General features: G+C 47.1%; 2 protein-coding genes, 1 long non-coding RNA gene and 1 other non-coding gene across 8 annotated transcripts; 2 read left to right on the top strand and 2 right to left on the bottom strand.

The window, feature by feature from the left end:
• The first annotated feature begins 13,265 nt into the window (after positions 1–13,265).
• Positions 13,266–105,935, top strand: RTEL1 (regulator of telomere elongation helicase 1). Of its 5 annotated transcripts, none has more exons than XR_003761483.2 (37): positions 13,266–13,424; positions 15,984–16,118; positions 19,256–19,454; positions 20,481–20,574; positions 23,107–23,188; positions 23,529–23,589; positions 34,938–35,013; positions 35,960–36,044; positions 36,470–36,535; positions 39,086–39,239; positions 40,009–40,047; positions 42,942–43,020; positions 45,880–45,977; positions 47,432–47,487; positions 51,782–51,856; positions 54,170–54,251; positions 59,411–59,543; positions 60,866–60,979; positions 69,899–69,939; positions 72,873–72,958; positions 74,416–74,493; positions 74,829–74,906; positions 75,564–75,710; positions 76,537–76,652; positions 78,849–78,972; positions 79,454–79,604; positions 85,752–85,915; positions 86,752–86,847; positions 88,557–88,761; positions 88,986–89,129; positions 92,422–92,541; positions 93,024–93,269; positions 95,438–95,608; positions 96,585–96,755; positions 97,684–97,784; positions 99,869–100,187; positions 105,848–105,935. XR_003761483.2 is itself a non-coding variant. In XM_029070430.2 (36 exons), exons 2-36 carry the CDS (start codon positions 16,017–16,019, stop codon positions 99,950–99,952), a joined length of 3,921 nt encoding a protein of 1,306 aa, XP_028926263.1. In that variant the 5' UTR covers positions 13,266–13,424; positions 15,984–16,016; the 3' UTR covers positions 99,953–100,431. The 5 variants fall into 5 exon arrangements, 2 of the variants coding, with proteins under 2 accessions (XP_028926263.1, XP_028926264.1); XR_003761482.2 differs by having other exon boundaries at positions 97,681–97,784; XM_029070430.2 differs by lacking the exon at positions 105,848–105,935 and having other exon boundaries at positions 97,681–97,784; positions 99,869–100,431.
• Positions 17,985–18,122, bottom strand: LOC114813940. Its single transcript, XR_003761684.1, has one exon. It is a non-coding gene; the product is annotated as a small nucleolar RNA SNORA7 (small nucleolar RNA).
• Positions 101,431–104,647, bottom strand: LOC114813741. Its single transcript, XR_003761485.1, has 2 exons — positions 104,519–104,647; positions 101,431–101,710 (listed from the first exon to the last, which is right to left on the bottom strand). It is a non-coding gene; the product is annotated as an uncharacterized LOC114813741 (long non-coding RNA).
• A 1,133-nt stretch (positions 105,936–107,068) lies between the features above and the next one.
• TNFRSF6B (TNF receptor superfamily member 6b) lies at positions 107,069–110,671 on the top strand. Its single transcript, XM_029070432.1, has 4 exons — positions 107,069–107,153; positions 107,442–107,823; positions 108,780–108,974; positions 110,145–110,671. The coding sequence occupies exons 1-4, from the start codon at positions 107,112–107,114 to the stop codon at positions 110,471–110,473; spliced, it is 948 nt and encodes a 315-aa protein (XP_028926265.1). The 5' UTR covers positions 107,069–107,111; the 3' UTR covers positions 110,474–110,671.
• The last annotated feature ends 4,828 nt before the right edge of the window (positions 110,672–115,499 follow it).

Genomic DNA, 115,499 nt, shown 5'->3' with positions numbered 1-115,499 from the left:
TCCACCCCAGTGCTTAGAACAGTGCTTGGTACATAGTAAGCACTTACCAGGTACCATAATAATAATACTACAGAGTTGGTAGACATGTTCCTTGCCTGCAACAAGCTTACAGTGTAGAGGGGGAGGCAGATAGTGATAGAAATAAATTATTTATGAGATATATAATTTATAGATATGTCCTTAAGTGCTCTAGGCCTGAGCGTGGGGCAAACACCAAATGCCCAAAGGTCACAGAAACACGGGTCTCTGATGGATGGTAAATAAAGGATCATCGATCCCATTTATAACAAATGAATTTGCGGGGGGAGGGATCCCTGCTGGTCAAGGACTCCTTCAAAATGAATCAGCAGATTATTTGGGGGGCAGAGCTCAAGAATCAGCAGATTATTTGGGGGGCAGAGCTCAAGAACTCTGACTTTCTGAAGCTTCCCATACTCTACTGTAACTGCAGAGACCCATGTGTATTGGAATTCCATGATTTCCTTCTGCCCAAGAGGTGGTACGGTTTGAGTTTCGTGAGAAATTCAGAGTACTGGGAGGTCCAGTCAATCAGTGGTATTTATTGAGTACTTACTATGTACAGTGCACTTTAGTAAGCGCTTGGGAGAGTGTAGTACATAGACTTAGCGGCAGATCCCCTGTCCATAAGGAACTTACATCCCTGGGAACCTTCTTGGGTGTCATGATGGTGAGAGACTGGGATGGTGGTTCTGATCTTTTTATCATTATTCCTGACTAGGATTTTCTTCACTGACTGGCTAGTGGGCTAGGCCTTAAATCCCACTAGGCATGAGACCCCGGACCATTTTGAAATGGGAAGAGGGCTCAAGGCACTCAGGAGGCTGAGATTAAGTTGCATAGAGGATTGCCAAGCACTCTGCAAATAGAAAATGGGCTGAAAATGCTGAATAAGAAGAATGAAGAATTTATGGGCTGTTCCCTGGTGTGCAGCCATCTCTGCCGAAGCAATTCCATCTCTCTTCACTAATTTATCCAGTTTCCCTATTTTACCCAGGTACCTATCTGTCAGCTCTTGCCTCATTTCACTCATGAGTCAAATAGCCCAGTTATGCCCCAAATCCAATCAATCGATCAATGGTATTTATTTGATCTATTTGATATTCACCCCACCCCCAAACCCACAGCACTACTTCGGTCTCATCTCTCTCACTGCCGACCCCTGGCTCACATCCTCCCTCTGGCCTGGAATGCCCTCCCTCCTCAAATCTGACAGACAATTACTCTCCCCACCTTTAAAGCCTTATGAAAGGCACATCTCCTCCAAGAGGCCTTCCCTGACTAAGCCGCCCCTTTCCTGTTCTCCCACTCTCTTCTGCATTGCCCTGGCTTGCTCCCTTTAATAATATGACGGTATTTGTTAAGCACTTATATGTGCCAAGTACTATTCTAAGCGCTGACACTGTTCTAAGCACTAGTCATCCCCCTTCCCAGCCCCACAGCACTTTTATACATGTCTGTAATTTATTTATTTGTAGTAATATCTGTCTCCCAATTAGAGTTGGTAGATATGATCCCTGCCCAAAAGAAGCGTACGGTCTACACAGGGAGGCAGACATTAAAATAAATTATAAATGGGGAAATATTAGATTAATCCCTCAATAGTAAAGCAGATTAAAATAACCATCTTAGGGCGTGAGAATGCTCTGGCAGCAAAGTTAAGAAGGATTGGACAGAGATTGTGTTAGACTGGTGATCATGGAGTTTCCTATTGCAGACAACTGATGAGCCTCATTTGTGAGACTTCCGGAACAAGAGCCTCCCAGGGGTATTGGTTCTAGTCCTAGTAGTTTTGCTCAACTCAACTTGCCCTCTCTTGTGCCTGCCAGTTTTTTTTTTTTAATGGCATTTGTTAAGCGCCTACTATGTGCCAGGCACTGTATTAAGCACTGGAGTAGAAACGAGCTAATCAGATTGGACACATTCCATGTCCCATACTGGGCTTCCAGGCTTAATCTCCATTTTACAGTTGAGGTCACTGAGGCATAGAGATGTTAAGTGACTTGGGCAAGTCACGCAACAGACAAGTGGTGGAACCAGGATCCTCCTGACTCCCAGGCCTGTGCTCTTTCCACTAGGTCACACTTTTGGGAGGGGCACAAAGTACAACTGATTAGGTGGGGAGGGGGTGTACCATTCATTCAGTCAATTGTATTTATTGAGCGCTTACTGTGTGCAAAGCACTGTACTAAGCCCTTGGGAGAGTACTAAACAACAAACAGACACATTCTCTGCCCACAATGAGCTCACAGTCTGGAGGCCGGGGGGCAGACATTAATATACATTAATAAATAAATAACAGATAAAATTAAATAAATTACAGATATATATACCACATGGCACATCATGAAATGGGTGCAAATATTTTTTATGGGCAGTACTCATTAAAGACCAAAAGGATCACAACTTTGTACTAAGGGCTGGGGTAGATACAAGAAAATTGGGTTGGATGTAGTCCCTGTCCCACATGGGGCTCCCAGTCTCAATCCGCACTTTACAGATGAGGTAACTGAGGCACGGAGAAGTGAGGTGACATGCTCAAGGTCACACAGACAAGTAGCGGAGTCCGGATTAGAACTCAAATCCTTCTGACTCCCAGGCCCTTACTCTATCCACTAGGCAATGCTACTTGTCAACCAAGGGAACCAAGAGCAGTATTCCAGGTTTGGAGAGAGAATAAAAGGTGGGGAGAATCTAGTTTTTGAAATTTACAGTTAGGAGTTTTAAGAACAAGGTAGACATTTATCTAATGGTTCAAGCAAAATCCTCTATAACAGGGGATTAGCTTTAGAATTTTGATTCTATACTTCTTATTCATATAGATTTATTTGCTGGAACCTGCAGCACCTATTTGAAGGGAAAGTTGAATGGTTGGCTCACATTTCTGGAAGCCTCAAAGCCTAATTCAGTTCTAGCACCTATGATAAAAGTAATTCCTATAGAGAAGGTCACAGATGGCCCATCAGAATGGTCTTGAATTTGGGGGTTGGAGGGAAGGAAGGCGTGCTCAGGAGAAATATTTGGGTTCAGAAGCTCTGCCACTGGTTTACTGGTTGTCCTGGGCCAACTAATTTTTCCTTCAGGTTACCTCATATGTAAAATAGAATGAGTGACTGGCTGCACTGAAGAATTATGAGCATCAACTAATTAAACCCAGTTGTCTGCCTAGCAAGGCCAAAAGCCTTGATGTTAGTCCTCCATCTGCTCGAGAGCTATCTGGCTTTCTCCTACGGGATACAAACGCACCTTTTAAATACAATTTCAAACAGAAAATAATATTTCCTTCAAGAAACATTGGCTAAGCCATCCCTCTGACTGTGAACAAGAGAGGAAGGGTTTTTTGGTATGCTTTTTTAACGAAAGGTGGAAGGAATTCTTAACATGAAGCAGTTCTTTGAAGGGTCTCAAGTAAACTCGTTTGTGGTTGCATTAGTTGGCTAAGACGTGATGATTTATAGCTCGTTATCATAACACAAAACCCTGAGCCCATTTCCTGGACCTCAGCAGAAATTCAGGTCTTGGACTGAAACCCTGCCAACCTGATCCATTCTGCTTTCCAAATCCTGCATTTATTCACAACAGGGAGATGTTTTCTGCCTTCAGTAAACATCTCCCTCAGTGAAGGACACTGAAAGGACAAACTGATCTTCTTATTCTGATGATAGTTTGCATCCTTTTTTTCCCCGCATGCCTATTGATAGGGGGCAAAAGCAAAGAAGTCTAGCAATTAATTTGGGCTAGAGAGATTCATCAAGAGAGAGTCGTGATACAGAGAAATACTCAGGAAAAATAAGACAGTATCCAGTTGATGCTTAGTCATATTAGCCCCATCTACTGGCTCATCTCTTTGTTTTGACTGTGGTTGCTGATTTTTCAGGTTCCTCCTGATGGGGAAAGGAGAAAGTGTAGAGAAAATAATAATGATGATGGTGATAATAATGATGATGATAATAATGATAATAGTAATATTAGTTAAGTGCTTACTATATGCCAAGAACTGTGTTATGTGCTGGGGTAGGTATAATATAATCAGGTCCCACACGAGGTTCACAGTCTAAGTAAGAAGGAGAACAGGTATTGAATCCCCATTTTGCAGAAGAGGGAACTGAGGTACAGAAAAGTTAAGTGACTTGCCCAAAGTCACACAAGAGCTAAGGGGTGGAAGCAGGATTAAAACCCTGGTCCTCTGACTCCCAGGCCCATGCTCGTTGCACTAGGCTACTTTGCTTCCCTCAAATGAGATGAGATTAAATTAGAAAGTAGTGAATGGATTGTTTTTAACCTCCATTTTCCAATGAATAATTACTACAATTAGAATATAATAAAATGCACTGTGTCTTTCTCCTACAGGCTAACTAAAAGTACATTTCTCAGACTGCCCTACCTATGCCTAGCAAAGAAAGACACTAGATCTTTAAGAACTCCCTTAAAGATACCGACTGTGGAAGCTGGAAGAAGTGTATGCTGGAAGGAGGAAACCGGTGACATGCGTGGGGATGGGAGGACCGCATGAATGTAGAGAAACCTGAAGTGAAGTCAGGCCTCCTGACTCCTGAGGTGAACTGTGGGCATCTCTTTGGTTTCTGAGAGAAGTCTGGATTCCCAGGGTTTATAAGGATTAAAGTTGGGGAGGGCAAGATGTTTTTTCCTAGAGATTCTGCTACCTTTCTGGCCTTCCCTTTCCACATCTGCCACTTTTTTTTAAATGGCATATGTTAAGTGCTTACTATATGCCAGGCACTGTACTAAGTGCTGCGGTAGATACAAGTTAATTTGGTTGGAAACAGTCCACGTCCCACATGGGGATTACAGTTTTAATCCTGATTTTACAGATGAGGGGACTGAGGCCCAAAGAAGTTAAGTGGCTTGTCGAAGGTCACACACAGCTGACAAGGGGCCACTTTGACTGTTCCTAGCCCCCTCCCATACTTCCAACCCAATCGTACCTCAGACAGCTGCTCTGTCTTCTTTATTATTATTATGATTTTTATTATTACTATAGTATTTGTTAAGCACTTACTGTGTATCAAGTGCTGTTCTAAGTGCTGGAGTACGTACAAGTTATTTAGGTCAGACAGTCCCAGTCCCATATGGAACTTACAGTCTAAATCAGAGGGATAACAGGCATTGAATCCCCGTTTTACAGATGAGGAAACTGACACACAGAGAAGTTAAGTAACTTGCCCAAGGTCATATAACAAGCAACTGACTGAGGTAGGATTAGAACCCAGGTCCTTTAGCTCCCATGCCCGTGCCACGCTGCTCCTTGTGCTTCTGCAGATGACATTCTGAGGATCGCTAGAGGTGGGAACTGGGATGACAAAATTTGGAAAGATTGGAGCAATTGAGAAGCAGCGTGGCTTAGTGGAAAGAGCACAGGCTTGGGAGTCAGAGGATGTGGGTTCTAATCCTGCCTTAGCCAGTTGCTTGTTATATGACCTTAGGCAAGTCACTTAACTTCTCTGTGTGTCAGTTATCTCACCTGTAAAATGGGGATTAAGACTTGGGACAATCTGCTTATTTTGTATCGACCTAGTGCTTAGAACAGCACTTAGCACATAGTAAACACTTAACAAATACCATCATTATTATTACTGGCAGTTGCCTCCCACTTCTAGAAAGCCTCAGAATAGTGCACCAAGTCAAGAAATGGGGACTCAGGTAGGACCCAGAACTAAAGATGTTAGCTTTTGGTACTAAAATGCCTAACAATCTGCTCTAGTGCATATAGCATCTGGCTTGTTGTGGACGTTTAATAATCAATCAATCAATCAATATTGAATGTTTACTGTGTGCGAAACACTGAACAAAGCACTTGGGAGAGTATAACACAAGAGAGTTGGTAGACACGTTCCCTGCCCACTTACAGTCTAGAGGGGGAGAGAGACACTAATATAAATATATAATTTAAAACATATAGTTTATAGATATGTACCTAAGTGCTGTGGGGCTGAGGTTGGGATGAATGGCAAATGCCCAAAGAATTTAATAAGTATTATAGCATAAAAATAATTCCAATACCATTACTGCAGCTCAATAAACTGTGTCTACTGACACTTATGCTGGAAAGCCAACTCTGGTCCACCCTTACCAAACTGACCCAAGAATTCTTGAGTCAGAACTATATTCTCAAAATCTGGGAATGTGGTTAAATCATCACTTTCCTTTAGATCTTTATAACTTGCCAGGATTGTTCTGGTCCGAGTCTGACGAATCACTTCAAAGTGACTCAGGGATTCATTATGGGCTTGTGTCTGAGAGATTGAGTCTAACGCAGCAGTTCCTGGACATGTGTAGTGACGGCGATGCAGTGACAGGAAACCAGGAGCAGGAAAAAAAAACCCGCACTGAAGCAAAGCATGGAACTGAAGGAATTTTAATGAAGGGCACCTAGACAGTGAATTATAACTGCTATTGCTTATGCTACCAAGCTCAGCACAAAAACTAAAATGGATTTATCAATCCAAGGCTCCTCTTGAGAGCTTGTAAAATTGAAGGTATTACTAATTCAAAGGGTTTGGGCTTAGAGCTCAATATCAATATGCAGGCCCAACCAGAGAAAGAATGTGGTCAGAAAGATCCCTTCGTAGTCAGAATACCAGACCTGAGTGTGCCCATGAGCATATTCTTCTGTTCTGGCACCAGGCCTGCTACACTGATGCCAGGATGTCACAATTTGGTGGCACTCCTCTAAGGAGAATTGTAAACACCAGAACTCTGCAGTGCCCAGCTTTGACCTCTTCAACTCCCAGCTCCTTATAGAACCATAACTCACCCTGTGAAGGCTTGTTGACCCAATGGAGGCCTCAATCCGCTCATCCACGAAAGAGGACCGTATACTGGGTTCAAGTCTTCCTCTTAAACCTGACTGATAATTTGTTTTTCCAATAGTCTGGATTAGATTAGAACTGATCAATCATATTTATTGAGCACTTACTGTATGCAGAGCACTGTACTAAGTTCTTGGGAGAGTACAATATAACAGAGTGGGTAGATATTTTTCTGCCCACAATGAGCTTACAGTCTAGAGAGGAAGATAGACATTAATATAAATTACAGATATATGTGTATCACCCAGTGATCTGTAGGAGATAGCTAGAGCAAGTTCAAGAATGTCCTAGTAGCTTCTACCTTCTCTTTCCTTCAGTTCTCTTTTTTGCTTACCGGGAATAGAAGTATTTAGATTTTATAAGGTGTCCAAAACAGTAACCTCGGTATACCTTGGAATGTAGACTTTGACCGAAAATCAGGAGACTGGATTTCTAGTCTTAACTCTGCCTATGAGCCTCTGACCTACCTTTTGCCTCTGGGTGAATAATAACAATGATAGTATTAATAATAAGCACTTACTACGTGTCACACTCTGTTCTAAGCACTGGGGTAGATACAAGTTGATCAAGTTAGACACAGTCCATGTCCCACACGGGGTTCACAATCTTCATCCCCATTTTCCAAATGAGGTAACTGAGACCCAGAGAAGTGAAGCGACTTGCCCAAGATCACACAGCAGACAAGTGGCACAGCCAGCCAGACCCATGCTCTATCCACTAGGCTATAAGGTTTCTCCTTGTGTAAAATGTGGCTAATATAGACATTTCATTGATTAATCCATCAATGGTAATTCATTCATTCAATCGTATTTATTGAGCGCTTACTGTGTACAGAACAATTTATTGTCATTATAGAATATTTATGACTTTTCCTCTCAAGGCCTTGTTGCCTAGGAATTGTTGGAATTGCTAGGAATTCTCTTTGTGTAGAATTCCACATCTGTTACTTTTTTTTTAAAAAAAGGCATACATCCATCCAGTCCTCCCAAACCTCCAACTCCTTCCACATCAAGCAGAAACTCTATACCAGTGACTTCAAGCTCTTTCTATTTTCTCTATCTGCTACTTTGTAGCTTGCCTTCTTCTCCCAGCCTCACCTTCTAACTGCATTTCACTCCTGGTACTCTCTCCTTCAACCTCAGGGAAGCTTCTTTAGGAAAGCAGCATGGCCTATTGGATAGAGCACAAGTCCAGGAGTCAGAAGGACCTGGGCTCTAATCTTGGCGCCTCCATTTATCTGTTGAATGACCTTGGGCAAATCACTTCACTTCTCTGTGCCTCAGTTACCTCATCTGTAAAATGGGGATTAAGACTGTGAAGACAGTTTGGAATATGGACTGTATCTGACCTGATTAGCTAGAATCTATCCCCGAGCTTAGTACAATGCCTGGCATGTAGTAAGCGCTAACTCATTAAAAAAAAAACAACAAAAAATAAAAAAACCTGCAGCTCATGCTATTCTGACAGTCTTGAACTCCCTTCCTCCACAAACATGCCAGACCACAGCTCTTCCCATCTTTAATAAAGCCATCCAATCATAATGTGAGAGCAGAATGGAGAGAGAAACTTTTGTTATTAGTCTCAGTTTATCTTAGTCATCTTAGTCATCTCTTTTCTTTCCAATGATTATGTTGTCGGGGTTGCCTTGGTCCATCATTTCTACCTCTTTCACACTCTTCTCTCCTTTCCTTCCAACGTAAGTAGCAGTGGCATTTATTAAGGATTTACACTGTATGACATTCTGTTCAAACCAGTGTGTAGAAGCATGTGGATAATGATTTAGACAAGATCCCTGTCCCACAGTGGAGTTCACCATCTAGAGCTGGGAAGAAAGTAGACATAGGAGAAAGAATAACTGGGTTAATCAAACAAAATCTACAACAATAAAAATACCCACTCATTAGCACTGGAATCTTTGGTCAACTCACCACTCCAGGCAAGACTGTCCTTGTTCCAAATAATCACAACCTTTTTAATGTCCTGAAAGGTTGGAAGATGGACTCTGGACCATCTCTGCTTCTGTGAGCTCTAGACTGTAAACTCTTTGTGGTCAGGGAATGCCCACAACTGTACTGAATTATACTCTCCCAAACGCTTGGTATGGTGCTCTGCAAACAGCAAGTGCTCAATAAATATGAGAGATTGATTGATTGATTGTAACGGGTAGCATCAAAGAGAGAGAAGAGGTCACACAATCATCAGGTAGACCTCCACAAACCCTAAAAGTCCAGTGGCTTGGAGACACAAGGCTACATGTTCTGAGGCTTCTGGTTTCCTTTTGCAACTGCAGGAAACTTCAAGCTTCGTGATAGTTTTGTGATACATTGTGATAAAGATCAGATCATTACCTGATGGTTATCTTTGGGGTGTTTTCCATCCATGTATCCTCATGTATTTGTCTTTTGTCATAGCTACCTCCATTCTTCAAATGACTTTTTAATTTTTACTGTTTTTTTCTATTATGTGCTTGACTGAGTGTTGTTCAAGTTCATTTCCCTTTGCAGCATTTATTTTCTCTATCCTCTTTCCAATTATTTTCCTGAGACATCTCATTTCCACTGTTGCTATTTTGCTTATATACTTTTCTAGCATTGTCCTACTTTTGTTTCTGCAGAAGTTTGGCTCTATAGCTGATCAGTATTCTTGTATTGTTCTGGTTTATTTTTCTATTTGTTTGATAATACCTGTTCCAGATTTGTGGAGTCACTTTAATATCTCCTGATCAATACTTTTAACGCATTCACAGATAGGGCAGTAGGGGGAAAGTTAAGGATGTTAAAAGATCTATCTCTAAATACACTTGCCACTTGCTTGCCATGTGATCTCAGGCAAGTCACTTACCTTCCCTGTGCCTCAGTTTCCTCACCTGTAAAATGGGGATAAAACTTGGAGATGGAGGTCCAGGAAGGGTAACCGTCATCATACTGTTCTTCAAAGCATTCTTTGAGGATACAGTTGGAAACAGAAAACTTGATTGGATGGAGTACGTGGCTGAACCAAACTCACTTACCCAACCTTATTGGGATCTTCTCTTTCAACCTAACTATAGATTACTCTGAAGTCTTCACCACTCTAATTTTCCATTTTTTCATTTTTTCTATTTGCATCCATCATAATTATAACATTTCTTTCTATTCCTTCAGTTTCTTGTTTGGTTCTACATTGTCTTTGCCTTCTGTAATTTCTCCCTTGAGCTACCAATACTATTTCATCTGTATATAATAGTATATACATAGACTATATAATAATAATAGAGAAAATGTATGGGTTATCAGCTTCCTGTTGACATTCAGCTCTTGCTTGGCCCCGTTTCACTATCAGTGGTACTTAGTGAATGCTTCCTATCGACAGAGCACCGTACTAAATGTTTAACACTCTTACTCTGAGCTTCACTAGGTGTTAACAGGGCCTTTTGTCCTATATCTTCTTGGAAAGGTTTCCAGGGTCATAATGGTGAACAAAATGAGGCCTAGGCTGCCTCCTTTTTTGAATCCTTTCTCTGTCTGGAATAATCCTTCACATTTCAAGACTGCTTTTTTTAATGCATTCTTACAATTAGTTTCATTGTCTCCTACTTAGTTCTGTAATATTGCTTAGGGAAAAGTTGTAACTTCTCACAGATCACATCAAATCCTTATTTCTGATACCTTTGCATCCCACACAATTTTACATCTTTCAAAATATGGGAAAAATAGGCCATTGTATTTATTTAAACGTTTGTGCTCCAGAATACCTGCTGATTTGACTTTTTACCTCATATCAGATAGAAAACTCTTTGAAGGCAAGCACCTCATCTTCTTTAAAGTGTACCCCAAGTTCATGGCGCTACTCATCCCAAAGCACTAAATATACACCGTTGTACCAAAATGTGGATTGTCATTATGTGTTTTGGACACAATGTGATTGCAGGGAACTTTCTTCTGGCAATGTGTTCCTGTCTGGGTGAAGTGTAAAATCTTTCCGGAAGAATCAGTTGGGCTCATATGCACAATGTCAGAAACAGGACGAGTACTTCAACTTGAGTTTTCTCTAATGTAGAGAATGCAGCCCCCACATTATAGGAGAACTGGGTGAATATAATTAATGATGACATCACTTGGTTCGACCTAATTACCGCTCTGTATTATCATACAGAATTGCAATTACTTGGTTCTTAATTGCTATCTAGCATCCTCCATATTTTTGCCATAGGAACACTGAGAAAAGCTGTCTAAAAATGGAAGTAAAATCTATTTACTTCCATCTATACAATTCACCATTTTTTCTTATGGAGCCTCTGATCTCATCTTTCTGGCTTCCTGGTTCTATTTTTTTTTCTGAAATTTCTCCTTAAATATACAGGATTTCTGAGACACTTACAGGTGCTTCCTTTCTTTATATTGTCACCATTATGTTCATTTCCCAATTGTTATGCACAACTTGGCACAATCTTTGAAACCATTTACTTTAATTCCTTTAGGTTGGACAAACTCCAACCTAGGTCAGACAGAGAGAGAAGCAAACATAACCTAGTGGAAGAGCACTGGGCTGAGAGTCCCGGGACCGGGACTCCTGGCTGTGCCACTTGCCTGCTCTTTGACCTTTGGCAAGTCACTTAACTTCTCTGCGCCTCAATTTCCTCATCTGTAAAATGGGGATTAAACATATGATCTCCCTCATCCTTACACTCGGAATCCCAGGTGGGACAGGGACTGTGTCTGATCTGATTGTATAGTATCTATCCCAGCCCTTGACACAAAGTAAGCACTTAACAATTACCACAGTGTTTACTGTTAATATATAATGCCAAATAAAGCCTTATAATGCCAAGTAATGAATGTCATTATTGGGTCCGAAAAGTGACCCAACTAGTTCAATATTCTGTCTCCAGCAATGGCTGCCAGATGGTCATGATGGTTATTGAACCACTCTCCAACCCTAAGTAATCCCCCAAATCAAATTCAGTAAGTAGTTTTCCTAGATGGGGTACAGTGAGGTTTATGTGCTAGTAGAAATCCACGTCTATGTTTCTGGGAGCTGCTGGCTCTCAAACCGCAACAGCATTTGTACAAATACTATTGGGGTGTAGGATTCTCTCTAGCATTTTCCTCAGTAAAGAAAGTCCTAAATAATTCACTGGGCCTTTTGGCTACCTCTTTTTAACCCCCGAGTACACCTTTTACTCCAAGATCATCAAGTGTCTCCACCCTTTTATGATATATTTGAGAAAAAACTTCTATTAGCTTTGGTAACTTTTGCAAGATGCCCTTTAAACTTTTTTGGTCCACTTGCTATCACGCTTTAACCAAACCGGACACTTTTCGTAGCCCTTCTTCTTTTCTCACAGTTGAGTTTTCCAATTTTTAAAGGCTGGCTCCCCCACAATGGCCTCTTCCCCTGCCAATCAGTCATGTGGGGTATCTGCTTATCTGCTTTTTTCCTCTAGTCATCCTGTGACAAACACTTTACTTGGACCTCTAAAGGCGATGCCTTAAAAATAGCTGCCCCACTTCTGGTTAATCACTTATTTTGCCGTTTCTTTCTGCCTCTTCCTAAAGTCTACAGTTTTTTCCATTTCCATTTCAAAAACTAAATGGAGTTGTATTTTGGCCGCCCCCCACCCCCCCGCCAGCAATAATGCAGTGGAGCTCGGAATTGTGTCGTCTGAAAATGTCCACACTCTGGGTGCTAAATTTATTTATTTATTTACATTTATTTGCTATTGTTTTAATGAGATGTTCTTCCCCTTGAGTCTATTTGTTGACATTGTTCTTGTCTGTCTGTCTCTCCCAGTTAGACTGTAAGCCCGTCAAAGGGCAAGGACTGTCTCTATCTGTTACCGATTTGTACATTCCATGCGCTTAGTACAGTGCTCTGCACATAGTAAGCAGCGCGGCTCAGTGGAAAGAGCACGGGCTTTGGAGTCAGAGATCATGGGTTCGAATCCCAACCCTGCTACTTGTCTGTCTGTCTCCCCCCATTAGACTGTAAGTCCGTCAAATGGCAGGGACTGTCTCTGTTGCCCACTTGTTCATTCCAAGCGCTTAGTACAGTGCTCTGCACATAGTAAGCGCTCAATAAATACTATTGAATTGAAAATGGAATACTTGTCAGCTGTGTGGCTTAGAGCCAGTCACTTAACCTCTCTGTGCCTCAGTTACCTCATCTGTAAAAGGGGGATTAAGACTGTGAGCCCCACGTGGGACAACCTGATTCCCTTGTGTCTACCCCAGCGCTGAGAACAGTGCTCTGCACATAGTAAGCGCTTAACAAATACCAACATTATTAGTATTATTAAATACTATTGAATGAATGAATGAATGAATAAAGGAACAATAAGAGAGTGCTTGGCATATGGTGAGAGTTTAATCAATTGATTAATTGACCCAAAAGGGAGATGGTCGCCTGAACAGGCCCATGGCCACAGGCTGGGGGAAGAAACCAAGATGGAGGACAGGGACGGCTTGGCCTCAGGGCCCCGGAGCATGACGGGAAAAAGCAGGTGGAGGCGGGGACGCGCTCGCGCGTCACGTGACCCCCGGCCTCCTGCCTTTCTGCCCAGCGCGCCAACTCCGAACCGAGCGGCGTAGCCATCAGGTAAGAGGACCTGCCCGGAACGGCCCAAGGGGTCGGGATCTTTGGTCCCCGCCGACCAGGCTCATCCCTGGAGCCTCCAGCGTGGAAGAAGCGGCGGCACTGGGCCTCCCAAGCCCTTTCGAAGCGGCAGGGCGCTCAGTTTGGGAGGCGATGCCCCGGGACTACAACTCCCAACAGGCCAGGGCCGGTTGTAACCTCGCACTGGGGCCAGTTGGCGCCGCGCGGCCTTCTGGGATATGTAGTCTTTAAGGGCCTGAAAGGCGTAGCGCATGTTGTGGTCGTCTTGCTCCCAGCACGGGGGTCAGCGGGGAGAAACAGGCATGTTTAGTGTAAAATCTGATTTTAGTTATTTCATTGAACGCTTGCTATGTGCAGAGCACTGTGCTAAGCGCTCGGGCCGGTAGAATACAACATAAACAGTGGCATTCCCTGCCCACAGCGAGTTTATGATCTTAATAATAATAATAATGTTGGTATTTGTTAAGCGCTTACTATGTGCAGAGCACTGTTCTAAGCGCTGGGGTAGACACAGGGGAATCAGGTTGTCCCACGTGGGGCTCACAGTCTTCATCCCCATTTTACAGCTGAGGTAACTGAGGCACCGAGAAGTTAAGTGACTTGCCCAAAGTCACACAGCTGACAAATGGCCGAGCCGGGATTTGAACCCATGACCTCTGACTCCAAAGCACTGAGCCACGCGATCTTGGGCGACAGGGGGCCGAGGAGAGACAGACATGAATGGAAGTAAATAGAATGACAGCTCTGTACATAAGCGCAGGGGCACTGGGAGGGGGGAAGAGCAAAGGGATCAAGTCAGGGCAAAGCAGAAAGGAGTGGGAGATGAGGACAAATAGCGTGGCTCAGTGGAAAGAGGACGGGCTTTGGAGTCAGAGGTCATGGGTTCGAATCCCAGCTCTGCCACTTGTCAGCAGTGTGACTGTGGGCAAGTCACTTCACTTCTCTGTTCCTCAGTTACCTCATCTGTAAAATGGGGATTAAGACTGTGCGCCCCACGTGGGATAACCAGATTCCCCTGTGTCTACCCCAGCGCTTAGAACAGTGCTCTGCACATAGTAAGCGCTTAACAAATACCAACATTATTATTTTTATTAAATAGATGCTGGGCCTTTATTCCCCTGCCCCAGTCCTCTATTTTCCATCCCTTCCCAGCTTCTGCCATAATTGGTACAACGACAAGCCAAGTGAGATCAAAATCGTTGCTGGATGCGTTGTTGATTTGGGGGGTGTTTGCTCCTGGGGCCTGCCTGCACAGTGCTTCTTGTGTGAAGGATTTCTCTGAGCGTGTTCCATGTGGTGCCATGGGCATTTAGAGTGGGAGTGATAGCTATTTAAAATAACACCAAATAATACCAGGCAAGGACTAATTGACAGAACAGCAGCGGCCTGGAACCACCAAATAGCACTCCATTTGATGTAGGGGAGCAGTGGTATTGTTGAACTGTTGATAGGGCTTCTTTAGCCTATATTGTACTCTCTCAAGCGCCTAGTATAGTGCTCTGCATGTAGTAAGTGCTCAATCAATACCATTGATTGATTGATTTCCTAAATCTTGAGCAGTTTCAGCAGAACAACCTGCATGCCATGCTTAACATGAAATCTCAGGAAAGGAGCTCCAGCAGTGGGATGCTAGAACCCAACATTGTGGAACCAAGCTTGTTATAAAGCAATTCTGGCTCAGCCGAATATCTCTGGAGAATGGATGGCAGGACCCCGAAACGGCTACTGGGCAGCAAGTCGGCCAGAAGAACTCTTTTAAAATAACATTGTCAAAGGACTCCCTTAAATAATGTGGTAAAGATTTGGATTGCTTGGAGCCACGGTGGTTGAGATCAGTCTGGCCAGTGGCATTGAGGAACAAAATGGCTCTTCTCGAACAAGAGCTTTGGACCGATGTGAATTGAGGGGCAGAATTGAAGGAAGCTCCGCTCCCTACTAATGGCAGCTGCAAGCACGACTCAGAGAGCACTGTGTAAAGTATTGTACTCTTCCAGGGGCTTAGGACAGTGCTCTGCACACAGTAAGTACTCAGTAAATATCACTGATTGACCTGCTGCTATGCATTGCTTTTTAGCCACACCTTCACTGCAGTATATATATACAACCCAGTGTGACCCTGCTTGTCATTTAATGTGACACATTAAACTGACGTGGAGCCTGAACTGGACAAATCGTGGCACAAAGGAGCTTGGCCGGGCAGAAGAAACAGGGCACCTGGTATTCCTCCTTGGCGATGTCACTATCTTGCGCAGTAATCTTGGACAGGTTTCTTTACCTCGCTGAGCCTTCAGTGAAACGAGCATACCTGTTACCTTCCTCTTGGGGTTGTTGTGAGATTACATGTGTAGAATGCCTTGAGCCCCTCAGAAAATATGTTCATACACTCAGGTTATTGTCATGAACAGCCATATGCAGTTATGTTGCTTACTGTTATTTATGATACCATTATAGAGAAATGCATTTCAGTGATACAAGGCAGTCAGGAACCAAGCTCTGGTCCTCCAGGGAGACATTGCTAATGATAAATATCCTTCATCTCAGGAAATCTGGGAATCTTAATGGGAGCAGAGAAACATGCCCAAGATAACACTGAATGGAGTCACGGTGGATTTTCCCTTCCAACCATACAAATGTCAGGAAGATTATATGGCCAAGGTTTTGGAGTGTCTGCAGAAGGTAAGACAGTGAACCCCTGATAATTCAGCAATCACCTTATCCAGTATAATGTGCTCTACAGGCATTCACAGCTTTTTAAAATTGATTTCTTGGTAGAGTGTATGTGTATGTGGTGGGATTCAGGGAGTGGCCTCAGGGATTATGGTTAAGGTGGTGCCAGAGTTTCAAAAACTCTCCCAAGTTTTTAAAGAAACAAGATCAACAATTTTTTAATGGTATTTGTGAAGTGCTTATTATGTGCCAGGCACTGTTCTAAGCACTGGGTAGATATAAAGTAATGTGGTTGGACACACAACCTCTTAGGGCTCACAGTCTTAATCCCCAGTTTTACAGATGAGGTAACTGAGACCTAGAGAAGTGAAGTGACTTGGCCAAGGTCATACAGCAGACAAAAGAGCTGGGATTAAAACCCTGTTCCTTCGGCTCCCAGGCCCGTGCTCTATCCACTAGGCCATGCTGCTTCTCAATTCCCAGCACATGTGCTACATAGATGCCTACCAATTTGTCTGTCCCAGAAGAAACAATGCACCTTTTTGGGTCAGCTTTACCACTTTCTTTTTGGAGTGACCACTGAGGATCTCCACCAACAATTTGGGCACCCTCTGCCCTAGGCGTGGGCAGAGGGCTTGGGCTACAGTTTGGGTCCGGAACTGGAGCCAGAGTCATCCAGCTCTTAGTATAGTGCCTACACATAGTAAGCGCTTCACAAATACCATAATTATTACTATAAACTCAGAAATGACAATGGTGGTCGGGGCTGAGGTTGCAGTTCCTTTGAGGTGCCAGCCTATATGCTAATTTCCCCAAAACCTCCTTTCCCCCTTACTTGAGCATAAAAACAATTTTTGGTGGTAGTCTTTCAGCTCAAAGGATGTAAATTGTAAGAGAGGGAAAATTCCAGAACTCCACCTTGGCATTGCTGGTAATTTCCCTCGCATCTCCTTTAATGACTATCTCCTCCTACAAACTGTAAGCTCCTTGTGGGCAGTGATCATGTCTATAGGGACTGTGTCCAATCTGATTTGCTTTTTTCTATTCCACCTAGTACAGTGCCTGGCAAATATTAAATGATTAACAGATACCATTATTATTATTATTATTACTACTACCAATTCCCCTGTACTTTCCCAAGAGCTTAGTACAGTGCTCTTCACACAGTAAATGCTCAATAAATGCAAATTGAGTGATTGATAGGAGACAGCACATCGCACTTTGAGGCTTCTACCTGAATTTAGTCTCAGTTACTTGAGATCAATAAGAACATCCGTGTTTATCTTTTGAACCAAGACTGCATCTCAAGACAAATTTGCCTGGGATAGGGTGTGCTTTGAAGGACAACTACTTTAGCTACTCTCTGGATATCTCCCCTGTAGACTAATTTCCTTTTTCTTTTCATTAGCATCGTTAGTGGCATTTATTGATCACTGCACTTAGTGCTTAGGAAAGTGCAACAGAAGCAAGACTGAGTCATTTGCAGGAGTTCACAATCATAGACAGGCAGACAAAAATTATTTACAAATAATGGCAACAAGAGGAAGAACAATATAACAAGAAATAGTACAAATGTACTCCTTTCTCCTCAAACTGTATGTTTGATTTCCTATATTTAAAAATGTCCAACTGCCTCCTTACAGTGTCTTGTCTTGTATTATGCTGTCAAGTCGATTCTGACCCATAGCAAATCCACGGACACATCTCTCCCAGAACGCCCCACCTCCATTTGCAGTCGTTCTTGTAGTATATCCATAGAGGTTTCTTGATAAAATTGTGAAAGTCGTTTACCATTGCCTTCTTCCACGTAGTAAACCTGAGTCTCTGACCTCGACTCTCAACCATGCTGCTGCTGCTCAACACAGGGAAGTTTTGACTTGTAGCAGATTGCCTTCCACTCACTAGCCACTGCCCAAGCTAGGAATGGAATGGGTAAGCCTCTGCTTGACTCTCTCTCCCATAGTAGAGACTGGTAGAGCACTGGAAACTCTCCAGGTGTGATCCTGAAAGGGGAACCTTACAGTGCAGGAAGAAGTTAAAGAATTGTTAGAGGGCTTAAGTTTCCTTTCCCCCTTATTTTACAGAGAAAACCAGAGGCCAAACACAGTCGGTCCCTTAATTTCCAGTCCCATGTCCCTGTTGTAATTTTCTTTCTACTTTGAGGTACATTTGGGATCTCTCAGAAGATTAGGTGACCCCAATTCTGCTTATAGTTTTGGAGGCGAGGTCCCCCACATACTTAACTTCTCACCTCAGACCAAGGTCAGCCCCTGACCTTATCCCGGTTTTGAAGAGGTGTGGGGTCACCTCCCGTCTAACTGTGTAGGTGGGTTTTCAGAGGCAGAATTTACATTTAGGCCAACAGGTTCCATGTGTATGAGGTGTAATCAGTTCCATCTTTAGGTCTGGATTATCGTAATCTTTTGCTGCCCATCCCTAAAATAGCAATAAATTGTATTTAATGTTATTTTAAGCAAAAACAAAGCACACCCTTTCCACCTGAGTAATTGTCGGGATGGAACTGAGTAAATCATTTGTGGTTCGGGGGAGTTAGGTTCAGAGTTTGATAAATTGTATAAGTTATTTATATTGATGTCTAACTCCCCTTCTAGACTGTAGGCTCGTTGTGGGCGGGGAAAGTGTCTACCAACTCTATTGGACTGAACTCTCCCAAGCTCTGAGTACAGTGCTCGGCACCCAGTAAGCACTCAAAAAATATCGATGATGATAATGATGATGGAGTTGTCTTCAAGCTTTTATAAAATTTGATAGTATTTATTGAGAGCTTACTATGTGCAGAGCACTGTACTAAGTGCTTGGAATGTACAATTCGGCAACAGATAGGGACAATCCCTGCCCAACCTGGCTCATAGGCTCATAGTCTAAACAGGCTCATAGACAGGCTCATAGTCTAAACAAATATAATATATATACTATATATCATATATGTAATGTATATGATATATAGTATATAAAAAAAAATAAGATATGCCTCCCACTTTTGTAGGAAGTCAAGGAATATAACAACCAGAATTTACCAATAATGAATGTGTTGCTCAGCAACTCTGCTTTTCAGGAGAAAGCAGAATCACTCATTTTCTCTTTTCCCTCTCTCCCCCTTCCTGCCCCCTTTTTCGCTTCCAAAGAAAGTGAATGGAATTTTGGAGAGTCCCACAGGCACAGGAAAGACCCTATGCCTTCTCTGCACCACCCTGGCTTGGCGAGAGCACTTCAGAGACACCATCTCAGCACGGAAGATTGCTGAAAGAATGAACGGAGAAGAACTCTTCCCCAACAGGCCCATGTCATCCTGGGGGACCGCCGCCACAGATGGAGACACTACAGGTAAGACTGTCTTTCCACACAGCTCCTCTGCCCTGAAGCAAGGTGTGGTGACTATGACACTGGGCTATCCTATCCTCTAAAAGGTGAGCCTCATGTGGGACAGGGACTGCATCCAACCTGATTAACTTGTATCTACCCCAGCCCTTAGAACAGTGCTTGACGCATAGTCGGTGTTTGCTCTTCTATTACAACCCTGCCCACAAACTTGGCTCCTCTATTGCCAACCTACGCACGGTACCTCGATCTCATTTATCTCGCCGCTGATCTCTCTCCCACATCCGGCTTCTGGCCTGGAACGCCCTCCCTCTTCATATCCAACAGCCAGTTACTCTCCCCACCTTCCAAGCCTTATAGAAGGCCTTCTCCTCCAAGACACCTTCCCTGACTGAGCCCTCATTTCCTCTTTTCTCTCTTCCTCCCGTGCCCTGATTTGCTCCCTTTATTCATCCCTCCCTCAGCCCCACAGCACTTATGCACATATCAGTAATTTACTTATATTAATATCTACCCCTTTACACTCTAAGCTCATTGTGAGCAGAGAATATGCCTACCAACTCTGTTATTGTACTCTCTGAAGCGCTCAGTACGTGTTCTGCACACAGTAACTGCTCAAATATGATTGATAAATGCCCCCATTATTATCAGTTATTGTTATCTGAGCAACAGATAATAGATAAATGCCAAAAACAATAGGCTCTGAGAAGGTAGCATGAGGGCAGCTCTTCCTATTCTCTCACAGTCTGTTGAGCAAATTGAAGTGCAGCAGTTATATCATTTCTCACTGTCTCTTTGGGTTGTCGGGGTAGGGAATGCCCAGAGGCATTTCATTTGCTTGTGGCAGTAAAAATGTCCGCTGATCTCATTTCTTCTCCATGAATAGCCAGGTTGTTTAAAAAAAAAACCCCAAAAAAGCCATCAGCTGTCTGTAAGGGAGTAAGTTAACCCCTAACCCCATTATTGTATATGACTTATGTTTAACTTTGGTAATGATGTTGTCTGCCTCTTTTCCCTGTCTTTATTTGGCAGCTTATTACACTGATGTTCCAAAGATCATTTATGCCTCCAGAACCCATTCTCAACTTACCCAGGTCATTGGTGAATTACGGAGCACCACGTACAGGTAAATTCATCAGCACAGTATTTTGTAGGAAAACTGGGGTTAAGGGAAATTTATTGTTTGGAAACTTTCCCATTATTGTTGCCTGATTGCTAGCAGATAAGGTATACCTCTGGTCTTTTAATTCCTGAAATAGATGCTACTGACTTCTCTTCAGGGGCTTGAAAATCCTTAAGCTCAATTTCTCTGTAATTCCTCCAGAGGCCTGATCCTCCATCCTAGGAGGGAAGCCCAACCTGTCCATGCATATTTGAATTTTCAACCAACCTAGATACTCCATTTCATCAAACTTGCCAGTTGTCTTTTTGGACATGTCAGTTGGCTGATGAACTGAAAAGCAATGTGGCCTAGTGGAAAGAGTACGGGCCTGGGAGTCAGAAGGATGTGGGTTCTAATCCCAGCTCTGCTAATTGCTTGCTCTGTGACCCTGAGCAAGTCACTTCACTTCCCTGTGTCCAGCTAGATTATCTGGTGTCTACCCCAGCACTTAGTACAGTGCCTGAAACATAATAAGCACTTAACAAATACCATTTAAAAAGAAAAAAAGTCTGACCCAATATCCCTCCTGCTGTTGTGTCTGGGTCCAGCAAACAAGAATATTTTGTCTCCCCTGTGTTGCTCGTACTGTTGGGTGACGATCATTGGCTTTGCCTGCACAGTGTTTTGGGTTAGAAGAGTTGCATAACTAGTCTGCTCCACTCCCTTTTGTATGGTGTTTGTTAAGTACTTCCTTTGTGCCAGGTGGTGCAGAAGGGAGTGGGCAGAGAATAAATAAGGGCTTAGCCAGGGAAGGCCTTTTGGAGGAGATGTGCCTTCAATAAAACTTTGAAAACGGGGAGAGTGGATGTCTGGCAGATATGAAGAAGGAGGGTGTTCCAGGCCAGAGGCAGGTTGGGAGCGAGAGGTCAATGGTGCGGTAGATGAGATTGAGGTACAGTGAGTAGGTTGGCATTGGAGGAGCGAAACGTGCAGACTGGGTTGTAGTAGGAAATCAGGGAGGGAAGATGATTGTGTGCTTTAAAGCCGATGGTAAGGAGTTTCTGTCCAGTGCAGGGATGGATGGGTGGCGGTCAGCCTCTCCACAACATGACCAGGGGCTGGACGTGAGTTAGAACTCAGAAGCCATGGTAGCCACATGGTGGCTGCTGCAGCAGCGGGACTCGGGTGGACTCAAGGGGAACATGATCAGTCAGAGTAGGGGAGGCAAACTGGAGGATGGCTCTGGGCCGTATAAGAGGGAGCCACTCGCCTCTGGCCCCAGTGTCCCTGAGGACTAGGCGTCATTCGGTGGAAAAGGAGTAGCTCTTCCATTTTGTCTTTTTTTATTTTTTATGGTATTTGTTAACTGCTAACTATGGGTCAAGCACTGTTCTAAGCACTGGGGTAGATATAAGTTAATCAGACTGGACATAGTCTATGTCCCATATGGGGCTCACGGTTCTTTTCAGCTCCTTTCCTCTCCTTCACTTTTTCGTAGTAGTTGTTAAGCACTTACTCTGCCAGGCATTGTACCAAGCCCCAGGGTACCTACAAGATATTCAGGTTAGACACAGTCTGTGTCCTACATGGGGCTCACAGGTCTTTTCAGCTCCTTTACTCTTCTTTACTTTTTTTTTTTTTTTGCAGTAGTTGTTAAGCACTTACTATGGGCCAGACACTGTACTAAGCACTGGGTTAGATAAAAGCTAATCAGGTTAGACCCAGTCCATGTCCCACATGGGGCTCACAGTTCTTTTCAGCTCCTTTTATCTCCCTCACTAATTTTTTTATAGTAGTTAAAAGCTTACTATGTGCCAGGCACTGTACTAAAGCGTTGGGGTACCTACAAGCTAGTCCATGCCTTATGTGGGACTCACAATCTTAATCCCCATTTTAGAGCTGAGGTAACTGAGGCCCAGAAAAGTGAAGTGACTTGACCAAGGTCACACAAAACACAAGTGGCAGAGCCAACATTAGAACCCAGGTCTTTCTGACTCCCAAGCCCATGCTCTATCCACTAGACCACACTGCTTCTTTACTTCATTTCCATTCCCTCCTTTTCCTTCCTTCCCCTTTACTTTGCCTCCTCCAAGTTCACCCCCATGCTCAGGGTGAAACCTTCTGCAGAGTCACTTTGCCATTATTCTTTTGATTTGTGTGGAAAAAAAATGGCATGGAAGTCCACTGGACTAGAGCGTGTCACAGAACAACCCATTTAAAATGGGCCTCAGGCAGTAGGCTGGCCTGTGGTTGTAAATTTAAATGCCTTCAATCATGCTAGGATATAGTTAGTGTCCCTGAGACCATCTGTTTTGTTGCCTGCAAAGTAGCCAATTCCCATATTGTCCTTCTCATCCGCCCTGTCTGTGGTTTGGGGCAGTTACGTGCTTTCTTAGAGTGTAAGCTCATCGTGAGCAGGGAATGTGTCTGCACCTGTATCAATCAATCGTATTTATTGAGTGCTTTTGATGATTGATACTTGATGGTTTATGCTATCCACTTTTTCTCCTGGGTCTTTTTTTTCATTTTCACCAATTGCGCATTCCCTCTTCACAGACCAAAGGTGTGTGTATTGGGCTCCAGGGAGCAGCTGTGCATAAACCCCGAAGTGAAGAAGCAGGAGAGTAATCATATGCAGGTAGGGGTCAGGTTTACTCCATGGGTCAGACTTTTTGGGGGGCGGGGGTGTCCTTTGCCCTTGAAATGCACTTCGAGCTCAGATGAAAGGTTGCTTGCTTGACTGCATCAGATGCACATATCTTTCCCTGCCCGCTTCCGACGTAGTAAGGGTAAAGGAGAAGTCCCCAAAAACCTGCATTCCTGACTGCCACTGGCATGATTAGGTTGGAGACAGGCAAAGAGAGAGGGCTGTTCCAGGGACCAGAACTGCCTCCGGAAGGATTGCTGCCCCATGCCATGTTGGGGAGATGGAACTTGAACCTCCAGCACCAGAAACAGCTGCCCTTTTTGTCTTCCAGATCCACATGTGCCGCAAGAAGGTAGCCACTCACAGTTGCTATTTCTACAACAATGTGGAAGGTAAGATGGGAGCAGCGGACTCGATCTGGGCCGGTAGCGAGCTAGTGACATAGAGCATCAGTCAGACAGTCAGTCGTATTTATTGAGCGCTTACTATATGAATAGCACTGTACTAAGTGCTTGGGAGAGTACAGTTTAGCAGTATAATGGACACATTCCCTGCCCACAGCGAGCTTACAGTCTAGAGAAGTGGCGGGGCAACTCTCAGCTCCATCAGTAGCCCGCTGTGTGGTTATTATTATTATTATTATTATTATCATCATTATTGTATATTGTACGGGCTGAGGTAGATATGAAACATTCAGGTAATCTTGTGCAAGTCACTTAACTTCTCTGGGCCTTAGTTTCCTCATCTATGAAATGGTGATTCAGAACTTCTTCTCCCTTTAAAATGCGGGGCAGGGACTGTGTCTCACCCGATGAACTTGTATCTGCCCCAGTGCTTAGAGTAATGCTTAACACATAATAAGCGCTTAACAAGTACTATATTTTTATTTTTAGAAAGGGGCAGAGGAAACATCCTGGAGCAAATCTTGCTGTGCCTTCGCCAGCATCCCTTGACCCTGCTCCGTATCTAGGCCCCATGTGGAGGGACCATGGAAGTGAGGAAGGAGGCGGCCTTCCATTCACCATCCAGGTCACGGGAAAGGCCAAGGCAGGGCCAGCTCCTAGCCACTGCAGGTTGTCCCACCCTACCAGTTGCTTGGTGCTGATGGGGTGGGGAACAGCACTTTGCTTGCTGCAGATCCTACAGTTTGCCGCTAGTCCAGAGATCCACCTTTGTGGCCTCACCCCATACCTGGAGAACAGAGTGAATTATAGCTCTCAACTGGTGCCCTGTGGTATTTGGGTGTTTCCCACCCTGCTGATAGGATCTGGCCCTCTGCTTACCCAGGTTACCCCCATACTCAGTGGGAAAGAAATGAGTCACCCCTGTTCTCGTGTAACTGTGTGTGCAAAAGTGTGGTTTTCTAGCCTCCAGCCATTCAATGAAGCTGCCAGATTTACTCCTCTGGAAAGGGATCAGCCCTGGACCATAGGGCAGAGTGTAGGACTGGGAGGACTGGATATTTGGATTCTCCTCTTGACTCTGAGCCATGGCAAGTCTCTTGTGCATCCCGTGGATTTGTACTCATCTATAACAGGGACAAAAATCCCTTCCCTTTCTTACTAGGTGGGATCTGGTAAAGATGACTGGTTAGATGATAACCACAAAGTGTTAGGGACTCTTCAAAGATGGAGTTTGTTTCATGGTTCATTCCCTTTCCAGGGCACATGAAGTGGAGCAGCATTCAATGCAAGCTTTCTCTCACTGCACTTGCACTGTAGTACGTTCCAAATTAACATAGAGGAGAGGTGAAAGAGCACTTAATACAGTGTCTGGCACATAGTAAGCACTCAACAAATGCCTTTTTTTTAAAAAAAAAAAAAGGAAGAAAGAAAGAAAGAAAGAAGTGAAAGAATTTTGAAGGCTCCCTGGCTACCCCAAGCCCAGGCTCTCTTGTGACAAAAGATTGATTTTAGTCATTTTTCCCATCAGCACTTGGACTGAGAAGACTACTTCAGAAAAGCATTAAGCCCAGGGGAGAACTCCGGAGTGTTGAGAGACTAAATGAGGGAAGTCCTCCGCCAAAAACAATGCTTTACTTTTCTGTTTTCTTTTACCAAGGCCACCAAAGGCCTTTGGGTGATAGGGACCAAGGTGCTGATTTTGGACTGGTGCTGGACAATGCAGTAGTGTTCGAAGAAGTTTCTTCAACCTACAAACTTCAAACAATTATTTGTTTTCTCTGAGTCTGGCTTTGAGACGGTTAGAATTTCAGTCTCACTTTGGGGAAAATGGGTGATGGTGGTGTACCTTTTTCAGTCTGTGCTGCAGGTTAGTGCTTCCTTTTGGTCTGTATTGGGAGTGGATTTATGTAAGGGAGTCTTCTTCCTTAAAAGCTGATGCAGGTAGTCTCTCTCTTTCTCTCTTTTTCTCTCTCTCTTTTCCCCCCTGTGGTGGGAAGTATGCAAAATTGCCCCATGACTTCAAATACCTCATTAAAATTTCAGACCTGTCAGAATATTGTATTTTATTTTCTGCTTCATGGTCTTGTAGTTATCCTTAAACCATCCAGTTTTTTAACTGCCCTTTGGGTGTCATCACATTGGAGTAGAAAGGCATAAGGGAGTATGGGCCTAGCTGCCTTTTTTTTTTTTTTTGAGTAGCTGAGCCTTTAATCCCAGAGCAGGCCTGCAACAGGAAAGAGAAATAGGTAAGCAGTCCGCAAACCCCTCTTCTGCCTGTTGAACTGCTGTGCCATGTCATCAAAAAGTTTAATTTTATCTAAATATATTCCTTGGATATTTTGATTTAAATAGTTGTGAGGTTTCTCTGTGGGTACCTTGGGCTATTTCCCTAATAATGTGACTGCAAGTGACCTTATTTATATTTTTATTTTGAACCTTATTCTTATAACTTTCAGCATCTAGAGTTTTTTGCTTTTAAGATTAGTAGTAGTACTCATACTGTTTATTAAACAATTAATAAATTCTTAATTTCTTCAGCAGTGTGGTCTAGTGAAAAGATCACGGGCCTGGGAGTCAAAGGACCTGGGTTCCACTTCTGGCTGTGCTACTTGTCTTCTCTGTGACCTTGGGCAAGTCAGTTGGTTCTCTGTGCCTCCCTTATCTCATCTGTACAATGGTGATTAAGACTATGAGCCCCATTTGGGACATGAACTGTGTCCAACCTGCTTATCCTAGCACTTAGTAATAATAATGATGATGATATTTGTTAAGCGTTTACTATGTGCCAAGCACTGTTCTAAGCACTGGGGTAGATACAAGGTAATCAGGTTATCCCACGTGGGGCTCACAGTCTTAATCCCCATTTTACAGATGAGATAACTGAGTCACAGAGAAGTGAAGTGACTTGCCCAAAGTCACACAGCTGACAAATGTCAGAGCTGGGATTAGAATCCATGACCTCTGACTCCCAAGCCTGTGCTCTTTCCACTAAGTCACGCTGCTGCACTTCAGTGCCTGGAACACAGTAAGCATTTAACAAATACCATTTTTAAAAAGCAAGATTATTTTGTGCTATGCACTGGAAAAGAGTACTCAGGTGCCAATTAGACATAGTTCTTATCTTTCAAGGAGCTCACAGTCTATGCATAAGAGGGAAAAGAGGCCTGATGACAGACATACAGAAAGTTAAAGCAAGAAGACCACAAAGAAGAGAAAAGACAAAGTGGAGATAAATACAAAATAAGCTGTAGCTCTCCCCCTCCAGTCTGTAAGCTAGTTGTGGACAGGAAATTAATCTGTTTACTGTTACAGTGTTCTCTCCCAAGCCCTTAGTACAGTGCTCTGCACACAGTAAGTGCTCAATAAATACAAATGACTGACTGTAGGGTATTTTGTCTAGAAAAGCAGACTTCTTGGCCTCAGCATCCAACAGTCACAGCTGCAGCCACTGAAACTAACAGAGGTATGGCCCTCTCTACATATTCCATTTTGTGGAGCCAGCCTGCTTACCACTGCTCCCATCCTTCCGGCTGAGTTGGAGCAAGACAAGTCTTTTTTTCTTTAATTTTCTTTTTATGATATTTGTTAAGCATTCACTATGTGGCCAGCACTGCTAAGTGCTGGGGTGGACACTAACAAATCAGATTGGACACCATCCTTGTTCCACGTGGGGCTCTCGGTTTTAATCCCCATTTTACAGATGTGGTATCTGAGGTGCAGAGAAGTTGAGCTATTTGCCCAAAATCAAGACCAGACGTGGCGGAGCTGGGATTAGAACCCAGCTCTTTCTGACTTCCAGGCCTATGCTTTTTCCACTAGGCTAGGCTGCTTCAAACCCACACAGATTGGTCTCTTGTACCCGGCCACCGTCAGAGCTGGTGGAAAACTGGAAGGGAAAGTCTTTAAGGACACTGAGTTTTTCAGGTTCAAGAAGTGTGGAACTTGAGATTGTTCAGAAACTAGATCAATCAATCCATCAGTAGTATTTGTTGAGCACTTATTGTGCTTAGAGCACTATATTAAGTGGTTAGGTGAATGTAATAACACAGAGTTGGTAGACTGTCAGCTGCTTGACTTTGGGCAAGTCACTTAACTTCTCAGTGCCTCAGTTCCCTCATATGTAAAATGGGAATTAAGACTGTGAGCCTCATGTGGGACAACCTGATTACCCTGTATCTACCCCAGTGCTTAGAACAGTGCTCAGCCCATAGTAAGCGCTTAACAAATAGCAACATTATTATTATTATTATAGACATGTTCCCTTAGTACAGTGCTTGACACATAATGGCTTAAATACCATAATTATTATGTTGCCTGCCCAAAGCTAGCTTACAGTCTAGAGGATGAACTTAGATCAAGATAAAGTCATTTGTGGAAAAAATGAGCAGACCATTCCAGGTAGGTAAACCCTCACATTAATCATTATGTCATATTATATTATTAAGTGCTTACTGTTGGCAGGGCATTGTACTAAACGCTTAGGAGAGTTCAATAGAGAAAGTACACCCAATTCTGCCCTTTCAGATCTTATGACTTATGCTTGAGTGGGAGGAGGACAAAGTATAAGAAAGTTGGCAGGCCCATTCTCTGCCCACAAGTACCACAATTATTATCTGGGCTGCACTAAGTCGAGCATCCTGTAGGAGATGGAGTTGAGGCTGCTTTCTATCATCTCATTTTTGGCTCCTTGTTCCTCTGTCTATTCCAAGTGCTCAAGAGCCAGTAGCACAGGCCACCGTGGGTTAACCTCTTCCCCTAGGACTTGAAGCTCTGCTTGAACTAGCTTGACTAGATCCAGGCTAACGAGCAAACTGCGTCCCAATCATTGCCTCTGTTCAGGTTTTGTGCTGCCGCTCCAGTCCTAGCCGTCTGGAGGGTTTTCCCATTGGAAATCTTCTGTTGGTAAATATGGGAAGGAAGGGGAAGAGTGGGATTTCTATTTCATAGCATTCACTGTCAGGATCAGCAGCAGTGGGGAGATAGATTGAGGGAGCATGGTAAAGCGAAATGCTCAGATACTCAAAAATACGATTTTAGCCAACAGTTTCCACCTTCCCCTCTTCTACTGTTTACACTCAAGCTCTTAGCATGAAGCCGAATATGACTTTGGTTTGCTCTCTCTTCTTTTCTCCACCCGCTCTCTGGAGGAGGCATTACTGAGGATGAAGTGGCCAATGGGAGGAAGGGAATAAGAGGGTGAGGTTAAACCCCAAACTTGAAAATCAACTGGAAAATAATGGATAGCAGACTGTGAAATAAGGGTTGTCAGAGAAGACCCACAATTAAATAACCAGGATGGAGACTCAAGGCTAACTGCTCCCTTGGTGAAGAGTTCAGCTGAGCCTGGGGTCGCTTTCCAGTATCAAGCATGTGTAAGTGTGGTGGGAGTGCACAGAGATTTGATATGTGTTTTTTCTGAGCAGAGCTTTGTTGGCGTGGAGGGCATTTGAAGAGGCTTTAGGAGAAACTGGGCAAGTCAGTATCTCCATCATAGATGCCCCTGTTGGGGGAAAGCTGGTACTGGTCTAGGTTTTGTAAAGGGCTTGATATCCTGGATGAAAAGGGGTAACATCATTTTGGACCAAGAGAAGCAGCGTGGTCTGGTGTAAAGAGTAGGGACCTGGGAGTCAGAGGCCCTGGTTTCTAATCCCAGTCTTTTACTTGTCTGCTGTGTGACCTTAGGCAAGTCACGTCACTTCTCTGTGACTCAGTGACCTCATCTGCAAAGTGGGGATTAAGACTGTGAGCCCTATGTGGGGCAGGAACTTTATCTAACCTGGATGTCTGTTATCTACACCAGTGTTTTAGTACAGTGCCTGGCCCCTAGTTAAATAATAATAATAAAAAAAAAGAACAAGAATTGCCTGTCAGAAATGGTGGTGATCAAATTTCACCTGAAGGAGCTCACTCACGGTGCCTTGCAGATATTTCCTAACTTACCTCATAATTGTCTTGCAAGGAAGATGGATTCCTTGTTTATAGGTGAAGCAGAAGCAGCATGGCCTAGTGCAAAGAGCATGGGGCTAGAAGTCAGAGGACCCGGGTGTTAATTACAGCTCCGCCACTTGCCTGCTGAGTGATCCTGGGCTAAACCACTTAACTTCTCTGTGCCTCAGTTCCCTCATCTCCAAAACAGGAATTCAGTACTTGTCCTCCCTCCTACTTAGATTGTGAGCCCCATGTAGGACCTGATTATCTTATATCTACCTCAGTGCTTAGTACAATGCTTGGCACATAATCAGCACTTAATAAAAACCACAATTATTATTATTAGATGAGAAAATTGAGACACAAAGAGATCATGATCTTTCTCCTTTTAGCCCCAGATCATCTAGAGTAGTCTAGAGTGGAGCTTTGATCAAGGTTTCTTGGCTCCCAAGTCCAATTTTCAACCCTAGCCTAGTCTACACTGCCTCCCATTTTTGTGGGTCATCAGTGAGGAAGCCTAGGGCCCCGTCCCCACTCACACACACCCTCAGCAGCCCTGAAGCCCTCCTCCTCCCAGAGTGGGAGAGTTTAAAAACCGGATTTTTGCTTCCTCTCCTGATCTGGGGTCCTCTCCAGCCTCAGAATGAGCCATAAGCCAGTCGTTCTGGCTCCTCAGGCACCAAGCTTGTTGCTAGGGAGAAAAAGCAGTCTTTTCCAGTCATAAATCTCGAAGTCCTTGCTGTGCCAGCTTCATTCTCCTCACTGCTTCTGCTCCCAGATACTGGGTAGGGAAGCCAGCCTCTCAGATCTCTGGGAAGCCGTCTGGCTGCTGCATCAGCAGTGCTGGCTGCAAATCAGAAATGGAGAGAAGGGGAGTGGGGGAAGGAGGAGGGAGCAGTGGAGCCAGGAGGTGCAGCTCATGTTGAGAATAGATAATATGCCTCAGTTGTGGAGAAATGAGTACAGATTAGCTAGAAGAAAAATCGGGGCAGGGGGTGGGGGAACTATCTGGAAAAGGGCAGAGCCTTGGAGAAGGTAGATTGGGGGTAGAACGCAAAGCGGGATGGCCTAGTGGATAGAGCACGGATCTGAAAATCAGAAGGACCTGCGTTCTAATCCTGACTCTGCCATGTGTCTGCTGTGTGACCTTGGCTAAGTCACTTCAGTTCTCTGGGCCTCAGTTACCTCATCTTAAAATGGGGATTAGAACTGTGAGCCCTGTGTGAGGCATAGACTTGTGTCCAACCTCATTAGCTTGTATCTACTCAAGGCTTAGTACAGTGCTTGGCACATAGTGGCACATTAACAAATACCATTTAAAAAAAAAAGGTCAGCAGCAGGGTTAAAATGGCAGGGCTTCCAGGGAGTTATAGTAAGGACTCAGGGCCACTGAGGAAAGACTATAAGCAACAGAACTCTCCTGGGCTTTCAGCGCTCTGGTTTGTTAAAGGGAACAGTCCAGACAAATAAGCTCTCCATACTGTCTGGGGCTGAGTTCCCATCAGCACAGCTAGAGGTGGTTAAAGGATGGGGAGGGGGGGGAAGCAAGCCAGAGAAGGCGTCACAGAGCTGAATTTCGTCTCCCACCTTGCTCTTTGCTTCTCACTCATGAGACAGAAACTGCTTAGAGAGTTACCACTGTGACGCAGCACAAATTGTTGTCTGTTTCAAGGTTGAATGGAGCTTGTGTCTCTGGGTTCTTTCATAAAAATCCTTAAGGAAGACTGGGATAAACCCCAACCCAGCTCTCTGCAGCTGCTACTCTGTTCTCTTTGGGTTTTTCTCAGCCCCCTCTCTTTCCTGTGACTATTACCTTCCATGTCATTTCAGACATTTCCATTTTTCTTTTCAGTGAGCTAAATAGTACCGTGGGCTACTTTAATGCTGAATAGACTCTGACTTCTGGGTTGTTTTAGCCAAACCCTTGAGCTTTCTAGAGGGTTTTATTGTGATTCTGGCCTTGAATCTATTTGGCTCCTTCTCCTTTCTTTTCTTATGAAGGTGCTACCAAGTACGTGAACATTGATGAAGAGAGACCTGCCCATATGCCCAGAAGGACTAGGGGACACACTACAAGCCATATTCACTGGAGTCATCTTCACTCCACCTAGTCCTGGTACTAAATTGAAACCAGTTGGCAGTAGTGGCAGTTGGCAGGGATGAGAAAGGCCAACGGGCTCACTCCACCTCTTTTCTGCCAGGGTAAATGGAGTTGCTTCCAAACAGAAGATTCCATCTGTAGTCTTCCTGTATGTTGGGCTTTCTAAAAGGCATCTTGGTCCATCAGTGGTATTTATTGAGCATCTACTGTGTGCAGAGCACTACTGAGCCTTTGGGAAAGTACAGTACAACAGAGTTGGTAGGCCTGTTCCCTGCCCACACCAAGTCTAGAGATGAGCTTACAGCTTCCATCATGTATTGTTCCCCTGCCCATTTCTAGTGGGCATCATCTCTTCTGATGGACCATCATCCATAAAGTTTACTCATTAGGATTAATCTGTCACTCTCTCTTCTCTGTTGTTTCCTCCTAAATTGGCTCTGATATCTGGGGTGACATCTAGCTGTGGCAGTTATAGTTGTACTGAAATGATTCTGTCTCTCTCTCTCACTCATTTAGTTGTCTGGGTTATGGATGTGTTGAAATGATTCTCTGCCTCTGTCTTTCTCTCTTTCCTGCCTTCGGTCTTCGTTCTTTCTTTTCTCTTCCAGTCTCCCTCTCCTAAGAGCTCCTAGGGGATTTCTAGGCTCCAGCAAGCTACTAATGAGCAGTAAGATTGTGTCATTAGTATAGGCAGAATAATAGAAGAGGCATTGGCCTAATGTTTTATTTTGAGGCAGTTATGTTTAAATCTGGATGTTTGGTTAGGGTGCCCAAATGGCCAAATACCTGATCTAAAACAGGGAAAGGTTTGGGAGTCCTCTAGCAAAGTTTGGGAGATTGGAAGGCCAGTGATTAATGGATCAGTTTGGTAGGGGATAGCAAAACACTTGCTTCACAACCTGATCCATTAGACCCACTGCTTCAACCACATCTTTGAGGGTCGATGATCAACGTGCTCTGAATCTCTGTTTTATTGGTCCCTCTGGTTCTGTTTACCTCCACAGACTTTATCATTCCCTAAAACTCCTGTGCACACGTGCACTCTCTCTCTCTCGCTCTCTCTTTCTTTTTTTTTAAGCTTGAAAAGGCTACAATTTATTTTAATTGTAGAAGAGGGCAAAGCAAAGGAAAATGAATTACCTCTAGTCTGAAACCTAACCGCTAATGAAGGGTGAGAACTGTCTCTGGAGGTTTACTTGAGTCCTTTGCAGATTCAGCGGGAATGACAGTCTTCAGTGCAGCTGCTGTTTTGTTGTCAGAGAGGCAGGAGGTGGGGGTGGCGTGTGGGAGGTAGTTTTCTCTAAGGTATACTGCAGGACGGTGACAGGAAGGAAAGATAATTCTGTTTTCAACCAGAGTCTTCGAGGAGGTTGCTCTCCTTTATTGGTGCTAAGCACCTGAGCTCTAGAGTCCCCTAATGCCTCAGTCTGCTTCTGAGGTGGCTTCTCTACCTGAGGGCATTCTCTGCTCAACCCTTCCCAGGAAGTATTCTGATTAGGCCTGGAAGAATCAAGTGGACTGAAAAGACATTAAGATTATACAGATGTTAGAGAAGTAGTGTGGCATAATGGAAAGAGGACAGGCCTGGGCATCAGAGGACCTGGGCTGTAATTCCAGCTTCACCCTTTACCTGCTGTGTAACCTTGTGCAAGTCATTTAACGTCTGTGTGCCTCAGTTCCGTCGTCTGTGAAATAGGGATTAAAATTGAACCCTATGTGGGATATGGACTGTGTCCAACCTGATTAGCTTGCATCTACCCCAGTGCTTAGTACATTGCCTGGCACATGGTAAGCGCTTAACAAAATACAGTTTTAAAAAAGTGCTCACAAACTTTGGGAACCTTCAGCATGTGGACCAAGAAAAGAAAATAGGAGAATGAAAATAGCAGGGTTCTTGAAAAGTTGACTCTGGGAAACAGGGACACCATTTTGACTGGAGGAGACCAGCCTGCAGCGTTGACTCTGTGAGCCCTGCCTCTCTAGACTCTCTCGAGCTGGGTGAGGATTGAAGATGGAGGGGAGGCCCCAAAAAGACTTTGTGAAAGGGAGAGCTTTCATTCCTCTGAAGATTTGGGTTGGCATCTATCTATGGTGAAGATTCAGAGCATGGTTTACAATGAATATTAAGGAATTTATTGGGGTGTAGGTATGCTCTTGTGATTTGCAGTGAGGATGAAGAAAGGTGTCGGGGTGTAGGTACAGTCAGTTTGGGAGCCCTACATTCACGTTTGGACCAGCCCACTTCAGACAGGTCAGTCCTGGCTGGGGTTTGAGATGCACTCCAAAAAACTAGAGATAGATGATTTGGATTTATCTTGGGCTGGAAGCAGCAGCAGATGGGGTGGCAGGGTTGTGAGAGAGTCAAGGACTATAATCCTGAACACCGTAACGATAATAATAATTGTGGAGCACACTAAGGCCCTACTGTGTGCCAAGCCCTAAAATAAGCACCGGAGTGCATACAAGATAATCAGCGTGGAGCCAGTCCCTGTCCTAAGAGGGGTTTACAGTTTAATTGGCAGGGAGAGCAGGTATTGAATCCCCATTTTACAGATGAGGCCCTGAGAAGGTAAGTGTTTTGCTCAAGATCACAGAGCACACAGGTGGCATTGCTGGGATTGGAAACCAAGTCCTGGGACTCCCAGACCTGTGCTCTTTCCAGTAGGCCGCACAGTCTCACACCATAGTGACATTGTATCTCACGTAGTGCCACGGCAGCGGCCATCACTAAAGGAGAGAAGGGTTCAGAAAAGGACTTTACAGTCACTCTGCATTGTTGTTGGGTGGGCAGCGCATTCTGGGACTTATTTAAAAGGGACCTACTTGAAATCTTGCGACTTGGGAGATGTTAATATTCAAAAACTTTAGGTTCTGAACAGGCGAGACCCTGAAATTTGGGTGCCTGTTGGATTCAGGGTGGACCATAAAACTTATTCCTGTGGAATCGTTTTTATCTCATATGCTATTCTGCGATGGCCCTGGACAAAGAAGCCCAGTATTACCGGGATCATTTCTTCTCAGTATTGGGCTACAGTGATTTGGAGATGAAAGCCAAGCTATCGAATGATCAATCAGTAGTATTTCCTGAGTGCTTACAGTGCACAGAGCACTTGGGAGTGGGCGAGTACATTGTAACAGAGTTGGTAGACATGGTCCCTGCCCACAATGATCCTTAGCGTGCTACGAGCTGAATGGAGAACATTTGATTTGATTTTAAAAAAGGCTGAAAGTAATGATTCCCTAGGCAAGTGCCCATCTTATTTATTGTTTCCTTCTCTTTCTCCCTCTCCCCATCCCCTCAAAACAGAAAAGAGCACAGAAAAAGAACTGATCACCTCCATCCTGGACATCGAAGATTTAGTTAAAAGCGGCAGTAAACACAAGTAAGGGTTTCTCCTGCTCCCTCCTCTCTTTGCAGGGCTGGCATGCAAGAGGACAGACTTGTGTGGGTGGGAAGGGACTTCCCAAGGCTCAGTAGCAAAAGCTAAAAAGTAGGAGGCATTGGTTACCTTTCCTCATGCTTAATCAGGTCATTTTTGGCTTGGTTTAGTCCTTGCCATTCCTGCCCAAAACTCCATCTCTTCATCATCAATGGTATTTATTGAGTGCTTTCTATGTGCAGAACACTGTACTGAGCACATGGGAGAGTACAGCACAAAAGAGTTGGCAGACCCGATCCCTGCCCACCACGAGCTCTTGCCAGTTCAGTCCCTTGGTCCCAGCCAGGTTGGGATTGTTCTCTTTGAAGGGATTGCCGCTTCTTTCTGTGAAGCAAAGCACAGAAAATAGATTTTTTTTTAACGAACTTTATAAACTTCCTTTAGGAAGAGTCCTCCTTCTCCCTCCATGCCTACCAGTGGCATCTGGGGCAATGGTGGGGAATGGCGGTTATGGAGCCAAATAACCCGTCCACTGACAGGTTTGGACCTCAGTGGATTCCATGACAGGGATGGCCCCCTTCTATTCTCGGTCTCACCGCCGACACCCTACAGCCTGGAAACCTGTAGCTTGAGGTTGTGAGAGCATCGCCTGTTTGACTGCTGAGCTGCCTACCTAGTTCCTCTCCTCCCACCCCGTACAGTTGGAGACTATTACTGATATCTCCGCTTCTGGAAGGGCCAATGAGTCGGGCTGGTGCAGAAACCACTGGCTCTGCCTTCGGGCCTAATGTGCTGCGGTCTATCCATTAACTCCATTAAGAGGCCGACAGAAACGGTTGAGAGACTGGAAAATAATAAGAGAAAGTGAATGCCTCTGTTTCTTCCACGGATGGTGTTACTGCCTTATGGTGTATTTTTTTTCCCTCCCACCCCTCTACCCCCAACACAGAGTTTGCCCTTATTATTTCTCTCGGTCACTGAAGCAGCAAGCGGATATCATTTTTATGCCGTACAACTATTTATTGGACTCCAAGGTAATGCTGCAGCTTTTTGTAATTTAATGCTTTCTTAGTTGGATCTTTATTGAATCCTAGTGGCCTGGCACACCAGATTGAAGGGGCAGGGTACTCCAGGAATTGCGGGAGGGGCTTGTTAAAATGCTGCCTGCAGCTCAGGATGCTGCGTCACTCCCTCCACCAAGGACAAAACCAGAGGAAACGAGCTGACCCTGGAGCAGGAGACATTTTAGGTTGGGCGAAAGGAAGCGAGGGAGGCGAGACATTGGAATGGGTGAACAAGTCTGTGGAAATCACCGTCCCGTCAGACTTTTAAGGACAGGACAAACCCTTCTTGGTCTAGACTGGGGAGATGCAATGCTTTGTGAGGGAGTGGGGTGGCTTAGTGTCTGTTTGCTTTCCCAGCCTTTCTCATTCCCTCCCCCTCCTTCCTCTCCCGTCAGAGTCGCAGGGCTCACAACATCGACCTGAAGGGGACAGTAGTGATATTTGATGAAGCTCACAATGTGGTAAGTGCTCCTGGGGCTGTCGTCGCCTCTACCCCCTTGGTTGGATTTTTTTTTTCCATCCACTTAGTGCACAGCACCTGCATCGAGGACATTCCTAAGCACCTCTCGTCTGAGAGACCTAAAGCAAAGAAGCTTGGGGCTTCAAGGGACTGGGCCAAATGAGTCAGACCTCGGCTCTGACCTCAAAATAAACCTTTCTTTTGTGACTCTGTTACTTTCAGGATTCCCGAGGCCCCTTTTCCTTCTGGGGAAAGCTGATTGATTCATTCAACAGTGTTTGTTGAACAGTCATTGAGTACACAGAGCACTGGACTGGCCATTGTAGGAATTACAAAGGAAAAGCAAATCAGTCTCTGACTTAGGGAATGTAATAATACTAATAATGAAAAAATTAATAATAATGGTATTTTAAGTGCTTATTATGTGGTAAGCACTGTACTAAGCCCTGGGATAAGATCCAAGATAATCAGGTGGGTCACGATGCCCGTACCATGTGGGGCTCACAGGGTAAGGAGGAGGGAGTTGGATTTAATCCCCATTTGACAGTCAAGGAAATTGAGTCACAGAGAAGTTAACTGACTGTGGTTACAGAGCAGACAAGTGACTGAGCCTGGGATTAGAACCCAGGTCCTCTGACTACCAGGCCTGTGCTCTTTCCATTAATCCACACTCTCACACCATAATAATAATAATGATATTTGTTAGTACCATACAAAGACCATAGTGTCTTTGTAATTCAGGTAGTGCTACTGCTTACTCCAACTTCCTCTCTAATTGGGGAATAGACACAGGTACAGTATAGATGTACACAGAAATTGCAAGTGACAGAATCAGAGAGTACCACAATCTTTGAGTTGGTTGCCCAGGTGTGGGTGAGATCTCTTCCATTGGTTAATTTCTAAGGTGGGATTCCTGGCAAGACTGAATTGACTCATCTAGTTGGATAGGCAAGGGGTGAAATAGGATTTTCCATAAAATCTATACAGATTTTATTCTGTAGATCCCAGAGCCCTGCAGTGGTAGTTCAGTCTGGCTCTGTCTGTATTTTGCTCTGAGAACTCCCTCATAAAGCCATGATTTTTCTAGATTAAGCTGTTGGATCCTCTGCCTCAACTCGACCCCAAGCACAGATTCAGGGCTGAGCTTCACATTCTGCTTTTGCTAATATTTGTCAGTCTTCCTAGGACAACAAAATCCATTCCTCTGGGACTGGTAATGCAGTGGGAGGGATCCAAGGAGGCCTGAAACGAGCTCGCTGTTATCGAATGACAGGGTCCCTGGACAGGATTCTGTGGAGGAGGGACAGAGCAGACCCCAGGTCTTTTGAGCAATGAGCAAGGCCTGCCAGTATAAATTCCTTGAAGACAGGTAATGTCTTTCCGATTTTTGAGGAGTGACTAACACAGTGTTCAGTATATAGTTGATTGAAAGCCAAGAAGACATAGCCCAGGAGGGCAGTACTGCTTGGTAAAGCACCCAGTGAATGAAGGTCAGAGAACCCCGTTTTGGACTCATCCCTGACCTTCTCTGTACCTCAGGTCTTCTGACTGAATTGGGATGAATAATAATAATAATAATGGTATTCGTTAAGCGCTTACTGTTTTCCAGACACTGTATTAAACACTGGGGTAGATACAAGTAAATCAGGTTGGACACTAAATCAGGTTGGACACCGTCCCTGTCCCGCATGGGGCTCACAGTCTCAATCCCCATTTTACAGATGAGGTAACTGAGGCACAGAGAAGTGAAGTCACTTGCCCAAGGTCACACAGAATCAAGTGGCAGAGTTAGAATTCGAACCCGTGACCCTCTGACTCCCAGGCCCATACTCTGTCAATTATACCATGCTGCTGCTTATGAATAATCCCTTCCTTTTGCCCATGTCACATGGGAATACATGAGATAGTAAACTTGTCTTTCGATTCGAAAAACACTACTGACAGTGAAACTTCAACCATGAGAGTAGCGTGGGTGTCTTTGAGAGAGAATCTCTTGCAGGAAACTCTTGCACACCAAGTCCATGAAAATACAGGAGTGAACCTTTTCTGGCCATGAGTCCTCTGGGTGAACATTGCTCCAGTGGCTAAGAGGAGAAATACTCTGTTCTACTTCCAACAAGCAAGTGCATGAGTTGTTTTGGCAGTAGTGCTGATGGTTTGGGCTGAGCCATCCACACCCTCTCACCTGGTTTCAGCACCATGCATTACAAGATGCCTGCTATAGAGAACAAAACATAAGAAGCAGCTGGCCTAGTGGCTAGAGCATGGGCTTGGGAGTCAGAAGGACCTGGTTCTTTTCCCCGTTCTGCCGATTGTCGGCTGTGTGACCTGGGCCCACATGCTTCCATACCTTGGTTCGATTTGTTTTGATGAGGGACGTGGGCTCTTTTGTCATCTGTAACCTGAGTCAACTGCAGAGTCATTCTTGGCCACCAAGCTTCCAGTCTGCAATCCTGGCCCTAACGACCATGCCGAACTGAAGGGCAAAATGCTCCTCTGGACCTTTTCCCCTTCTTTTTTTGTAACAAACTGTGGTTTCTTGGTTTTTCAGGAGAAGATGTGTGAGGAGTCAGCCTCATTCGACCTGACTCCTTATGACTTGGCATCTGGCCTGGATGTTATAAACCAAGTCCTGGAGGAGCAAGCCAAGGTGTTACAGCAGAATGAAATCCAGGCAGAGTTCAACATGGAGTTTGCCAATTCAGGTGGGTGGTGATTGGAGAAGCAAGAAGCTAGGTTTGTTTCGGGAGACATTTTGAGAATGCCATACAGCAGGTTCCCGAGAGCCAGGCAGACTTTGAAGTTCTAGCCCATCAGCTAATCAATATTACTGTGTTTCGAGCATGTGCTGAGCACTGAACTAAACACTTTGGAATCAGTACAATAGGAGTAGAAGACACAGGCCCCTCCTTATCTGAAAAGATTCACTGGGTGACTCCTTAACAGATTGACTGTCAATTGGTCCAGAAGCCAACTGAACTGCTTCAGGTCTTGGTTAGTTCTGGCAAATCTCTGGCCCCAAATCCCACCCAGTGAGACTTCTCAGCCTATAAGGGAATTTGATGCCAGAGTGTAGTGCAGAATTATATGGTTGGGTAGATATTTTGGGGCAGTTCGGCTACTTAAGCTAACTTAGATTATAAGATTCTCAAGGGCAGGGAGCATGTCTAATGACTCTCTTATGGTCTCCCAATCGCTCAGTATAGTGACTGAATGATTCCTAAAATCCAACCTTGCCATGTTTTCTTCTGGTCTGTCAGTTGGTTGAATCGGTGGCAGTATCTCACCTTAGAACCATAATTTCATGACCCAGCAAGAGGTAGATGGATTTTCTGGTCTTTTAAGCCAGCTCTGTCCCATCTCCTTTCTCCGTTGGGGAATGATTTGAAAGGGATGAGGTGCTCTGAATCTAGTGTGAGGCTCTAATTCCCCAATGGAGTCAACAAACCTGGGCTGCTTTCTTGTCTTGTACAGGACTAAACATGGAGCTGGAAGATATAGCCAAGATCAAGAGTAAGTGTCTTTAATTCCATTTTGAGTCTTTACTGAGATCTGCTAGTTGGAGACTTGTTTTTTATACAGTGTTTTTTGAGGTTTTTGTTGTTGCTGTTGTTCGGGGAGGCAAGAGTGTTTGGGGTTCTTTTTTGGCTATTGAATAGTCTTTTTTTATGGTACTTAAGCGCTTAGCATATTCCACGCACTGGGATAGGTGCCAGATAATCAGTTTGAACACCGTCCATGTCTCACATGGGGCTCACCATCTTCATCCTCATTTTGCAAATGAGGTAACTGAGGCAAAGAGTAGTTAAGTGACTTGCCCAAGGTCTCACAGCAGACAAGTGGCAGAGTTGGAATTAGAACCCAGGTCCTTCTGACTCCCAGGCCCAGGCTCTATCCACTAAGCCAGGCTGAGTCCATGCTCCTTCAGTTCATTTTGAAAATCAAAGGATTCCAGGGTAGTGAGGGCATCTGGATGTAATTGTAATAGGCTGGGATGATGTGGTTTTGCTAGCTTCACACTCCTGTCACCTGAGAATCAGGTTGGTCCATTGGATTTCTATCCAGCGTGTGACCTTGGGTAAGTCATTTCATTTCTCTGGGCCTTAGTTACCTCATCTGTAACATGAGGATGAAGATTGTGAACCCCATGTGGGACATGGACTGTGTCCAAACTGATTATCTTGTACCTATCCCAGCACTTAGCACAGTGCATGGCACATTGTAAACACTTAAATACCATTTAAAAAACAAAACCAAACCCTATTAATTCCAGGCCTGGGCTTTTCCGTATTGGAGCATAGCCTCACCTAGTTCAGGGCTTCCGGGTAAACACAAGACAGATGTATTCGGTGAGAGTCATAGGGACCGGAGCAGATTTAAAGATATGATAACATTCATTGGGCCTCTCCCAAGTGGTTGCTTCTGGAAGTCTTGGAGTTGCAGTGTTATGAGCAGTTTTACCACTGTAATCATTAGAAGCAGTGGATGAAGCCTTAAACTCCTCATATACCAGTGGGGTTCATTGGACTCCATTCTTCAGAGGGAATGGATGGATCCTAACTCCCAAATTAATTTTTAAGCAAAGGAATGAAAGTGAACATCAGAGGGTAAACACAAAGCACTGTTTCTCATGAGGAAATCTCATCTGACACACTTGTTCTGGGAATTGAACATTTCATTCTGGCAGATTTTCCTGGCAGTATAATGAATCTTTGGCAATCCAACAGCTAATGGTTAAGTATTGACTCGCCCAATCACTAAATGGAAAATCTTCAAGTCTTGACCAAGCCAGTCATTTAACCCTAACCTCAACACTTGCCTTAAAGCTAACCCCAATTCAATTTTGGGTGATTGAGTATGTTGATAATTGACCTTCTGTTGTTGACATTGTTAAGTGTACCTATCAATACTCAACCTGTTGGGTTTTTGAAAGTTTATCAATCAGAAGTGGTAGTAATAGTATTTATTAAGCACCTACTGGGAACAAAACACTATCATAAGTGCAAGGAAGGAAAATATTCAGATAAGAATTAGACTTGGTCCCTCGAGTCGTAGAGACTCCCAATCTAAGATTAAGAAGGGGAAGGGGAAAATAAATTATTCTCTTGGAGGGAATAGCTGGTTTCTAGAGCAGCAGTTTCACCTTATGAAAAGTTGGGTAGCTAGGTATTAGTAAAAGACTTCTAGTTTTTGATCTTTTCTTTTCCCCTCACTTCCTCTCTTCACCTTGTTCCCTCTTACCTTACCGCTTTCGTACTACAACCCAGCCCGCAGACTTCACTCCTCTTTCGCCAGCGTACTCACTGTATCTCGAGCTCATCTATCTCACTGCCAACCTCTCACTCACATCCTGCTTCTGGCCTGGAACGCCCTCCCTCTTCATATCTGACAGATGATCACTCTCCCCACCTTCAAAACCTTATTAAAAGCACATCTCCTCCAAGAGGCTTCCCCGTCTAAATCCTCATTTCCTCTTCTCATCACACTTGGATTTGTATGCTTTATTCACCTCTCCCTCACCCCCATAGTGCTTGTGTATACATCCATAATTTATTTATTTACATTAATGTCTGTTTCCCCAAGACTGTAAGCTCACTGTGAGCAGGGAACATAATAACAATTACGGTATTTGTTAAGTGCTCACTATGTGCCAAGCACCATACTAAGCGCTGGGCGAGACAAGCAAATTGGGTTGCACACAGACCCTGTCCCACTTGGGGCTCACAGTCTCAATCCCCATTTTACAGAGGAGGTAACTGAGGCCCAGAAATATGAAATGACTTGCCCAGAGTTCACAGCGGACAAGTGGGAGAACCAGGATTAGAACCTATGACGATTGGACTACCAGGTCCGTGCTCTATTCCCTGTGCCATACATGTCTACCAACTCTGTTATAGTATACACTCTGAAGTTGGCTTGACAGTGGTTGAGAAGCAGCGTGGCTCAGTGGAAAGAGCACGGGCCTTGGAGTCAGAGGTCATGGGTTCGAATCCTGGCTCGGCCACTTGTCGGCTGTGTGACTTTGGGCAAGTCACTTCACTTCTCGGTGCCTCAGTGACCTCATCTGTAAAATGGGGATGAAGACCGTGAGCCCCACGTGGGACAACCTGATTCCCCTGTGTCTACCCCAGCGCTTAGAACAGGGCTCGGCCCATAGTAAGCGCTTAACAAATACCAACATTATTATTATTAGTTACTGGGTGGAAAGCACTGAGGAAAAAATATATGTGAGAATTAGACTGGGTCCCTGGCCCCACAGTGGTGGAGTAGAGAACTGGGGAGGCATCTTTGGTCCCAATGAGTATCTGGGGGAAATCTGAAGGTGGTGTAGGCATTTTCATCTGTCTCTTTCCTGAAGACTGCCGCCCCCCCTTCGCTCCCCTTAATCTGTTGTTTGGTCTCCTTAGGCATTCTCCTTCAGCTGGAAAGTGCTATTGATGCCATTGAGCTTCCAGGAGATAGCAGTGGAGTTACCAAGCCAGGAAGGTAAGAGCTGAAGTCTTGTAGGTGGTATATCTGCCTGGCCCTCGCATCCCCTTCACAGTCAGCTCCTTAACCAAGTCCCCTTGAGTGCTAGAAATTATAAATTCGATATTATACATTATTTATATTAATGTCTATCTCCTCCTGTAGACTCATCCCCAGCTCGTCACGGGCAGGGAACGTGTCTGCCAACTCTGTTTTAGTGTATTCTCCCCAAGCACTGAGTACAGTGCTCTGCGTACAGTTAAGCACTCAGTAAATACCAGCGACTGATCGATTGATTGCTTGGGAACTCGTATATTCCTCATTCCTTGTGACTTTGTGCTGTGGGGGGCCTAACTACGAGTTGGTGTAGGGTCTCTCTGAGCAATGCTAAGGAGGACTTACGCAGTGGAGTCACTTGATTCTTGTCTCTTTTCCAAAGAGTGTAAATTGCCTTTGCCAATCACCCGGCATTTCCAGCAAAAGGCAGCAGACCCTCGTCTCTGCCAGATCAATCTCAGGTGCTTAGTACAGTACTCTGCACCCAGTAAGCGCTCCATAAATATGATTGATCAATATCTGGACACTTAATAATTATGGTATTTGTTAAGTGCCAGGCAGTGTACTAAGCTCTGGGATGGATATAAGAAAATCAGGATGGATACAGTCCCTGTCATAGGGGTCACAGTCTCATAGTTTCCTGTCTAGTTCTGGCCTTCTGTACAGTGTGCATCAAGTTGCTTTGCTCTTCTGACAGTTTGGGGCATCTCTCTTGTGCTTTTTCCCATCTACCACAGTGCAGTTGGTAGAGTCACTAATCAGTCACCTTCTCCTTCAGGGAGAAAGGCCCTTCCAACCTGATGGTCAGTAGTGACCCAGGAGAGCAGGCTGTAGGGCTCTCTTGCGGCCTTAGAATCACAAAGTTAGGAGTCGTCAGAGTGATGTCGAAATCCTGCCTGCACTACTTGGTGGTGAGCAACTGATCATTGTTCTCAACAAACTGAAAGTGAACTGTTTAAAGTTTGGGGGTGTCTGGAAAGTACAAATGGTCATCAAGATGGTCCATTGTGTCAATTACGGTCTTCGGAATAAGAAATCTACAGCTTTTAAGATCCTACTCCCTCCTTGTGGATTCTCCTGATCGATGATAACACAGTGTCTAGAATATGATTGCGTACTCGGAATAATTTTCCTGTCAATTATTTCATTTGGGAAACAGCATGACCTAGTGGATCAAGCACAGGCTTGGGAGTCAGAGGACCTGGGTTCTAATCTCCACTCAACTTGTGGAGCCTTGGGCAAGTCAATTAACTTCTGTGCCTCAGTTTCCTCAGTTGCCAAGTGGGGATTCAATACCTATTCTCCCTCCTACTTAGACTGTGAGCCCCATATGGGACAGGGACTTGTATTCAGCTTGATTAACTTGTATCTACCTCAACACTCAGAACAGTGCTTGACCCATAGTAAACACTAAACAAATACCATTTTAAAATTTGGTTAGTTCAGCACCTAACTGTTAGAAGGAGGTGATAATGATCATCCCCACTTCACGGGAAAGTAAACTGGCCCAGAGGGAATAAGTGAAGCAGCCTGGCGTAGGGTTAGAACATGAGTCTGGGAGTCAGAAGGTCGTGGATTCTAATCCCAGCTCTGCCACTTATGTGCTGTGTGACCTTGGACAAGTGATTTCACGTCTCTGGGCCTCAGTTACGTCATCTGTAAAATGGGGATTGAGATTGTGAGCCCCACGTGGGACAGGGACTCTGTCAAACTCCATTTGTTTGTATCCACCCCAGTGGTTAGTACAGTGCCTGGCACATAGTAAGTGCTTAACGAATACTGTAATTATTATTATTATTAAGTGATCTGCTCAATATCACACAGCAAGTAGGTGACAGACCTGGAGCTAGGTTCTCTTCAAACTCCTAGACATGCTCTTTATTTTTTCCTGTTGTTTGTTTTGTTTTGTTTGTTTTTTAAATAGGATTTGTTATTTTCTGCCAGGCACTGTACTAAACGCTGGGGTAGATATAAATTAATCAGATTGGACACAGTCCCACATTTGCAACAGGGTGAGCAGAATATATGCAGCACTTTTAGGTGGGGCCCCTTACTAGACCGAAAGAAGTAAAGCCGCCCCCAAAGTGCCTCATGTACCATCCGGGAGTAAATTTGAATTGAAGGAGAATTGGGTGCTATTGGATGGAGATCTGGAGAGTAGTAGATGGTGGCTCTGGAGAGAGCAGCTGTCTTCCCAAAGTATCACCATAGATTTTGTTTGCTTTGTTATAGACTATAAGCTCGTTGTAAGCAGGGAATATGTCCATCAACTCTGTTATATTGTATTCTCCCTAGTACTTAATATAGTGCTCTGCACACAGGAAGTGCTCAACAGATATTATTGATTGACTTTGGGAAAGGAGCATGAGCCTGGGAGTCAGAAGACCTGGGTTTTCACTCCGGTTCCACCACTCATCTGCTGTGTGAGCTTGGGCAAGTCACTTCACTCCTCGGTGCCATAGCTCCCTCAGTTGCAAAATGGGGATTCAATACCCATTCTCCCTCCTACTTAGGCGGTGAGCCCCACGTGGAACGTGATGATCTTGTATCCACCCCAGTGCTCAGTACTCAGTGCTTGGCAAATAGCACAGTTTTTTTAAAATGTATTATTATTATTATTTTAAATGAAGATAAGCTCATGCCATGGAATTCCCACCGATTCTCATCTAATCATCAAAGTTTCAACAGGGGAGATGTACATCAAGGAAGGAAACCAAAACCACCTGTAACTTCTCAGGCAATCTGAGCAGTTGCATCTTTACCTATTCTCATCCCTTTGCCTGCTCTCAAACTTCTTTTTTTTCTCTCGTTGTTTGGCAGCTACATCTTTGACCTGTTTGCCAAAGCCCAAATCAACTTTCAGACCAAGTGCTCCCTCCTGGAGTCTTTGGAACAGATCATCCAGTTCCTGGCGGGACGTAAGTTGCCTTCGGCCATCCAGCAGATGCACATCACTGGGCCGCTCGTGTCATTGCATTCTGGCTTGAAGTTTTAACCTTTTCTTCCTCCCACAGCAGCAAATGGGACTCTTGCTGTGCTTTATTTTAGGGAGGAAGGAAAGGTCAGTCAGGCTGTAGTTTCTTGTTTTGTTTGGGTTTTTTGGTGCTTGTTCACTGGGGTGAGTGAAGCACTGTACTAAGCGGTGGTGACAGATTCATTTTGTCTTGGTGGATCGATCGTTCTGGGTGAAAGCAGTAAGGCCCAGGAGTCAGGGGACCCAGATTCTAATCTTGGCTTTTCCACTTGCCTGCTATGTGACTTTGGGCAAGTCACTTAACTTCTTTGTGCCTCAGTTCCTTCGTCTGTCAAAGGAAGATAAAGGGCCCGTTCTCCTCCCTCTTAGACTTTGAGCCCTTTGTGGGACAAAGACAGTGTCTGATCCTCAACGCCTTGCACTGTGCTTGTCATGTAGTAAACACTTGAAAAATGCCACAATTATTAATGTCATTATTACTTGCAGAGCAACATTAGATCTTTCATTATTGGGTTATTCAAAGCCCTAAGTGGGAGTAGGCTCTGGAGAATAACTTGGAGTGAGTCCTTCAGTTCACTGAAGCTACATAACTAGATGCTGATTGTGACATTGAAAATGACCAGGAACCAACATTTCAGTCCACTTTATATTTCCAATGTGCTGACCATCATTTCCTACTACAGTTCCTGGGGGAATGAATCAATGTATTAGCCTGATTTTACAGATAAACAAATAGAAATTGAATTAAGCCAAATAATTTATTATGGAATTATTCTCTTAGAATACTCTTCCTCTTCATTGGCTTTATCGGCTCCAGGTGTCTAGCCCAGGATATTTCACACATTTTGATTTGGCCTTTTCCCTTCTTTTTTCTGCCTCTGTGAATCAAATTCTCCTTGTGTGTTGGCTGTATGAACAGCGGCCGAGCCCTTCTTCATTTCATCAGAGAGTTGTCCCACGGGACTGGCGTACTTATCCAAAATCGATCTTAATGTCCGTCTCCCCAACTAGACTATTAGCACTAGGTGGGCAGGGAATATGTCTACCAACACTGTCGTATGGTACTCGCCCAAACGCTAGTGCAGAACACTTTCTGCACACAGTAAGCACTTCATAAATACCGCCGATTGATTGATATGGGACATCATCTCAGACCAACTGTGTGAGTCTTGAGTTTCTTTCCATCTCCCCTGAGTTTAGCAGCCTTAAGACCACCCAGTGGATACCAGGCAAGCTGTAGTCCTATCAAAAGGGCCGTGAGCCATATTGTACTTTCTGGGCAAATCTTGAGCCCGGACTAAAGGAGTAGCAAGGGAAATGCAAATTTGCTTAAGCTCGTTGATTTGCACCCCTGAATCTGTTCATACTTGCTCTCTTAGCCTGTGTTGCTATCCACAGGAGCGGGGATCTTCACCAACACAGCTGGATTGCAGAAACTTGTGGATATCATCCAGGTAAATCATTTGGTGCCGTCGACTCCCCTCTTGTCTCTCGTGACCGTATGTGTGCTGGGGATGGAAAAGGGAGAGTAAAGGGTCCTTCTTCCTCGGACATATATTGAAGTGAGATGGAGTGAAGGAAGACCCCCGTCTGAAAAAGGGAAAGTCTGGACGGGTTGCCCTGAGTTCACAGAGTGAGTGGAATGTGATGTGGTTTTAATGTTTAGAAAGTCTGGGAGTGGCCGTGAACTTGGTCCGAAGCAATATGGAAAGTAAAGCCTGAGGCAGAACGGGTCTGGAAGAGCTAACCCTGAGAGATAAGTTCACGGGTTGAATCATTTTATTGGGCATTTCCAGAATCGTCTGTGGCATTGAATCATTTTATTGGGCATTTCCGGAAACGTCCGTGGCATCGCTGCAGACTCAAACGGATTTGGTAGCTACTTCTGGATCTTTCTGCGGTTGTCTGGGCAATTCTCGGAATTGCAAGAAGAAATCGAAGTTGGCCATTTCTGGAATTGCTCCCTTCAAAGCTTTGGCCTGCAGTAGACCCACTCCCATCTTTTCTGAATTTGGACCCATGGAAATACAGGCCACGGTAGTATCCACTAGATGGAGCCATGTGATATCGCCAACCCCCGTGCCCGTAGGAATCAACCCTCAGGTGCCTCGTTCGTTCATTCAGTAGTATTTACAGAGCGCTTACTATGTGCAGAGCACTGTACTAAGCGCTTAGAATGTACAGTTTGGCAACAGAGAGACAGTCCCTGCCCAATGATGGGTTCACAGCCTAATCGGGGCGTTGTAGGGTAGTAAATGATTTCCATCCGATGAACCACATATTTGAGACTGCCTGGGCACTTCGGAGGTACGCTCTGATTTGTCAAGAGCTTCCCACTAAGAGAGTCCCCAAAATGTCAAGGAACATGTCATTTGAGGTTTGCAAGAATCCCTGATGATGGAAGCAGTCGGATGTTATATTCCCATTGGTCAACAAGCAGTCGATCTCTTGACGTACCTTCTTCTTTCCCTGAGGTACTTCTAGCTGCCGTCGTGTGCGTCCCTGAACTAGCTGCTTACTTCTTTTCAAGTGGTTGGAACCACGGGTTCGCTTTGAGATTTTTGTTTTGTTTTGTTTGTTTAATGGACGGAACCGAAGATGGAAAACAGGAAAGCTGTGAGTGGTATTGATAGAAGAACATACCAAGTTCAGTCTGGTGCTACAGGCTGGTTGTGTAGCACCTTGAGAGAGTGTGTGTGTGTGTGTCTGCATGTGCGCATGCTTGTGCTATGCTTTCCTCAGAATTACTCATTATTTTCCTTGACTTCATAGCATTCCTGTATGATCTGTGTGCAGGAAACGTTTAAGCTTGAGCAAACTGAATCACAGTGAGGTCATGGACCACAGAGAGGGAAGGGATCCAGCCAAACTTCCTGGCTCCAGGTTTCCAGAGGACTCCCGTCCCAATGCTAGCCGAACCCAGGGCTGTAGAGCTTCTAAAATCAGATGAGACCGAGCTGTCGGGCCAGTGGCGACCTGCCCTCGTCACCCTGTCATTGGCTGTTATTCCACGTTTCCGTAGCCGTGCCTGTGTGCGGAGGCTGTTGTTTATAATGATGGCTGTTCTTCGGCCTCCTTGTGAGCATTGTGTATTGATGGAGCGATCAAAACCCAGACAGATGAAGTGGTCTGCTAAATATCACACAAAGAGACTAGCAAAGTTTGGAGAAGACAGTAGTGCTTCTTTCATTTCTGGGGATCTTTGATGATGTGAAACGTACCAGCTCTCTGGCCTTGGGCTTTGATCTCTGGTGGCTTAAGCACACTCTATTTCTCCTAGAAGGCAGGGATCGTGTTAAGGAAAACTCCCATCTAGAATGCTCCCTTTTTCCAACCCCAACTTGTGAATCAACCGTTTCTCCAGTACCATAACGAGCTGGATTCAGGCAGACACGTCCTAATTTGGCTGAGAATTTCTCTCCAAAATGCATGGGGAAAACACCCACTGTACTCTCCCAACTGCTTAGTACAATGCACTGCACACAGTAAGCGCTCAATAAATACCATTGATTATAACAGAACGGTCTTTCTCCCACCAGCTCCAGGTGGCTTGATTGCTGCCAAAATATCCTCTTCACCCCCATCCACTCTTTGTCACAGTGAATGTGTCCATTTGTTGTTATATTGGATTCTCCCAAGCACTTAGTACAGTGCTCTGCACACAGTAAGCTCTCAATAAATACGATTGATTGGTTGATACAAAGAAGAAAGGGGGGTCTCCAGGTTCCCTTCAGTCACCTAAGAACAGATAAAATCCTGTTGCCGGCCTCAAATATGTCTTTTTTTTTTTCCTCAGTCATTTCCTTCTGACTCTTCTTCCCTTTCCTTTTTCTGTTTGTTTCTGATCAGGATCAGGAAGATGGGAAATCTGGAGGGACTAAACTGTAAGCTCCTTGTGTTCAGGGAATGTGTCTCCCGACTCTGTTGTAATGAGCACACAGTAAGCGCTCAATAAGTACCATTGATTGAGGGAGGAGTCGCTCCCCTATTTTTTCTGTGAGCACATGCTTGAAGCTGCAGGGTCATATGGGTTACTTAAGGGAATGTCATTGTTGCATTGTACTTTCCCAAGTGCTTCGTACAGTGCTCTGCACACAGTAAGCTCCCAATAAATACGATCGAATGAATGAATGAATATTTTAGTGTGCTTAAGCTGCCAGCGCTCACTTGTAGGCAGTCTGAATTGGCTCCAGGAGCGTGATTTCTCACCTGCTGTTTGCCATGGGCTGCTGTGGACTGGGCAGCCACTCCCAGCTATACTGCACTTCAAGCCCAGGGCTATGGCCTCTGCTTGGCCTCAACTTTCTCAGGAGCAGAGGGATAGTCTGTTCTCCTGAAGTGTAAGATTCCCTCCCCACCCCACTCCACCCCTACCTGAGTTGCCCGGGTTTGGGGAACCGGTTTCTTGCCCATCCTTTACATCGTTAATGCCCCATGGTGAAACAGACAGCTAATTTCCCTCTAGGAATTTCCCATGTCTCCCATTCTTTTTCATAGCCTGACATAGTAGACCCAAAGTAACATCCGACTCGGCACTTCCGCTCCTTGCCTTAGTGGAGGTGGTAGCAAGTTGCTAATGGGCTCCTGGCCTAAAAATGTGGGCATTTGGTCCATTAGACTTGAAGTGCTCCTGAGGCAGCGTGCTTATTTACTTAAAGTTTTTGGGAAAAATTTTCCAGTTTCCTGCTAGGCGCATAGTCTGCAGATGTTATTGGTGTTATTCCTTTCCAAAGACCATGACGGCTTAGAGGGATCAGGGCAGGACCGAGGGCAGCAGCAGAAAGTCTCCACGCTATGGTCTTTGAAATTTTAGGAGACTCCCACTCTATATTCCATATCTCTGGGGAATGATCAAGGCAGTCTAATCAGTCAGTCAGTGATTTTATTGGTGCACTTACTTTTTGCAGAACACTGCTTAAACTCTTGGAAAAGTTCCTGTTAGGTAGTAAATTTGCCTTTATTTTATTTTATCTTATTTTATTATTTAATGGTATTTGTTAAGCTCTTACTATGTACCAGGCATTGTAGATTCAAGCTAATCAGTTTGGACACAATCTATGTTCCCCTTAATAAGTATGGTACTTGTTAAGTACTTACTATGTACCAAACACTGTTCTAAGCACTGGGGTAGATACAAGTTAATCAGATTGGACATGGTCCCTGTCCCATATGGGGCTCACAGACTTATTCCCCATGTAACAGATGAGGGAACTGTGAGGCCCAGGAAGTTAAGTGACTTGCCCAAGATCACATAGCAGTCTTGTGGCCGAGCTGGGATCAGAACCCAGGTCCTTTTGACTGCCAGGCCCATGCTCTATCCACTAAGCCACACGTGGGGCTCACACTCTTCATCCCCATTTTACAGCTGAGGTAACTGAGGCACAGAGAAGTTAAGTGACTTACGTAGAAGTTAATCAGGTGGGACGACATCTCAGTCCCACATGGGATTCACCATCTAAGTAGGGGAGAGAACAGGTATTGAATCCCCATTTTGTAGATGAGGAAACTGAGACATAGATAAGTGACTTGCCCCAGGTCATACAGCAGGCCAGTGGTGGAACCTGGATTAGAACCCAGGTCCTCTAACTCCCAGGTCTGTGCACTACCCACTAGGCCCCGCTACTTCTCTACCTCCTAGCAAACACTTGTTCTTAAAAGGACCAGCTTAAAAGTTGAAGAAAAATGGATGAGTTCATGCTGCTAATGTCTTCCCATTCACAACTCTCGGCTTGTGTCTCTGTCTTGCAGATTGTTTTCAGTATCGACCCTCCAGAAGATGCAGCCAGCTTTATGGTGGGACAGAAAGCATCACAGTACTACAAGGTAAGGATCCTAGAAATCTTTGCTCTCCAGAAATCCCTTGGGATCCAAGAAGCCCCTATTGTTTCCTTGGAAACGCGGCAGCAGGGACAGTCAAGAGCTTAGGTGGATGGGAGAGCAAGGGAGCCCCATGGCCTCATGAATACGTTAAGGTCACATCTCCAAGAGGTCTTCACCAATTATACCCTCTTGTCCCCTGCTCACTCTCCCTTTTACATCGTCTATGCCCTTGGATCTTTGACCTTTGGGCATTTGATGTTTGCCCCAACCCCACAGCAGGTTTGTACATATCTTTAAGTTTTGTAAGCTGGTTAAGGGGAGGGAACAGATCTTCTAATTCCCTTGTATTGGATTATTCCAAGCACTTAGTACAGTACTCTGCACTTAGTAAGTGCTCAGTAAATACCATCGATTGCCCTATCAGTGAGCTATTCAGGGAGAGACTTGGGCTGAGGACGTCCCTCAGGGAATAAAAGTCTTCATGAGATGTTTCAGTTCAAGCCATCGGAACAATATATTCTGCCCGCACTGGATCTCAAAGGGTGAATATAGTGACTCATGCGGAGAAAGTTGAAGATGAATATCTGAGAGCTGACTAAAGAGGGTACAATTCTCAGCAGCAGCAGTAGAAATCCATCCAAGACATTCTCTGGCTTGATTAGCCTTAGTCTTCCCCTTTATTTCCCTGCAGCTTCTCGTGTGTAATCTGATCTGTTGCCCACTTGCATTCCACTATTCCCCTAAGCCTCTCCACCTTTGGGCCCAGTTCCAGTGCCCAGATTTCTTCCCAGTGTACTGTTTCTTCAAGAAAGATGTATTCTCAGGGAACTGGCCCGTAATTTTACGGGAACAGAGTGGCCTCTGCTTTTGGGTGGTGTCCTTCAGTTGCTAGGTCTTTCGCTGAGGCCTAAGTGCAGTTTTCAGGGACGTGCTTCTTCTGTGAGAAGGGAAGGGTCAAGTGAAGCCTGGTGCAGGAGGCCCAGGGCTGCCCGAGGTCCAGGTCCAGGCCCAAAAGGTAGCCAGGAAGAGTCAGTACCAAGACCCCCATCCTCTATTACTGAGCCTCAGCTAGTAGGCCCCTGTGTTGCTTCGGATCGGCATTTTCGTATACTTCAGTCATGGGTCCAAATTCTAGCATCTAGGATCACCTTCAATTTTTCTAGTGGAGCTCTCTGTATTGTAGAGGTGAAATGGTATTCATACAAGAGAACAGGGCAACGAGTACTTTAGGAGAAACTATTTGGGGGAGTTTAGGACACTGTCTCAGAGGTAAAATGGCTGGCCGCGACTGAACTCACCACATTTCGACAATCAGTCAATCGTTTTTATTGAGCGCTTACTGTGTGCATAGCCCTGAAGTAAGCTCTTGAGAGAGTACAGTGTAACAGAGTTGGTAGACACGTTCCCCGCCCACAGTGAGCTTACAGTCTAGAGGGGTAATATAAATGAAGTCACAGATATGTACATAGGTGCTGTGGGGCTGAGGGAGGGGTGAATAAAGGGTGCAAATCCAAGGTCAAGGGTGATGCAGAAGGGAGTGGGAGAAGAGGAAATGACGGCTTAGTCAGAGAACACCTCTTGGAGATGTGCCTTTAGTAAGGCTTTGAAGGTGAGTAGAGTCATGATCTATCAGAAATGAGGAGGGAGTTTGTTCCAGGTGAGAGGCGGGACATGGGCGAGAGGTCAGAGGCAAGATAGACGAGATCAAGGTACAGTGAGTAGGTTTGAGACAATATGCTATTCATACAAGAGACCTGGGCAAACAAGTATTCTTGGAGAACATATTTTGGGGAAATAAGGACACTGTCTCAAAGATAAGATGGCTGGCAATAGCTTCACTCACCTACCACATTTTGGTAGCTTGTCCGCTGTATGGCCTTGGGCAAGTCACTTCATGCGCAAGTCACTTCACCTCTCTGGACCTCAGTTACCTCATCTGTAAAATGGGGATTAAGACTGTTAACCCCATGTGGGACAGGGGCCGAGTCCAACCCAATTTGCTTGTATCCACCCCAGCGATTCGTACAGTGCCTGGCACATAGTACGTGCTTAACCAAACCAGTGAGTTCATGAAAATAGGTGAAGACATTGTCATTTGTTTGGCCCTGGTTACCCATCATCTTTAGCATGGCACCCCAGACAGAATACAGCTTTCAAGGTTGGAAGGGGTCCTTCTCTATGACTTGTGCAGGTCTAGAAATCACCAGGCATAGCACCCCACAAAGTGATCACTCAGAAAATCTTCCTTGTTTAACTTGTCTCTATCACCTGAGCAGCCCTCAGTATAATCATATGATCTTGTGTTTATTTTAATAGGTCCACATCCACCTGGATACCAGTAATCGGAAAAAGACCCAGAGGACTGATGCTTGGAGTGCTCCTGTAACTAAAAAACAAGGTGCAGGGCTTCTGGGATGTCTAATAGCTACGTGATAAGAATAATAATTGTGGTATTGGTTAAATGTGGATTATGTGTCAAACACGGTACTAAATACTGGGATAGATACGAGATAATCAGTTTGGACACAGCCCCTGTCCCACTTGGGGCTCTCAACCTAAGTAGGAGGGAGAACAGATATTTAATCCATGTTTGGCAGAAGAGGAAACTGAGGCACGATGAAGTTAAATGACTTGCCGGAGGTCACACAGCCGGCAAGAGGCATGGCCGGGATTAGAATCCAGGTCCTCTGCCTTCCACGCCCGTGTTCTTTGTACCAGGCCAGGCTGATCCACTCTATGCCTATGCCTTCCGTCATCATCAAGTTTTTGCACCCTGTGAAAAATACAATCCTGACTCCGTGGTCTCCTGGACTACTGCCCAGGAGAACAGGTGTTATCCTTAACCCCACTACACCATAGTACCCACCAAGTGGCCAGACCCCAGGAGATCCAGGGTAGAGGACATGGCTGAGGTACCAGTCATGTGCCACCATCTTCCTTGGTGTAACATGATTGGTGGCTTGGATTTTGGCTGTTGCTCTGGGACGAACACCACTCTTAAATTGGGCGGGGAGGTCCTTGAGGGCCTCTTACAGCTTAGAGTTGAAGGGGCAGCTGGTGGTGAATGAGCAATCAATCAATCATATTTATTGAACGCTTACTCTTTGGAGAGCGCAGTACTAAATGCTTAGTAAGTTTACTCGCTGGCAGTAGTAGGTCCGTACTAAACACTTGTACTAAGAGTAGTTGGAAAAAGCACTTCCAAAGGTAGAAAAGCACTTCTGTGGATCAGGTTCATTGACATCTCCCATGTGTACCAGTTAGCTGTATTTAAGCATAGCTTTTTGACATGGGCCAGGGAAAAATCACGTGTTCATGTACTGCATGTGATTCACTCACTGACTTTGAAACTGCAGAATATTAAAAATTGCTCCTCCTTATGCTTGGTCTTCCAAGTCATGAACTTCCAGGCAGCAGTCCTAATTGTTGGTGTTCTGTCCAGTTTCAACTATCACGAGATTGCTGCAAGCTTTATTTTTAGTTTCTAATGTGCTCACCTTGGAAATAATTGGCCAGTGGGTGTTGACATGGCAGATTGTTTTGTCTTCCCCTGAAATGCTTTCTTCTATCAGATTGAGTTTCCTAGGAATTGCCACTCCCACAGAAGAGCATTTTTTTTTAGGAAATCACTTAATCCCTTTGATTTTCTGAGAAACGGTTGATGCAAAGAGAACATGTTCTATGCCAGAGTGAGAAAGGAAGGGGCAAAGAGTAAAAGGGATTCTGAAAGCACAAAGTGGAGAGATTTGGGCATTCCAGAAAATGCCACCTTTTCCACAACTTCTGTCTTTTTAGAAGAAAATACTTCAGATTTTTCTAAGATTCACGGCTCTCTGAAGCTCTGAACTCTGAATTTTTGTGTTGTCTTCCCCCACTGCTTCTTTTCTGCCTCAAAACCTCTCTATTTAGGAATCCTTGTTGTTTTGATTTTAAAACAATGGCAAATGAAATTCAGGAATTCAACATTACAGGCAGCAGTTTGAAGCCCTGTGTGTGCGAGAACTATAAGAATTATACAGTATACTTTTCAGAACAAGGATGGGGATTTTTTAGCAGAAGCGTGTTTGGTTTTTTTGTTGTTTTTTTAATTTTTGTTTTTGTTTTTTTAGTCTCAAATTGTCCATCTACCCTTAGACTTGAGGCTGTTAGCCCTGCTGGGAAACTCATGGGCAGGAAGAAGGCAATCTCAGTATTTCCTCCTGTTTTTCTGCACTCCCAGATATTTGCCTCCAATAAGGAATAATCATTCCCAAGCCATCCTCTGCACACTGTATGATTGAGTGAATTAAATGAATCCTGAGAGTCACTTGGAGTAGCTAGAAAAAGACTATTCGGCCTAAGGAGGTTAAAGTGGTGGAGTGACAGAGTCACCCTACAAGGTTTCTTTTCCTCCTGGTTTCCTCACTAGTACCCAGAAGTGCCTTTTTTTCCCTTCCCTTCAAATGGAGTTTTGGTCTTAGTTCCTCATCCAAGCCTTTCTGCTCATAAAATTGTTTTTCAAATTTATGAGAAGCAGCATGATGTAGTGGAAAGAGCTCAGGCCTGGGAATCAGGACACCTGGGATCTAATTTCAACTCTGCCACTTGTCTGTTGTGCAACTGCGGACAAATCACTTAATAGCTCTGTGCCTCAGTTTCTACATCTGTGAAATAGGGAATAAATGCCTATTTTCCTTTCTCCTCAAACTGTATGCCTATACACTTCATGTGGGACAGGGACCGTGTCTGATCTGATTGCACTGAATCTACTCCAGTGCTTTATAGTAGTGGTAATAGTATTTATTATTATGTATGGTAATAATAATGATGGTATTTGTTAAGTGTTTACTATTATTATTACGTACAAGCACTGTTCTAAGAGCTGGGGGGATACAAGATAATCAGATTGCCCCATGTGGGGCTCACTGTCTTAATCCCCACTTTACAGATGAGGTAACCGAGGCACAGAGAAGTTCAATGACTTGCCCAAAGTCACACAGCTGAAAAGTGGCAGAGCCGGGATTAGAACCCATGACCTCTGCACTAACTGTTTGTATAGCACCGTACTAAGTACTGGGAAAGAGTATACAAGTGGGAATTAGACACAGACCCCTGACCCTTGAGGGGCTTACATAGTGCTTAACAAATGCCACTTTTTATAATTATTATTATTATTATAGACATTTCTGGGAATAAGTTCACATCTCTTCCAAGAGCCCTTCCCCAATTAAGCCCTGCTTTACCCTGCTCTGTCTTCCTTCTGTGTCATCTCTGCATTTGGATCTATGACCTTTGGGCATTTGCTATTTGCCCCACCCTCAACCCCACAGCATGTACATGCCATATCTGTACCTTATAAGTCATATATTATTTATATTAGTATCTGTCTCTCCCTCTAAAGTGTAAGCTCACTGTGGGCAGGGACCCTGTCTACCCACTCTGTTGTATTGTACCTTCCCAAGAGCTTGCTGCAGTGCTCAGCGCATATTAAGTGCTCAATAAATACCATTGTTGTACAATAGATACCATGATGATGATGATGAAGGCCTGAGGTAGGTGATGACTTTGGTCTTGGCCATGTTTCTTCGCCATAGGTACCTCCCTCCGCTCTCCCCACCCCTTCCCATGTCTTTGTTCTGTAGTCTCCACTCTTCCTTCCACCCGTGAAACCTTCAAAAAATGTTTCCCTCCCCCTCCGGTCAAAACCAAATGAAATAGTTCTAGGAACTGCAGCTATCTAGCATAGTAAACTAGTACGTGCAATTGTTTCTCTTTCTGCAACCATAAGGAGTTCTGTGAAATTGCTGTTGATTTTCTTCCAAATTAAATAGACAGGTGGAATCTGGTAACTTGCATACGACTTTCTACTCTTTCGTAATCCTTGTTTTTGAAATCTAGGATACTCGTGCTGCACAGATGATTGGTGTGTGTTTGTCTTTAGCAGAACATGATTGCCTTGTAATATAGTACATTATGTTCATTGTAAACTAGGTTGTAACTGTTTAGAAACCATTAGCACCTTCCACCAAGTTTTCTTACAAACTTTAACGCCAAGAGCAAAATAGAGTGGGTGGAGTAGAGAGAGAAGGACTGGCCTAATTTCTTTATATTTTGGAATCCTTAAGCTCTTTTCCCAGAATTGGACCCCAGAGTCTTGATTCGTTTTTTGGGAGGTGATATTTGTTAAGCACTTACTATGTGCCAGACACTGTACTAAGCGCTGGGGTAGATAGAAGATATTCGTGGATACAGTCCCTGTCCCACGTAGGGCTCACAGTCTTAATTCCCATTTTGCAGATGAGGTATCTGAGGCACAGAGAAATTAAGTGACTTGACCAAGGTCATACAGCAGACAAGTGATGGAACTGGGATTAGAACCCAGGTCCTCTAACTCCCAGGCCTGTGCTCTTTCCATTAGACCAAGCTGCTTCTTAGTGACTCTTCCAGCCTTTCTCATAAAAGCACTACTTATGTGGAATTTTACTCCAAGCGAACTCAAATGTTCAGGTAGAATCAGTTTTCCTCTGTAGTGAATATAAGAAGCGCCTCCAGCCATGAGAGAGGGTTTAGTTCAGTCCCGGGAATGATTGGATTACAAAGATAAGCAGCCAGAACTGAAGTTTGTAACTGTTTGAAACCAGTGGTTTCCCTAAAACATACACAAACCAGGAAAATCATTCCTGAACTGTTTAGAGATTGTGGCTAGCATACACCCAGTGAATAGAAATAGATTAATTGTACTGTTTGCTAAATGCACACGGTCCAATCTAGTATTGGCTGGTCTCATATGCTATGAAGATTCCCTGGGGATCACAAAGTGTCCGTCCAACCACAAGCTAAGGGTTTCAAATCTGAAGATTGGATTTATCCTCCCCAGACCTGATCTCTTTCATCAACGGAGAAACAACTCCAGTTCCCGGAGGGGTCACTAGGTCACTGCTTTCTGCACTGTGGCCCAGCGAAGGTTTCCAGGTTAGGGATTCTTGCTTTCTAAGTGCTTTTATTGTCTGGACCTTCCCAATAACTTAGTTCTCTTTTCTATATAAATGTCCTTCCTCGCAAGATAGTGAGTTGTCAGTCATATCTCCTGAGCGCTTACTGTCTGCAGAGCACCGTACTAAGAACTTGGGAGAATACAGTTCAACAATAAACAGACACATTCCCTGCCCACAATGAGCTTCCAGTCTAGACGACTGAGACGCAGAATCTGGGTCTGAATTCACCTATTCTGCCCTCACCCCTGCATTGAGTGCAGAATTCAGCACAAAGCAAATGGTCATTAAATACCCTGTCTCTTACTGTCTACTGCCGTGTGTTTCTCCTCTTTGCTTAATAGTGCTGGCAGAGGGAATCTGGGTCAATGATGAGAGAGAGGGGGTGGGGAAAGAGAAAAATGAAAACAATTCCAATTTGAGGCTAGCACTGGTAAAATTTGAATGTGAAAATGACTTGAGAAAAGATTGCACGATCTTCCCAATTCCTCCTTCCTCTCAGACGAGGCCCTCGGGAAGATTTCTGAGTCTGCTAGGACTCCCTCCCAATCCCACAGTCAGAGCGTGCGTTTCCTTCCCACTGCAGGAAAGGTCTTGAGTTACTGGTGTTTCAGCCCCGGCTACAGCATGCACGAGCTGGTCCGACAGGGAGTACGTACCATCATCCTCACCAGCGGAACCCTCGCTCCGATTTCCTCCTTCACGATGGAGATGCAGATGTAAGTGCCTTCCCCGCGGGCAATGGCATCCCCTTGGCATGGCTTGCTGCAGTAGTAGATGGAGTCTGCTCTGTGACCTTGGGCAAGTCGCTTCACTTCTCTGTGCCTCAGTTACCTCATCTGTAAAATGGGGATCGAGACTGTGAGCCCCATGTGGGACAAGAACTGTGTCCAACCTGATTTGCTTGTATCCACCCCAGCGCTTAGTAAGCCTGGCGCATAGTAAGTGCTTATCAAATAGCATCATTATCCAGTGCTTAGAACAGTGCCTGGCACATAGTAAGCACTTAAAAAGTGACATTATTATGCTATAATAAATATTATTATCATCATTGTATTTAAGCGTTTACTATGTGCCAAGCCTCGTACTAAGCGCTGGAATTAGCTACAAGTTAATCAGGCTGGGCACACTCCTACATGGGGCTCACACTCTTAATCCCCATTTTACAGATGAGGTAACTGAGACCCAGAGAAGTTATGTGACTTGCCCCAGGTCACACAGCAAGACGTGGCGAAGCTGGGATTAGAACCCAGGTCCTTCTGACTGTCAGGCCCATTCTTTATCCACTAAGCCACGCTACTTATTCTTCAGTTCTCAGGAGCTGAGGGGTAATGGCACAGGATGGGTTCGAGAGGAAGCTCCTCACCCCATGTGGTATCTTAGAGGTGGCAAGAGCCTGGGGGTTATAGAAATTCCCTCTCCCCTTCGGGCCCAGGGAATGTGGCATGGCTGGTTTTGTAATACTAATAATTGTGACATTTTAGTGCTTCCTATGTGCCAAGCACTGTACTAAGCACTGGGATAGATCCAAGGTCAGGCTCCAAATGGGGCTCATAGTCTCCTAGGAGGGGGAACAGGAATTGAACCTCCATTTTGCAGTTGAGGGAACTGAGGCAGAGAGAAGCGAAGTGACTTACCCAAAGTCACAGAGCAGACAAGCGGCGGAGCTGGAATTAGAATGCAGGTCCTTTGACTCCCAGGCCCGTGCTCTTTCCATTAGGCCATTGTACTTCCCCAGCGCTCAGTGTGATAAGATACAGCCAGTGGGGGCTGAAAAGCTATTAACACCACCCCAGCCCCTAAGCCTTCATTTCTAAGTCCCAGCAGCGCCATGAGGGTGTCTTGGCAAAAAGAGAATTTTTTTTCCCTTCACCCTCCCATATCAGGGACCGAGGATGCTCACCCTGACCACAAATACGGGAGCTCCTCAACCTGAGGGGATCTGCTGTCACGACGCAGAGCCAATTGGGAATGCAGAAGAGCCCCTGGGTGTCAGTTCACCACTTGGGCTCACGGTTGTTTCCTTCCGTCTGTTTTCCAGTCCGTTTCCGGTTTCCTTAGAGAACCCCCATGTGATTGATAAGCATCAGATCTGGGTGGGGATTGTCCCCAAAGGTCCCGATGGAGCCCAGCTGAGCTCTGCATATGACAAAAGGTAAGATGACACCCCCATTCCCTCCGGGCACTGTTTGCTAGGGCTCTGAACCGGGGCTCAGTCCAGGCTAGAAGGGTTTGGCCTAGGGGCCCGAGGGAGGGCAGTCAGTCGATTAGTCAGTGGCATTTATTGAGAGCTGACTGTGTGCAGAGTACTGAATTAAGTGCTTAGGAGAGTATACTATTACAGAGTTGATAGGCATTCCCTACCTACAATGAGCTTACAGTCAAGAGGGGGAGACAGACATTAATAGAAATAAAAGGGCAGATGGAAGAGCTGTGGTTTCTATCAGTTCTTGTGCTTGTTAATAATAATAATTGTAGTATTTGTTAAGTGCTTACTACATGCCAGGCACTGTATTAAGTGCTGGGGTGGATACAAGCAAATCGGGTTGGACTCAGTCACTCTCCCACGTGGGGCTCACAGTCTCAATTCCCATTTTACAGATGGGGTAACTGAGGCACAGAGAAGCCAGCAGACAGATGGCAGAGCTGGAATTAGAACCCATGACCTGACTCCCAGGCCCGTGCTCTATCCACTACACCACGCTGCTTCTGTTCTTGGTAGATAAGGCTGATATTGTAGGAGTGGAAAGAGAAGACTATGGCTTTCTTTCCTTTCTCTTCTTCCTTGCTCCCATCTATTCTCCTATCCTTTCTTCCTTCTCCCTCTTTCCTTTTGCCTAAACATGTGTTGCCATCGCTACACCCTGAGCCATATCGTCCCTTTGGCAAACTCTAGCATTTAGGAATTTATTTCCCCCATCCTTAGCATTTTTGTGGAAATATGTCTAGTGGTAATCATGTTTATATTCATTCCTTCAATAGTATTTATTGAGCACGGACTATGTGCAGAGCACTGTACTAAGTGCTTGGAATGTACAGTTCGGCAACAGATAGAGACAATCCCTGCCCAATGATGGGCTCACAGTATATTCATCTTAACTTGTTAGAGAATAAGCTCCGTATGGGCAGGAAACTTATACTTGGTTATTCCATATCAATCAGTGGTTTTTGTTGAGCACTTACTGTGTGCCAAGCACTATACTTTGCTAAGGAGGGTCCAATACAGTAGAGTAGGTAGATGCAATCCCTGCCTTCAAGGAGCTTACAGATTAGCCAAACGTTTAGTACTGTGTATCACAGCAAGTGCCAAATTGTACTTTCCAAACGCTTAATACAGTGCTCTGAACACAGTAAGCGCTCAATAAATATGATTGAATGAATAAAGAACTGGCCAATCAGAAGACAGGTGGAAGGAAGCTATTCCACAGCGTAGCTGTCTTGTGTGCAAAAAATCTGAGTTTGCATTTTCTGGCCCTACTAAACTTTATGAATCAAATATGTTTTCAGTACCAAACAGAATTGAGGTCCGTAATTGAGGGGAGTTATTTTCCCTCGAAGTATACTAACTCAAAACCTTAAAGGACTGTAGACCTGCCAACAGAACAAGATTGAGGGATCATAGTTGTCCAAAGGGGGAGCTTGAGTCAGTAACATAGTATGGTAATTAAAGGGCAAGTGTAGCCCTGGGATGCCAGAATATGTTTATACTGGAAGCTTCCTGGAGTCCCGTATCGAGTTCCTTACCTTTGTGGAAAGATTAAAGGAACTTGGATCACTTATTCGAGAAGTAGCGTGGCTCAGTGGAAAGAGCCCGGGCTTGGGAGTCAGAGGTCATGGGTTTAAATCCCAACTCTGCCACTTGTCAGCTGTGTGACTGTGGGCAAATCACTTAACTTCTCTGTGCCTCAGTTACCTCACCTGTAAAATGGGGATTAACTGTGAGCCTCATGTGGGACAACCTGATTACCCTGTATCTACCCCAGCGCTTAGAACAGTGCTCTGCACATAACAAGCACTTAACAAATACGAACATTATTATTATTATTCGGAGAGAACACTTTGAAGTTGAGGATTCAGAACTTGAAGTCTACAGACTAGGGACCAGCTGCTCTTCCAATCACTACAGAGAACAGAAGAAGAGCCAAAAAGACTTCAGTTGGATACAAGAAGGTATGTCCAGACACTGAGAGTTCCCCAGGGAGGTTATAGAATCTCTGAAGGTTTTTAAGGAAAAGATTCTTATTTGGCTGGGATGGCTAAGTCCTATATAGCAGCAGGCAGGGAAATGATAAAGGAAGCAGCATGGCCTAGTGAAAAGAGCATGAGCCTAGCAGTCAGAGGACAGGTTCTAATCCTGGCTCTGCCACTTGTGTGCTATGTGAGCTCTGCCACTTGTGTGCTATGTGACCCTGGGCAAGTCACTTCACTTCTGGACCTCAGTTCCCTCATCTACAAAATGGAAAATCAATAGCTCTTCTCCCTCCTACTTAAACTGTGAGGCTCATATGGGACCTGATTATCTTATTAGAGAAGCAGCATGGCGTAGTGGATAGAGCATGGGCCTGGGAGTCAGAAAGTCATGGGTTCTAATCCCAGTTTTGCTACCTGTCTTCTGAGAGACCTTGGGCAAGTCACTTCACTTCTCCTTGCCTCAGTTACCTCATCTGTGAGCCCCACGTGGGACAGGCACTGTCCAACCCAATTTACTTGTATCCACCCCAGCGGTTAGTATGGTACCTGGCACATATTAAGCTCTTAACAAACACCATGATTATTATTATTATCATTATTGCATCTATTCCAGCACTTAATACAGTGCTTGGTACATAGTAAGCACTTAACATCTCCAGCTCCATCTATTCTACATCTCCAGCCCTGATTTCTCTTCTTCTCTGCGGTCTTGCATTTCCTCCTACCTTCAAGACACCTGTATTTGTATGTCCTCCCATCACCTCAAATTTAATATGTCTAAAACAGAGCTGCTTATTTTCCCACCCAAACACTGTCCTCCCTTGACTTTCCCGTCACTGTAGATGGCACCACCATCCTTCCTGTCTCACAAGCCCATAACGGTGGCGTTATCCTTGACTCCTCTCTCATTCAACCCACATATTCAAATCCATCCCTAAGTCCCGGTGGTTCGACCTTCACAACGTCGCTAAAATCTGCCCTTTCCTCTCCAGACTGCTACCACATTAATCTAATCACTTATCCTATTCCGCCTTGATTACCAAATTAGCCTCATTACTGACTTCCCTGCCTCCTGCCCCTCCCCACTTCAGTCCATACTTTGCTGCCCGGATCATTTTTGTACAGAAATGTTCAGGCTATGTTTCCCCACTCCTCAAGAACCTTCAGTGGTTGCCCATCCACCTCCGCATCAAACAGAAACTCCTCACCATTGGCTTTAAAGCACCCAATCCCCTTGCCCCCTCCTACCTCTCCTCGCTACCCTCCTACTACAACCCAGCCCGCACACTTCGCTCCTCTAATACTAACATTCTCACTGTACTGCGATCTTGTTTGGCTCGCCACCGGTCTCTCGCCCACATCCTGCGTCTGGTCTGGTAAGCCCTCTGTCCTCCTATCGGACAATTACTCTCCCCCTCCTTCAAAGCCTTATTGAAGGCACATTTCCTCCAAGAGGCCTTCTCTGACTAAGTCCTCATTTCCTCTTCTTCCACCCCCTTTTGTGTCACCCTGACTTGCTCCCTTTATTCATCTCCCTACAGGCCCCACAGAACGTATGTACATATTTGTCATTTACTGATGTTACTGTCTGTCTTCCTCTCTAACTGTGAGCTCATTATGGGATTGTCTTAACAAATGCTATTATTATTGTTCTTATTATTATCATTATTGTTTAGCAGGTATAGCTTACTCCTATATAGGCTATCTTGTGGGAGAGGTTGGGGAGGGCCTGGAGAATGGAGGTGGTGGACTAGATGATTTCTAACATTTTCTAGCATTCATTCAGTCATTCATTCAATAGTATTTATTGAGCCCTGACTATGTGCAGAGCACTGTACTAAGCGCTTGGAATGTACAAATCGGCAACATATAGAGACAGTCCCTGCCCTTTGATGGGCTTACAGTCTAACTGGGGGAGACAGGCAGACAAGAACAATGGCAATAAATAGAGTCAAGGGGAAGAACATCTCATAAAAACAATGGCAAATAGAATCAGGGTGAGGTACATCTCATTAAACAAAATAAATAGGGTGATGAAGATATATACAGTTGAGTGGACGAGTACAGTGCTGAGGGGGTGGGACGGGAGAGGGGGAGGAGGAGAAGGAAAGGGGGGAGAAGAGGGTTTAGCTGCGGAAAGGTGGGGGGGGGTAGGGGGAACAGAGGGAAAAAGGGGGGAGCTCAGTGTGGGAAGGCCTCTTGGAAGAGGTGAGCTTTAAGTAGGGATTTGAAGAGGGGAAGAGAATTAGATTGACGGAGGTGAGGAGGGAGGGCATTCCAGGACCGCGGGAGGACGTGGCCCAGGAGTCAACAGCGGGATAAGCGAGACCAAGGGACGGTGAGGAGGTGGGCAGCAGAGGAGCGGAGCGTGTGGGGTGGGCAGTAGAAAGAGAGAAGGGAGGAGAAGTATGAAGGGGCAAGGTGATGGAGAGCCTTGAAGCCTAGAGTGAGGAGTTTTTGTTTGGAGTGGAGGTTGATAGGCAACCATTAGAGGTGTTTAAGAAGGGGAGTGACATGCCCAGAACGTTTCTGCAGGAAGATGAGCCAGGCAGCGGAGTGAAGAATAGACTGGAGCGGGGCGAGAGAGGAGGAAGGGAGATCAGAGAGAAGGCTGACACAGTAGTCTAGCCAGGATATAACGAGAGCCTGTAGCAGTAAGGTAGCCGTTTGGGTGGAGAGGAAAGGGCAGATCGTGGTGTAGTGAGTAGAGCATGGACCTAAAAGACAGAAAGACCTGAGTTCTATTCCCGGTCTGCCACTTGTCTCCTATGTGGCTTTGGGCAAGTCATTTAACTTCTCAGTGCCTCAGTTACCTCATCTGTAAAATGGGGATTAAGACTGTGAGCCCCTTGTGGTATAGGGACTGGATCCAACCTGATTAGCTTGTATCAACTCCAGCGCTTTAGTCCAGTGCCTGGCAAATAGTAAGTGCTTAACGAATACAAAAAAAAGCCCCTAAAGACTCTGGAAAAATCCTAATCCAGGATTTGTTTGGGGCATATCAGGCCAGGTGACTCTTTTTTTCCCCCAAACTGTATTTTCCTTCTGTGACACTGCAGTCAGGCAGTCGTATTTATTGTGCATTTACTGCGTGCAGATCACTGTACTAAGCACTTGGGAGAGTACCACACAACAATATAACAGATGCATTCCCTGCTCATAACAAGCTTTCAGTCTAGAGGGGGAGGCAGTCATTAATATAAATAGATTACAGATAAGGACATAAGTGCTGCGGGACTGGAGCTGGGGTGAGTAAAGGGAACAAGTCAGGGCGATGCAAAAGGGAGTGGGAGAAGAGAAAAGGAGGACTGAGTCACGGAAGGCCTTTTGGAAGAGATGTGCCTTCAATAAGGCTTTGAAGGGTGTAGAATAATCGTCTGTCGGATATGAGAACAGAGGGTGTTCCAGGTCAGAGGCAGGACGTGGGTGAAATATCGGCAGCGAGATGGATGAGATGGAGGTACAGTGAAAAGGTTAGCATAAGAGGAGTGAAGTGTGTGGGCTGGGTTGAAGTAGGAGAGTGGCGAGATGAGGTAGGAGGGGACAAGTTGATTGAGTGCTTTAAAGTCAAAGGTGAGGAGTTTTAGTTTGATGTGGAGGTAGATGGGCAACCACTGGAGGCTCTTGAGGAGAGGGAAAATATGGACTGAACCTTTTTGTAGAAAAATAATCTGGGCAGCAGAGTGAAGTATGGACTGGAGTTTGGTGAGGCAGGAGGCTGGGAGGTCAGCAAGGAGTAATAGTAATCAAGATGGGATAGGATAAGTGATTGCAAGGTAGCAACTTGGATGGAGAGGAAAGGGTGGATTTTAGTGATGTGAAAGTCTTGTTGTGGAAGTCTGAAGTTGTTGTGTACATTGTTTTTGAGCAGCAAATTTCCAATCCCCTGGATATTTTCCCCCACTGCCTTTCCAAGCGACACAGCAGGAGGCAGGTTTTGCGTTACAGAGGAAAAGACAATTCCGTGAAATACCCTAACGTGTATTACTGGGCTTCTGTTCAGTAATGTCATTAATAATAGAATATTAGCCATGTTGGTGAAAATAAATAGTCATTTCAGAACCTCGATTTCCTCTCTTCACTGTGTTGCTAATCTACTCCAGGAGCCCTCACTGTAAGGGTGAATCGACAGAACGCAAGCATGTTTACATTTCATCATGAGTCAGACATGAACTATTGCCTATTTCCCTGCCAAAAAGTCCAACTCCTGAGATCTGGGAAACCCCTGGCTTACAAGAAGGCCCAGTGATGAGGGGATTATGGATAGGGGATCTTTGAGAAATCCTCTAGTATTTCATTTTTGGTCAGAAGGCATCGATATTTTTCTGGCAGTCATAGCCAAGGAGCAGTGTGCCCTAGTGGAAGGAGCACCTGCCCGTGAGTCAGAGGACCTGGGTTCTTCGCCTGGCTCTGTCATGTGCCAGCTGCGTGAACTTGGGTATGCCATTCTCTGTGCCTCAGTTACCTCATCTGCAAAGGGGTGATTCAGGACATGTTCTCCCTTCTACTTAGGTTGTGAGCCCTGTATGGGACAGGACTGTGTCTGACTGGATTATCTTCTAACTTCCCCAGTACTTGGAACAGTGCTTGATGCATAGTAAGCACTTAACAACTCTTCAACTCTCCCATCCTTCCCAGCAGTATCTCCAGAGGAGATCACCTGTCTCCTCTCAAAATCCACTTTCTCCAGCTGCTCATCAGACCCCATTCTTTCGCGCCTTATCAAAACTCTTGCCCCCTCCCTTCTTCACTCCTTAACAGCCATATTCAACTGTTTGCTCTCTAGTGGCTTCTTCCCCACTGCTTTCACACATGCCCATTTCTCCCCTGTCCTAAAAAAAAAAACAACACTCCCATTCCTCTCCAAACTCCTTGACTGAGTTGCCTACACCCACTGTCTCAAATTCCTCTCCTCCAGTTCTCCTCTTGAACCCCTCCAATCTGGCTTCCGTCCCCTTCACTCCATAGAAACTGCCCTCTCGCAGGTCACCAGCAATCTCCTTCTTGCCAGATCCAACGGCTTGTACTCCATCCTGATCCTCCTCGACCTCTCAGCTGCCTTTGACACTGTGGGCCCCCGCCCTTGTTCTGTAAATGTTATCCAGCCTTGGCTTCACTGACTCTGTCCTCCCATGGCTCCCCTCTTATCTTTCTGGCTGTTCATACTCAGTCTCCTTCATGGGCCCATCCTCTGCCTCCCACCCCATAACTGTGGGTGTCCCTCAAGGTTCGGTTCTGGGTCCCCTTCTATTCTCCATCTACACCCACTCCCTTGGAGAACTCATTTGCTTCTGTGGCTTCAACTATCACCTCTATGCGGGTGATACCCAGATCTACATATCCAGCCCAGATCTGTCTCCCTCTCTGCAGTTTTGCATTGCCTCTTGCCTTCAAGACATCGCTACTTGGATGTCCTCCTGTCACCTCAAATTTAACATGTCCAAAACAGAGCTCCTTATCTTCCCACCCAAACCCTGTCCTCCCCCTGACTTTTGCATCACTGTAGATGGCACCACCATCCTTCCTGTCTCACAAGCCCATAACGTTGGCATTGTCTTTGACTCCTCTCTCATTCAACTTACATATTCAGTCAATCACTAGGTCCTGTCGGTCCCACCTTCACAACATTGCTAAAATGCACCCTTTCCTCTCCATCCAAACTGCTACCACGTTAATACAATCACTCATCTTATCCCCCCCGGATTACTGCATCAGCCCCCTTGCTGACCTCCCAGTCTCCTGCCTCTCTTCACTCCAGACCGTACTTCTACAAAAACATTTAAGATGTGTCACTCCACTCCTCAAGAACCTCTAGTGGTTGTCCATCCACCGCCACATCAAACAAAAACTCCTCCCCATTGGCTTTAAAGCACTCAATCACCTTGCCCCCTCCTACCTCATCTCATCACCTTGCCTCCTACTACAACCCAGCCCTCACAGTAAGCTCCTCTAATGCTAACCTTCTCCCCATGTCTCGATCTCGCCTATCTCCCTGCCGACCCCTCACCCATGTCCTGCCTCTGACCTGGAACACCCTCCCTCCTCAAATCCAACAGACAATTATTCTCCCTGCCTTCAAAGTCTTACTGAAGGCACATCTCCTCCAAGAGGCCTTCCCCAACTAAGCCGACCCTTTTTCCTCTTCTCCCACTCCCTTCTGCCGTGCCCTAACGTGCTCCCTTTGTTCTCCCCCCTGCTCCTGGCCCCACAGCACTTATGTACAGATTTGAAATTTATTTATATTTATCTTGATTCTATTTATTGCTATTGTTCTTGTCTGTCTGTCTCCCCCGATTAGATTGTAAGCCCGTTAAAGGGCAGGGACTGTCTCTATCTGTTACCGATTTGTACATTCCAAGTGCTTAGTACAGTGCTCTCCACATAGTTAGCGTTCAATAAATACTATTGAATGAATGAATAATGTCTGTCTCTCCCCTCCCCAGACCATGAGCTCGTTGTGGGTAGGAAATGTGTTTGTTTATTGTTATATTGTACTCTCCCAAGCGCTTAGTACAGTGCTCTGCCCACAGTAAGTGCTCAATAAATATGATTGAATGAACAAATGTATAACAAAATGCCACAATTATTACCTAAGAAGTGAGCTCCATGGCCAGGGATGTTCAGGTCAGTTGCTCCCTCTCCATTTGGCCCAGGCTTCCCAGTATTGACCCGTTTGGGCTGATGTTCATCTGGGGAAGTAGGGTGGAGCATGAAGAAGCAGTGAATTAATAAAACAAGAAAAATGTAGCCCATGGCCCTTAGGGAACAAATATTGGGGAGTGGAGACTGTCTTTCCAGGAACAGAATTGAATCAGGGTCAGTAGAAATCAGAGTAATTTCTTTCAGGAAAAAAAAATTATATCTGCGGTTTGGTTTTCTGTAGGTTTTCTGAAGAATGCCTGTCTTCTCTGGGAAAAACTGTAGGTAAGTGGTCTGTGTGTCCACATTGAAAGAAAGGGAAAATTTTGTTGTGTGGTTTGGCATTAAGAAGAGGTTCCTAATACAGTTAGATCTGATAAGCAAAAAGGAATGTGGGGAACTTGAACTCAAAGTTCTTTTCTGGGTCCGCTTCTCATCTCAGTTTGCACTGACTCCCCGGGGTTGCACTGACTTCCAAGGTTTCAGTTTCCACTTCTCTGCAGATGACTTTGAAGGATGCCTTGCAAGCTCTGACTTCTCTCCTGCTCTGCAAATTTGCATTTCCTCCTGCCTCCAGGACATTCCTACCTTGATATTCTGCCACCACTCCCTCCTCAAAATATCCAAAACTGAACCGCCTCTTCTTCCCAGATCCTATCCTCCAGATTTTCCCATTGTAGTTGACAGCCTCATCACCTTCCTCATCTATCAGTGGTATTTATAGAGTGCTTACGCTGTGCAGAGCACTGTACGAAGCACTTGGGTGAGTACAATATAACAGAAGTGGTAGACAATTTCCCTGTTCACTAGGAGCTTCAGTCTTTCGTGCACAGCCTGCATTTCTCAAGCCTTGGCTCCTAGACTCTGCCCTATTCAGTCTGTCACCAAATCCTGTTAGTTCTTCCTCCATAATCCCCCCTTCTTCTCATTCCAAATGATCAGTGCACCATTCCAGACCCTCATCATATTCTGCTTTGACTACTGCATCGCCCAGCCTCCAGTGTCCCCTCCCTGCAACTACAATCCCTACTTCATTTTTATGGAAGTTGCTTTTCCAGAAAAACGCATCTCCACTCCTCCAAAACCTCCAACGGTTGTACATTCCTCTCTTCATCAAGCAGAAACCCTCAGCCATTGGCTTGAAGGCACTTAATCAGCTGTCTTTTATTTCTCTACTTACTCTCTTCTCCCACTATACCCCAGCTCACACTCTTTGCTCACACTCTTTCTTACTCTCAAGCCGACCCACTCACTGTACCTACTCTCAAGCCGACCCACTCACTGTACTTCATTCTTGTTTCTCTTGCCGTTGACCTCTTACTCACACCCTCTCTCCTTCCTGAAATTCCCTCCTCCTTCTTAGCTGACAGACTACAACTCTCCCCATTTTCAGAAGCCTTCCCTGATTGAGTTCTAACCTTTCCTCCTAATTTCTATTTCAGCATTTCCACGTCAGTTAGCACTTAGGCACTCACAACTCTCTCCCTCCCCTCCACACTTGCCACCTGATATATATACACATATATATCCTCCTATGATATATATGTACATTCATTCATTCAATAGTATTTATTGAGCGCTTACTATGTGCAGAGCACTGTACTAAGCACTTGGAATGAACAAGTCGGCAACAGAGACAGTCCCTGCCGTTTGACCGGCTTACGGTCTAATCGGGGGAGACGGACAGACGAGAACAATGGCAATAAATAGAGTCAAGGGGAAGAACATCTCATAAAAACAATGGCAACTAAATAGAATCGAGGCGATGTACATTTCATTAACAAAATAAATAGGGTAATGAAAATATATACAGTTGAGCAGATGAGTACAGTGCTGAGGGGATGGGAAGGTAGAAGGGGAGGAGCAGAGGGAAATTGGGGGAAAAGAGGGTTAAGCTGCGGAGAGGTGAAGCGGGGGCAGTAGAGGGAGTAGAGGGAGAAGGGGAGCTCGGTCTGGGAAGGCCACTTGAGGAGTTGAGTTTTAAGTAGGGTTTTGAAGAGGGGAAGAGAATCAGTTTGGCGGAGGTGAGGAGGGAGGGCATTCCAGGACCGCGGGAGGACGTGGCCCAGGGGTCGATTGCGAGATAGGTGAGTCCAAGGGACGGTGAGGAGGTGGGCGGCAGAGGAGCGGAGCGTGTGGGGTGGGCGGTAGAAAGAGAGAAGGGAGGAGAGGTAGGAAGGGGCAAAGTGATGTAGAGCCTCGAAGCCTAGAGTGAGGATTTTTTGTTTGGAGCGGAGGTTGTTAGGCAACCACTGGAGGTGTGTAAGAAGGGGAGTGACAGGCCCAGATCGTTTCTGCAGGAAGATGAGCCAGGCAGCGGAGTGAAGAATAGACCGGAGCGGGGCGAGAGAGGAGGAAGGGAGATCAGAGAGAAAGCTGACACAGTAGTCTAGCCGGGATATAACAAGAGCCTGTAGCAGTAAGGTAGCCGTTTGGGTGGAGAGGAAAGGGCGGATCTTGGCGATATTGTAAAGGTGATACCGGCAGGTCTCGGTAACGGATAGGATGTGTGGGGTGAACGAGAGAGACAAGTCAAGGATGACACCGAGATTGTGGGCCTGAGAGATGGAAAGGATGGTCGTGCCATCCACGGTGATAGGGAAGTCTGGGAGAGGACCGGGCTTGGGAAGGAAGCCATATATATCTCATACATATATGTATTCATCTGTTAGGATATTCTATTACATCCTCCTATCTGTAATTTATTTTAGTGTCTTTCTCCCCCACTAGAAGATCAATTCTTTAAGGGCAGGAATCCTTTCTAATTCTGTTGTAGTCTCCCAAGCTTATTAAAGTGCTCTGCACAGAATAGGTGTTCAATAAATACTATTGATTTATTAATTGACTGTGCCTTGGATTACGCTACCCCTCCCAATCAGTCTCACTTTGGCATCCACATGATAGAGGGTCTCAAGCCAGGTGGTGCTTTGGTCCTCATTTCTACAACACCCACGCATTTCTTCTTGACTCACCCTCCTCTGACCCCACCCCTACTCAGTTCTGGTCTGCCTCAAAACAGGTGTATTAGCAGACCATGCTGCCTAGCCCCCCAAGATTATCCTCTTTAAAATGGAAGGTTGTTGGACCCAGCTTCCCTTCCCTTCAATAGGGTAGCTGGGTGGGTGGGTGTTAGGCGTAGAAAGATAAAAAGACAAGGGATGTCAGTTTTCTTAGCTCCTCTGGACAAAGGGACAGCACCTGGTTGTATGTGTTTGCAGGGAACATCGCCCGGGTCGTGCCCCATGGACTTCTGGTGTTCTTCCCGTCATATCCCGTCATGGATAAAAGCCTTGAGTTTTGGAGGGTGAGTGTCTTTGTCTTTTTCTTCGTCTGGTTCTTTGAGGCCAGCTGCCTGAATCGTAGCCCAAAGCTGCCTATCCAGACCTGCCAGCCCCAGTAAAAATATGAGCCGGCTCCTTCTGGGTCAGACCATTTTCAGTTTCTGACTGGCCCCAACACACCATAGGAGGAACATTCAGGATCTGTCAGTTTCGTCGCAAGGGATGCATCTTCTCTCATTTCTGTCCCTCATCTCTTTTCAGATCCCTAGTAAACCTTCTGGAACTGTCAACCAGGAATCTATACACGGTTTTAAGCGCTGGGGTAGATGCGAGCTAATCAAATTAGGCAGAGTGCCACATAGGCCTCATAGTCTTAATCCCTAAGGCCTCATAGTCTTAATCCCTATTATACAGATGAGGTATCAGGCACAGAGAAGTGAAGTGACTTGCCCAAGGTCACACAGCAGACAAATAGCGGAGCCTGGATTAGAACCCTGGTCCTTCTGACTCCCAGGCCTGTGCTCTATCCACTAAACCACCTATGACATTTCTGACTTCTCCTTTTAGTAATCCATTGTGAACCCATCCCTGTGAATGTCTCCAAGTGCCTCTTGAACCTGCTGATATTATCTAACTGCCATTTCCTGTCTTCTGCATTTCATGTGCTTACCAGCCACTGGCAAAGACACATTTCCTTCTTTTGTCTTGGTCTTCTAAGGAAGATGGTGAATTTGGGTTCTAAGTTTAAGTATAGCTGAACCTCAGTAGTCAACTCACAAAAGGATGTGAAACCCCTTGATGTAGTTATTTGTTGTGAAAATCTTCCCCTTGCCTTTCTGTAAGAGGAGTGCCACGTTTGCATGACTGTTAAGAATATAAGAATTAGATGGATCTGTATTGATTGTGTGTTTGTGCTTAGTTTAGTTTAGTCATTAATGCTAAATTGGTGCTTAGTTTCCCCTCTAGACCTTGAGCTCCTGGGCAGGGAACCTGTCTACCAACTCTGTTATATGTAGTCTCCCAAGTGCATAGGACACTGCTCTCCACACAGTAAGCACTCAGTAAATACAATTGATTGATGAAACGATTGATTGGAGGTGACATTGCCCTAGGCACTCTACAAAACAATTTAGGTACGTCCCTCTCAACTAGGAGTTTGTAATCCAAAACTGACAACACAGTCCTCTCAAAAGACAACAGACAACTGAACAACCGTTGAAAAACTCCACCTAATCAAAGGAAAAAATAATACTGTTTCCCAGCAGAAGAATGTGTATTTTCCTAGAGTGCCGAAATTAAGGGAGTTGTTTTCCTTATAAGGGGGGATGTTCAGAGTGCAGGGAATCTTCTAGTCAGGAAAGGAGTGTTTCTCCTGCATTTTTGGAAGTGTCTAGGTAAAAAAGGGGGTATTACATATTTTAAAAACATGGGAGTTACCATTCTGGAGACCAGCCTAATGCATTTGACCTTGGCTCGACAGGCCCATGATTTTGCCAAGAAGATAGAAGATCTAAAGCCAATGTTTGTGGAGCCAAGAAGCAAGGGGGGCTTCACTGAGGTTAGTAAATCTGGTCGAGCAGGTCAGGACAGCTTTTCTGCTGTCTTGGCTCTACCCCCATTTTCATTCTGTGCCTGAAGAGCAGCAGTGGATGCATTAAACTTGCCTTTTCTAAGATCTCACTCCTAAATCAAGACTCTTGAGAGCCTGCCAATTTCACTTCCTCCCAAGATGGTTTTCCTCCCTCGATGTCTCTCCTCTCCTTCCTCCTTCATGGACAGTGTGTGAGTCTGTTATATGATCTATGGTCGGGGAAGAAGAAGGAGAGAGCTTTTAACAACATCTGGAAAGTCCTCTGGCAACATGTCTGATGTCTAGCCTAACTTGTCTTCTAGGTCATCGATGCATATTATGAAAAGATAGCTTGCCCCAAGTCCAGTGGGGCGACTTTCTTGGCGGTGTGCCGGGGGAAGGTATGTAACTCTCGTGTCAAAAATAGTAGATACAGATCTACTTGTTGGTCATTCACTATCAGAAGCCTTCAAAATTCCCTCAGCCCTCTGTGCCCCTCCCTGGTCCCAATTCCCCTGCAACGTGAGGAGGATTTGGCTTGCTGTGGAAGAACTTCTGGTTGGGTTCCATCCTTTGTAAAGCCAACCTCATCACCCCCACTGGGCCACCTGTTTGGGCCCCTTTCTGAAGGAGCGGGAACCTGACTCTTCCCAGCCCTGTCTCTGACAACAGACCTGCTCTGCTCTCATGAACCTCAGGAATTCTGAAGGTAGGATGGGCAACAGGTGCACTCTGGCCACCCACTTTGCTCTCTTTTCCCCCCAGCTCCATGGTCTTGCCCAGTCCTGGGTTGAAGTCAGAGAGATTGTGCCCAGCTGAGTGTAGCGGAAGATATAGCGTCGGGGCAGATTTGGGAGAGAGTGCCGCTGCCATCGGCTCCTGGGGCAGAATCTGTCCCCGATTTGGTCCTAGGAAGTGGATCGTCCTCTCAGTGCCAGTTTAGAATCCAAAGGAATGGCTGGATGGGCAGCACCCACCTTTTGCCTTGATCCTTCTGCATGGGCATCTCCTGAGGCAGGGGTCCAGGGAGCTGGCCCTCACTCTGACCCATCCCACAGGCCAGCGAGGGCTTGGATTTTGCGAACATGAACGGCCGAGGGGTCATCATCACCGGTCTCCCGTTCCCGCCGCGCATGGAGCCCAGGGTCATCTTAAAGATGCAGTTCCTAGATGAGATGAAGGGGAGGAGTGGAGCTGGAGGTCAGGTAAGAGCAGGGGTCTTCCCTCCTTCTTCTCTCCCTGCACTTTATCGTGCACATTTTCGCCACGCTCAGGTGCCTGTGAGACTCTGAGTATCCAATTTTCCTCTTCCTCCTTGCTGCCCCGATCCAGATTTGGGATTCCCTGATCACGGAAGTAATTGAGAGGGGGAGGGGTCCGGGAAGGGATTTTCCTTGGAAATTTTGCCCCTAAGAGACCTGAAGTAAGGGAGACTGATGGAGAGTATTTAAATAAGTGAGTTGGAGACCCAGTTCAAGATGCTGAGACTCTAACTGTGGAATTGGAGAAGGTTCTCAGGCAAGATATACCCACACTCCTCTTTGGTCCTTGGGGCACAGTTGGCCAAGGAACCTGAAGTGTGGGGGCCAGTGGGTGGCATCCCTGACCATGGCAAGAGGGCCTATAACTTCCATCCGGGCCCTCCCTGGCCTCGGTGAATTGGGGACAGCTGCATGAAACATCCTCACCCCGTAATGCCCCTGGTGGTAATATTTTCTCTGAGTATATTATCTACTTCCCTCATAAGTTTCTGCCCTAGATACTGAGGGAGGGTGGTGGGGTTTGGTGAGAAGCCAGGAAAAGAGTGGTGTTAGGAGAGTTACCTTGCACTATTCGTTGGTAACTGAAATTACCAAGACCAGCTAGGAAAGGTCTCGGGGCAGGCATTTCCAGAGTTTGGTAGAAAAGACCTCCCTGGACTGGAAGAGGGGTTGTAGGTCCACGTGGTGAGACAGAAGCTGAGAAGAAAAACCGGCCCCTCCCCGAAGCAAGTCCAGCTTTGGCACCGGAAAATCATCTCTCACTCTCTAGTACCTGTCAGGACACGAATGGTACCGGCAGCAGGCCTCCCGGGCAGTCAACCAGGCCATTGGCAGAGTGATCCGGCATCGCGAGGACTATGGGGCCATCTTCCTCTGTGACCACAGGTGGGAGCACTGGTGAAGAAAGGACCTCCGTACTAGAGGGTGTTCTGCTAAAGACCAGTGGAGTAGCAATATATGTGCCTCCTTCCCCTTCCCTTCCCTTCCCCCTCTGAATGAGAATTTTCCACCTCCCAATTGGGAAAACCTGCATGTTCCCCTGATGGGCTTTATGACCTGGTTCACGATTGTAATAATAATAATAATAATAATGGTACTTGTTAAGCGCTTACTATGTGCCAAGCACTGTTCTAAATGCCGGAGTAGATACAAGTTAATCAGGTTGGACGCAGTCCCTGTCCCACATGGGGCTCACAGTCTTAAGTCCCATTTTACAGATGAGGTAACTGAGGCACAGAGAAGTGAAGTGATTTGCCCAGGGTCACACGACAGACTAGTGGTGGAGCCAGGATTAGACCCCAAGTCCTTCAGACTCTCAGGCCCAGGCTCTATCTGCTAAGCCATGCTGCTTTTTAAGAAACTTATATACTAGATATATCCAAAGCACTCAGAAGGGGTATAAAAATGTACTGGAGGTTGCCCTCTGGCTTGCTCAGGGTCACCACTGAGCCAAGGTGTGATGGGGACTTTATTTCTCTGCAGATTCTGACACTGGCTGGGGTTGGGGCCATTTCCCCTCCCGAGTTCTTGTAACATGAGTTCAGGAGGTGAGTTTGTAAGATTCCTCATAGAGATTCTGGGAAATGAAGCAGGTCTTGGAGTGGGCCATCCATGTGAGATGTGACTTTTGAGCTTGTCTCTTACTCAGCCAGACTGTTCTAGCCAGAGTATCAGGAGCTGGGTGTCTTGGCAGCATGCGTGCACACATATACACAAACACACACACACAAGCTCTTTCTCCCTCTCTCTAGCACTTTCTCTCTTCCTAGCTCTCTCTCTCCCTCCCCGCCTTGTGCTCTCCCTCTCTCTTCCTCTCACACAGACACACACAGACACATTCTGTAGCTCTCTTTCTCTAACACACACACAATTCTCCTGTTTTCCCAGTTCCCTCACATTTCCTGAAAAAGGAACCATGCTATTTCTATGCAGACCATTTGGTCTGAGCTTTGCGCATGGCTTCTTCATGTGTTTACTTACAGCTTAGCTACAAAGCTGGATGGAAGCTTCAGGCTTCAGTTAAAGCCCTCCTAGCCGCCTAAGGGAGACCCAGTTGTTGATACAGGCAGCCAGACTTAGCAGGTTATACTTGCTTGATTTGCCTTAGTGCTTGTGCCCTCCCCCGCCCTCCCACCCCCCCCGCACAGAAACACTCACCCTCACCCCCAACCTTGGGGAATGCCTAACTGTGAGCCTCACAGTCTGTCCAACCACACATTAAGATAAACCAGTCAGGTCTCACCACAGTAGGATGAGAAGCAGTGTGGCCTAATGGATAGAGCTTGGGCCTGAAAGTCAGAAAGACCTGGATTCTAATCCCAGCCCTGCCACTGGTCTGCTGTGTGTCAGTCAGCTTCTCTGTGCCTCAGTTACTTCATCTGTAAAATGAGGATTAAGACTGTGAGCCCCATGTGGGACATGGACTATGTCCAACCCGAGTAAATTGTATCTACCCCAGCATGTTAGTACAGTGCCTGGCACGTAGTTAATGCTTCACAAGTACCATTTAAAAAAAAAAATGACCGAGCAAGAAGGATCTGGTCACCACTCCTCTCCTGGTCTCATTACCCTGTTCCTCCATCTTTCTGTTGGTCCCCATCTCACAAGTCTGTTGCAACCCTGGCCTTTCCTTTCCTTTCTGGGCATGTGGCAGGGTAGGAAGAGGTTGGGGGAAAACAAGGAAAAAACAGTCACTGACTTGAGGGAGAACTCTATAGTTAGGTCTCTTCCTCTCTCCTGTCTCCTTTTCTCTTTTTCCTCTCTCTCCAGCCCCAGGGTAGTTGTGAGCCTCTAATCAGGTCCGGAACCTTGCATATTCGGTACCTATGATCAGGGCCTTGAAAACTTAATACCAGCCAATTCTCTAGAAGGTGTTTCCTGAAGATGAACGGTGATGTCCCTCCAGCCCAGTGTCAGCAGGGAAGGCAGAGGAGGGGGGCAGATTTGGACCCACTGTCAAGTACGGCAGGACCCATACCCAATTTGTGGGCCAGAGACTGTTGGTAAGGCTAGGTCCAGCCTGGGTGAAATACTAGCTCTCACCAAGGGAATGTTCTCCAAATTGCTGCCTTTGTTTGCCAGGTTCACGAACAGTGATGCCAGAGCCCAGCTGCCCTCCTGGGTGCGCCCTCACGTAAAGGTGTACGATAACTTCGGCCACATCATCCGGGACGTTGCCCAGTTCTTCCGGGTTGCGCAGAAAATCGTACGTCCCGCTTGGTGCCCCAGGGCCAGGCTCTCTTGGGATGGTTAGGGTGGGAAGGCTCAGGGGACTGGATGAAGGTGGGGATGGTGATCATGGGATGAGGGAATGGAAGCTGATACATCCCAGAAGGGAGCACCATCAGTTTTTCCCAGGTGGGGCTGAGACTGGAAGGAAGTAGCGTAGCCTAGTGGAACGGGCACAGGCGAGGGAGTCAGAGGACCTGGGTACCAATCCTGGCTCCATCACTTGTCTGCTGTGTGGCCTGTTACCTCTTCTGTACGATGGGAATTGAGATTGTGAGCAACCTGATTATCTTGTGTCGACCCCAGCTCTGAGTACAGTGCGGCAGTGGTGGGGAGATGCTGGGAGACTCGGAGTCCTCCAAAACGGGTCGGGGAAGAGGCCCGTCCCGAGAAGAGGCCACTAGTAGGGAAATGCCCTTCCGCTGTCTGATGGAACAACTTGCCTCCAACGGGTACAGATGCCCATGCCCTTCCCCCGGGCCACCATCCAGAGCCCGGCCGGAAGAGAATGCAGTCCTGCTGCCTATGGTTCTTCCAGCTCCCTCCTCTTGCCCAAGAAGGCCAAGAGCCTGGATGTGCACGTTCCCAGCCTGAAGAGAAAATGGTCAGGTGGGTATTTTCCCGCCCAGGTCACGTGAGGGAGATAGGAAGGTGCTGGTTCCTCAGCCCACAGACTCTCCGGGTCTCGCAGGACCATCCACCTATGTGCATGACCAGTGGGGCTCTGCCACTAACGGGGAGTTAGCAAGAGGGGAGAGGGAACAGTCAGAGGAGAAGCAATGTGACCTGATGGAAAGAGCACGAGGAGAGTGGCACAGCATGGCATAGTGGATAGAGCATGGGCCTGGGAGTCAGAAGGTAATGGGTTCTAATCCCGGCTCCGCCACTTGTCTGCTCATTGACCTTGGGCAAGTCACTTCACTTCTCTGGGCCTCAGTTACCTCATCTGTAAAATGGAGATTGAAACTGTGAGCCCTACTTGGGACAGGGACCGTGTCCAACCTGATTAGCTTGTATCCATGCCAGTCCTTAGTACAGTGCCTGGCACATAGTAAGCACTTAGTAAATACTATAATCATTATTAGTAGTATTATTATTAGCACCGGGCTGGGACTTGGGAGACCTGTGTTCTCATCCCAGCTCTGCTGCCAACCTGCTGTGGGACCCCGGGCAAGTTCCTTAATTTCTCTGAGCCTCAATTTCAAGTTCCTTAATTTCTCTGAGCCTCAGTTTCTTCATCCATAAATTGGGGAGAAGTGGTTGGTGCATACCATAGTTAGTATTATTATTAGTCAGTCATGGAGAAGCAGCTGACCTAGTCGAAAGAGCATGGGCTTGGGAGTCGGAGGACCTGGGTTCTAATCCTAGCTCCGCCACTTCTCTGCTGTGTGACCTTGGGGTAACTTCTTTGTGCCTCAGCTTCCTTTTGTAAACTGAGAATTAAATCCTACTCACACTTACTTAGACTCTGAGCCCCAGTGTAGACAGGAAGCTGATGATCTTGTATCTTCCCCAGCACTTAGTACGGTGCTTGGTGTATAGTAAATGCTTATCAAGGACCATAATTATTATTCAGCCCGTAGCATTAGAGGCTGTGAAGAATTTGCTCCTCTGTCCAAATTACAAATGGAAAAAACAAAGCCCCAGCCCAGGCAGAGAGCACTGGTATATCGGGTTCCCAATCAGAATCCAAAATTAGAAGTCAGCTTTCCTGTTTGGAAAACAGGCACCAACAATTTCTCAGCCCCTTGACAAATCTTCCCACCTCCCTTGCCATCCCAGACCTATGTGTTTCTGCCACTCATGTAATATAAGCTGCTCAATTAACTGATCAAGAGACCATTTGTCTGGCCAAATTGAAGAGGGGTCCACTGGGGAGCCTGGGAATGAAAGAGCAAAACCCCAGGAGGTGGTGGAAATCAAAGAGATTATACCAAGGTCAGTGGGGTCAGACACTTATATACGTGGGTGTTTCTATTATGAGGCAAAATGGGCTACTGGTTTCCACCGCGCCACAATTTCTTAACCCGGTGTGTTGTGTAGTCAGACTTGATCATGCTGGCTCCAGGATGGTGAGGAGCTCCCCTTGCATCATAAACAGGTCTCTGTTCTCTCCATCCGCTTTCCCACCTGGCCCTCTTCAGTAGATAAACAGTCAGAGGGAGCCTGAGAGAGGCTCTGACAGATTCCTAGAGAATGCTTCCTCTTCTTTGGGTTCACTTGAGTATAGAATGAGCCAGCTGACCACCCTGAGTAGGACATGTAATATGTGAGTAGGCGGTGGTCCAAAAGAGCTCCTGATCGTTAGCAGATGCACTCCTAAATGTAGCAGAAGCATTCTTGACTCTGACTTTGGAAGAATTAAGTATCTAAGCAAAATTTAACATGACCGTGAAAATCTGACTGGCCTGGGATTGTGCGGCCAAATTTGTGGTGTTCTCAACCATGCTTTGTGCCCCAGAACCTGAGCTAGAGAAGGACAGGAGGCAGGATGGTCTAGTCTGGGAGTCAGAAGACCTAGAGTTCAGTCCCAGCTCTGCCCCTGACTTGCAGCACGACCTCAAGCATGTCATTCAACCACTCCGTGCCTCCACTCCCTCATCTGTAAAATGGGCGTGACAGTATCGGACCTGTGAGTCAGAGGACCTAGTTCTAATCCCAATGCTGCCAGTTACTTGCTGTGTGACCTTGGTCAAATCACTTCTCTTGGCCTCAGTTTCCTCAACAGTGAGCCCCAAGTGGGACAGGGATTCTGTCCAACTTGATAACTTGGTTCTTCACCAGTGCTTAGAACAGTGCTTGACAGTAACCACTTAACAAATGGCATAATAATAATCATAACAATTACAGAGCTGTTTGTTAAGTGCTTATACTCTGTCATGTGCTGTTCTAAACAACGGGGTTGATACAAGACAACCAGTTCAGACACAGTTCCTTTCCTAAATGGGACTCATTCTTAATAGGAAGGAGGACAGGTATCAAGCCCCCATTTAACAGATGAGGAAATTGAGGTCCAGAGAAGTTATGTTACTTGCCCATGACCACACAGCAGGGAAGTGGCAGGGCTGGGATCAGACCCCAGGTCCTCTGACTCCCAGGCCCATGCTCTTTCCACAAGGCCACACTGACTGTTATAAGAATAACACCAATTTATTCCTCTCTTGTCTCCACATTTCTGCATCCTCTTACTATGTTGCGGGGATGTTATGAAGACAACATGAGAAATGATGTGGAAGTGCTTTGGAAAAATCAAAGCACTCTCAAATTCAAGGTGTCAAAAGGGCTTGGTAGGGAGAATCATTGATGGTAGAGATAGAATTAAGAGATTCACCATATGGCAGAAATGAAGAGGATAAAGTGTCTTTCGACCTGAAGCTACATAGATTAAAAACCAGGTCAAAATGCCAAAGAAAGCAATCAGTCACCAGTATTGAGCACATACTGTGTGCAAGGCACTGTTCTAAATGCTTGGGACAGTACAATAGAATTAGCAAAAATGGTCCCTGCACTCAAGAATCTTACACTCTAGCAGTGGAGTATAAAGATATGCCCACTAGACTGTAAGATATTCAATATTCAATTTATATTATATCTGTCACTAAATCCTGTTCAACCTTCATAACGTGGCTATAATCCAGCCTCTCCTCTCCACTCAAACTGCCACCATATTAATCCAAGCACTTATCCTGCCCTCCCTTGATTACTGCATCAGCCCTTCTTGCTCATCTCCCTGCCTCCTGTCTCTCCCCACTCCAGTCCATACTTCTCCATACTTCACTCTGCTGCCCGGATCATTTTTAATAATAATAATAATGTTGGTATTTGTTAAGCGCTTACTATGTGCCAAGCACTGTTCTAAGCGCTGGGGTAGACACAGGGGAATCAGGTCGTCCCACGTGGGGCTCACAGTCTTAATCCCCATTTTACAGATGAGGGAACTGAGGCACCGAGAAGTTAAGTGACTTGCCCAAAGTCACACAGCTGGCAAGTGGCAGAGCCGGGGTTTGAACCCATGACCTCTGACTCCAAAGCCCGTGCTCTTTCCAGTGAGCCACGCTGCAGTCCATGTTTCCCCACTCCTCAAGAATCTCCAGTGTTTGCCCATCCACCTCTGCATCAAAAAGGAACTCCTTACCTTTGGCTTTAAAGCGCTTCGAAAACCTCTCCCCCGTCTTAGCTTAGCCTCCTTGATCTCCTACTACAACTTGGCCTGCCCACTTCACTCCTCTAATACCAGCCTACTAATAGTACCTCATTCTCGTCTATCTCACCACCAATCTCTCGCCCACATCCTGCTTCTGGCCTGGAATGCCCTCCCTCCTCATTTCCGACAGACGATCGCTCTTCCCACTTTCAAATGTGTACTTGTGGCACATCTCCACCAAGAGGCCTTTCCCAACTATACCTTCATCTCCCTCTTCTCCCACTCCCTCCTGCATCACCCTTGCTCTTGGATTTGCACCTTTTATTCACCTCAGCCCCACAGCACTTAGGTACATCTCCGTAATTTATATTGTCTGTCTCCTCCTCTAGACTATAAGCTCACTGTGGGCAGGGAACGTCTCTACCAACTCTTACAGTGTACTCTCTCAAGCATTTAGTATAGTGCTGTGCACACCGTAAGCAATCAGTAAATATGATTGATAAGCTACTTGAGGGCAGGGATTGTGCATATCAACTCTGTTGTGTTATACTCCCTCCCAAGTGATTAGTTCAGTGCTCTGCACACAGTAAGTACACGAGTAAATACCATGGATTGATTTGCACATAAGTGCTTACAGGTATGTGTGAGTACCTAGTTGTTTGGTGATATAGAAGTGCTAAAATGGCAGTTGTGGGGCTTGGGTAGAGGGTGAAGAATAAGGGATTAATCAGAGAAGGCCTCCTGGAGGAGATGTGGCTTCAGAAGGACTCTGAAGATTGGGAGAGCAGTGGTCTGCAGGATGTGAACAGAGAGGGACTTGCAGGCAGGAGAGGGGACGTGAGTAAGAAAGAGATCAACAGCAATAGGATTGGAGCATGTGGCACAATGAGGAGCTTGAGAAGACTGAAGAGCTGAGGTGTAGTGGGGGAAGAGAGTAGGTAACTAGGAGGGAAAAGGTGCTGGGGTGTCTCCCAAGCAGGCAGAAAATCATGTGGAGAGCTGGTGGCTGGGATGGGGGAGAGGAGTAACAGACTATTTTTTTTACATCTCCAAGCACTTGATTTATGAGAAGCAGCGTGGCTTAGTAGGAAGAGCCCAGGCTTGGGAGTCAGAGATCGTGGGTTTTAATCCCGGCTCCGCCACTTGTTAGCTGTGTGACTTTGGGAAAGTCAATTAACTTCTCTGTGCCTCAGTTACCTCATCTGTCAAATGGGGATTAAGAATGTGAGCCCCACGTGGGACAACCTGATTACCTTGTATTACCTTGTATTTACCCCAGTGCTTAGAACAGTGCTTGGCACACAGTAAGTGCTTAACAAATACCATCATTGTTATTATTGTTGATGGTGATGATGAGGAAAAGAGCTAGTTGAGTTCCTTCAGGCCAGTAGTCAGGAATTTTGTGCTGCTTGAGGAGAGGAATTGGCAACCATTTGAGTGGAGAGAGCTATGCAGAGCAGAGTTTTAGAAAAATGATCTGAGCAGCAGAATGGAGATGGGATAGTCAGTATGTGGAGAGATCAGCAAGGTGGTTGGTGCAGTAATCAAGCCAGGTTATAATGGGTACTTGGATCAATGAACATTTGATTGGAGAAGAAGGGATCGATCACGGAGGAAGGAACCACCGAATTGGATGGCTGACCAAATATGGGGTTGAAAGAGAGGAGTCAAGGATAATGCTGAAGTTAGACCATCGGCTCCTCTTGAGCAGGGATAGACTCTTCCAACTCTATTATATTGGACTCTCCCAAGCACTTAGTACAATGCTGTGCAGTCAGAAAATGCCATTGGTCGATTATGGGCAGGATAGAAAAGGAGGATGGTGTTATCGTCAATTGTGATAGGAAAGTTAAGGAGGCAGTTAGGATCTCAGTTTTGGACCCATTGAACTGAAGTTGCTGGTGGGGCATCCAGGTAGAGATTTCATGGAGGCCGAAGGAAATGTGAGACTGCAGAGAAGGAGAGAGGTAGATAGGGATTCATCCGAGTAGAGGTGGTAGTCGGAGCCTTGAGAGCGAATAAGTTCAAGGCAGCTGCGTGGGAATGCAAGGAAAGACACAGCACCGAGACCTCACAGAGCCTCTCACTATAGACCGCAGAGGGAGGCTAAGCATGATCTGGCCTGTGAAATGATCTCCTGAGTCAGATTCCAGGATTCTATCAACCTGACCCCATTCTCTTACCCCATAAATCTCCAGGAAATACAGGAAGCTTCTAAAAAGGCCTCTTCTTCCGCCCCTTGGTGAAAATGCCATGCGGTCAGCACAGTTCCCAAATTTACTAGGTTTCACTTCTGACCCTTTGGCTCTTTGAGCTCTGTGTTTTCCCTTGAAAATATGCCAGACTGTCCCAGCAGACTCAGAAGAGCTGTGGGAGCCTCAGACCAAGGCAGGGTGGGGACATCTGGCCCTAGATTAGGGGATTTATTTGGGTTCTGCTGAGGAATCTCTCTGGGAAAGGAAGAACGTTTCAAAAGAGAGTTCATCTCTCCATTCCCCTCTGCCCACTCCCACTGTGTTGAGCCCCAAACCTTCTGTCTGTGGAAATGAGGGATTTGCACTGTCGACATTTCCGAGGGACCAGGGGTCACCTGTCATCCTGCATTTGCCCAGGACCCCCGGGGGACGGGGACGGCGCTGCCAGCCTGTGCGTGGAATACGAGCAGGAGCTGAATTCCTCCCGGAGGCAGCCCATGGGACTCCTGGCCGCCTTGGATCACACTGAGAAGAGAAGGGAGGACCTGGACGAGTCCGAACCCTTGCCCAGGGAAGAGAAGGTAACTTTTACCCAGCTAGCTGAACGGGCAGGATAGGCCAAGTATTTAGACAGGGCGGGCTTGGCATCATCTTCTTTCCTTCCTTCTGGCACCCCACCTTGCCTGGCCCTCTGCTTGGCCAGATGTCTCCCAGAGAAGCTGCGATTCTCCAAAGCCCAATTCGCTGTTCAGAAGAAGCAGCTCCTTCGCTGTTCATTTGCGACCAGGACCTCCAGAAATCCAGCTGCTTCTGACCCCAAACACAGCTAGGGTACGTCTTGGGTCAACCTGGCAAGTAGGCTCAGGGGAACCCGGCTTTCTCAACAGCTGGACCGTCTTTCGGGACCCCTTCTTCCCCATCTTCACGTGGCTCAGTGGAAAGAGCACGGGCTTTGGAGTCAGGGCTCATGAGTTCGAATCCCAGCTCTGCCACTTGTCGGCTGTGTGACTGTGGGCAAGTCACTTAACTTCTCTGTGCCTCAGTTCCCTCATCTGTAAAATGGGGATTAAGACTGTGAGCCCCACGTGGGACAACCTGATTCCCCTATGTCTACCCCAGCGCTTAGAACAGTGCTCAGCACATAGTAAGCGCTTAACAAATACCAACATTATTATTATTATTATTATCTTCGTGCTTCTGAGAACACCCAGGCACCCCATTGTTCAACACACCTCTCTCCAGGAATCTTACGTTGGGGGGAATCAAGCAGTGGTATTTATTGAGGACTTGCTGTGTGCAGAGCACCATACTAAATGCTCGGGAAAGTACACTATGATAGAGTTGATAGAGACGATCCCTGACTCACAAAGTATACAGTAGTCCAGAGATCTGAGAGTGTCTGTTATTTTTCGTGCAGGCTCAGCGTGTCTCTACACTGTCCCTCCAGTATGAGAAACGGCTGACAGATGAGCAGAAAGGAGGCAGGAAGAAAATCAAGATCGTCGCCAGTGTGGTATGTGTGTGCCGAACCCCGAGGCACAGTGTTCTGGAATAATTGTGGTATTTAAGCGCCTTCTGGGTGCCAAGTATCGTACTGAGCGCCGGGGTAGATAACAAGATCACCGGGTCCCTTGTGGGGCTCACATGGTAAGTAGGAGGGAGAAAAGGTATTGAATCCCCGTTTTACCGATGAGAGACCTGAGGCCTAGTAAAGTGACTTGCCCAAGGTCACGCAGAATGGCTGAGCCGGAATTAGTCATCTGACTGCCAGTCCCGGGCTCTATCCACTAGGCTACGCTGCTCCTCTGAAGACCCTGTGTGCTCCCGGGACATGGGTTGGGCTTCTTCACCTCGGGGAAAGCCTTCTGCCCCCATTGCAGACCAGGAGACTGCAGCCTCTTGGAACTGGGATGGAACCCGGGAACTGGACGGGCCTCGGAGGGCCTGACTACTGACCCCGTGAGCCCGCTCACCTTGGAAAGCCTGGGTCACAGACCGGGTTCAACTTGTCTCGATTGAAGTGGAAAACAGTGTTTGCGGTCAAATATCTGATGTGACCACAACGTTTACGGAAGTTTTGGGGGTGGTTTTTTTTTTTGGCTCCTTTGGTGTTTTGTTTCAGTCTGCTGGCAGAGGCCTAGGGGTTGGTGGGTTGATTAATCACCCATCTTCAGTCAGGACAAAAAACAAAACTCCTAACCATCAGATTCAAGACTCTGTCAGCTCACTAACTCCTACTTATCTGCTCTCCTCTGCCACCACCCCCTGGCTGATTGTCTTTACTCCTCCTCCTAATTTTCCAGCACTCTCTACTCTCCTGCCTCCATCCCATGGCTCATGCCTTTTCCTTCTGCCAGAACGCCCTCCCCCCTTCAGTTTCACCGAACTGTGTCCGGTCCCTTCTTTCAAGCCCTCAAAATACACCACTTCCTCAAGGGCGTATTCTCTGATTAATCTCCTTAATATTCCCAGACAAGCCATCCCCTCGCTCCCCTCAACTCTTGTAAATTTTCATTTTGTTTGCTCATTTCTATTACACATAGCTATTTTTCCCATTCCTAACCCTAGTATATATGTCCATCTCATGCCTTCTGACTCCTCCATTTAGTTTGCAAGCTCCTCCAGGGATTGTATCTTTTTATTCAGTATGTTCCCAAAGTCCCTTTTATAGGTTTCTGCACATTGTAGGCATGCAGTAAATGCCGCCTGCCAAGCCACTACTGCTTTCCCTCTGTGTGCCCCTAACCGTTTACATGTGTTTGTCCTTGTGTCATCCTCCCCGGCCCACGTGGGGGTGTCTGGGTGGGTCTTATCCTCTTCAACCTGGAGGGGGTGAGGAGGGGCATATGTGTGTGTATGTGTTCCTTTTTATCATGTACATCTGCCACTTTATCCCCAGCCCCAAATCCACTTTGCCCCAAGTTGGCCCCGTGCTGAGAATAAAATGCCCCCAAGCTCTGAGTATGTTTCTCACAGCTGTCCAACGCAGAGGCTTCAGAGGTTCCCTGAGAGCAGTTTGGTCAAGGAGATCTGGGAAGCAGAACTCGTGGTTCTCCCCTTGGCAGTTAGACAGGCTCGCTGAGTGACCTTAGGCCTGTTCCTTAGTTGACTCCTCTCTACATGGGAGCTGTTGAGGGGCAAATGAGTGGAATCGGTTTGCTTTGAGCACTGCATATGTCTCTGGGAATCCCAAGATGCCCAAGTGCCTCTGTTGTGTTCCAGGGTGAGCAGGGGCCGATTCCCAGAGAGCAGGCCGGCAAGGCCAAGTCGTTCATGGTGTCGGTGAAGCAGTCCCTCAGTCAGGCCAGCTTTAGCCTGTTCACCCGGGCCCTGCAGCAGTACAAGGCGACGGACAACTTCAACACTCTGCTGGCAGAAATCAGCTCCCTGTTTGTGGAGGACCCCAAGAAGCACAGTCTGCTCCGAGGTACTCTAGACCTACTTCCTTTTGCTCTGACACCTGTCACCCTTTCCTCTGGAGGTGTTGGTTTATCACATCTGTTACCCCTCGCACTCTATTTAGCCCTCCCCTGCAGGATGAGAAACCAAGTCTGTTTCCATGTGAACTAATGAGAGCGAGGACTGTGAACTTGGTTCAGTAAATGTGAGCTGGGGCTAATGGGCTGCTTCTCCTGACTTTGTGCATGATAGAGTTTTATCAGTTTGTCCGGCCCCACCATAAGAAGCAATTTGAGGAAGCATGTCGGAAACTGACCGGTCAGGGCTGTGGCTACAAACCTGAGCACAGCCTGTCACGCCAGGAGAGAGAGCAGCTGGCCCAAGAAGACCCAGATGGTGAGTGGCTCTTGGTTAGCCCAACGACAAAGGGTTGGCAGTAGAAGGAGCACCTGGTCCACACCCCAGAGGCAAGTTTGAACCCCCGTTCCCTGTGCTCTGCCTCGTTGCAGGGTGGTGGGGTGGGTGGAGTCGATTCACTTATTTTTTTAATAGTATCTAAGCACTGCTACATGCCAGGCATTATACTAAGCAGTGGTGTAGATACAAGCTAATCAAGTGGAACACAGTCCATATCCCACGTGGATATAAAATCCCCATTTTACAGAAAAGGGAACTGAGGCACATAGTGGTGAAGAGGGTCACAGGGTCACACAGCCGACAAGTGGCAGAGCCAGGATTGAAACCCAGGTCCTTCTGACTCCCAGGCCCATGCTCTATCCATTAGGCTACACTGCTTTCCTAACCACCAGTAGCCAGACTATCTGAAAGGTGGGAGGAAGTCACAGGTATCAGAGGGGGCTTCCCCTAGGCAAGTGATTTGCGCAGGGTCTTCTCAGGTCATAGCTGAAGAGAAGCCTCAGCACCTCCTCACCCCGGGGAAATCCAGAGTGCTGTCTCCCAAAATTACTCCCTTGTCCTCCACCCACTTTTCTCCTTCCTCCCCCCACCCCTCTTTCAACTTTCCTACCTATTCAGATTTAGGGTCCTTGAGGGGTGCTGGTGAACCTTGCTCCTCATGACTTGGCAATCTGCAAGAAATGCACCATCACTAATTTATATGTGTTTCATAAGCTGGCCCCGTTCAAGACCCTCCCCATTTAATGTCTTTTAGTGACCATGGACCTGATTTTGAGGTCCTCGAATTGAACCGCTCGCTGTCTTTTTATTGAATTATGCCAGGCGGGGAGTCAGAACAGAGGATATCGTCATCTTCCTCCCCTCCCCACCCTTTTTTTCCTTATGGTATTTGTTAAGTGCTTGCTAGGTGTCAAGCACTGTTCTAAGCGCTGGGGTAGATACAAGTTAATCAAGACAGACATAGTCTGTGTCTTACACAGGGCTCGCAGTCTAAAGTATTTCGCCCCGACATTTTACAGTTGAGAAAACGGGCACGGGGAAGTTGTGTGGCTTGCCCAAGATCACAAAGCAGGCAAGTGGCGGAACTGGGATTAGAACTCAGGTCCTCTGATTCCCAGACCCGTGTCTTTCCACTAGGCCATGCTGCTTCCACAGTAGCCAGCTGTATGTGAGACGTCATGTGGGAGTGGGCAGGTGGAAGGATCTGCTCCTCCCCCACTCGTCCCAGCTCTTGCCAGAGTCCCGCTGCCTTATTGGCTTCCATGTGAGCAGCTGTCCGAAACGACTGTGGGCGGGGAAGAGGCTCTCGGGCTTCCTGAGGTGTCCCTTTGAGTCCCCAAAGACAGTGGCAGTTTAATGTTGTGAAGTCAGAGTGTCCCTAATCCAGTTGAGCCTCCTTGGGAAATGGCAGAAATGAGAATTAAAAATAGGATCTGAGCTCAGAACCTGGAGTATCGGCCAGAAGAGCAAAGGCCTCCATGGCTGAGATTTCTCAGTTCCCTAAGAACTCAGCACAACCAAGATTAGAGAGGGAGGTGTTGGACTGGATTGACTCCAGGGATGAGTTGTTCTGAGGGCAAAAGCAATGTGCTGGGGCCTCAGTAGGTACCAGGCAAAAACATCACCAATCAAGGCAGCCCATTAGTTGGGGTTGACTCAGTTTTATTTGTTGAGCACTTACTTTATGTAAAGCACTGTACTAAGCGCTTGGAAGTGTACAGTATAACAGGGTTGACGACACATTCCCTGCTCCCAGTGAGCTTACAGTCTGTAGGGGGAGACAGACAGACAAAGAAGCAGCATGGCCAGAGCCAGAGGCTTGGGAGTCAAAGGACCTGGATTCTAATCCCAGTTCCACCATGTGTCTGCTATGTGATCTTGGGCAAGTCACTTCACTTCTTCGTGCCTCAGTTCCTTTCATCTGTAAAAAATGGGGATTAGGAGGACTGTAAGCCCCATGTGGGACAGGGACTTTGTGCAACCTGATTAGCTTGTATTTACCCCAGTGCTTAGTACAATGCGTGGCATACAGTAAGCACTTAACAAACATAAAAATAAAGACATGAATAAAAATTAATAAATTATGGATGTTACATATGTGCTGTGGGGCTGAGGTAGGGGTGAATAATGGGCGCAAATCCAAATGCAAGGGCGACGCAGAAGGGAGTGGGAGAAGAGGAAATGAGGGCCTTGTCGGGGAATGCCTCTTCAAGGCTTTGAAGGTAGGAAGAGTGATCGTCTGTCGGATATGAAAGGGGAGGGCGTTCCAGGCCCAAGGCGGGACATGGGTGAGAGGTCGATGGCGAGATAGATGAGATCGAGGTACAGTGAATAGGTTGGCAGTTAGAGGAGCAAAGTGTGTGTCTTTTGGTTGTACTGGAAAATTCCTAAAAGAGCCACACTAAATACGGCTTTTGGTTTCATGCTAAAGTGAGAAGGGGATGGACCACAAACACATCCCTGAACCCGAGAAAGGCTGGTAAAACCAGGGAAAGGCTAAAGGTTCATAAGAAGTTAAGTCGATCATTGGCAAGTAAAGCAGTTCTGTACCACCACCGGTACATTATCTTCTGCTCTGGCCATTTTATGTACGATAAAACTTTTCCCAGCATGGCGACCCAAACAACATCACTGGGATGGAGGACTGATTGTCAATCAACATCTTAGCCAGGTGATTCCCCACAGTGCCCAGGACTTGGGGCTGTTCCCCTGAGCTGTCTGAAAGTAAAATCGGATTTCCTGAAGATGAACTAGTCTGGCTTTAATAATAATAATAATAATAATGTTGGTATTTGTTAAGCGCTTACTATGTGCAGAGCACTCTTCCAAAGCCCTGGGGTAGATTTACAGGGTAATCAGGTTGTCCCACATGAGGCTCACAGTCTTAATCCCCATTTTACAGATGAGGTAACTGAGGCACAGAGAAGTTAAGTGATTTGCCCACAGTCACACGGCTGACAAGTGGCAGAGCTGGGATACGAACCCATGACCTCTGGCTCCCAAGCCCGTGCTCTTTCCACTGAGCCATCCTGCTTCAGCCATGCGGCTTTACTTGTGTTCCCTTGGGCACTGTATCTCTTGCTCACTGCAGGGAGCTCAGTGCCTGGGCTAGGGCCTGCTGTAGTCAGGGCAGTCAGGATCTTCTCCTCCTCCTCCTCCTTCCTACTCTTCTTCCACCAAGGCCTCGACTCTGAGGGCGCCTGCCCATCTCACAGCACCACAGGAGTGCAGGCTCTCAGTTGCTCTTTTTGAGTCTGGGTATTCTTTTTAGAAGGGAAGAAGCAGCTCAAACCGAAGATAACCTTCTCTGAAGGGTCATCAGAACAGCTGAACTGTGACATCCACTTGAATCAGGGGGGAGCTCACTTGTCCTCTCTGCTGCAGCCTAAAGGTACGTGGTCTCTTGGCCAAGTCTCCCCTAACCCCACCCTCAGTGGGGGGGTCCCAAATTCTTCCCCAGAGCAGGTACCAGTTGAGCAGACTTAGAGGAAAATAAACACATTAGTCATGGGGACTTTTTGGTACAGTCTCCGTAAACTTGGGTTACTTTTTTTTTTCTTTTAAATCCTTAGACTGGAAATGGCAGTGTATCTTACTAACAAATATTTGTAGGCCAAAATCAGCAAGCTAAATGGTTTGACATAATTCTTCAGCATGCAGATGTTTTTGTCACGGTTTGAGCTCTTTGGAGCATGCTTCGTGACAGGAAGAGCGGCAAAAATGCAAAGGGCGGCTGGGGGGCTCCCCTGGACGTCACTCTGTCTGCAGGCACTGCTCTCCTGACCCACTTTGCGTGTGGGAATCCGCCGGTCCGCGCTCACCTGTCGGAAGTCGCCGTGGTCATCATCCTCTCAGGTCTCTTCTCCATCTCAGGAGTGAGCCGCCCCCACGTGCCAAGCGCCAGCTCCCAGGAAGAGCCCGGAGCCCCCGGAGAGAAGAGCAGTCAGGCAGCGGTGGCGGCTTACCTCGCGGACATCCGGAGGTCACTCGGCCAAAGCGGTTGCAGCCAGCTGACCGCGGCCCTCTCTACGTACAAGAAGGATGACAACTACGAGGCGATGGTGCCTGTGATAGCTGCCCTCACCACAGAAAAACCTGAGGATTTCCACCTGCTGGAAAGCAAGTATCGCGTGCCACTTCAGTTACGGGAAATGTGCCCCGTTTCACTGTTTTGAGGTCCCGCAGATGAGCCCCGGGGACATGGTTCCTAGGTCCCAGCCACCGCTAGCCATTCCCGGACGGGCCAGGGAGATTCCTTGCCTCTGACAAAGAGCCACCGTGCCCTGCGACAGTTGGCAGCTGCTGCTTGGAGCCCAGGAGACAAAGGTGTGGAAAGTTCAAGGTGAAACTGAGAGTGGATTTCCCCCGAGAGCCTTTGAGGTAGCTTCTACTCACCCTGTTTTCCCGTAAATCCCCTTTAGAGTGAAACCGAAGGGGCCAGTTCAGGGGACTTTATTATATGGGAGTTCTTTGAGTGTTGTTTTTTTTTTTAAAGGAAACTGACTGGAAGTAGTCCAACTTGTGAAGGAGAGTTGGAAAGCCAGACATGAATCGGGAAAGGAGTAGTATTAAAAATACCTGGAATGAAACCAAGACGGGTGGATGTATTTTGGTGAGCCAGGCCTGACGGCCTGCAGGCCGCAGTACCTGAGGATTGTGCAGTATTCCCAGCAAAGACACTTAGCTTCTAATTTGGTGAATTTCTGGAGGGCAAGAGGATTAAAAAGTGGCATATGTTGTGTCCTTTTGCAGGGGATAAAGGATCCCACCAAGAGTTAATCACCCCAGCAGCTTAATGTGAATGTTAATCATTGGTTTTCAGCCATGTCAAATAGCAAAAACCCCCACCAAGATCTAATATGGCTTAGTAAAGAAAAAATCTGCCAGGCCAATTTCATTTCTTTTTATGACCACGACAGGCCAGGTAGGCAAGGGGGACGTAATAGGTGTAAGCTAGAATCAGGCAGTCAGTGGTATTTGAGTACTTACTATGTGCAGAACACTGCATTACGTATGCGCTTGGGAAATTAAAATAGAGCCGGTAGATACAATCCCTGCCCTTGAGCTTACAATCCAGTTGGAGAGACAGACATTAAAATAATTTACAGATAGAGGAAGCAGCTGTGTATAAGGATATGTACCTCAGTGCTGTGGGACTGGGGTGGAGTGAGTTTAAAGTGCTTAGGGAGTACTGACCCAAATGCACAGGTGATGCGGAAGGGAGAGAGAATAAATAGGGTGAGAAGATGAGATATCAGTGAGGGAAGACTTCCTGGAGGAGCTGTGATTTTCATAGAACTTTGAAGAGGGGGAGAGAGGTGGTCTGTCAGATATGAGAGAAGAGGGAGTTCCAGGCAGGAGGAGAGGTGAGAGCAAGTGCTCGACAGTGAAATCAAGGTACAGTGACTACGTTGGTGTTAGAGGAGCAAAGCGTGTGGGCTGGGGTAGAAAGGGAGAGGCTAGGTCGTTGGGAGGGGACTGATTGAGTGCCCAAAGGCACCGGTGAGAAGTCTTGACTACAGTGGTGTCAGATGTGTGTGGGGGTGTCCGGTTTGAGGGTCACATCTACGGGTTGGAGCTCAGTGTCTCTTGGTCAACCTGAGGGGGGTCGGGACGAGAAGTGTCTCACAGCGATTGGTCCCAAGGCCAGTCCTGCTCAGTATCGGTGGCACGAATGAGGAAATTAAGGGTGTGCCTGACAAGTTTCTGGATGGCCCTGAATTGTGTGGGAGAGTTAATATTCTGGAAAACAGAATAAATTCAGAGTGACCATTGTAAGTTTGGAAAATGGGCCTCCAAAGGCCCTTTGCCCAAACTCCAGACTCCACGGGCCAAGCCGCAGTTCCTCTGATCAGGGGTTGCTTCCTCTTCAGAGCCTTGGAGAAAACATTGGTTTCATCTGGCATTAAATCCTCATCCCTGGGCAAAGATGGAGTCCACGGTCCACCCTGCCCAGAGATGTTCTTAGCAGATCATCCTTCCCCTCGCTCTGTGGAGCTGGATTGAAATGAGCTGTCCAGAGCACTACCATGTTGGCCCAGTCTAGCACGCCTCTGCCTGGCAGTCCAGCCTCAGAGAGATGAGGCTGAGGAAGGAGCCAGCCCTTCTATGGCAAACAGACTGTTCTCGTAAGAGAACATCACCCACCCCGTCCTAGGATGAATTCCACCAGACTCTGAAGTGGGGAGACAAGTTAATATTCCTCCCACTCGGGAGCATCTCCCCGACCCCAACCAAGTATGGGAATGGATTTTTCTACCCCTGATGGCTTGCCTCCCTCCGTGCAGGGTTCTCCATGTTCGTCCGCCCTCATCACAAGCAGCAGTTCCACCAGATGTGCCAGGACTTAACAGGAATGAGTTCCAGCGAGGGGAAGCAGGACCCAGCCCCCGGGAGCCCCAAGGAGCCACCCGGCCCTAGTTCCCTAGCACAGGCGGCGGCAGCAGGACCCTCTCCAGGTAGGGTGTAGGCTCCTTCTGGGTTCTCCTTGAGCCACTTGGAGCAGGATCCTCCCCTGTCTTCCTCTTCTCCCTTCCCAGCACAGCAGGCAATAGATAGATTATTCATGTGGCCGGATGGAGCCGTAGTTTCCAACTCTTCATCCGGCGCTCCTTAGAGGGAGCGGCGGAGTCTGTCGACTCCCTCCTGTCTGAGGGAGATGAGTCGGTCTTCCCCTCACCCCCTCCCAGACCCCAGTCGTTCCTATGTAGATGCCGCTCTGCTTCTGAGAAGTTGACCCTCCCACTCAGACCGCCTTTGGGCCTGGATTCTTTCACAACTGATTTTGGTCCTTCCTAGGAACTGAGCCTGCACCAGCCCAGGACTTGGCATTGAATCTTTCATAAATTGCATGGGTGTGTCTGTGCATAAATGCCTGCACCTTTTTTAGTAGAATATAGTAGAAGGGGGTGGTGACGGTATTAGTACTAGTAGTAATAGCATTTATTACTACTTATTTACTATTTATTTGTTACTACGGAAAGCAGTACGGCGTAGTGGAAAGAGATGAGCCAGGCTGTCAGATGACTCGTGTTCTGACCCCGGCTCTGCCTCTTGCCTGTTGGGTGACTGTAGATAAATCACTTAACTTCCCTGTGCCTCAGTTTCCTCATCTGTAGAATGAGGATTCAGTACATGTTTTTCCTCCCTCCACCTTGAACTGTGAGCCCCATGTGGGACAGGGAGTGGGTCTGATCTTATTGTATGGTAATTACCCAACCCTTAGTACAGTGCTGGGCATATAGTAAGCACTTAACAAGTAACCATGATTATTAGTATTATTATCGTTGTTATTATTGTTAATATTTGATCACCCTCTGGCTGCAATACACTGTGCTAAGCACTTTAACTTGCTATGTTCCGTGGCAGCGGTCAGAAGTCTCTCTAAGCCGTCGCTCATTCTCTAACCACTTGTTTGTTTCTTTTCCTCCCCAGACACCAAAAAGAGTGAGAAGTGCAAGAAAACACAAAGCAAAATTTCCACCTTCTGCTGTAAAGAGAGCAAATCTGACCCTCCAGAAATTCCAGAGGCAGCTGGCTGCCTTCGGGTCCTTCCAGAGCCCGATCTGATCCCCACTTTTCCCTGCCGTGCTGAGCCCGGGTGGAGTGAGTAAATGTAGCCTTGAGTAGTTTGGTAGAAGCTACCTTTTTCGTGTCTTACAGGAAATTCAGATTCTTGAATTTTGAGTTCAAGGGCTATGTGCCACTCCCTGCCCACCCTCCGGTTACGGGTCGGCCCTTTTGTGTCTGGCCAGTTGCTGCCTTGGAGGGAGATTCCAGTTGAGGCATCTTTGGTGGGCTCTGAAATGCATTCTGTGCCCTGGAGTTTCCATCTGGGATTGTGCAGCCACTCCCAGAAGCATTGGCAGTGTCCCTGGCACCCCCAGGCCCCAAGGTTTATAGGATCTGCAACTACAAGCCCTGCTCCTAGGAACCAAGCTGGGCTAATGGTGATGGCAAGTGGGATCAAGGGAGGGGCACGCATTTTGGGAGGGAAATTCAGTCAGGGCTGCAGGAGAGTAGCAAGAAGCTGCAGAGAATCTCATAGCGATGGCTCCTAGTGCCCAGACCTTAAAAACAAACAAACAAAAAAATCCCAAAAAACAGAAGATGAGGAGGAAGAAGGGAGGCCTTTTTCCTTGCAGTTTCAGACTGAAGAAGCTGGAAGTTTGGGAGTGTGCAATTATAGAGTTTGGCTAATCCCTTTGCTTAGTCACCTTCTGATTAAAATTTTGCATTACCTAAGGGCAAGGCAATTTGATGTATTTTTTTTTCCCTACTCATCCTTCCGGAGTCCTTTTGATTTGAATGCAAGCTTGGGGGAGAGTTATGATGAGTTGAGAGAAGGTGGAGTTAAGTGGGCTTCGTTAGACTTAAGTCATAATCCGCAATGATGTGGCCTCAGGAAGCAGAGGGTGGGCCGTAGACACGTGCCAGTTACCTGGAAACAAATATGGTTTGGTGATGATAGCTGTGTGGGAATCAAGAGCCATCTCTTGTCCCTCTCTTTTCCTCCGTTCCCTTCTTCCAGAAGGATTCCATTGTCCAGGTTGCAAAGCTGAGGACGTTGTGCCCTTTCAGTGCCAGGGTTGTAACTTCTATTCCTGCAAGGCATGCTGGCAGCAGCACCTCAAGGTTGGCGCGACTTTATAGGTTCTTTCGTACGACTCCTGTCTCTGTTGTCTCTGTGGGGACATTGAGGTTGGGGAAGCAGCACGGCAAAGCGGATAGAGATTCAGAAGGTCCTGGGTTCTAATGCCGGTTCTGCCACTAGTCCGCTGTGTGGCTTTGGGCAAACCACTAGTGGTAGTTTAGGGTAGGGTGGTTGCTAGTGGTAGGGCCATGGTGGGCCGGCCAGCCAGCTGTGCTCTTGTGCCTATCCAACCCCAGCCATCAGCCAGAGCATTCACTTGTGTGCCTTGTCACTTCTAGTTGGGTCTTGCAAACTAAAAACCAACTTAAACTGAGAACAAGATGGTTACAGCATAAAGCTTTCTAGGTTTATTGAAATAGGGGCCCTGAAAGAATGGCTGGAGTTGGATGGGCACAAGTAGAGCACAGCTGGCCAGCCGGCCCAGCCCAAAGAATGAGAAAGAGAAAATGAAGTGCCGGGCAAATGGGTGGAAGTTCTGAATCACCTGTTTCCCATTGTCTGGGTCCTGTGACCTTTCCTTCTCCCCTAGTTAGATGACCACTCTTTCCAGCCATGGGAGGGCAGGGGGCCAATGGGCCCAGATGCCATATGACCTCATAACTCCAAGGCTGGGGGGCGGTGTCCAAGAGGGAGAGAGCTCAGCAGCTCTAGAGAAGCGATTCTCTTCAAACCCTGTCTCTGCCTTCTGGGCCACAGCTAGGAAAGAGAGCTTTGGGGCAAGGCAAGCACCTTGGCCTAGTGAGAAGCAGCTGGAGAGAGCTCGGACCATGTCAGAAGGACCATGATTCTAATCCCAGCTCTGCCACTTCATTCACTCAGTCGTATTTATTGAGCACTTAACTGTGTGCAGACCACTGCACTAAGTGCTTGGGAGAGTACAATACAACAATAAACAATCACATTCCCTGCCTACAACAAGCTTACGATCTTCTGCTTTGTGACATGGGGCAAGTCACTTCACTTCTCTGGACCTCAGTTACCTCATACATTAAGATGAGGATTAAGACTGTGAGTCCCATGAGGGACAACGGACTGTGTCCAACCTGATGAGGTAGCATCTAGCCCAGCGCTTAGTACAGTGCCCGGCTTATAGTAGGTGCTTGACAGATCCATAAATAAATTTTAAAAGGTGGGGGGAGCAGGGCGGACCACTGAGCTTTCAGAGCCTTGGCACTTTGAGGCTTTGAGAGGTCCCTCTGCCATCCTAGAGAGCAGAATCTTCACCTGGAAGAAATTTCCCAGAGAGTTAATAATGTCGGTATTTGTTAAGCGCTTACTATGTGCAGAGCACTGTTCTAAACGCTGAGGTAGATACAGGGTAATCAGATTGTCCCACGTGAGGCTCACAGTCTTCATCCCCATTTTACAGATGAGGTAACTGAGGCCCAGAGAAGTTAAGTGACTTGCCCACAGTCACACAGCTGACATGTGGCAGAATCGAGATTCGAACCCATGACCTCTGACTCCCAAGCCCGTGCTCTTTCCACCGAGCCACACTGCTTCCCATAGGACCAATGCTGACTCCCAGTCTTGCCTTCCTAGCAGCACCTCGCGGGCCAGGCTGAAGTCAGACCGTGCCAAAACCAATCATTCCCCCTGCCAGTGACCAGGCGTCCCTTTCCCACCAGCGCTGATCAGTTTTCCTAGACACCACCTCCTGTTTTTCGTTAACAGGTCCACAAAAACTTTGTACCCTGGGCACATCTCCTCCTCCTCTGGTCTCTGGACTATTAGTGACTCCTCGCTTGTCAGGGCCTTTGCTCTGTGACATTCCCCCCTTCTCTGTATTTTTCCTCCCCGCTGTTTTGCAACAGTGTAAGCTTCTACCAGATTCTCTTACCCCTAGCCTTCTCTTCCCATGCTTATGGTCCTTGGTGCTATTTCAAGCCTCGACCCTGAATGCCGTATTAGCCCCGAGCTGTATTCCCTGCCGGGCGGGGACGTGGGGCAGATCCGAGGAACATGGGTTCTGGGGCTCCCTCCCCTTCCCCAATTGCAGATGAGCATTGGAGGGTGTTGGGTCAACCTTCCATAACACGCGTCTCCTCCTTCTTCTATCCCCTAGACCATTAAGAAATGTCCGGCGTGCCAAGCCAGCACTAAGAAGAGGAACCTCACCCAAGTCTTCTTTTGGAAAAATCCCCAGTGACAGAGGAGGCCTTGGAGGATGTGGGCCCCTTGTCCTGAGGCTGATAATCCTTCTTGCTCTCCTGGAGCCACAGCCCAACACCCCTCAAGATGCGTGCCCCACCTCTGAGGCCGGAACAGCTCCACCGATGGACCAGCGCAGATGGGGGGAGTGGCCAGTCTCCGGAGATGGGAGTTGGTTTCAGTCTCCACCAGGAGCCTCAAGGAACGCCTGGAACTCATCGGCTGTGGTTGGGGTGTGTGCGTATGAGGGGACTGGGGGAATCACCTCTCCAGTGCCATTTTCATTCCACCCCCGGGCCTGGGGCCTAAAGGTCCCTGAGGTTTCTAACCATAAGGTTTCCAACAGTGTTTTTCAGTAGTGAGGGAAAGCCCTGGAACCAAGGGGAGGGTTGAACCATTTGGACATTTGGTTTTGTAACCCTGTCTGACCACCAACCAAAGCTCGATCCCCTGCAGGATTAAATTCTTGGCGCTTAAGAGTTTAAAGTTTCCTTGGTGGGATGGTCAGATGTCAGAATTGGCTATTGTTTCCCAGCCTGCCACCGTGCCCAGAGGTGCTGTAGAGACTTGGAAAGTAAGTGCAGGCTGCTGCTCTTGGCTCCACATCAGGCTTCCTTTACTGGTGGAAATCAGATGCTTGGCCTGCCTGCACCCCAGCTTTTCTAAGTGCACAGTGGGAGCAAAAAGCTAGGGACTTCTGATTGATGGGGCAAGAGGGGGTTTTCCTAAATGAGTGATGTGATGTCCCATTTTTCCCCCTCACCCTCCTTCCCCCATCTGCATTCTCAGTCTTAGACCACATGTTAAAGAAACATCTGGCCTTCACATGGGCTTTACCACACATGTGTTATATCTGATTTTCCAGCCCTTCAGCTTGCCACTTTTGAGGGGCAGCAGCAGGATTCTTTTTTCCCCCTAGATTGAATTTCTTTTAATTAGAACATACTGAGGAAGAAGAAAATGTTACTTTTTTCTTCCTTGAGAAGGTGCTCATGTTTGGACAAACTGGGTGACAAACTTTCCCATGAGTATAAACTGTGCTGTGTTCTGACCCTTGTGGGGGGGGGGGGGAAGGGGAGGGAAGGGCAGTATCTATCTGTCTTTAGCTCTCCAGCTGCTGCTAAGAGATAGGACTCTTTTTATAAGTGCTCTAAAACAGGAGTTCTAGAGAACCACTGCCCTTTGGTCCTGTGTTTGTGGATTCATGCTAGCATGTGAGCTCTGAGCATGTGAGCCGGAGGGAGAGGGACAGGGCCATACAGCCAGGAATAGCGCTCGGGATCGTCAGCTTGGGGCTTCCCACACTACAATTATCATCTCCCTGACCTCCCCCATCTTCCTGCCACCCAGTCGGTGACTTGGTCATAGTCTCTACTTGCCTCCTTCTGTTGAGTTTTTTCTTGTCTCTGACATCTAGTTTTTCTCCATCACTTTCATTTCAGGGCTCCAAATAACAGGATATGACTGCTCGCTGACTAGTTTGAGATTATGGGACCCTTTATTTATGCTCCAAAGAAATTAGGACTTGAGTTTTTGGTCTTGGTTAGTCTGTTTGATTTGTTTGGAGGGCTGTCCACCTCAGCGAGGAATCCGGCAGTGTTCTTGAACTTCCAAGGTGGCTGGGGCCAGATGCTCGAAAGCTGCCCCAAGGGGCGGGGGGAAGGGGTGTTTAACACTCACACACCCACACACACGTGTGCCTTGAGAAAAGCTGAGCATCAGAGTCTCTCATCCTTCCAACTCTTTGATTCTCCATCTGCAAAATGGGTATGGGTATTACTGAACCTGCCTGAATGTTCAGTAATTTGCAAATGAAAAACAGAACTCATGAAGTCCAGAAAAAAAAATGGTCCTAAATTGCTCTTTCTTTCTGACCAGCTGAGGGTGCACCTGGCTGAGAAACCTGGGACCTGGGCCCAGCCCAATCATGGGATCCCCCTCTGATCCCCGGGCCACCCCCCTATCCCACCCCCCATCTCTGGTGGTCACGAGAGGGCGCATCTGTGCTGATGATTCAGCTCTGGAAAAGGAATCTAGAACTCAGAATGAAAATGCAGAGAGCTCCCTCCAGAGCCCAGTCATCGCTGTCTGTACACAAATCCTGAACCTCAGAAGAAAGCTGAATGGGGTTGGGGGGTGCCTCGTGATAATCTTTAAACCTCTGGACAGTCACACAGAAGATGGTGACCAGCTGGGCTCCATGTCCCCTTGATGACACAATGAGAGCATGGGCTGAAATTGAAGCCAGAGAAATTTGGGCTAGGCAGCAGGAGGAACTCATGGACTTGAATGAGTGACTTGCAAACAGGTGGGTAAGAGATCTTTCCCGTTGAGCTTTTAGGATGAGAAACATCCTCTGCTGGGCTGGTTTAGGAGGTATCCCTTAGTCCCACATATATATGGATCTATTTATATGGATATATATATATGTATATGGATGTTGTGAGCCTGCCCTGTCCTATCTTTTCAGCCCTTTACCGTTTCAGTCCTCAGTAGGTCAGTAGGAACAGAAACCAAGCAACCAGGTCTCTGAGTAAGAATCACAAGAGGGAGCCAACATGACCCTATCTACCAGCTTCCCTGCAGTCTAGACTGGTAATTGTCCTTGCAGGTAAAAACAGACTCAGATGCCACTCCCACTGCCAAATGGAAATGGAAATCAGAGCACCGTTGCTTTGTGCCTGAGGAGTTCTTCAACCAAGGTTCTCAACTCTTCCCATTTAGAGGGATCTCCCATAGATCATTAAGCCTTCCCCTCCGACCCCCCCCCCCCCCCCCCCTGGGGCACTGATGATAAATGCGACTGGTGACCAACTAGCTCAGTCATCCTCTTCTTCTTTCCTCCAGCTGTTTCCTACACTTCCTGGGTGATTCCTGGCTGGGCTGGGCCCCGTTCTTTTAGCTCCCACTTGTCCTGGAAGAATTACTGAGTCAAGGCTCCTGCTCAGGGCCCAGAGTATGAAATTGTTCTAGTAACTCCATTACATTGAATGCCAGGAAGCAGTTTAATATATGGCCTGGGGAGGAGGCCTTCAACACCAAAGCCCAAGGAAACTCCCAGGATTTTCAGTCCTTTTGTTGATCCTGTCTGTCGTTTTCCCTTCATCGTTTCATAAAACAATTTAGATAGATGTAGAGTTTTTTGAGGTAGCAGGTTCGAGAGTTGAACATCAGGGTTGACTCCTAAGAAGCCCAAAGAGTCATAGATCACCTCAGTTGACTCCCCTGCCCCTGATTCCACAAATTTTCCCAGGAGAGAGAGGAGAGGTAGGACATAGAGGCATTCCAGTCCCAGGTGGGTCTGGGTTCTAAGGAGCTAGCATTGAGGCATGTTAGCTTGTTTGAGAAGCCTTTTGGGAGCAGATAGTTTTAAAACACCCCATGTGCAGAGATCTCTTTCCCTTCTGCTCCATCTACCCCGAACTCCCTGGTTTTAGGTGTGACCTGGGATCAGGTGATAGACAGGGGAGTTCTCTCAGGCACCAGGAAGGAAGGCGATGCCCCAATAGGCTTATTTGCTGCAGAAAGGGAAGGGCGAGGGACAACGGGCTGACAGCTCTTAGGGCTGCAACCTTTATTTTGCTGTCTAGCTGGTTGGTAACTGTCAGCACATGGAGAAGCAGCATGGCTTAGGGGAAAGAGCACAGGCTTGGGAGTCTGAGGTCGTGGGTTCTAATTCCAGCCCCGCCACTTCTCTGCTGTGTGATCGTGGGCAAGTCACTTCACTTCTCGGTGCCTCAGTTACCTCATCTGTAAAATGAGGAATAGGACTGTGAGTCCCACCTGGGACAACCTGATTACCTTGTATCTATCCCACCGCCTAGAACAGTGCTTGGCACATAGTAAGCACTTAACAAATAACAGTAGTAGACACCCCTTTGCTGCCCTCAACCGCTCCCTTAGCCTCGTCGGTCCGGGAACGGATGAATGGGTCCCCTAGCCCCTTTCGTGCTAGCGACCCTCAGGCCAGGCGTGTAAGCCCCTGACTCTGTCTGCCCTGGAAAAGGGCCTTCCAGGAGAAGGGCTGGAGTGAATGCCCAGTGGGAGGAAGGAGGTGGACGGACGGTACCAGATCTGGAAAAGTGTTATGCCCGGGTCCGAGGCCGGACCTGACGGGGGAATGCCCTCCGGCGGGTGGCATCCGGGGCTGGATTCTCCAATGTGAAAGGGAAGGTAAGGGGGGAGGAGATCAGCCCCGTCCCCGCTCCTTCATAGCCCAGGGCTGGAAAACGGGGCCACCGGTGGGCCTGGAGCCGGTGTTTTTGGGCCTGACGCCTCCGTTTTCCTGTGCGATGCGGGCGGGGCGCCTGCTACAGCCTCCCTCCGGAGAGAGGAAGCTGCATTGATTGCACACCCAGCTTGCCACCTCGCCTTCTAAGCCAGGGCTGCCAAACGTTGCTTTCTCTGCCTCGGTACCTAAATCGGGGCTGGTCTGCGTCTTTGTCGAGGAGTCTCCTTAGGGCGGGGACTTGCCGGGACCCGGGAGGCAGAGCCCCCTCTCCCCTCTCCCCCCCCCCCCCCCCCCCCCGCCGACTTGGAGGCCCAGACGGAGCGGCTGCCTGACCTCAGTTTCCCTTCCGGGGATCGCGGGGGGCAAGGGTTGCCTTCCCTCTTCTTCTGGCTCTTCTGGCGAAGGGAAGAAGGGCAGCTAGTTGGCCGGGCCCGGGGGTCCGCATCCTATTTCTCCTCCCCACGCCCCCCTCCTCCCTCCTCCCTCCGGGCTCGGATCCGCCCAGCTTCCCTCTTAAAAAGGGCAGCCCTGCCGGGGCCACGGACAGAGCCGAGCCGAGCCGAGAGGGAGCCGGCGGCAGGTAAGAGGGGAGGGGCTTCTCCTCCCTGACCTCTCTGCCTTCTCCCCCTCCCCTCCTCTCTCCTCTCCCCCACCCCCACTCTTCCTTCTCCGGCAAATGGGCGTCAGACCTGAGGCTGGGGGCCGGTGGGGAGCCAGATCTGTCTCTGAGCAGCGAGAGGGGTGTCCTGGGGGTCAGGGGCTAAGGGACATTTGTCGTCCCCTTTCCATCTCCTGCTCCCTTTCCATCCCCTCGAGGTCATTGTTCTGGAGACCAGATGGGCAGTAGTGTGGACCCCTATCCCACCAGCTCTCCCGGGGAGCCTGAGGCACAAGCGCCTGGTTTGGGCCACCCCTGAGACTCCCCTCCTCCTCTGGGGTGTCCTGAGAGGCACCAGCCGATACCCAAGTTCTCCTGCTGGTGTTGGGTGGGAATTTTAGGGCTCTCCACCCCCAACCCCATCCCCTTCCCTTTGCTTTAACCATTCTCTTCTCCAGCCCCATCCCAGCACGTGCTCCATTGCCAGTGTTCAAGACCTACCCGAAGCCCACCTCTTCCATGCAGCCTTCCCGTGTTATCCCTCTTCCTCCGTGCTTCCCTCCCAAATCAATCAAGCCAACCCCCTCTGCCGTGCCCTGTGACCTAGTTCTTTAGCTCTGAAAACCTTGTGGGTGGATTTATGCTATTTGAGCTTTAGCCTTAGGCCCCGCTACACCTTTTACACTGGTATTGTTTCATCCCTTCCTGTGACCTTGGGGGTTGGGAACCCCTTGAGGACACAGACCTCATCTTTCTCTTTTGTAATTCCACACAGCATTCAGTGCCCTACCCTGAACTTAGCCTGCCCCAGGACAGACAGCTCTGTGGTTCACCAGTCTGGGTATATAATGATGAATAAGAAGTGGAGCAGGGGAGGCTGCGAGGGCAGGGAACAGGCTGACCACAGAGAGGATAAGAGTAGGAGAGGTCAGCCCTGGGAACTCAGGCCAACTTCATTTTCCAGATCTGTGGTCTCTTCCTTTGAGTCCCAAGAGGCGCCTGTGGGAAAATCAACGCTGCCACAGTTGGGCGACTGAGATCACTGGGATGTTGTTTCCTTCCAGAAGCGCCTAGGAGTGGCAGAGTTGGACTCACATCGGGGCAGCGCGACCTGAAACCGGATCCCTTGCCCAGTTTCGTCTGGGGGTGGACAAGTGAGTATATATTGGATAAATGTGTATGTCCAGTTGCACGTGTTTCAGTGGGTGTACATGAGCCTCCACAGTGTATTTGGCAATACAGTACAGAAGATGCAGGCAGACTGTTCTCTGGAATAGGCCTATTCCAACAGTCTCGAGCCCTCGGTTGTCACATTGCACCCCTTGAGGTGTCTGAGTGTGTGTGTGTGTCTGTGTGAGAGAGAGAGTGTCTGTGTGTATGTGAGAGAGAGACACCCATCTCTTGGCAGGAACTAAGACCTTTCCCTCTCCTACCCTCTCACAAGGCCCCCAGGGAGCAACTAAACAAGGCTGGCGTTTTTGCACTAGCCCAGCAGCAACCATAACAGGGTGGGTTTACAAGGTGCTGACCTGGCTGATCTGACGCTTTCCGTTTGGAACACAGAACCACCTGATTAGGTCTCTGGGTGACTCCTTCGCATGGGGCTTAGTACAGTGTTCTGCGCACAGTAACTGCGCAGTAACTGCACAGACTAAGTCCCCATTTTCCTCAGATCCTCCTCCCCTCCCATCGACCCGACTCATTCCCTTTGCTCTACTCCCCCTCCCCACCCCTCAGCACTTGTATATATATGTACATATCTCTAATTCTATTTATTTATATTAATGCCTGTTTACTTGTTTTGATGTGTATATATCCATAATTCTATTTATTTATATTGATGCTTGTTTACTTGTTTTCATGTCTGTCTCCTCCATTCTAGACTGTAAGCCCACTGTGGCTAGGGATTGTCTCTATTACTGAAGTGTACTTTCCAAGTGCTAGTACAGTGCTCTGCACACAGTAAGCGCTCAAGCAATATGAATGAATGAATAAGTGCTCTGTAAATACCATTGATTGATGGGGTCTCAGAGCCAGTGCTTGTGAGGACTGTTTGGCTGTAATCTCCAACCAGGATTACCTATGCCCTACCAGGCTATAAGCCTGAGAGCCAGTCAGCAGTGGGGCTGAGGGGACTGGGAGAGGAGTGGGCAGATTCACTTGGCTTTATCCTTTTTCCCTCAGTACCCCCATCCCAAAACAGTCTTTTGAATTCTTTGTTGAAGTTGCCACTGTAACCTGTGGTGCAGAGCAGAGTGACTCCGAATTCCAGCTTCCGTAGAACGAGCTCCAGGAACTCAACAACTGCCTCGCTCACAGCCCAGGATCATGCCAACCCAGTGCCCCAAGCTCCGGAGCTGCCTATCCAGGGTGAGGGCATCAGATGCTGGAAAGGTAGTGGAGGGAGGGAGGGAGGGAGGGAGGCAGAAAAAAGGAAAGAGGGAGGGTTGGAGGAAAGGCAGGAATTCCCGGCTGCACTGGGCTCTCTGAACAGGGTTGGGGGTGTCTCCCTGGCTGGGCAGCCCAAGTGAAGGAGGAAGATGAAGGGGAAGAGAGTCCCCTTCCCTGAGGGCACACTGGCACCAGAACCCCCTGTCCCAATCTCGGAACCTAGCCCAAGGATCTCAATCGGCCTGTTTTCTCCTCTTGTTTCCTCAGTGGGCATTTGGCACATTTGTGCTTGCCGTAACATTTCCCATGGGCTCCAACAATCCTCCCACCTACTCTTGGAAGGACTCCACTACCCAGGAGCGGCTGCAGTGCCAGCAGTGCCCACCAGGTACCTATGTGTCTCAGCACTGCAGCCGCACAAGCCCCACGCAGTGCCAGCCGTGCCCAACCCTGCACTACACGCAGTACTGGAACTACCTGGACAAGTGCCGCTACTGTAATGTGTTCTGCGGGGCACAGGAGGAGGAGGTCCACCCCTGCAGTGCCACCCACAACCGCGTCTGCCAGTGCCAGCCCGGCTACTACGCCTATATGGACTTCTGCATCGAGCATTCGACCTGTCCTCTGGGCTCTGGAGTAGTGTCCCAGGGTAGGTAATACAGGGAAGGAGGGGGTGGGGATTTTGCTCCCCCAAATCCTTCCTACCTGGCTTTGGGATCTGGGATCTTTTCCTATGCAGGGTAGACCCTTGGGTGAGCAGGGCAAGCTGGAGGGAACCTGAGAGGAAGCGACTGGCTGGTAGAATAACATGGAGGGTGGGCAATTAACCTCGTATCTCCCCACCTCCCAAGAATGGAGTTTCTCTCCCTGGTCTCTGGAAGGAAGAGGATTCAGGGTGGACTCTCCTTGAGAGAGAGTCCAGTTTTCCCAGAAATCCCGGGCAATGGAGGCCTGTGTTTGTACTTCCCTGGAAAGCTCTTGGTCTCTATTGGATCCACCACTCTTCAGCCTCCTGGCTCAAAACCAGGAAGTCTGGAGCCAGAGTCAGGAGCCCCTTTCCCTCTGGGGCACTCTGGAATGAGAGTGGGGAGTCCCCAATCCTGTGGCCAAACTAATCCCCACCAAACCTCCAGCCAAAGCCCCCAGGATTTCTGAGGGAGCTTCTTCCTGACCCAGTTTTGGCCAAGAATCTGGGAGGGGCTGGTGTTTCTCTTGATGTGTTCGCCTGAGAATCCAGCCTGGTCGAGCCAGAGTATCACATGGACGCCTACCCCCACTTATCCTCCAAACCCCAGGAACCCCTGGGCCAGCTGTGCTGCGCCTTCATCACCGTCTCTCCCTGGCCCCTGAAATCCATCTCCCTGGTGGGACCCTCTCCTGGCAAGCCATATGGCCAGGATTCCTCAGGGCTACCAAAATTTCAAGTATTCTTGTGAGGCTGGAGTGGGATAGGAAGGGTAAATTGAGGCACAGAACCATTAAAGCACTTGCTCAAAGCCTTCCCCCAAACCTTGCCCTGCCCTCCTTCAAGAGGCCAAAGCCCTCTAGCTGAGTCCCAAGGGCAAGGGAGATATTCAGTCTTCTCTCCCTCCCTACCCCGTGCAGGGACCCCCACCAAGAACACAGAGTGCCAGGAATGCCCCCGGGGCACCTTCTCAGATAACAGCTCCAGGACAGAGCCCTGCCAGTCCCACCAGAACTGCACGCTGCTTGGTATGAAAGTCAACGTACCTGGAAACCGGTTTCACGACACCCTGTGCACCCGCTGTGACAACTTCCAGCTCAACAGCTCGGAGCCAGGTAGGGAACAGAATGGGGGGATTTGCAGAAGAGGCTCAGGGCATGACGTTGAGGGCCGGGGAGTGGGGAGGGGCAGCAGGGGAGAGCACAGGCAAGAGAGAAACCTTCTGGTTCCAAAATCTTGAACTTCTCTTTTGCTCCCCCACCCTCGTCCAAGCAATCCCTGGGCCTGAGCAGGAACTCTGCAGTGGGATCCTGGGCCTTCCTGGTGCTGATGCAGTGATCACTACTCCCTCATGGGCCAGTGCCCCAGCTGGGGATGGTCTTCACTCAAAGGGGAGGCAATAAGAGGCCCATTCAACAGGGAACTATTAGCATCTCATGTCCCCAGAGCTCTGACAACTGGCCATATGGCTTGCCAGGAGAGGAGTTTTCTAGCCAACCAGTCTCCCATTAAGGTGCCAACTCTCTGGGTGATACAGGTGCCATTACTTAGGGTTTCCAAGTAGGACTGGAGAGCTCCCCTCAGGTCTTTCTGACCGACTAACTCTTCAAAGTTCTCGAACCCCACTGCCATTATCTCTTCCCCACCTCAAGATGACACGCTAACACCTATGTCGCTCTTCCCCTTGTCCCCCGGCAGGGTCTCTGGGGCCCCAGGATACCTTTCCACTTAGTTCTCTGTGCATTTTCATGAGATATTTGATCAGCCTTCCACTTCCACACTCCGCAGTTTCCCTGACAGGGCTTCCTGCGAAGGCTGTCTCTGCCCTGCTGTGGTAACGAATCAGGGCTGCTTTGTCACTGCTTCCTCTCTCCTTGGCTACGTGGGGCAGGATAGCTGAATTGTACCCATTTCACAGATGAAACTGACCCAGCAGGGTTTGCCCGGGCCCCTGAGGTAATGATGCCTTCTCGCCCCTAGGGCTCCCTGAGAAGAGGAGGAACTGAGGTTAGAGAAGAGGAAGAGTTAGTCTTCCCCCCATCACTGTTGAGTAAAGGCGAGGGAGGCTGGGGTGTCTCCTCCCCGGGAAGGGAATTTGCATTGGGGTCAGGGCTGAGGGATGGGTGAACTGATCTCCCACAGTCCTAGCATTGGGGTGGGTGAGGGGAATTTGTGAGGGGGAGTCAACCAGCCTCCAGCTTCCCTAGGTGGAAAAGGGTATGACCCAGCTCACACTCCTTGCTACTCATCTGATCAGACCTCACCCCTCCCTCTGTCCTCCCCAGGCAACAAGGACTGTGAGCAGGCGTTGATCGACTTTGTGGCGTACCAGGACATCCCACTGAAGCGGCTCCTGAGGCTGCAGCAGGTGCTGGGGAAGCGCGGGGGCCGCCGGTCAGACCAGGGCTTTCAAGTGGTCATGCAGAAGAAGCTGCTACAGCAGCTGATGGAGAAGAAGGAGGCGCAGACCTCAGATGCGCTCATCACGGAGCTCTTGCAAGCCCTGCGGACGGTCAAGCTGTACGGGCTCATAGAGAAGATCCAGAAACACTTCTCCCTCCATTCGGACAATTTAACTTCCACTTCGGCCCCCTGGACTTATTTAGTTCTCTGAGCCCCACTCCAGATCCAGGCTGTGTTGCAAGCAGCCGGGACCCTTCCCCAATCAGCCAGCTTGAACGTGGGGTTCACACTCCCTGTCCTCCTACCTCATGAGAAGTCCAATCCCAGGCCAATCCTAGTCTAAGTTTGGGATTTTTCTGAGCTGAAGAAGATTTGTATCATTTATTTTTATAAAGTGAGTTTTACTGAATCTCCACCCTGTCCTCATGTTCCCCCCGCCCCCACCCCATACTCTGGCCTCTCCTGCCAGTCTCTTCCTACTCTGCCAGAGTGAGTTTGACAAATGACACGTGGATCCGGCACGGGCCTCCTGCCCCACGGCGAACCAGATCCACCTCCATCTCCCAGAGACAAGGTCTGCTATGGCTCAAGCTGCTGTCTCCTGCTACAGCTTGCTCAGGAGGTGATAAACTCCTCCTTCTCCTCTGACTCCTCACGGGCTGCTTGCCTTCTCCCCTTCTACCCCACAAAATGAGGAATCAACAACAGCGAGAGCGGGCCAGGATTCTGGGGCTGAGTCATTTCTTGGGATCGGTTCGATGGCCACTCCCATTTCCTAATTCTGAGGGGGTCCCAGAGGCCTGGGGGCGCTGAGGGCTCTGTCCCCAATCTTCAATGCCACCCACACACTAGCACCTGGAGCAGCCATCATGAAAGGAGCTGGGAACGGAGGAGGAAGCTAAGTGGTGGATGGGGGTGGCAGGGAGAGGTGGGGAGCCGCAGGGGAAATCCCAAGCCCTTGTTCCTGCTCCCTGGCGGCCCAAGGCTGAGAGCAATAGCTCCTTCCTCTTTAGGTTTGAGAACGAGTGCCTCAGTTCCCACCAGTCCAGGCATTTGTTAATAAGGTTTTGTTTTTTTTAAATAGTACTTACTGAACAGTTACTATGTGCCAGGTACTCTACTAAGCACTGCAAGATAATCAGCTTGTACACAGTCTGAATAGGAGGAGAACAGGTGTTGAATTCCCATTTTGTAGATGAGGAAACTGAGGCACAGAGAAGTGAAGTCACTTGCTCAAGGTCACACAGCAGACAAGTGGCAGAGTTGGCATTAGAACCCAGGTCCTACGACTCCCAGGCCCAGGTTCTTTCAAATAGGCCCCGCTGCTTCCCGCAGCTCTGGATATTTCAGGGGAGGTGGCACTGCCCTGTCCCAGTCTCCCTCTTGGTCTTGTTTTCTCCCATGAATCTCACTCTGCCACAGCTCAGACTATCAGTCTACCACTTTCTCTCTTCTGTTCTTCATCCCGCCAGCTCTTTCCCTCAATCTGGCCACCCGCTCCTCACTCTGTCCTCTCACTCCCAGTCTGGTTACTACCTTTGGTCCCTCCCACTGCAGTTTCAATTTACTTCCCCTTGTTCTAACCTCAGAGGAGAGCGCTGGTCACCACTCTAACCGCTCCTCCGGTCTGGCCATCTAACTCCAATCCTGTAACATCTTATTCCCAGCCCTCTCCCCATTTTCACAGCTCCTCCATCCCACTCTAGCCCTGGACACATTTCTCCCACTGCACCCAGAAGCTCCCTGCTGTCTGCCAAGATCTGTTCAGGGAACAAAGAAGCTGCCCTGTTGATGCCTCTGGACTCAACCAGGAGCACACCTGGTCCCGCCCACCTCTCCCTTTCCTCTCCCATCCCGTGCCCTTCCCTAGGGGTTTTGGCTTCCCTTGAGGACTCTGCTCCACTTCCTAAAAGCAGAAGGTCCGCTTTCCCTGGGAATGTCCCTTTGGCACAGTTTGCTTCCTTTTGGACCTCTGGCCTCTCCCTTCTTCCAAGCTCTCAGCTGCCTGACTTTCCAGTACCCTTGGTCTTTTGTTCCTCCCTGACCTTCCCTTCTAGTTGAGTCTGAAGGTCTCTCTCCCCTTCTCATTCTCCGGGATCTTTCCCCGTCTTCCACACTAACCAGCGGCAACTCCCATCTTTTGGGGAGGGCTTGGGATCTGGATGCAAGGGGTTGGTGCTATTGGGAATTGCCCCTTTCCATCAGCCTTTTTTCTCCACTAATTCTAGGTTCTGCCCCTTCCCCTTTCCCACTTACTCTTGCCCCAGCTCTCTAGGGATCTCACTGAAGGGGAGAGAGGGAATTAGAGGATAAGTGGGTTTGGGCAAGACTCTGGCACTTACCACCACTTGGGAGAGGGAAACCTCTGGTCCAGTGCAGTGTGCGAGAGCCATCAAGAGCACAGTCCAATAGCCACCACGCTAACCACATTCAGGGGGCCATAAAGATTCATTCATTCATTCAATAGTATTTATTGAGCGCTTTCTATGTGCAGAGCACTGTACTAGGCGCTTGGAATGTACAATTTGGCAACAGATAGAACCAATCCCTGCCCAATGACGGACTCACAGTCTTAACGGGGGAGACAGACAGCAAAGCGAAACAGAACAAAACAAAAACAAGACAGCATTATCAAGATAAATGCTGCTGGGTCAGTCTTTGTACCTCTCTGAAAACTATTCTTCCCATTTGCTTTGTCCAAAAAGCATATACAGTATATGCAGGTTTGCTAGACCACTGTCCATAAAGCCTCAACGAGCAGAACTACGTATTCTCTGCTGAGTGCTTCTGTTCCTTTTTCCTCTTATAGATTTTTCCCTTTTGCTCTTTTCTCTCCATTTCCTGTTTCTTCATTTTTCTCCCTTTTACTCTCTCTACCTTTCAGTCCCTTTTTCTGCTCCCACCTTCTCTAATCCTGCACTTAGCTCCTTGTAGTATATCTCCTGATCACCTTTTCTCTGTCCTTTCCCCCTCAGATCAGTCAGTTCCTTTCTGACCCTGTCTCCTCTGAAACCTTTCACTGCCTCACCGTCTTCCCTGTTTTTTCTTCCCATCTCTTGGGCTCCTTTGTTTGCCATCTCTGCTTGTTCTATTGTATTGCCATCTCTGCTTGTTCTAGCCTCCCTCTGCCTGCTCTCTCTCCATACCATTCTCAATCAACCATCCCAACCCAATCTAACACTTCACCCCAGTCCAGCCACCTGATCCCCATCCTTTCTGCTTCATACCTTCCTACCCCACAATCCTAATTAGATGTGAACTCTGGCACCCCGGTTCCAACACAAGCAAACTTCTCTCATCCTAGACTTCTTCCTGTTCCACTCACTCTCCCTCACTATCACTGAGACCCAGCTCACTCTGGAATACTGCATCCAGAGAACATATCTATCAAATCTAATATAATAATATATATAATATACATATATGCATACATATATATACACACACACACACATATATTATAGCATTTAAGTGCTTATTGAGACTGAGCCCCAGGTGGGACAGGAACTATATCCAACTCAATTTACTTGTATCCCCCCCAGCACTTAGTATAGTGCCTGGTACATAGTAAGCGCTTAACAAATACTGCAATTATTATTATTCTTATTATTATGTGTCAGGCACTCTTCTAAGCTCTGAGGTGGATACAGGGTAATCGGGTTGAGCACAGTCCATGCCCCTGATGGGGCTCACAGTCTTAATACCCATTTTACTTTACAGAGGCACAGAGAAATTAAGTGACTTGCCTAAAATCACACAGCAGACAAGGGGTGGAGCCAGGACTAGAACCCAGGTCCTTCAGACTGCCAGGCCTATGCTCTATCCACTAGGTGCCACTGCTTTCTATATGTCATGTTCTCCCAAGCACCTAGTATGGTGCTCTGCACATAGTAAGCACTCAATAAATATGACTGATCGATTGATCCCCTGCCCCTCTTTCCCCAAGTGGCCCCACCTCTCTCACTCCCCTCAATCCATGGGAAAAATGATGCTTGCTCATCCCACCTCCCCTCCTCAGCCACCCTACCACTGAAGCCCTTACCACCCACCTTTGCCACCCTCTCTACAATTCTAAATGATCTTGACATCTTTTGACATGCTTCCCTTCTTCCTAATCTCATTCTCATCACTAACACCACTCTTGGGGAATTTGAACATCTAGCTGAGGATTCTGCTGACCGCTCTTCCTCCCACTGCCACAAACTACTCAACTCTGATGCCCTCCAGCTCCAGCCTGTGTCAGTCACACATCGACCAGGACCCTCCCCTCATCTTATCCCCAGACCCAGCACCATTTTTCTTCTCCCTAACTTTGAATTACCACTCTCCCATCACAACCTCCTGATTTGCCATCTCACCTTCCTCTCCCATCACTGTTCTCTGCCCCCTCCTCACACCCAGAGACATCTGGCCTCTGGACCCTCATCCCATGTCCCAAGCCATTGTGTCCACCTTGACTCCCCTACCAACCCTCTCCTCCCTTGGTGCCAAAGTCCATGTCATCAATATTACCTTTCTATATTAAATTCAGCTCCCTGACTGTTGTCCTTCACCACTCCCAGCCCTGACAAATCTTCTCTACTCCAGGACCTATGCAGTTATGTTGTTGGTAGCTCCTGGAGAGACAGGGACCATGTCTAATTCCCACCTATGCATTCTCTCTGAGCACTTAGTACAGTACTCCACACACGGTCAGCACTTAATAAATAATATTACAACTATCGGCCAACTTCTGCCACTTCAGATTCAACCTCACCTACTTTAATTCTGCTCTTCCGCTCAGCAACAGTAATATATCTCCCACCCTTTAGTTTTCTCCTGAATAATAATAATAATGATTATGTGCTTACTATTTGCCAAGCGCTCTGCTCAGCTCAGGTAAGATGATTGGACCCAGTTCCTGCCCTATATGGGTCTAACAGTATAAGGGAAAAGGAGAACAGATATTTTTACCCTTATTTTACAGATGAGGAAACCAAGGCACAGGGAATTAAGGCCTTGTTCAACAGGCAAGCGGCAGATCCAGGATAAGAACCTGGGTCTCCTGGCTCCCAGGTCCAGGGTCTTTCCTCTAGGCCATGCTGCCTCCCTCTCTAATATGTCATTTTATCATTCTGTACTTCCCAAGCACCAGCCTGGTTCACCACATCAAGCTGGCACTCAAAAAATACAGCTGCTACCACTATATGGCCTCACTAACTATGCTGTTGGTAAAATAGAAGCCATCAGGTATGAAT

The sequence above is a fragment of the Ornithorhynchus anatinus genome, chromosome 8 (assembly GCF_004115215.2).
Source record: "Ornithorhynchus anatinus isolate Pmale09 chromosome 8, mOrnAna1.pri.v4, whole genome shotgun sequence".
NCBI classification, from domain to species: Eukaryota; Metazoa; Chordata; class Mammalia; order Monotremata; family Ornithorhynchidae; genus Ornithorhynchus; species Ornithorhynchus anatinus.
This window is presented reverse-complemented; position numbering and strand designations above follow the sequence as displayed.

What these genes read in the sequence shown, in the direction of transcription:
- RTEL1 (XM_029070430.2), top strand. Translation starts at nt 16,017, where the DNA reads ATGCCCAAGATAACACTGAATGGAGTCACGGTGGATTTTCCCTTCCAA. An exon ending in CACAGATGGAGACACTACAG is followed by an intron (nt 19,455 to 20,480) that starts GTAAGACTGTCT and finishes TTTATTTGGCAG; the next exon opens with CTTATTACACTGATGTTCCA. An exon ending in CATGGAGTTTGCCAATTCAG is followed by an intron (nt 39,240 to 40,008) that starts GTGGGTGGTGAT and finishes TGTCTTGTACAG; the next exon opens with GACTAAACATGGAGCTGGAA.
- TNFRSF6B (XM_029070432.1), top strand. Translation starts at nt 107,112, where the DNA reads ATGCCAACCCAGTGCCCCAAGCTCCGGAGCTGCCTATCCAGG. An exon ending in TCCGGAGCTGCCTATCCAGG is followed by an intron (nt 107,154 to 107,441) that starts GTGAGGGCATCA and finishes TTGTTTCCTCAG; the next exon opens with TGGGCATTTGGCACATTTGT. An exon ending in CTCTGGAGTAGTGTCCCAGG is followed by an intron (nt 107,824 to 108,779) that starts GTAGGTAATACA and finishes TACCCCGTGCAG; the next exon opens with GGACCCCCACCAAGAACACA.